This window comes from Callospermophilus lateralis, chromosome 3, assembly GCF_048772815.1.
Source record: "Callospermophilus lateralis isolate mCalLat2 chromosome 3, mCalLat2.hap1, whole genome shotgun sequence".
NCBI classification, from domain to species: domain Eukaryota; kingdom Metazoa; phylum Chordata; class Mammalia; order Rodentia; family Sciuridae; genus Callospermophilus; species Callospermophilus lateralis.
Window position 1 is genome coordinate 76,930,445 of NC_135307.1, and position 144,179 is coordinate 77,074,623.

Below are 144,179 nucleotides of genomic sequence, written 5' to 3' on the forward strand. Positions count from 1 at the left end.
AAAAGCCTTAGGCCAAAAATGAGCAAAAGCAAACAATGGTTACTATTCCTAGCAAATGTCATCCAGAAATTAAGAAAAAGTGAGTGGGTGTCCTTCTACCTGCCCCTCCCTGATGGCCTTTCCCACCATAACTACCCTGAAGGTTCCAGGCCTTGCCCCAGATGATGACCCCTGCAGGTCTGCATCATTAACTATTGCTACCAGGACATTCCCAGTGAGCTGTGATTACTGTAGCATGGCGGGAGATCACTTCACAAAATTCAAACTTCTAAATGGAAAAGAAAATGTTTGCAAATAATTTTCTTTTCACCATTCCCACCCTCCTGCTCAGTTGGTATAGCTCATCAGGTTTCCAGAACTTTTGTTTTCCACCAATATTTCCCCCTAAGAAGAATATCAATAAATTATATACTAATATGTATAATTGCAAATGTATATTAAATAAATATGTAATTATATAATAAGATATACTAAATATATGTTATATAATTATATATATATATATATATACAGAGAGGAAAAGGTAGCTAGAACAGTGACTCACAAATGCATGACTTCTGCTCTTCTCTTTCTCTCTTTGAACTCCAAATCCACATATCAAAGCCTTTTTTGGTTAATACACATATTTTTATACAATCATGGAATATATTTTATTCTAATTAGGACCCCATTCTTGTGGTTGTACATGATATGGCATTACACTGGTCGTGTACTCATATGTGAACATAGGAAGTTATGTCCAATTCATTCTATTGTCTTTCCATTCCCATCCACCTTTCCCTTTCTTTCATTCTCCTTTGTCTAATTCTTCCAAAGCCCTCTTGGATATTTCAAATGTTCCACCACAGACACCACATACCAACACTGTACTCATATTCTTAGTCTTTCAAAATGTGGCCTTGCTCATGATAGCATAGTGGAGCTTCCTGTTCACTCTGGTATCCAAGCTAAAACCCGGGAGATGTTGTAGCACGTCCATCTTTCTTATTGACCACACTCATTCCATTGCCAAGTTTGAACAAGTTTGCCTTCTAAATGTCTCTCAAGTCTGTCCTCACTTTTCATTGCTTCAGTCCACTCAGAAATTACAAATCCTCTAGATGTAACTACCATCTGTCTACTCACATCCATTTTGGTCTTCTACAATCAGTTTTCCACAGAAAATCCAAAGACATCATTCAAAATGCCAATTTTTCTGTGGCTGCTGTTCTGGATGAATGTGGCCCCTGTCCACTTCCATCTGGCCTTGGTAGATCTGTATCTCCTTGATCTCTCCATCTAGCTCCCCAGCCTTTTTTTCAAGTTCTCATATCTGCATGTCCCCCACCACTATAAAAAATAGTCAATTTTTAAAAATAGAAAATAAATTCATGTAGATAATAAAATGATAGACAAAAAATGAGAAGATTGCAGAAAAACACTGAAAACCAATGGTTAAGTGTATTAATTTTTCAAACAGATTAAAGAGATAGCTTGCTTAGAGAAATTGTTATACACTATTACTAAATTTGCAAAATTTTGTCTTTTCACAGAAAGGAAGTACTTAATCTCCAAAAGAACAAGGCAAAATTTTAAAATTGGGGTTGATTACTGGAAATACTCCCTATCTTGGAGATAAATATTAAATTATGAAATTTCCTCCTCTGGGAAATTGTGAAAGTCATCTTCCAAAATATTAAAAATTAAATCAGATAAAACATAAGATGGATCTAATGCAGGAAATGATCCTGTTCTGTTTGGGAGAGACAAACTGGAAGACACATTGGGACTTTTCTATTATTTATTTTAGAGATTTTGCCAAAAAGCACAACCCACATAGCATAAGATCTGAAATTGCAATTCAGAGTTCCTAAAAAAAAAACAAGTTATTACAGGCTAGAAGTAAAGTTTGGGTTCTGTTTTTGGTGTATTGAACTAGAGATCCAGGAGTGCTCTGATTCTGTACTGCCAAGTAGCCTTCTGATTCAGTCTCAGAAGTACAGAATTATTGAATATGTACTCATATGTTCACCTCCTTTAGAGGTAAGAAGATCAACAACGGAAGCCTACATAAAAGCCTTCATAGGCTCTAAGGATGAATGTCAAGGAATATTGGGATTTGAAAATGTTTAAAATCCTATTACAAAAGGAGACTTCTATAGTTAGAAGAGGAAGACAAATGCTTGAGTTGGAGAGGAAATATACTTCGAAAGACAAACTCAGGGCTGGGGATGTGGCTCAAGCGGTAGTGTGCTTGCCTGGCATGCGTGCGGCCCGGGTTCGATCCTCAGCACCACATACAAACAAAGATGTTGTGTCCGCCGAAAACTAAAAAATAAATATTAAAATTCTCTCTCTCTCCCTCTCTCTCTGTCTCTCTCACTCTTAAAAAAAAAAAAAAAAAAAAAAAAGACAAACTCAGACAAAGGTTAGGGAGAGGACCAGTACTACATGGAGAATGCCATGGTTCCAAACATGAAATGAAAACAATAATCAACTGAAAGGAAAGAGGAGAAGTCTGGAAAGAATGTAAAAGAAGAATATTTTTAAATGTAGTTTCACGAAGGTAACAGAAACCTGAGAATTTCTCAGATGATCCTTGAGCTAGTCATGGATGGAAGGATTCCATCCATCTACCCAGTCATTCATTCCACAAACATTTATTAGGTGTTGGTTTTCGTGCTGGGTACTGGTAATTGTTGAAGGACTGGGTTAGATAGACATATATTAATCAAAGAACTGTGCAAATATTAATTATGAACTGTTAAAAACTGCTGTGATGCAAAAGAATAATGAAAAAGAACAGGTTAACGGACTAAACAGAGTTTGAGGCTGAAGGAAGGCTTCCTTTACGTGGGGTATTTCCACTGTGTTTTTGTTCTGTGTTATGGTTTGGGTCTGGAATGTCTCCTAAAGGCTCATGTGTTAAAGGCCAGATGCCCAGTGAAGCAATCTTCAGAAGTGTGGCCTTAGAAAGGTAATTAAGTCATGAAAGCCCCAACCTTATCAATTTGATTAGTCCATTGATGGATTCATAATCTGATGGCATTATTGGGAGGTAATGGAAACTTTAGGAGGTGGGGCTTAGTTGGAAGAAGTAGGTCACTGCAGATGTACCTAGAAATGTAGAATTTATCCTTATCCCAGGGGCCTCCCTCAGCTTCCTGCCAACCATGGGGTGAGCAGCTTCACTCTGTCATGCCCTTCCACCATGATTTTCTGCCTCACCACAAGCCCAGAAACAATGGAATCATTTATAGGTATGAAACCTTTGAAACCATGAGCCAAAATTAATAGTCCTTCCTTTAAGTTGTTTTTCTCAGATATTTTGTCATGGTGACAGAAAGCTAACTCACTGGGTTTACCCCAAAGCAGACTCTGAGATAAGGATTTGCACATCAGTAATTTATTTAAGAATTGATCCCAGAAAGCACTGTGAAAGTAGAGAAGGAAGTGTCTCTGTTTTCTGTTGCTGTGACAAAATACCTGAAACTGGGAACTTAGAAAGAAAAAAAGGTTATTTATTTTTTTAAAAAATATTTATTTTTTAGTTGAAGTGGAACACAATATCTTTATTTTATTTATTTATTTTATGTGGTGCTAAGGATCGAACCCAGGGCCTTGCACATGCTAGGCAAGTGCTCTACCACTGAGCCACAACCCCAGCCCCAAAAAAGTTTATTTAGCTCACAGTTTTGGAGGCTGGAAACCCAAGATTTGGCAGCCCCATCTTCTCAGCCTCTGGGAAGGGCCCTGTGGATGCATCACCTGGTAGATGGCATCAAGTTGTCAGCTTGTGGAAGGGGGACAGAGTAATCACATAGCAAGACAAGGAGCCAGAGAGATTTGAGGGTCAGGCTTACTCTTTTTATAACAACTCACTCTCAAGGGAGCTAATAAGAACTACATAAATCCCATCTGTTGCCATTGCCCCCAGTGACCTAATCACCTTCAAATGTTCCAACGTCTCAGCATCACCTCAGTGGTGACCAAGCTTCTAGTGTATGAACCTTTGGGAAACACACTCAAACCCTATCCAACCATGTGGCAAGAGGAAAACCAATACCAATAAAGCATCCATTAATGAGCAAATTACTGCCATGGGTAACTTGGGGTCAATCCTATAAGGAGCTGTCAGAAAGACTTGTGAAATACCCATAAGAATGTCTCACTAAGGGCTGTGGGACTGGGATGTTGATCTATCAGTTCCATGCCTCATTAGTTAAGGGTCACTCCAGGGTGCTAAATCCTGGTCACTTGCTGCCTCCCCCTCAGGCTTAGAAGCTTCTATGGACACTACATATAGGCTAGTAGCTCTCAAGTCATGAGAATCCCCCCGAGGGCTTGATAGAGCAGATTTTAGAACTCTACCTGGCAAAGTATTTTGATGTTCTTATTTTTGCAATGGTGGGGCTTCCTGCATACTAAACAAGAACTCTTCCACTGAGTTACACCCCAAAACCTACCCCAGAATTTCTGATTCAGTAGGTCTGAGGTGGGGTGGGAACATTTGCTTTTCTAACAAGTTTCCAGGTGATATTTATGCTGCTGGTTTGGGGATTACACTTTGAGAACCACTGCTGTAGGCCAACTATTGTCAGAGTATTACCACATCCTAATGTCTAAAGGATGATGGTCATTAAGTAGAGAGAGGTCAGAGGGAAACCTGAGCTAAATAGGTAGAGGAAACACTTCACAAAGACCTTGAGGTAAGAAAGAGTGTCTGGAAGGGACTAAAATATGCTGAAAGAGAGGGAGCATAGAAAAAGATGATGTGAGCAAAGTTTGAAGAAATCAGATCAGTCAGGGCCTTGGAGGCATACTAAGGTTTTGGTCTTTTTCCTTGTAGAAAGGCATTGAATGGTTTTAAGCATGAATGACCTGATAAGAATTTTTTGCATTGTCTAAATGTTCATTCAGCTACAGGGTTGAGAGCATTAGAAAGGGCAAAAGCAGGTGCAGGGACCCCATAAAACTTCTGTTGCAGAAGGCCACAATAGCTTGGACCAAGGTAATGGCAAAGGAAATGAAGAGAGATGGGTGGATCTAGATAATAAGTAACAAAAAGAAGTCACTAAGGTTTGGTGATGTGGTAAAAAGAGGGAAGAGATACAGACTATATCAAGGACAACTCCTGAGTGTCTGGTCTCTCCACTGGGCTGATGAGCCACACCTGTGAGAAAAGAACCAGGCAGGCTTCAGTTGTGTGCATGTTAAGTTTGAGGCTCTATGGGACCTTCAGGTGTAGACCCAAAATAAAGAATTAGGTATAGGGTTGGAGTTGTGGCTCAGTGGTAGAGCACTTTTCTGGCATGTGTGAGACTCTGGATCCAATCCTTAGCACCACATATAAATAAATAAATAAATTGATAGATAAAATAAAATAAAAGATCCATTGACAACTAAAAATATATATTTTTTAAATTATGTATAAAATTCAAGAGCTAAGCTGGTGATTTATATTTGGGAGCTATTAATCTATTTAGCTTGAAGTTGAACACAATATCCCAATGAAGCCATGGGATGAGACCCCCTAGAAAGAAAGAAACCCTTGAGTAAAAAGAAAAGGAAACCTTCAGGGAGAGACTCAAGGATTCCAACAAATCTAGTCATGATGAGGAAAGGGGTCCCAGAAGAAATGAGGGAGGACCACAAAAATATGACATCAGAGGAAGGCAGGGCAGCATTGCAAGAAGTGGCTATCAGTGTCAACAACTCCAAGAAACCAAGATGAGGGTCAAAAATGTCCTTTGGAACTGAAAAAAAGCAATTGTGAAATCAATGCCAACATTGTCAAGAAATTCTGTCATGTATATTTATAATATTCATCAACCTGTGTAATATTAGTAAAATTGTTTACTCTTTGTTTAAGTTGTGTTGTTTCTATGACCTATCTGAGCTTGCTTTGCAGGATCAGAATAGGCCAACCCCAAATATGCTGCCTTGACATCTAATGAGCCAAAGACTATGAGACTTAATAGATTCAAGGAGATTCTCGATCTTTGCCTCATCTACCTAAGAGCAAGTCAGGGGAGGTACCCCTTGTGCCAGGAAAACAAGAACTGCTCCTGTCATTGAAGACAGAGACAAAACCAAGGTGAGTATATATTACAAACTCATCTTCTTTTTTTTTTTTCATCCTTTATTTTTATATTTCTTACTCATTTGAAGTCTGTTGAATATAAGAAACAAATTTGTTTTTTTAAAAAATAATTTTTAAACATTTATTTTAAAATATTAAGGATCTAACTTTTTTAAGAATCATCCCCAAAATTTTTTCTTTTTTTTTTTTTTTTAAGGTTAACACACAAGGGGCTTTGTTATGCCAACACAATAAATGGGGCTGTATCTGATTATTGCTGCCATCTCCTGTTTTTTGGAAAACAGGCTCTTTTGCAAGTTGTTTGACTACAGGGCACCTAGCTTGAGTAACTCCATTCTGGTCTGATCCAAACAACAGCTTCCCTTAAACAATTTTTAACAAGCCCTTTTTTCCTATGTCCTTTGAGGATAAATAAGCTTGCCTGAATCTAATTTCTTTAATTGTAACCAACCTATTTTCTGTGAATGCCAATGATTAAAATATTCATAAAAGTTATCTGCTTTTTTCCTGTTTTTTTTTTAAATGCCCTTTTGATGTAGTGATATGGAGGCAATCCATGTCTTAATGTGAGCCATTTCAGTGCAGTAAAGAAGCAGAGAAAAGGATGAAACAGATTCCACAGTAAGACAGACAGTGGTAAGGAAATGGAGTTGGTGAGTCCACAGACAGTGCTCTAAATGTTTCTAAGAGGTTTGGCTCTGAAGAAAATGACAGCAACAAAGGTACTAGTAAAGTCTGACCTTTCCTCCACCCAGCATTTCAAGTGATGGGGAAGACAGGAGCATGTTTAAATGCCTTAAGAGGTCTCCAGGTAAAGGAGACAGTTTGAGAACAATGGAGATTATAAGTCAAGAATAAGAAGGAAGGAATACAGTAAAAGGTGGATTAACCTGACAAAAACATGAACACCTCTCTGTCTTACCAACAGGAAAAGAAAAGAGGGCACCTTGTGCAGATTCAGGGGAGACTGAAGGTTTGGTAGCATAAGTCAAAGAAGGAAGTTATACCCTAATGGCTTCAAAGTCAATGGGAAATAGGAAATGAGGTCTTGGGAGAATGAGCAGTGAAGGTAGATTAGAAGGGCCCAGGGGCAACTATTCAAGGAAAGTGGAGAAGACTGGTGGCAAAATTGATGAGGAAGATGAGGACAGTGTTTATGTGCTTTGATGTGCTATTGATTGCTTGTTTATAGCTCCACAATCAAAGGCACCACACTCCCAAGTATCCATGTGGGCCTGGGACACCCACCAGTATGCTTATATTCTTGGTTCCAATGACCTTCTGAGAGTTGGAGTTTCTTGGAGACATAGGTCCAAGTCATGTATCAGAGTTGTCTGGCTTACTGCCTTTCATGCTCTCATTCATTCAACAAATATTTATTGAGCACCTGTCATGTGCCAGATACTGCTAGGTGATGGGGGATGTAGCTATGAACAGAGCAAAGGCAAGGAGCCACAGGGACTCCGTTTCTATCAAGCACAACATGAACTATGAACATGGTGCTGGAATTGTACCCATGGATGGTACTAGAAAGTTCCTTCCTTAAAAGGAGGCCACATTCTGATGGTAGAGAGGGAGACTGGATGGGATGGAGATAAATAAGCAAATGAACGAATGTAGGATAATTTCACATTTTTGATGTCTTTGTACAAAAGCAGAAGAGGAAATGGAAAGTAACTGGGTCAGTTGGCAAGTGTACTATAGAATGTGTGGCCAGGAAAAGCCTTTTAGAGGAATGACATTGGCACTGAGAAACACAGAGCCAGGAAAAAGCCTATGATCATAGGGAATGGGATGGCTAAGATGGAAAAATAGGAATGTTGTCACACAGGGTATGGACAGCAGCAGGTCACGGTGGTAAGTTGGGACCAGATCATGTGAGGCCTTTTAGAAGTTATGGTAAGGAGTTTAGAATTTATTGCGAGAATGATGGAAAGCTGCTAATGTTCCTAAAGAAACAGTAAATATTGATATTTGCAGATTTAGACAATCATTATGGCTACTAGGTAGAAAATGAATCAGAGAGATCACTTTAGCAGCTACTAAAAAAATAATCCAAGTGAGAAGACAGTAGCTAAGTCTGGGGTAGGAAGGTGGAGTTGGAAAGAAGGAGCCCAATTGAGATCTATTTTAGGAACAAACCAATAGGACTTAAATTAGTCATTGGAGAAAGGCAGTAAAGGAAAGTGGACATTAAGGCTGACTTCCAGTTTTTAGGTTCAGCAAATAGGTATATAGTGATATTTGAGGAGATGAAAATATCAGAGCAAGAATAGATAGTGGAGGAAAAGTCCAGAATCTCACGTGTAATATGCAGTGTATTATTTTGAAATTACTATTACATGTGCATCTATAACCCTGGAACCTCAAGAACAGATCTGGTTTAGAAACCTAGGAATCATTAGAACAGAGTTAGTATTTTAAGCCTCAAGGTAAGAAGATATTCTCTAGAAAGAGAATGAAAATAGAAGAAAAGAAGTCTAGGATACAGCTCTATAGCAAGCTGAATTTAGAGATCAGCTAGAGGAGAAGGAGTCAGCAAAGAAGTCTGGAAAAAGAGGAGAGAAGGAAAAAATGGGGGGGGGGACCCAAGGACATGGAAATGTCCTGATTCTGAGAAGAACATGCATTTAGGAAGAGAGACAAGACACATATGTAAAAAAGGCTGAAGAGGAGTCTGGGAGAGGCACCATCTGTTTTGCGACATAAGGTCCCTGGTGATATTAAAACAGTTTCCGTCCAACAGTAGAAAAGGAGTGTCAGAGAGGTAAAATAAATTTTCCTTTATCCCTTATAGTTCTTAGCTAGGAAAGCTACAACAAAAGTCAGATTAACAAGAGAAAAACAAGCAACTTCATTAATGTATGCACTACCCATCACGTGGGAGAAGCTTTCATGGAATAACAACCCCAAGCATGGCGGAGCTCAGAACTTACACAGCATCTTCAACAAAAAACAACCAACGGTACGGCTGGGGTGTAGCTCAGTGGTAGAATGCTTGCCTGGTGTGTCCGAGGCACTGGGTTCAATCCCTACCAATGCAAAAACAAACAGACTGTAGAGAAATAATGGGACAAAGGGAAGCAGCTTAAGGCTTCCAAGCGTGGAAAACTGTGGGAAGATAAATATATGGATGAAAAACTAATGGAGCAAATGCCATTACAGATTTCTCTGGTGCTAAATCTAAGCTAAAAAAAAAAAAAAAAAAAGTCTAGAGTCATCTCCGGTAAATGAGAATTTATATAGTATCTCAGAAATAGGATTAGATGGAGAGAACTTTCCTTCTCTTTGCTGCTTCTTCATTGCCTTCAACTAATAACTATTAAGCCAAAGAGGCATATTTGGGGCTGAATATTCTTTTTTTTCCTTCCAAGACCAATTTGAGGATGAGTTTTAAGTTATTTAGAATTTAAAAAGTAGAGATATTACATAAGCATCTCATTTGAATGGTTTTGTGTTTAAGAAGACCATTAGCAATAAATGGATAGTAGATAAATATATATGTGATCAAGAGAGATGCTTTTTCTTTCTGTATTTAAATGAGAGATGGTAGAGTCTGTTTATATATGGTGAAGGGAATGATCTGGAAGCAAGGGAAAACTAGGTGAAGCAGAAAGAATTGATCACGTGGAAACAGGTTACTTTCAAGAGGGCAGAGAAATTAAGATCCAAAAGTGAAAAACAGTTTTTTTCTAAAATTGTTTACTGTGGTTAAATATACATAACATGAAATTTGTCACCTTAACAATTTTTAAGTCTACAATTCAGTGTCATTTAAATACACTCATAAAATTGTGCAACCATCACCATTATTCATATCTATAACTCTTCTAATCTTGTAAAACTGAAACTCTATACCTATGAAACGATAACAACCCATTACCTGTTCCCTGGGTCCCTGGAAACCACCATTCTACTTTCCATTTCTATATTTTGACTACTCTACCTCATATAAGTGGACTCATACAGAATTTGATTTTTTGTGACTGCCTTATTTCACTTCATATAAAGGCTTCAAGGTTAATACAGGTTATTGTTGAATTTACATTTCATATTTTAATAGTTGCAGGTACACTTTTTCCATTTGCTTACTAAGTTCTTAGTTATTTGTTGAAATCTAATTCAAGGAAGGGAAATGGTTTACAGTGACACCTCCCAGGCACCAGATGGCAATGTTCAGCTGCTGGTCAGGTCTCTGTCCCCTCAGAGCACCTTCTTAAGACCTAGCAGAGAAAAACACCTCTGTCCTTCCAAACTGGACTGAGTTAGCCCCAGGGCAATTGAAATTGTAGGTGACTTTCTGGTTTGTCTCTTTTAGTGGAACTGCAACTCTTGGGTTAGGAAGAACAAAGGGTTTATGCATTGGGAGAGAACATTGTAATGAAAAATACAGAGAGTGGAGGTCATTCCTCAGGATGGAGGTTGGGAGTCAGCAATTTAACAGCCACCCAAGACTGGAAGGAACAAACTAGACAATCAGTAACCCTGAAACCAGGGAGGAGCCTAGCTGGTTTACTAACAAGCCAACTTGGATCAAAGTGGAGCTTCTGTTTTGTTGTAGGATGAAGGCAGGTATGGGGACTGGCCTCTTGTCCCAAGTGCTGGCCATACTGGTCCCCAGTCCAGCTAATATCCACATCCCCAGAAGCACCCTTAGGCTGGGCAAAATCACATCTCTGCTATTGCCACTGGTTTTCCCTTATGGGGCTCTGAATTTCTCTGTCCTGGATGTACTGAGATAATCTCTCAGTCACATCCTTCCTTTGTTACATCCGGCTCAGAGCTGACCTCCTGGAGGGCATCCATCAGAGCAGCACAATAACTCAATCAGCCCCACCCTCTCCTTGACTAACATCCACAGTATTTGTATATATGTGTGTATGTACGGATTTTCTCTATCCAGCTGTGCCTTTCCACTATTTTAAGATGGTCAGAGCCTTCCAAAAACCTAATCCTATCCTTGCAGATCCTTGTGTATTGCTTCTACTTTGGCAAGGAATACTCCCATCTCCTGCTGAATATTTGGGATTATTTTAGTGAGAGATCTTGGATTTGATTTTAAGCAACCATTTTTCCCTTTATATTTTCCTGAGTCTTTATTCACGCTCACATCACTGTTGTTTTGAAAAAGCATCTTTGTTTCTGCTGTACCTCCAATTTACAAATCTTATTTCATACTTTCCTTTTCCAGCAAACTTCCCCTTTTCTTCTTTAACTCCTTGAAACCTGTTCAGTCAATTCTAGAACTGTCTCCTTCAAGGTTAACAGTGACTTTTGCCAGTCATTATTCTCTCCTGAACTTTTCTGCATCATTTGATACTGCTAACCACCTTTTCTTGAAATGACTTCTTTGTTTTTTGGTTTTTTGGCTTGCTAGATACTGGACTAACCAGATTTTTTTTTTTTTCCCCCAGCTCTGATCCTTTCTTCTCTGTTAACCTTGGATGACTCTTCTTCCTGCTTCTACCCTTCTGCCTTTGGGGAGCAGTTACCCAAGAATCAGCCTCCCTTGGAGGATCAAACCATTCATTAAGGCTCTCTCTCTGTTAAGAATTTTTCTGGGTGACCTGTTCTCTCAAGCCTGATGGGCTTATTTACCTAATTGCTCGCTAAATTTTCCCTCTGGATATAATGTTTTCACCCCAAGTTCCACACTTCTTTCCCTAACCCCCAAATCAGTTGCTCTCAACATCTGTACATCCATTTCCCAGTTCAGTGGCTCCACGGTTCTTCAATCACCTAAATGTGAAAACCTTGAAACATTTCTGACATTGTTTTTTTTTTTTTTTTGACCTAAATTCAAATCTCAGTTCTTCCACATGTCAGCTGTGAGGCCTAGAAATTACACAACCAGATAGCCATCAGTTAACTTCCATTAAATAAAGATAGTAATTTATTTTTTTTTATTTTTTTTTTTAAATTTTTAATATTTATTTTTTAGTATTTATTTAGTATTTAGTATTATTTGCGGACACAACATCTTTGTTTGTATGTGGTGCTGAGTATCGAACCCGGGCCGCACGCATGCCAGGCGAGCGCGCTACCGCTTGAGCCACATCCCCAGCCCCAAAAGATAGTAATTTAATAAAAAATTTTAAAAAGTCCTCAGGGCTATCTTCAGGAACATTTAAAGTGCCCACACAGCACCTGGAACATCAGAACTACACGGAAATCTCCTCCACACCCCCTCCCCCACCCTAGCACCCCACTCCCTATTTTTTTTACATTACAAGCCACAAGGTATTTTTCTCACATCTAAGTCACATGAATGGATTCCAAACCAATCTCCTGAATTTTACACCTTGCCTCTGTTGATAAGTCATGCATCATTTTTACCAGATTAAATTTATTTGAATATTGTTTTGGTGATAGGTACCAACCTTCAAAAGGCTCTGAAATTTTCACCTCAGAGTCTCACCTCAGTCCTCCCTCATCTGACATTGCTCTGTACTCACTCCCCTTCCCCCCTCCCACCCCCAGCCGTTCAGGGCATTTTTTCCTTCTCCTGGCCACAACCCCAACCCCCCAAAAGCCCACCTCTTAATACCACCACCTTGGAGCGTAGGATTTCAACATATGAATATTTGGCAGGGACATATATTCAGACCATAGCACATGGTAACCCCATGTTAACTTTTCGAGAAACTGCCAAGCTGTTTTTCAAGCAACCAATATTTTGCAGCAATGTAGAAGAGTTGTCATTTCTCCAGATATTAGCACTTAATAGTGTTATCTTTTTTGTTATGGTTATTCTTGTGTGTATAAAGTGTTACCTCATTGGGCTTTAATTTGCATTTCCCTGATGACTAATGATGAACATCTTTTTTTTTTTTTTAATTTAAACTACAATTGCTTTTATTACCAAATGTAGGAAACACTGATTCTTTTATAATTCTGCAATACTGCCTCAGACTCCCAACATTTGAAAACACCCATTTAGAATAAATATGATTCTGTTGTTGTTTGTAATAGAATAAAATCTTTAGCTTTCATGGTTCATATTAAATAAGCAATGTGTTAACTTTGGACATGATAATTTAGTGGTAAAAACAGCACAGAACTATTGATTCACTCAAATCATATTCCATTTGAATAGTCTAAGTACTTCATCAGATTCCAAAATAAGTAAACTTTCAATTTAAAGATACAAACATTTCAATGTATTGATTAAATTAAAAACACAGAAAGTGTGATGTCACCAGACAGGTGCATTTTCCAAGATTCATTCTGAAATTCAGGGTAACATGTAATAACAGTATTTTAGTTAAATAAATGACATTTGAGGAAAGTTATACTTCTGGGCAAAGATCACATAGAACATGCTTTTTTAAGGAAGATGTGTTAGAAAAACTACAATAATTAATATCTCCTTAACATTTCTAAAATCACATAAAATCATCATCTCTGATTGCCATTACAATAAATTTTCATACTGGGGATATTACCGTCTGCTCACTAGTCATCAAAATGCATAAAACAGATTCAAAACAAATATTCAAAATTAATTATTCTTCATAAGTGAAACATTTCTGAGACTTTAAGATTCATGTCTTGAGCATATAGTACTAAATGCTGGCTACATAAAATAAATAGAAAATCTTTCTGGGAGGAAGCTCAATAATTAGGCTAAATTGCATTTAAAGAACACTGGCTATATACAGAAGGGAAAACACTTCAACAATACTTCATGTTGCAGAGCTCTCTCTTTTAATATGGCATTCATGAGCTTTCCATTCTGACATTTAAAATTAACAGGAATAGTGAAATTCTTTTATTCTTTGGTTCCCAAGGACAAATAATGCAGTTACAAAGCCTCTGGTTTTAGTTCCTCTTGGATGACATTCATTAGCAGAAAAATTTCTGATGCTTCAGCTTAAGTTTGGCAGCCCAAGAAGTGCACCAACTGCTCCAAAGTATCCCTCATGTTCTAGAAACAATGCTTTCAATTGACCTTTGGACCAGTAATCCAGTGCATATGCCAAAAGTTTCATTGACAGAGTATTGACACGTAAAAAGTTTCCAACAAAGACAACTCTGTTTATTTTCTCATTTACAGCTCACATTCGTGCCACAGAGCCAATATTATTGGTGATAGTGACTAAAGTAGCTCTTGCCAGAACTTTTTTACTAACAGATTCTCGCTTCTCCTTATAAATCATATTTCTAAAACTAGACATGACAATCCAACCTGGTAGACCAAATCTTTCATAATCTCCTTCATAAATAACACGGACCAGTTTGTCAGCTTGGGTCTGTTGCCTTTGGATGCCATTTCAAAGCCCTCTTCAAAACTTTCACAGCCAGTCAGTAAACTGCATAAACCAAGAAAAGTACCCCCTCCAAGGCTTGTCCCAGTCACTCATTCATAGTTATCTTTGGAGTGGACTGCTAAAATACTGACTCCTGAACCAATGTTCACCACCAGCAATGGATAGGGATCATCCACATTAAAAGGCATCTTTTGGCATCTCTCAGGTTCTGAGGCATTAGTAAAATAATAGCATTCTGCTTGTCCATTGAAACTGACAGAATCTATATACAACAAGCCCTTTACAAGGCAGTCAAGTTCATCCAGTTTGTGCAGGTGGAAGTTTCCAATTACAAGTTTTCAAACTTGTAAGCACCACCTCCTGTAGTGTAGCACACAGCACCATTTGTAATGTTGATAAGTTTTTGTCTCTTCCCATTTGGATAAAAGTAGACAGGTCATGGGTTGGAAATCTGATAAAGTGCAAGTTCCCTCTTCGGCCAAAAAGTGTTGATTTCTTCAGTTCAAGGTATACATCCCAAATGCCAGTGGATCCATATGCTACATTAGAAGTCAAATGTTTCCAAATACTTTTTAAGCTCTCAATTTCCTCTGTTCTTCCTCTGGTGTGATATCAATAGGTTCAAAATATGAGAGTTTTACTAGAGTTCCCCCAATGTCCATGGCAAACCATGGGGAAGAGGGTTTCTTGGCATCCTTGATCTTCATGGCCTCCACCTGAGGGGCAAGAGGAAGGCTGGGGTCCGGAGCTGGGGAAGAGCAGCGGCAACTTGGGAGCTGGCAGGGCCACGCTGCGGCCGGTTCCTCTGATGAACATCTTTTTATGTGCTTATTGGCCATTCATATATCTTCTTTGGAGAATTGTCTACTTATAGTCTTTGACCATTTTTAATTGATTTTTTTTTTTTTGGTAAAGTTGTAAAAAACTTGTAAAAAGAACTTTATATATTCTAGATAAAAACCTCTTAAAATATTTATGATTTGCAAATATTTTTTTTCTGATTCTGAGGGTTTTTTCACATTTTTATGCCATCACTTGACATATGACATAATTTTGTTTTATAAAATTCAATTTAACTAGCTTTTTAGTTTTGTTGTTGTTGTTGTTATTGTTGTTGCCTATGCTTTGATGTCTTATCTAAGAAGCCACTGTCTAATCCAAGGTTGTAAAGTCCTGTTTAGTCCTGTTTTCTTCTAAGAATTTTATAGTCTTACCCATTGTTAGCAAATTTTTGTATAAGGTGTGAGGTAGTGGTCTCATTTCACTTTTTGTATGTAGATATCCTTTCTGAGGTTTTTAAATATAAGCCTTCTGCATTAGACAGATGTTCCTTAAGAGCTCACCGTATATGTTACACATCTAAATATTTATCTCAGTGTCCAACACCGCTAAGCACAATTAATTACCATGTTGTTGTGACAGTGTGTGAACATTTCACATTTTTGTCAAGGTTCAGACTATTTCACAAGATATCCTGGTGTTTAAACTTACAAAAAGGTACCACCCTAAATGATTTTTTATTTTTATTTATTTATTTATTTATTTATTTTTTTTTTTAAAAATATGGAACGCTTCACGAATTTGCGTGTCATCCTTGCGCAGGGGCCATGCTAATCTTCTCTGTATCGTTCCAATTTTAGTATATGTGCTGCCGAAGCGAGCACCCTAAATGATTTTTTAAATAAAAACCTTTCTGTGACTAAAGTAGTAAATGTAAGCAGTGTGTTTCTTTCCCCTTGAAGCGGAGATTTCATTGTTATCTCAGAGTCCTTCTCTTGATATGTGTGAAAACAGACGTATGCTGACCAAATCTTCCTTGTTTCTCGGTTCATCAGTCTTATTTTTTTGTTGTTGCTTTTGCTTTTTTACAGGGACCGACCCTTTCTATCAAAACTGGCTCTGAAGCCTTCCATCACATTCTTGGTTCATACCCCACTCCCCTTGATTTCTGCCTCCTTGGTAGCTTCATTGGTGTGTTCCATTTTTGGCAATCCCCAAAACAAAGAAAGAATTCTGCTCACCTGGTGCTTGACAGGAATAACTCATTATATTTCATTTCGCTGACTTCATATCAAATTTTTAGTGCTCCCCACATTCATACTTATACAAAATTTCTCTTATTTTTCTCCTACCTCCAACCTCTCTCCTTCTTTCAAACCCAGTGATTGTATTTTGTATTAATCTTTTAGAAAGAAACATTTTAAAGCACAGCAGAAGTAGAATCCAGAAAAAAACTGAAGTCAAATTGAGGATCAGCAAGCCCCAGGGCTGCATTTGACGGCAGATCTGTGAGGTATCATTTGGTCTAAATCTAAGTCCAGTGCTTGGGACCTTATTTGGATATTGCTGCTTTCAATGCTTGAACTGTTCTTCCAAACACTGGAGTTCTCGGCTACTTTTCAGTATGATGTAAGTACCACAATTATTGCATGTCTTAGAGTTTTTCTAGTGGGGGATTTCAGATAAGATTCTACATTTAAATGCATTTGAAATGTTAGGTGGAGGTAAACATTTAAGAAATGTACTTGAAGACCTTACTAGATAAAATAGAAGAAAAAATTCCTAGTTTCAGAGACTTGAGACTGGCTTCTCTTTAATGCTCAAAGCAAGTAGTAATTTGTAAAGCCCAGCCACACCCATGCTAATCTAATTATTTCTCCAGTGGGACTTCACTTGGGTCCCTAAGTCCCTGGGTATCACATTGTTTATGTATCCTGCTGGCATCACAACTAATAAAATTTCTTCTAAAGGTATAATTGAGCTAGTTCAAATTATAAGAAATAGAGCAGTTGTTTGCAATGGTAAACCCCCATCACTACTTGTAGAAACATTCATTCTGTAGAAGTAGTTTAATGATAGAAGAGTAGGGTGGTAGGGGTTGGGGCTGGGGCTCAGCGGTAGAGCACGCCTCTCTCATGTGTGAAGCCCTGGGTTCGATCCTCAGTACCATATAAATAAAATAAAAAGGTATTGTGTCCACCTACAACTAAAAAAATAAATAAATAAAAAGAAGAGTAGAGTAGTAGGCACTAAGGTAGAGGGATGTTTAGAAAGTAACTCTTACTGGAAAGTAAGAAAATGACCATATTGTGAAAATTGATTCTTAAAACTGGCTTCTGAGCCATGACAGTTAACTTCAGTGACTTTGTCAAGGGAGAGGCAATATTCAGAAAGGACATAGATATTTTTGTTTCTATAAAAGTATGTTTAAGAAGCTGCAGTTACCAGGAGCTTACTGGAACACAGATCATTAAGGTACAATTCTTAGGCTCATACCTAGTTCCATTTCAAATCTCTATCCTACCCTCCTAGGCCTCAAACCTCCATCCATCCCCTGACCTTTTTCTTGTTTTGTGCCACTTAGAATGTTTGCTATCTCATCCTTATACATTGGCATAAATCTTTTGGGCATAAGGTGAGGAAATTTATTAAAAAAACAGGTGAATTTAAAAAGTGGAATTATCCCCAATAATGAGATATCTCCACCAGTGCGGGAAGCCGTTCTCCAACGTGATTGGGCACCTCCCTGATTGGATGTGAGGCGTTCTGGCTAAACGACGTTGGAACTAATCCCCACCCTCTCTAGGTGCGGGAGCCCATCCGTGTGGGGGTGTGACTGACCATTGACCCTGAGACCAATCACTGACCCTGACCTTGGAATGCTGTCCCCCTCGACCTTCATTGGATGGAATTTTCCCCTGAATTTCTTGTTCCCCAATAAAAGGCCACTCCCTGGTGCTCCTGCTCTCTCCCTCTCTTCTAATAGTGGCTCTAGGCAGGAGCCCGAGGGTGGCTGGAGGCAGGAGCCCGAGGGAGAGCATGTCTCAGACCTGGTCAAAGAAAAAGGTAGATTGAGTTTTGTGTGTTTATTTTGATCTCACTAGTTAACTTCTATGCTACAAACCTCTTGTATGAAGCCAGTGTGCTGGTCGCCCAGTGGATACCAGATAAACTTGCTCCTACTGATTCTTTGACTGACATTTGTGTTGACTTGGTACACATTTTCCATTTTCTTTGTACCCAGCTATTTGTAAATTTGTGGACAATGCAAAGACTTTGTAGTTCCTATTCTCAAAAAAACTCAAAAAACTTTATTTAGGAATACTGAAAAACAGAAAAGGAAACCTCTGGAAATTCTGGCCAAGACTCCAGTAGTTGCTCTATCCATCATGTCCATCATTGTGAATGTAATGTAATGCACAAAAATTGTGATACTGGATGCAATTCTTGATGGTGATAGAAAAGTTCTAGATTCAGAGTTTTTGAATTTGTTCAAAGGATAGAAGAAAAAAAATCTCCCATGATCTCAACACCTAGATAAACATTTTGATGTATTTTCTTCCAGTCTTTTTCTCTGCTTATTTAAACAGGTAAGCTCTTGGTTTTACAGCTACATGTACAGTTTTGTATGGTTTTTATCCTAACAAGCAATTCTCTTTTATTAAAAAACATTTCCCTATATATTTTCTACACCATAATTTATTACATAAACACTCTTTCCTGCCTGGACACTCATATTGTTTCCAAGTGAATGGAACATTCCTGAGTAGAAATAATTGGAGAGTGGTATGGTTAGAGAGAAGGCATCAGTTTCTCCATGATGACTGGCTAAAATCACTATTGTGGTTTCCCCTATTTGTGTGTGTGTGTGTGTGTGTGTGTGTGTGTGCGCGCGCGCGCGCGCAACCTCTGACTTCTGACTACAAGTCCTTGCTTTCATTCCGTTAAGGGTCCCACCCCTTTCTTGAGTCTCTACTCTTCTTTCCCAGTTGCATTGATAAACAAAGGGTTATTTGCGTGGGGGATTCTCCTTCCAAGTATTTGGGACAACTCAAAAAGACCACCAGCCTTTTAAAATTGGGGTTTTGTATCTTATGTTAAAAGGGTTTTGTTTGTGGCATTCTCCTCCCCTCTCCGGGGCATTTGGAGCAAAGGTCCCCCCCCCCCCCGTTTTTAAATAGTACCCTCAACTTAGGGTTGTGACAGTATGGGGAGTGGAAGTAAAGTGGGAAGCTGAAGGACCTTTTTCTCCATCACTAATCAGTCTTCAACAGGTAGTTTTTTCTTCCCCGTTGGTGGGCACCGTTTCAGAGCTATTAAAATTCCTTCAAGGTGTGGCTGAGGACCTTAAGACTTTTAGATCTAAATTGCGGGTAAAAATGCACAAATACCTACTGACAGCTGGAAAGGCTGGGGAAGAGATTTCTAAGTAAAACCCACAGCACCCAGGGCTTTTCTCCCCTCAAATAAGAGCGTCGAAGGAATTATTTGACTCGCATCTGGTTGGAGATTCCCTCCGAATGGGTTAAGAATGCAGGCAAACTTCTGGGAGTCCCGTAGGAGTTGCTGATTGGGCCCGGTCATTGCTGGCAAAGCAATTTTTGTACTTCACCTCCCTCTGGGTTTTCTCATTCTTTTGTGAGATGTTCATGGAGTTGGCTTGGGCATTTACCTTTTAAAGTTTATACAACCCAAACTCCTCTCTCCAACTACCGGGGTGCAGCACCTCTGGCCACCCCGAGACTTTTGGACTCACTCCAGGCGTGGGGAAGGGGCGGGAGGACTTTGTTCCCCGAAAATGACTTTGCCCTGGGAATTTCCTGTGGCTCTTTCTCACGGACAAGCCCCCTACTCCCGCTGGAAGTACAGACACACTGCTGCGTGCCCCCTCCTTCCCGGACCCCGCGCGCGGAAAGACGCGCCAGCCGCCCACCCGCGCCCTGGAGGAGGCCGCCGGCGCTCCCCTCGCTCCCCCTCCTCAGGTCCCGCAGCTGAGAGCCCGGATGTTGGATTCAGTCCCTGCGCTAGGTCCTTATTTCCATAAAAGGGCAGCACTCCGCAGGGCTGAGATTGCCGCCGCTGGCGCCCCCCGCCTCCCCCGCGCAGCTCCCACCCCGCGGCGCGCGCCGCCGCCCAGCCCGTCCCCCGGGTCCTCGCAGACCCCTCCCGAAGGGCGGCAGCAGGGAGGGCGGTGGAGGGCGTGAGGCCGGCGGGCGGCCCTGGGCTGCTCTGCGCAACGGCGGAGGAGGGGCAGGCGCGCCTAACCCGTGCTGGACTGGGCTGAGGGGCGGGGAGAGAGGGGTGGAGCGCGGGGAGCCTGGCGAGGGGCAGCCACGACGGGACTCCATTAGCAGCTCGGGCCGGGAGGCAGCGCTTCGCTGGCTGAGGAGCGCAAGGCGGACGCCGCTGCCCCGTTAGCCGCCGCCCCCGCGCCTGCTGCCGCGCCAGCCCCGGCCGGGGAGCGCGAGGACCGCGCGGTGAGGGGCCGGCTCGGGTGGGCTCCGAGGGAGCGCGGGTGGGGAAAGGAGTGCGCAGCCCCAGGCGGCGTTTTCCCCGGCCGAGGTGCTGTAGGCCGGCAGGCGGCAGGTGAAGCCGCTGCGGTCCGCTAGGCGGGAGCCGTGTGGGGTGGGCGGTTGGGTGGCGCCGGGGTCGCCGGGGCCGGGCAGGGCAGGGGCGCGGGCGCCGGCGCCGAGTGCAGCCGACAGCCTGGTCCCGCTGCCTTCGCTCCCCGAGTCTGCGCGAAATCCCCGTGCCTTCCACGTTCTCCCACCCTACGGCCGACTCCTCCAGTTCAGTGGGATTTGTCTTCCTTTGGGGGAGTGACGCTTACGAAAGCCACTTCCTTTGCGCTCGCAGGAAGGAGCCATGGCTCTGGATGGGATAAGGATGCCAGATGGCTGCTACGCGGATGGGACGTGGGAACTGAGTGTCCATGTGACAGACCTGAACCGCGATGTCACCCTGAGAGTGACCGGGGAGGTGCACATCGGAGGGGTGATGCTTAAGTTGGTGGAAAAACTCGGTGAGTTGTGTGTCCCAACCGCGTCAAAGTAACGACTTCCCAGAACGGGGGGGAGGGGTGGAGATGAAAGACGGGGGGAGGGGCGGGTTTTGGAAAACTTGGCATCCCGCAAATGTTTTCTTTCTTTCCTTTTTTTTTATGTGAAAATCTGTCAGTATTTAAGCAAATAACCTGTTTCCCTTTGCATCTTGTTTTGTTACTCTGAATGTTCATAAAGTAGCGTTTTGAGTCTCCCAATTATATGCTTAATTATGTAGTAACGGGAGGCAAGGGAATCCCTAATTCTTTTCATTTGCTGACTTCACGTTAAAAGTAATGAGAATAGTATGCAAGTATATTTTGATAGGGTGATGTTATACATTTCTTCACTGTACCTCAATGTTGGTGGCTTTGGTATTGAGGATAATGCACGACCCATTTAAGAAAAGTACGGGAAATGTGGAACTACAGTAGTCAATATGAAGTTTCTGTATTTGAACCACTACGTGATGGAGTGCATTAAAATGTTCCAGTCATCCACTCTTACAAGGGGTGGGGCAGTGGTTCACAGACTTGGTATCTAGTCCGTGCTCCAAGTAAGCTATTTCTAGCATTCAGTTTTGTATTAGTAACAAACCAGTGAAAGAACTCTGTTAGACAGCAAATTTTATTTAACTGGTTCGTGGTTGACAGTATTTTCTTGAGTACAAATATATGCTGGATTGATTCTAACTCAGTTTTAAATAATGGGAGAAGAAGAAAATTTTGCACCATACATTATGTTTGTGATGGAAACCATTTTCAGCTGGAAGAATCAACTAAATAGATGAGATGGGTCATTTTATCTCAAAAAATGCTTAGAGGACTGCCTTCCTGAGCTTTAAAATCCCTTCTGTATATAATGCAGTTGTGATAAGGTGGAATGTGTGGTATTGTCTTTTTAGGTTGGGGCTTTTTGTTTTGCTTTTTAAAACCACATTCTTAAAGTCACTCTAGTAAAGCAGTTATTTAGTAGAAATGTATTTCCTACCAAGGGAGTATTGTATACTTAACCATGTAAACTTACTGAAATAGCAGTCCAATACAGTTTGCAAAACAAGATGGAATTCATTTAGTTGGACCTGCTTTGTACCCCTGCAGGAGGTTTAATTATTGAAGGACCAACTAGAAGCTCCTTACAGGATAGACTCCTCCTTAGGACTATGCATTTATTGTTTGGATCCCTAAGACATAGCTCAGGAAAGAGGGAGCTCCTAGATAACTCTTTAAAAATTAGATTTTGCTAGTTTACCCAATTAATTGTTAACAGTTTTTTATCTGATGTTAATAAATCAATCACTGTTCACAAAATATTTATGAACCTTTTTTTGTCCAACACTGGTGTGAAAGTATTTAAGGAAGAAAATAAGTATAATTGCTTATGTTTCCTTTGTTCTCCAAAGAAAACAAGCTTTCATGTCAGAGATTGCCTTATATTTAATAAGTGGACCTTATCAATGTAACTTCAATAGATTTTTTTTTATATTGCAAAAAAAGTGCTGTTGAAGGTGAGTGCAACAACTTAAAATTCTAGAAAGCCAGGCTTTAATGAATAAATAATGATTTCTACTATATTAAATTACATTGATTATAACTGTTTATTATGAAATCACAGAAATATAGAGAATACACCATTTATAGATAGAATTGATGTTAATTTTAAGTGACTGTGATCATAATTCAATGCTGGTGTGTTTTAATTTTTTTATGCAGAGAAAAGAAGCCTAATAGGATAGGATGTGCTTTGTTTATGGAAACTGCATCTTTTTGAATTGAACCAGTACTGATTCCTTCTGTATAGAAAGTGCTTGCTTTTTCAGCACAAATCTGACTTTTCTGTGTGGTGAAAATAGAGCTAAATGGTTTTTTGCCCTTATTTTTAGGATTAGGTAATTTTTAAAAAAGCTATTTTGTTACCTGTTGGCAGATAGTAGAGGAGAAATTTAGTTAGGGCCGCCTGGAAAACATCCACAAATGAGGCTAGTCAAATTAGAAAAGAATTTTGTAGTTTTTCAGGTTTGCCTGAAACTGGAATGGCCTGCCCTGGGAAGTCCTGAGTTGTATCACTTGATGGTATTAAAGGGCAGACTGGATGGCTTCTTGTCAATAGTGGCTAAAGTAAATCAAAGCAGCTTACAGAGGATAGGTAAGAGGTAGAGATCATGGTAAGAATAAGGTGGCACAGGGTTTGGTATCTCAGGATTACAAAGCAGTGATGGACAATTAGTAAAATCAGGCTTCTATGGCTATGGAGCGGGTAATGATCGAAGGTATGGGAGGCAGTGTTCCCTTGTATCTTCAGTCTCCACGCTGCCTATCTGGTACCCTTCTCGATCTCATGAGAGGGTGTATGAATACCAAACGCATTATGTATTAGGTTATCTTCCTGTATAATATTCGGTGGTAGCAGTTCCCTGAGTTGCTGGGTGGGCTGGGTGCCATGACTCGCACCTATGATCCCTGAGATCTCAGGATGACCCCTCCTTTCAACATGATATAAAATTTCATGTGCAAGGGCTGGGGATGTGGCTCAAGCGGTAGTGCGCTCGCCTGGCATGCGTGCGACCTGGGTTCGATCCTCAGCACCACATACAAACAAAGATGTTGTGTCCGCTGAAAACTAGAAAATAAAAATATTGGAAAAACTCTCTCTCTCTCTCTCTCTCCCCCTCCCTCTCTCCCTCTCACTCTCTGTTTAAAAAAAAAAAAAAATTCATGTGCACATGTGGAAGTTTCAGGGAAGAGGCTACTTTGCTTTTATTAGATTCTCAAACATGCCTGTGATCAAAATGATTATGACACAACTATACAGTTTAGTCCTTGAGTGTCAGTTTTATTGTGAGGCTACAGTGTTCATCCCAGACTGGGACATTGTAATTCAGACAAAAATTTAACTAATGCTTTCTTAGTATGTGTTGGTGATATCTTTGTATTTAGTTATAATTTTACAAAGAACTTTTGCATTTCAGGTTAAGATCATTAAAATACAATTCTTAGTTTATACTAATTCAAAGATCTGAAATGTCTTTTATAACTCTTAGTGTGAACTCATTTGTCATTTTGCATTGACTTTTTAAAAGAAAATTAAAAGTATGTTATATTCTACAAATAAGTGATCTTTAGGGAATTATATCTGCTACAAAAGAAACTTTCATTTGTGGCAGTCTAGGATAGTTTTAGACAAATGATTTTATCATTGATCTCCTCAATGCTATACCTCATCCTGAAAATGAAAAATTGTTATTTTCATCTATTTTTAAAAAATCAATATTGAGAGCTTTAAATAGAAGTTTTAAATTTCACTGCAGTTTTTTGTTTAAAACAAATTTTAAACATAATGTTTTTAAAGAAAAAGTTAAAATATTAATCATTAAGCATAAGGATTAAAAACATAAAAGTCAAAGAATAAAATTTAAAATTAATTGTATTCAAAAATAAATTTTGTAAGGAAGGGGCCCAATTTTATAGGAATCCTCTGGAAATCATTGAGAAGTATTAAAACAATTCCACACAGTGGGTTCAGAGCTTAAGTAACAGAGAAAATTCTAAATGTCAAAGAAATGCTTAGTTTTACTATTTACTGGATTTTTTCACTGAGTTTTTATATTACTTTATAAAATTATTTTCTTAAAACTTGAGTATGCAGTTGAATTTCTACTTTTCTATAAAAATTCATTTTAAATGGAAAGTAAGGAATTTATAATAATATGGTGCTTACTGAATGGAAGACTTCACTGCTTAAATCTGAGAAATTGACTAGATGACTTCTGAATTTCTTATAGCACTGATTCTATGAGTAGGAGGAATGTTGAAATTGGGTTAGATCAGTGTAAGTAAAATAGAGGGGGAAAATGCCATTCAGGGGACTCAGGAGTAACTAAAAAGAAATATATGGAGTTGATTTAGAAAAATTGAGGGTTATGTTTCGAGTGTGGCCTTTAGAAAGAAGTCATCCCTTCTTTAAAATGCATCATATCCTTGTCATATAATAACGAAATAAAATGTGTTGGCGTTCCGTGATTAAATTAGGCTGTGAGGTTAGCACATATGACCTAAAAAAGAAATTTTAATAAAATAATCATTAAAAAATTTTAAAGTGATTGTTAAGTATGGTGTATATTCTTTGCCTCTCATAGAAGTGCAAAATAGTTAGTTTTTTCTTCAGGAACTGCAAAAATAAGTTTCTTTAGTTGAACATCAGATGGAGAAAGTTGGCTTACATTAGGACACACACACATACTTTAATACTAGGATCAGCTTGACAGGATGCACTGAGGGGGAGAGGCATGTGAAACTAACTAGACAGCTCCCTTCTCATAGTTGGGCTTAGTGCTCCCTGGGGAATGCCTATGCTTATTTAATGGAGTAGCATGTATGTTATTGAAATCCTCTGCTTTTCCCTTTGAGGGCTATGGTTGAATTCATGGAAATTAAATCATAATGCAGCCTTTCTGCATTCATGGTGAAATTAAGTTTGTAAGAAAAATTTAAAAATCTTTGAGGATAGAAGAAACATTAAATGGTAAAATTATATTAAAGTGAATTGAGTTTAGTTAAATCTGTTAGCAAGCTTACTCAGTATTTCAAACACTGTAAATGATCCATAGGAACTAAATATTGAATTTTATGTTTCTTAAAAATAGCTCCTTAAAAATGGAGGACAGTACATAAATTTTAATATCCTGAAAGCACCTAATAAAATACAAACTATTCCTGGATACATATTGCTGCTTACCACCCCCACCCCCACCCCCACCCCGCCCCACCATATTTTATACCCAGTTTTTAATATAAAATAGAAGTGGGCTAAGTGCCATAACTCATGCCTATAATCCTTCTGGAAGCTGAGGCAGGAAGATCAAAAAGTTTGACACCAGCCTGGGCAGCTACTTAGCATGACCCTGTCTCAAAATAAAAGGACGGGGAGCGTGCCTCAGTGGTAGAAGGTCTTTGGGTTCATAAATAAAGTACTGTTTGATTCTAACTCAGGTTAATTTATTATAGAGACATTGAAAAGAATAACTGTTTTATTCAGTTACAAAAGACTTTATTGGAAACATCTTAATAGCTTTTGAAGAAAATTTTGAAATTGAAATTTTTTGAAGAAAATAAGTTTTGCCTTGTATCTTCAATTTTTTAAACTTTCTAAAGTTAAGAATAATTCACTGAGCACCCTAATTATTTAGATCACTTGTTAGCATTTTGACATTTGATTTCTCTATGTGTAGTCATTATGCATCTTTTGAAGCCATTTGAGTAACTTATAGACATAACTTTTCATCCCTAAATTCTTAAATATGTGAAACCTTAAGAACTAAGACATTCTCCTATATTGTGTACTTACCAAATTCCAGAAATTTAACATTGATTTAGTACTACTATCTAATATGCATCTGTATTCAAGTTTTGTCCCAGTAAGGGCCATTTTTTCCATCTAATATCTCATTCCACTTAATTGTCATCAAAAAATTGGCCTCTTAATCTCTTCTAATATACAGAATGTCCACCATATCTAGCATCCTAGAAGAGTGTATAAGTGGCTTGTTAATATTACATTAGGGTACATGTAAAATAATAGTATGTTTCTAGACTTCATAGACATCCTTAAGCCATTGTTTTACTTTTCAAAAGGTTTTTGTTGACGTGAATTTCACTTAATACACGCACACGCGTGCACACATGCACACACACACACGTACATATTTTAATTTAGTGCTAGGGCTCAAATTCAGGGCCTTACACATGCTAGGCAAGTGCCATACCACTAAGATATGTCCTCAGCCCCTCACTTGATATTTTTATAAGTTCTCTTTCTGTACTTCATCTTTAAAATTTAGTTTACTTGTAAGCTTACTATTTATTTAATTTATTTAATTATTATTTAATATTTACTATTTATTTACTATTTATTTAATAGACTATTGATGATATTTTTATTTGATTGATTAATTAATTGAGATGGAGTCTTGCTTTGTTGCCCTGCTGGTATCCAATTCTCGAACTCGAGAATCCTCCCACCTCAGCCTCTTGAGTAGCTAGGACCACAAGGCACCTTGCAACCAAGTGCAGCTATTGTTAATCTTTTTAGATAGCATTGATTATAGATTTCCCACAATGTCAGCTTTCCTTAGATGGTCTTTGCTGCTAATGGATATACAGATCAGTAAGAAAAGAATGTGTTGCCTAGTTTGTCAAAAGATCTAATGTAAGCTTCTGGCCTGGCACTTAGTTTGTGTAATCCTTAGACAACCAAATCTGACCTCTGAAATGTGGGGTTTTGACTTTGTAAAATTCTCATAGGTTCTGGTGAGAATTGAATAAGATAATATATATTAAAGTGCTTTCTATAAACCATAGTGCTATATGGAGGAGAGTGACTACTTTCCCAGTAGCATTAAAGTATCTGAGCGCAGTAAACTGAGGAGAAAAAAGGAAAGAGGGTTAAAATGTAATCTAGGATATTTCATAAATTCCAGCTTTACTAGCGGGGAATTAGATCCCTCAGAAATATCTTACTTTGGCACTGTTTTGTGTCCAAGAAGAAAAACAGCTATCATTCCACTCTTTCCCTTGCTTTCAAACACACACCTGATTCTGTAATATAACAAAAGAACTATTTAGCTGCTATTTTCTTTGAGATTTCTGAAATGCAGTAGACCAATAAGTGGATGAAGATATTTCAGGGATTTGAAAAATTTATAACCACGAAATCTCCAGTAGCAAATTAATTCTCTGTTTAACATGTTTTGTAAGAGCAATGTTTTTTATTCATTTAGAACAAAGGAATGATATAAAATTATTTCTTGGCACATGAAAACATTGGACCTGTTTAGAAATTAATGAAAGTAGTTTCAGAAAAAAGTTAATGTATACTGTATTACAGAAATAAAAATTAATGCTAATACCATGATATATCTTTTTTAGAAAAGATATACATACTATGTAAAGTAAACAAGTACTGTGAAAGAAATAATTTTTGTTTTTCCAATTAAGAGATGTGACATTCAGCTTGGATTTGTGGTTACAAATTTATACCCATTATAATACATTCTTAACAAATTATTTGCATAATTATGGCATAATTTTTTTCCTGTTAATGTTTTTCTTAAGGTTAAGTTTATCAAGGTATAATTTACATAGAGCAAAATTTATCCTTTTTAGGTATTAAGAAATCAGTCATGCAAAAATACCACAATCAAGATACAGAATGTTTTACAGTACCTCAGAAAGTTTTCCTAGTGTTCATTTAATCAGTCTAATCCCTTAGTTCCAGCCCTTGAAAACCACTGACAGTTTGCCCTTTCTAGACTGTCCTGTCATTGGAACCATACAGTGTAAAAAGTTGCATGAATTTGATCTTGTTCACTTAGCATAGTACATTTTAGATTCATTCACATATTTGTATGCTTTAATTTCTTTTATTGCTGAGTATTAGTCAATTAAATGAACTTGCACCACAGTTTTATCCATTCAGTAATTGAAAAACATTTTGAGGTTTTTCCAGTTTTCAGAGCTTATGAATAAGGCTGCCATAAACATTTATGTGAACATATTTTTCATTTCTCTTAGATAACCACCTAGGGGTGGGATTGCTAGATGGGACCCACATACATGCTGAAAGTTTTAGAAAAATGCCAGACTTTGCAGAGTTACCACATCATTTTGCATTCCTGTCAGCTAGACTTCCATTTGGTTGGAGTCCTCCTTAGCACTCACTATTATCAGGGTTTGTTATTTTAACAGTTCTGATAATGAAGAGGTGGTATCTCCTTGTGATTTTAATTTGCATTTCTCTAATGACTAATGATGCTGGGGAGCTTTTTCACATGCTTATTTGCCATTATGTATCTTAGGTTAAATGTCTTCAATCTTTCTGCTTTGTTGAAAGAAAAAGTTTGTTTACTTTCTTGTTGAGTTTTTTAAGAGTTCATTGTGTATTCTAGATACTAGTCATTTGTCAATTCTATGTTTCCCTGTCATTTATTTTCCACTTTTTTTTAAATTGATTGTTTAAAACATTACAGAGCTCATGATATATCATCTTTCATACATTTGACTCAATTGGGTTATGAACTCCCATTTTTACCCCAAATACAAATTGCAGAATCACATCAGTTACACACTCACATTTTTACATAATGGCATATTAGTGACTGTTGTATTCTGCTACCATTCCTATCCCCTACTATCCCCCCTCCCCTCCCCTCCCCTCCCATCTTCCCTCTCTACCTCCTCTGCTGTTGTCAGTTCTCTCCCTTTATTTCCCTCCCCCTTGCCCCTCACAATCCACTTTTTTTTTTTTTTTAGTTGTTGATGGACCTTTATTTTATTTATTTGTATTGTGATCCTGAGAATGGACCCAGTGCCTCAGGCATGCTAGGCAAGTGCATTACCACTAAGCCCCAGCCCCTATTTTCTACTTTCTTAAAGCAGTATCCTTCAAAGAGCAGAAGCTCTTAATTTTGACAATTATTTTCTTTGCCTAACCAAGATTGAAAAAAATTGTCTTATAAGCCCAGTGGGTTGTGAGGCTGAGGGAGGAGGATAATGAGTTCAAAGCCAGCCTCAACAAAAGTGAGGCGCTAAGCAATTCAGTGAGACCCTGTCTCTAAATAAAATACAAAATAGGGCTGGGAATGTGGCTCAGTGGTTGAGTGTCCCCTGAGTTCAATCCCCAAAATGTCTTATAAATTATATATTTTATATTTTATTTTATTTTTATTTTTTAGAGAGAGAGAGAGAGAATTTTTAATATTTATTTTTTAGTTTTCAGCGGACACAACATCTTTGTATGTGATGCTGAGGATCGACCCCGGGCCGCACGCATGCCAGGCGAGCGCACTACCACTTGAGCCACATCCCCAGCCCTATATTTTATATTTTAAAAGAAGGAATATATGAGGTAGAATAATCATTGTGTATCAGAATGAAAACAGTTGCATTATACCATTTTAAATAATTGCATTGTGCCTATTATTTAAAATGGTATAATGCAACTGTTTTTATTTTTTTTATTTAAATTGCATTGTGCCTATTTGAAACATAATTATAATTTCAAATTTGAAAAAACATTGGATTTTATTTTATGTCTTTGCTTATAAAGAAGCTATCTACAGCTAGACAGGTAGAGTATGACTGTAATCCCAGTTTAGGAGGCTGAGTCAGGAGTATCGAAAGTTCAATGCCAACTTCAACAATTTAGCAAGGCCATAAGCAACTTAGTGAAACCCTGTCTCAAAATAAAAAGCAGGCTGGGGCTGTAGCTCTGTGATTATGCACCCCTGGGTTCAATCCATGGTACCAAAAAACAAAGAAAGAAGATGTCTACAATGCTACTATTGTGGGTAAGAGTCAGTATTCAAATTTTAGCATATTTTTCTTTGAAAATGTTATACTTATTTATTTGTAGTGACTGGCTTAGAGTTACATAGTATGCAAAATTTTTTAAAAAATTAATTAAAAATTGGGTTGGGATTGTGGCTCAGCCGTAAAGCACTCGCCTAGCACGGGCAGGACCCGGGTTCGATCCTCAGCACCACATAAAAAAAAATAAAGGCATTGTGTTGTGTCCATCTACATCAAAAAATAAATATTTTAAAAAATTAATTAAAATTATATCTTTTTTTTTTTCAATTTCAGAAATTGTTTTTTACGTGGATTAGTGTATATGAAAGGGAAAGGGAGAGAAACAGTAAATGAATAAAACCAGAGGTTTTCATTTGGATTTTCTTTCATAGTTCAGGTTTCATATTCATCCATTCTCTAAGTATAAAAAGACTGACCAATAACAGGGTATCCTTGGGTGACCAAGGCACACTTTTCAGGGTTACCAAGCTGATAAGCACTAGTCCAGAAGACATGACATTTACTCTAGAATTTGTAATGAATCTCTTCTTGGCCCTCCAACTCTTATTTTTATGTCATTCTGTAATTTAAAAATGCATCAGGCATTTTAAAGATCAATTGTAATTTCAAAGCATCAGTATAATATTTTTGATGTCTTTTTCTTAATGGGATACTCAGTTATGAATAAAACACTAATAAAGTGCCAGCATTATTGATTGTAGATGAGGTTGTCTGTTGGATAAGTGCCTCCCGGCTTAATGGTTCTTAATGTAGTGCCTGGGTTCAGATTTAAGAATTTCACAACATTTGAAATTAAAAGTAACTTGAAAAATAAATGATTGCTGTATCAGTTTTAAAAACTGTATGCAAGGTAATGGATCCTATTACTGTGACAGAATGCTCTCGTTATGGAGCATAGACTGAGGGGTAGCCCGCTTTTGTCAGAACCCTGACTGTACCATATACTACTGCATGACATTGGCCTGTGTGACTTATTACCTGTCACATGGAGAAAATAATAATAGGCTTATTATAAGAATTGAGTTTGTTAATACATTTGAAGTATTAGAATAGCTGTAATGTTGATACAGTTTGGACTATTTTAGTGGTTTGAAAATTTTTCCCTTATATTGAGCTACAGAAATAACATATTTTATAAAGCATTGAGAATGTGTCTTTTATAAAGTTTAGTTAAATGGTGCCAATTTATCCTTTGTCATATTAGGAATGTGTTATAACTTTGCTGCCTTTTGTCACTATGAGTTATGAAGAAATACGAAGGTTTTAGAAGTGATTGATTTTGTGCTTTAAAATATACACAATTGTTTATAAACTGTGCTCCCATGGAGAAGATTTCCATAAATTTAGTACTCTAGTTAGAGAAATGCCTTCTTTCAAAGGTAAATTTAGTGATTAAGAAAACTAGTCTAAGACATGCCACTTAAGAACTTATATATGACATTGGGCAAGTCATGTTAACCTTTCCTGGTTATTTAATCTCAGCTTTAATTTATGTATTTCTTGGAATTAATTTATTGGCTAAATATGGTGTTAAAAAAATTAACAGAATCTCTGGTAGCTAATAGGATGGTCAAGAAAATGTTATTCTTCAGATACCCTTCAAATACTAGTATCCTTTAAATATTATAATTCAAAACATAAATTTGAATTACAGTTTTAAGTATTCTAATTGTAATGTTTACCCTTTTGTCAAAATTTTTTTAAGAGATTTTCTTTTGTTACCTGTAGAACGGTTGTGAAGTCTCTGGGTAGCTTCCCTAAAGCCATACTATCTGGGTTCGAATACTAGCTTCACTACATTAAAAACTGTACAATCTTGTGCCAAATTTCTTAACATCCCCGACTTAGTTTCCTTGTGAGTAAAATGAGGCTTACAATATGTTTACCATGTAGGTAAATTTGTGAAGGTTCAATGCTGACACATGTGTAAAGCTCTTAGAATTTGTTCTTGGCATATCATAAATAGTTAAAATAATTATTGTGATTTTTTGAGGATTCTATTGGGGCTAGGGGCATTCCATTATTAAATATTTCATGAATGCTGGAAATAAATATCTTAAAGAACTTGAAATAGCAAAAAGAAGTCTTAGGGTGAGATGGGACATGTAAATATGCTTGCATAACGATAATCCTCAACACTCAGGCCATAGTTTTGGTAGGTTGTAGAGGTATATATATATAACGTGAGACTTGTGTGGGGAATGAGACGTACATGAATTTGACCTTATTAACAGTAGCAACAGCTAACACTTGTGGAAGGCCAGCATTGTTTCAGGTAGTGCACTATAGTTCCTGTTCTTAATGTGAGCAGTTTTCTAGTAACAGAGTGAAAACAGAAGATTGCTTTGAGTCAATAGTCTGCTTGAGAAATGCCAAATAATTGGCACTTGAGTACAGGAAGCTGATGGAGAGTTAGAAGCTTGAATAATGACTGGCTTATTTGAAGAGGGCCAGATTGAAAATTTAGGAAGAAAGGCATTCTGGGTTGGGCACTGCCACATTTATAGTATATTATAGATTAGTTTGGAGAAGTAAAATATTGCTTATAGAAAGCAAAGATAAAATTGAGTACAAAATGATATTCATTTATTCTTTCATTTGTTCCTTCATTGACCCACTTAGTATTTTTTAATAAGAACCTGCTGAATGCCAGAGACTGTACTATAAACAGGAGGAACTAAATTAACCTATTCCTTACCCTCATTCAACTTACAGTCTTAGGGGAAGATAATCTTTAAATAGTAATTACTATAATGTGATGAATGTTATGGAAAATGAAATAGCTAAGGACATGGATACTGGGGACCCTGGCCTGTTTTATGGGAAAGGATTCTGGACCTGAAGGTATTAGAATTTGTTAGTAGTTTCTGAGAAAAACTTAAAAATGTCAAAGCTAATAAAATATTCTTACTAAATTGCTTAATTTTTGAACTGTGAACAAGCTCTGGTGCCTTTGATTACCTTTAAAAGACAAATCCAGTTAGAATTTAACCCTAAATCTCATGGACTCATGCCCTGTCTTCTGAGAACTATGCTAGTTTGAACCAAAAGAACAGTAAGTTTTCAGGACTGAACAGTATTACCCATCCTTGGAAAAAGAATAATTGGCAAACCATCTTTATGTTTGTGTATACCCTGCAATGGTGTTCATGGCTTAAGTGATATCAGAAAAAACTTCAACTACTGAGTATATATTGTGTCAGATAATGCAGTGAAATAAACAGACATTATTATTTTGAATTTGTAACTTTAAAAAGCTATTTGTCAAATTTAGATGATCTCTTTGTTTTGAAGAATGAATTCCTAAATTTTTTATCAAGTAACTATGTGGAAAAAAATAATTTTTTCATTTTTTATTAGAAGTTTGGTCTCTTAGTCTGCTATAATTTCTTAACTTGGTAATTAAATGGCATAGCCAAAAATATTTGTTTCTCATAGCTCTAGAGTATGAGGTGTCTAAGATCAAGGTCCAGCCTGGTTGGGCTCTGTTCCTGGTTTCTCACATGGGAATGGGTACTAGCTCTCTTGTCTTCTCTGAGGACAAAAATCCCATCAGGAGGGCTCTGACATTTGTGACTTGATCATTCTATGCCACGCCCTGGGCTCTGCCTTACAAGGATGAATAAAATCAAAGACTTTTCATCTAGTGGGGAAATTAGTTACATAAAATAAATTATAACAAAGTGTGATATATTATTCACAGTACTAAGGTGCACGTCGAAATTAGTTACATAAAATAAATTATAACAAAGTGTGATATATTATTCACAGTACTAAGGTGCACGTCGCTTCTTTGACAAGGTGGTCAGTGAAGATTCAGAAGTGATAACATTTGGACTTGTCTGGAGTTTGGATTTGTTTTGTTTGGAGAGGGGCCCTGGAGAGTGACCCAGGAGCACTTTACCACAGAGTACAATCTACAGTCCATTTTGTTTGTGTTTCGAGACAGAGTCTTGCTGAGTTGCTGAGGCTGGCCTTGAATTTGTGATCCTCTTGCCTCGGCATCCCAAATTGTTCAGATTACTAATGTGTGCATTGTACCCAGCCTGAAGTTAGGATCTTGGCAATTTGTTGATGGGAAGAGGAAAAGGTATTCAAATGAGTACCAATTTGTTCCACAGATGAAGCCTGAACATGAGGTACACCAGGGATAACCAGTACCCCTAGACAAGGAATCTTAATATTAGTTGTTTGTGCTCACACTCAACACATCCAGCTTGCTTCTCTTCTGAATAACTTTTTATTGTGGTTAATGGAGTGATCAGAGTGCCACCACTATAGTCACACTGATCTCAACTCAAATCCTAACTCCTGTCATGCTAGCTTTATGCCTTTGGTCAAGTTTTATAATTTCTCTATCCTTTGTGTTTCTCATAAAACTGATATTATAATGGTATTTACTTGTTTTCTTTCTTGTGAGAATTTTTTCAAGTGCCTGGTACATAAAATGTTAAACAGATTTTAGTGTACTTATTTCACCCATTTAATTATTAAGCTGGGAACTTTCTAGTTCACCTTTACTTTCCAGCTGTCCTCTCTAATTTTCGATAAATATCATTGAGACCTGTGATTCTAACTTAGACATTTCCCTCACATTTGGTTCCTTCTCTTCAGCTTTTGCTTTTCGTCAGACACTCTTCCCCAGAATATTGCAGTAAATTTCATGCTGCCAGACTCTCATTTCTAATTCACTGTCCATAATCACATCACAATAGTGTTCATGAAGAAATCTTATTGAGAGCCTCTGATGTCCATAGAACTGTTTCTCTTAGCACATGTTTGACTCTTGCATTTTTTTCCCCATACTGAGGATTAAACCCACGGGTACTCTCTACCACTGAATTACATCCCCAACACTTTTTATTTTTATTTTGAGGAAGGATCTTGCTGAGTTACCCAGTGAGAGTTACTCAGCCTCCTGAGTCCCTAGGATCATAGGCATGCCCCACCATACCTGGCTGAGTCCCCATTTGTTCTAAGTCCTTGGTGAAATGCCATCTTTTCTTCAGAGCCTAATTATCTTTCACATTTAAAGTGGGTTGCTTCTGTGATACTTTGTTCTCTTACCTTTTAGCTCATTTTACTTGCTTCTCACTTGGATTGTAAGTACTTCTAGGTTAGCAAGTCTTAGAGATTATTATATTTTCTAGGCTGCCATATGATAGGTACCTGGGAAATATTTATAAAGTCACTTATTAATTGAGTACCTGAAATGGGCAACATTCTTCATGTATTTGCCCCCTTTTCCCTTTTTGAAGGTCTAAGTGACCAAAGAGACAAGGACAAGAGAGCAGTTCTAAAATGAAGGCAGGGGAATGGGAGGTCCCTTGATCCTCAATTCTGAAATTAAAGGAGTCTGGGAGGAGTGAGACCTAAGGGGTGAGAATAAGGAGTTCTTAAGAACAAAAGATTGGATGAATGCTGAAATTAAGATTTAATGTCCTCTGCATTTCAGTAAATATTAGGGATAATATTGTGGCCATTTAAAAATGTATTTAAGCTTTAATTTTACTTGTCGACCCTGTATACATTACTGGCAATACAGTTTCACTAGAAATATTAGAAGAGTTGAAGTGCAGTTTTAGGTATTAGAAAGGAAAGCAAGTTAAAACTCTTCTGTTTTCATTAGCTTGGCAGAGGAAAGAAATCCTGACCTTCGGCATCAAATTGTAGCTGGGAAAGAGAAAGGTTAATATCTAAAGTTTGTGGAAAGATAAATCCAGAGTAACCGAGTGCCCTGCAGGTCCATACTCAGCAGGAACCCCTTGTCTGCCTCACAGCTTACCAGCTTGTACGAATCAGGTACCACTGCTAGCAGTCTTCCTTAGATCTCAGGTTGAAACATTGACTATATAGTCTGCAAAAAGCCTTATGAAATGATGATCCTCTATTACATTGTTGCTAGAAATACAGTTGGTAGTTTGGGTTGGGTAATTAAGAGTCTTTTTGGAACCTAAATAATATTTATGGTTTCTTTGATGCAAATATGAATCCAAAGACATACCAGTTAACTTTCGGAACATAATAATTTTGCATAGTAAGTATTGTCTTGAACAGAAGAATTTATCATTTTTAGCAGATGTGAGACAGAAGCCAATTCCATTTCCCGTTTCTAGGGGAATCTGCTACTCTTGTAGTTAGTATGGAAGAATGTTGTAATTCTAAATTTGAAGAAAAATGTTTTTTTTTCAAGCATTCAAATAAATTAGTAAATTATATACTGTTTTTCTTGCTGATTTAAAAATAATTTTCTTACTTAATTCCAATAATGTTTTCTTGGAATAATGAGGGATCTTTAAAATTTTCAAAATGAATTTATTCCTTTATTACATATTTGCTGAGCATTGTGCCAAGTGCTAAAAATATAATGGTGATGGAAGTAGATTCCTACCTCTCAAAGTTTACAGTCTACGAAGGAAGACAAACAGACCCCCTTCACACACACACACACACACACACACAACACCCTCACAAACTAGTCAAACACAAAATTTGATAGATAATACCCCCATTGTGCTAAAATAGAGAGGACATTGGAGGGCTTTTCTTAGGTAGGTTTTATGATTTGGATAATGTCCCCCAAAGACCCATGAGTTTGTTGAAAGTGTGTCCCCCGCCAATTTGGAGGTGATGAAATTTTTAGGAGGTGGGGCCTAGGATAGGAAGTTGGGGGTGTGCCCTAGAAAGAGATATTATTGAGACCTGAGCTGTTCTTCCTCTCTCTTTGCTTTGTGACTACTGTGTTTACTAGGGGCAAGCACCTCCTTCTTCATTACACTCCCTTCATGATGTACTTGCCTTGCCACAGACCCAAAGGCAACAGGGTCAAGCAGCCATGGACTGAGACCTCTGAAACCAGGAGCCAAAATAAACCTTTTCTCCTTAAAAGTTGATTATCTCAGGTATTTATCATAGTAATGGGAAACTGACTAACACAGTAGTTAAAAAGTAGTTTAAAAGGGCTTGTTTTCTAAAGCCTTCTGAGGGCTTCTCTGGAACTTAAAGTAAAATCTGAAAGATGAGAGGGAATTCAACATTCTAAGACTGGGATAATGTATGCAAAGGCAATAAGGCAGAAAAGAGCTTATTTTTGTATGTGGTGCTGAGGATCGAACCCGGGCCGCACACACGCCAGGCATGCGCGCTACCACTTGAGCCACATCCCCAGCCCAAGAGCTTATTTTTTAGAGGATTCTTTCTTGTAACTAAAATCAGTGTGGCTGAAGCAGAGGAAGAGTAGCACAGGATAAATTTGGAGGAGTACACAGACCCTATTATCTGGAGCTTTGTAGGCCATAATAAGACATTTAGATTTTATTTAAATGCAATCGGAAGCTGTTGAAAAGGATTTTAAGCAGGAGAATGACGTGAAAGTGCTAACTAGATCATTCCGGCTGTTGTATAGAAAGTGCTGAATGGAATCAAGGCAACCATTTAGAAGGCTGTTGACAGTTAAGAGATGCTGGTGGTCTGAGATAGGGTGGTAGTGCCAGTGGAGGCTGAAGTGAAACTGGAATTGACAGGACTTGTTGATAAATATGGGAAATGAGAGACAGAGAAATATCGGTGACTTTAGATTCACTGCTTGAGGAACTGGGTTGATAGTTTGCGCAGTTTACTAGCACAAACTATTTACTAGGGGGAAATTGAGTTAAGTTTTAGATATATTAATTTCTTGCTGGGGATGTAGCTCAGCACCAAAAGAAAAAAATGGCAATATCTGTGAGCCATCCAGGTGCAGATGTGAAATGCTCAGTAGATGTTACAAGCTGGCACTCTAAGCAGAAGATTGGGCTGGAAATATAGTTAGGAAAGTAAGTTTGTCGAGGTTTTTAAAACTGGGGGAGTGGATGTAATACCTAGAGAGTTACTGTAAGGAGAGAAGCATGTGGTTCATAGAAGATGGTAAGGGCAGCAGACCACAGGTAGTAGGATTGTTTTTATACAGAACTAGGAGAAGAGACCCTTTTTTCATCCTAACATAAAAACAGGAGGTCCATCTGGATACAGATTCAAGAAGGTTTGTAGGCTTAGTTTACATGAAGCTGAAATAATTCCAGTCTGATGGTTCCTGTATTTACTTTTTCAGTAGAATCCATGGTTGTCTACTGAGAAGTTTGAGGATGCTGATAAGTGTGATGTAGTGTTGGACAGAAGAAACACAATAAGTTGGCCTGTGATGTCTTTTTTTTTTTTTTTTTAAAGAAGCAGAACTTTTACAAGTTTCCACTATCTGTTTAATATTTATTGTTTTAGTTTTCAGCGGACACAACATCTTTATTTGTATGTGGTGCTGAGAATCGAACCCAGCACTGCGTGCATGCCAGGCGAGCGTGCTACCGCTTGAGCCACATCCCTAGCCCGGCCTGTGATGTCTTAAACCTTGTTGACATTAAATTTTTAGTAATTGCTTTAATGTACCTTGTGAAATGAAAGAGAGATGGTCTTCTTAAGTTTAATAGATGAATGACTAGGTTAGTATAGGTAAATGGTGTGAGGAAATGGTCTGAAAATCTTATTATGGAAGGCAGGATTGGCCTGTGATGTTGTCTGGTCTGGTGAGGCTGGAGTGTTGGGACCATTGCTTGGTAGCTCTGTTGCTTGTACAGTAGGATTATACACTATGTTTTCTCACCATTGGTAAAGACAGGGTAAACTATTCACATTATCTTATTGAGGTTCAAGAGGATCCTCAAAAGGAAACAGGAGGAAGTGACAGTATTAGCAGGATACAAAAATACATTGTGATCCTAGTAGGAAAAGATTAATTAGGATGTTTTCAATAATGTATCCCTTTCTCTGTGCTTACATTTTTAGAGTGTAAGGTAATTGTAATTGCACAAAGAAATGTATAGTATTTTTTCTATAGCAAAAAGCTTTGAAATGTTTTATTTCTTTGCTTTTCTTTTGTGATTCATAGAGTGGGTGAATGCTATGATATCATACATTTGGTAGAATAAGCAATATTTGTACACTCAGCCTCTAGTGATGAAACCCTAAGTCATCTTTTCTTCCTTGGAATACACAGATGGTATTTTTGTAAAATAAATATATGGCCACTTCCTGAATTTGAAGAGCATTCTGTTGCTGTCAAGGGAGGATATATTTATTGATTTCAGTTAATGTTTTAGCAATTTTCGATTTTAATGATTTGAGTTTGAGTGCCTGTCAGATATTGTTATGTGAAACAGAATACAGTGTAATTGGATCTGTTAAATAAGGAAGGAACACAGGTATAATTCTTTCCAGAACCCTGAAAAATGTTTTAAAGAATTTGTTTTCTTTTTTGTTAGGTATATTAAACTATAATGTATTACTAAAAAGGGCTGAATTTATAAATAAGTCATGAAATTCTTTTCTTTCCCCCAAAAGAAAAATAAACAATGACTTCATAATAGTAGAATTTTTTTCTTCTTTGGTTTTTTTTGTTCTGAGAATTGTTGCATTTGTGTGGGTTGTTTCTGAAAATAAAAAATTTAAAAACACAGTACAACAAATAAAAAAAATGTTGCTCTATACCTGGAAAATAACTAAAAATCCAAATGTGGGAAATACTCTCACAGCATGTTTTTGTATAAGGTCTACCCCTTCAACAGCTTTATAATGCTGATTAGTGAATCTACTCAGGTGATCCCGGCTAACTTTTCTATGGCAAATACTAGACTGGTGTGTGTGTGTGTGTTTGCATTTAGTCATCTATTGTTACATTTGAAATACCAAGCTAACCATTCTGAAAAGCAAAAACGTTATTTAGAATAACCAATATTTGTACACTCAGCCTCTAGTGATGAAACCCCAAGTCATCTTTTCTTCCAGTCCAAGGGCTGGGAATGTAGCTTAGTGGTAGAGTGCTTGCTTAGTATGTGTGAGGCTCTGAGTTCAATCCCCAGTAATGCAAAAAACAAAACAAAAACAGACTAGAACATAGTCCATGGCCAAGATTAGGACACAAAAGGAAGTTTCATGAATGAAAAATTATCCCAAAGCTTTAGTTATACAAATAACAGGGAATTTTGATAGCTATTTTTTTCATGAGGTCTAAATTACACAAGAAAAACATTATTTTACTAGTCCAATAGCTTTTTCTTTTGCTTGACATCATAATATTTTTATGCTTCTACTCAGTCTTTATCTAGAGGAATAAATAAATACCTATGAATACCTATGTGTTGATAAATGAAGTCTTTTGTATGTAGTGGGATATACAAGTTATAGTTGCATGATGTGTTATGGTTTAACTTGCCATTATAAAGACAAGCTGTAATATACTAGATAACTTAAGTGGCTTTTTTGGGTTTTTTTTTGAGAGAGAGAATTTTTTAATATTTATTTTTTAGTTTTCGGCAGACACAACATCTTTGTTTGTATGTGGTGCTGAGGATCGAACCTGGCCCGCACGCATGCCAGGCGAGTGCGCTACTGCTTGAGCCACATCCCCAGCCCCTTGTTTTTAAGAACTGTTGCATTGATGGATCACTTTAAACATGTGCTCCCCTCCGCCTACACATACACAGTTTGTGTGGTTACCTGCTTGCTTACGCAATTGCATCTAAATCAATGCATCATTTTTCTCAGATTTTGGTCAGAATATAAAATTTGTTTTATATTTTAAATTGTTATGCCCTAAGTAGATCCAGTTATGGCACTTGGTGTGGAGATACTATTAAATATGTTTTGAACTTTATAGGATCATTCTGTCACTATTTAAATAATGCCATAATAGCTTTTCTTTCTTAAAAACAAAACTAAAACTACTCCTTGGACCTGCCAACCCTTTTCGGTCAGTTGCTATCCATTATTCTTTTCTCTATTACAGCAAAATGTCCAGGAAAAGTTTTCTATATATTTTATGTCTGCTTCCTCTACTACCCTAGCAGAATAATTAAGAATTCATCATTTCTCATTTCATGTTAGTTTCCTACACAATCTCACAGTTTTGCTTTTACATACTGTATTATTACAGTTCTTTAAAATTATCAGTGATTATTTTGAAATCATCCCTACTTAAAACCAGTTTCCAGACTTACAACCAGAGATTCTGTCATACTTGGTTTAAGAGATATTACCAAGGTGGTGGGAAAGGAGATGTCAGCCTTCACCACCCTCCCCCTGCAAAAAATAGCTGTCTACAAACCCAAATAAGCCTAGTTTGGGGTGGTCCAGGCAACAGTATTTTAAAAAACTGCTTAGGTAGTTTTAATGCCCATTAGGATGAAAATTGCTGCTCTAGAGGTTTATCTCATAATAAAATCTAAACAACTTACTTCAACCACCACATCCCCTCCTGCCTAGCTCTGTAATGTCCTTTCCTGCTTCTGTTCTCTGTTCTAGTCATGTTGGCTGTCTTTAAAGATGCTGTGTTCATCAGTATCTCCTAGCACTACAACAGAGCTTTCTTGCACATAGTTCAACAATTGTTAAATTAATGGATATTTTTATAGATCCTGTTTGATATTCTATAGTATATTCTATATAGTACTCTATAATGCTGACTATGTTGATAGTGTTTTGAGTCTTCAAGAATGCTACCAAAGAGTATGCCACAAGCTCCCACAGTTCATCCTGTATCCATCTTCCAATACTGTCTTATACTTTACTGTTATGATGTTTGCTTTTCTACTTCTGTCTCTTTGCATTGGCCCTACTGATTCTTCTGATTATTTTTTTTTCATGGTGTCCTATTTCTGCTCATATTTTTTATAATTTTTCTTCACTGTATTGTTACTTACCTTTGTGTGTGTGTGTGTGTGTGTGTGTGTGTGTGTGAGTGACAGAAAGCGAGAGAGAGACAGAATATTAAAAAGACTGGTCTTATTAGTGTTGCTAGTCAGCAAGAGAGCTTCTTTCTTTTGGTAGGTAAATAAACCATTCATAGGGCATCTAGCATGTAATCTTGGGGTCTCATGCCCTTCTTGTTGATGATGATTCTTGCTGAGTACAAGTAAACTGCTCCTTCAGTGACAAAGCAAAGTAGAATTGATGGAGAGTGTCAGGCTTTAAAGGGAGGAATGAGTGATCCTTTTGTGGTTCCTAAATGTGATGAATAGATAGTTCTAATGCCAATCAGATATCCTTACATCATTGGGTTTTCTTTTTTTCTTGTTTGGTACCAGAGATTGAACTCAGGGGCACTTGACCACTGAGCCACAGCCCTATTTTGTATTTTATTTAGAGACAGAGTCTCACTGACTTGCTTAGCACCTTACTTTTGCTGAAGCTGGCTTTGAACTCACAATCTTCCTGCCTCAGCCTCCTGAGCCGCTGGGATTACAGGCTTGCACCACTGTGCCCAGACAATGATTGTTTTTCATGCCTTTGTGTGAGATGGATCTCCTTCAAACCTTAAGTACAGGGGCACTTATTACGTGAGGCAGGGCGGTAGAGGTGGGGAGTGGAAAAAATTCATCAGAGAAGGTTTATGTTTCTGAGGTGAGAGTTTGAAGCCTATTTGGTAGAAAGTTGAAATTTTATTCTGTCATTATGTGAGTAAGTCCAAGATAGTATTACTTACAGTAGGACATTTTTTTAAAGTCCAAATAGTAGGTATTTGATGCTTTATGAGCCATAAAGTCTCTCTGTCAGGACTGTTGTGATGTAGTGCAGGAGCAATTTTAGCATATTTCAACAGATGAATGAGTAACCATGTTCCGTAAAACTTTTTTATGGACACTGATATTTGCATATAAGTTGTATAAGATTCTATTCTTCTGATCCCCACACAACCATTTAAAAATATTAAAACCTTGCTTTGCTTGTGGGCCATGAAAAGACAGTCAGAAGGCAGGGTTTGGTTATTGAGCCATTCATAATTTGCCAGCCCTCTGTTTACAGTAACATCATCCTTCTACATAGTTTTGATTTGAAAAATTGAGTTCTTGACTTATAATCCTTTTTTTATTGATCACTGCGACATTTGTAGTTCGTTGTAAATTGTCTTTTTGTCAAAATCTATCTGTAAATTTTATTTTAAAGAGCTCCTTATCAGATTGGGTCTTCCCTTCCCCCATTTTAACATCTACCACTGGACCACATTGTTTTGAGTCTGTCCTCTATTATGTCCTTACAGCATTGCTTCTGTTGCCCTGCTACTAGCTTTTCTCTTAAAAAAAAAAATAAGCATTTCTCTAAAGTTTGTGACAGGTGCTGTTTAGGCCTCCCCAACACAGTTTCTTGTAGCTGTAGGGGACAGATCCCTAGCTTACTGGTAACTTCTTTTCCCCAAGCACGGAGATTTCTGGGCTTGCTGTGCCTACATGCAGGGCTTCCATCTTGTGTATGGTAGCCAGGGAGTGCTAAGAATTTCATGCCCCAAGAGGAGCCCTTAACCAAGGAAACAGAGACGGACCCACTACTTAATGAGTCCATTCTAAAGCATATGCTACAGGATTCCTGAGGACTGAACTCCAGTTGTCCACAGCAGTTAATGAATCCTTAATTATCTTCCTCCTTTGTCTCACTTTTACTAATCCTTTCAAGCTCAGGTGTGCTTCCTGGCATTCCCCTCCCCCAAAATAAGCTATCTTACCCAATTTCTCATCTCAGAGTTGCCTTTGGGGAATCCAAATGATGTAAGTCAGTGTTTTGGACTCAGGCTGTTATTACTGTTAAAGCTATTTGCTGCCCTTCTTTGCCCACTGGAAGTGTATTATATAGTTTCCTTAGCTGATATTGATGGGAGAGTGCAGCAGAAATGACTGATGCAAGTGTTAGGAAGAAGGTGTTATATATCTCCCTACCCATATCCAGTTCAGCTCAGCCTTGCTCCCCTGGATTACCATCATTCTTTGCAAGTAGTCTTTCTGTATTAGTTCTGTAGTCCTGAAGGAAAAAAAATAACATGTTATTAGTTTCTTCATTGTATTTGAAAATGTCCCCAACTTTGGCTATCTTCTACAAGCTAGATCAGAATTTATTATTTCTTAAAATCAGTTGGCAGATTATGTGCTGGAAAATAAGTTGCAGAGTACTACACATTAAGTATCATAAGTGGTTGAGTAGTTATAGTTTTGCAGCCAAATAATTAGCTGAATTTTCTTGAAACAAAACAAATATTAAAATTGCAGAATGGCCATACAGTCACGAGTAGCTATAATTTTCCTGATTATAAAAAAAATTTAATGTCTAGGGACTTGGAAGTCTTATTCTACTGTGTTTCTTTCATGAGAAATGCAGTTATATCAAGCAAATTTTGCCATTATGGAAAGTGTTTCTAGGCATATAATCAATGTGCAAACAATTTTTTTTTTCCTTAGAGGTAGGCAGTTGTTTATCTTAAGTTCCAGATTAATAATATTTTTATATGATTTAAAGCTGATAAGCTCTTTTTGTAGATATCAGAAACCTGGTGGTAGTTTTAATTTTTATTTGCAAGAAAGTTATTCTCCAGGGGCTTTTTTCTTCCCTGGGAAGACTTGTTTGACTGTTGTTCTTTTTTTGAAATATCACAGCTGCCTTTTTGGGCACTTGATAAGTTTAATATATAATTGATCCAAAAATCTACTATTACTGCTACTTTAAAAACTACCTGCAGTTAGATTTGATTGCTGCAAGTTTATTCTTATGATCTGCCTGAGTTTAGCCAAACCTTGTATAAATCACATTCCTTTCATTTTTTGGTTACATTTCATTTAATTGCGCAAAACTATTAAATGGTGTTTTCTGTCATACTTGAACCAAATTTTGTTCATTGACAAAAAGTGGACTGTGTGACTTTGTTATTCTTTTTGGGATATGTATGGTATACAAGATTGAAATGTAGGTTTTGTATGTTTTAGAGCTTTCTCTTAGTACAGTGCTGCTTATGGATATTTTCCATACTCCTTCACCTAAAATGGTGGGTTTTGTTCACTTTGGTTTCTTGTCTTGCTTTTACCACCTTTACAATACCGTAGTATATTTTTCAGTTTCCCAGACTGCAACTTTTTCACCTATTTTATCATCATGATAAAATTCTTTAAAGAAATTTAAAGATGAAAACCCACCAACTCAACTTCTTTATTAAATATGCTTCCTATTCTAGCTCCCAAGGTTCTGTTTGTTCTCTAATAACAGAGAGTACTTGTTCTCTGTCATCCATGTGTTCCAGTTCTTATTTGATTTCAGCAGTGTTGATTACCCTGTGTATTCTGTTTGAGCTATCTTGTGTATTGGCTTTTAAGGGCAGAGAATATTCTTAACCATTTGTGTGTCTTTTGTACCTTTCATATAACAGGCATTTATTATCTGCTGTTTGTATTAAATACCCAATTTTGTTTTAATTTCTCTCCAGTAATCTTGGTGATTTTTAAGAATTTTGCTTATTTATTTATTTATTTTTAGATGTAAAAAAAGATTGGTCTGACCATGCTCTCTGGTGGGAAAAGAAGAAAACTTGGTTGCTTAAGACACATTGGACCTTGGATAAGTATGGCATTCAGGCAGATGCCAAGCTTCAGTTCACCCCCCAGCACAAACTGCTCCGCCTGCAACTTCCCAACATGAAGTATGTGAAGGTGAAAGTGAATTTCTCTGATAGAGTCTTCAAAGCTGTTTCAGACATCTGTAAGACTTTTAGTAAGTATTAGATGCATCCTTCATTAAAGTATGAGTTGTATAATGTACATATCATTGGTGAGTGGAATTTAGCTCATCCTAATGGGTGGGAGTTAACTAATGTGCATATATGTTTGAAATTTCTACTTTATTTTTTATTTATTTTGGTACTGGGGACTGAACCCAGGGCACTTTACCACTGAGTACATACCCACTCCTATTTTTATTTTCTATTTTGAGATAGGGTTTTACTAAGTTGCTGAGGCTGGCCTCAAACTGGCAACCCTCCTGCCTCAGCCTCCCCAGTTGAGGGGATTACAGGTATTGCCACCACCCCAGTTCTGCTTTATTATTTAAAGGTTTCTTAAAATTGTTGGGTTTTTTTGTACTTTTGTTTGTTTGCAGTATTGAGGATTGGTCCAGGGCCTCATGCATGCTAGGCACTCTACTACTGAGCTTCATCCCACTCCTTTATTTTTCACTTCGAGGTTCCTGCCTGAGGTCTCCGAATTTGCTGGGTTTACAGGCATGTACCACTGTATCTGGCTTATTTTTTATTTTTGAGACAGGGTCTCTCTGAGTTGCCCAGGTTTGCCTTAAACTTATGATCCTCCTGCCTCAGCCTCTCAAGTAGCTAGGATTACAAATGTGCACCAGTGTCCCTACTTAAAAGGTTTATGTTAATGTAAGGTTAATGATGGGGTAAGATGGAACACGAGAAATCTCATAGAGATTTTTTTCTTTACTAGAATTGTATCATATATTATGTATTTCTTTTTTCTGATGACTTAATTTATTTTTATGGAGAGGGGAAAGGAACAGACAGTATTTTCAGAGGGAGATGAATTTTGCAATGTTTCTTTCACGTAAGTCACTATTAGATTTTAGTAATTGAGGCAGATTGTGTCACTTCCTTCATTGAAGGCTGGACAAGGCTCCTAAGGAAGTGACTATGAGTATTGTTTTCCTTAACCAGTCTTCAATTTGAATGCTTTTATGGTAATTCTATGTATGCTTTCTGAAATAAAGCATGGTTTACTTTTGGCTGGCCCTGGTATGTCATACGATAGGAAGTATTCAAACATCAGAGAAAATGTGAACTATTGTCATTACCACTAGTAACTCTACTGTATTTGTTCCTTTAAAAAAATGCTTAGTTAATATACATTTAATAACTTTTTATATTGGAATTCTAAATAGATGAACTACAACTTTTTATGCACATACTGTATTTTTTTTAGTTATACTAGTAATTTATGAATATGTTCTATTGTAAAAGAATCAAGAAATATAGACATTGTAAATTCCCCCTTCCCCAAAGTGTCTGTACTTGGGTGATTTTCTGTGCTTTATTTATATTATCAATTTTCTCATATGTATTGGATTTTTGTCTTCTATAAGTAGGCATTATGTGTTTTGTTTACTCATTGAGGTCTTGGAGATTTTTCCATGTATTATACAATATAGACTTGATTTTATTTTTTAACTTTTACAGTAATTCAGAGTGTAGATATACTATAAATTCATACTCAGATTTCTTTATTAATGGATATTTAGGTTGTTTTACTATTGGAGTAAATGCTGTAACAAGCATTTTTTGGTCATATTGTTGAGAACATTTGAAAACTTTTTAGTTGGGATAGCTCTGGGATACCTATTCTTCCCTGCTGGTTTTAGCACCCACACTTACTTCTAGAGCCTGCAGGCATATGCTGCTCCTATATTCTGTCTTGGCACCAGCTGAAAGAATGCTGGTTTGGGATTACTTAACTTTAAATCTAGGGCCTCCTTTTTCCTAAATTTGTAGGTTTGGAGCTTGGAGGAATCTGAATTCTCTTCCATTTCTTGTGTGTGGTTCTGGCTGTAACTTCCTTTCATCAACCCAATGTCTCTTCTTTCTGTCTTTTAGGAATCACTTTTTTTTACCCTTTTAATTTTTTTTTCTTGTGTTCAGGCAATGTTGTGAATGTTCATCTTTCTTTCCCCCCTGATTTTTAAATATTTTGCTATCATTTTAAGGGATTTGAAGTATGGGAGGGGGAGATTTAGGCAGAGTCATGTTACTACTTATATCTGATGTCCTTGGAATTATTAATTTTTCAAATGTTCAATGAGGTTATTAATTAAGATGCTGAGAAGTGCAAAGAATTACATAATAGATATCTAATTTCCATTATCTAGATTTAATAGCTGTTGGAATTTTGTCATTTTTCCAGACTTTTAAGTCACAATATCATAAGTAAAGTTTTTGAATCCCATTCTCCTAACCTTCCTTCACAAAGCCGTTGATTTTGTATCCCTCTAGTAATACTTACACACAGGTGCACATGCATACATGCATCTCCGGGTATATATATATGTATGTATATATATCCATAAATAATGTTATTGCAGTTGCTGTATATTTTCTTACACAGTTTTGCACAACAATCTGATTGTTTACCTAGAATTTCTATATTTTATGTATTCAAATAATTCAGAGTATTATCAAATTGCTCTGCTAAATGATTTACATTCCAGTCAGAATGTATAAAAATCCATTGCCTCAAATATTCACCAACGTATTTGAGTCATCTGTTTTTATTATTTATGTCTGACTGAAAAAGTACAGTATTTTATTGTATTTTAGAAAGTCAAATAAGTTTTTGTATCTTTATTAGTCATCGAGAGTTTCTTTTTTGAATTATATATTTACTTTTTTTGTTTGTTTGTTTGTTTGTTTGCTTGCTTAGGATTGAACCTGGGGCCTTGCTTGTGTTAATACTACTGAGATACATCCCTAACCCCAGAGAAGTTTGAGTCAGAAAATTTGAGCAAAAACACATCCAGTTCCCATAAACCCCCTCCACAAATTTCCCCACCTTCAAAATTCTGTACCACAATGGTACATTTGTTATAATTATTTTTAGTATTAGGAATTTAACCCAGGAGCACGTTAATTTCTTTTTAATATTATTTTGAAACAGGGTCTCACTAAGTTGTTGAGATCGCCTTGAAGTTGGAATCCTCCTGCCTGAGCTTACTGAGTCTCTGGGATTAAAGGCACACGCCACCAGATCCAGCACATTTGTTATAATATATTATTATCCAATTTCATAGTCTACCTTAAGGTTCACTTTTGATGTTGTATATGCTATGTGTTTGCAAAAATGTATAGTGACTATATCAGCATACATAGTATTATACAAAATAATTTTACTATCTTAAAAGTCCTCTGCCTACTCATCTCTTCCTTCGAATATTCCCTGACAATCTCTGATGTTTTTTATTATCTCCTTAGTTTTGCCTTTCCCAGAATGTAATATAATTAAAATTCTGTATTATGTGTATGATTTATATTGGTTTCTTTCACTTTGTAATTATGCATTTAAGTTTCCTTCACGTCTTGGTAGCTCCTTTCTTCTTAGCGCTGAATGATATTCCATTGTCTGGATGTACTACAGTATCTTTATCCTCTCCATTACAAAAAGGAGTGTTGGTTGCTTCCATGTTTTGAATAAGCTGCTATATAAATATGTTCTTACATGAACTTTTATGTGGAAACAGTTTTGAATTCATTTGGTACTTACTCAAATGAAATGAAAACTATGTTCATTTGTCCATTTGGAAGTTGCATGGGTTGCAGATAATCTCTCTAAATCTGTTGTTTCTAAAATTTGTTCATGATTTGTTTGTGGCAGGGTGAGGTGTTTAGCTCTTTAATCTACTTAAATTTTACTTTTTTTTTTTTTTTTTTGTCTATATCTTCTGAGGCAGAGTACTAGGGCTTTTTTGTGTGTGTGTGGGAGCTGGGGGGCTGGACAGTGTTATGAATTTAACCCCAGGATCTTGTGCATGCTAGGCAACAGCTCTTACCACTGAGCTCTACCCTTAGCCCTGAAGGTGTCATATATTTTAACAATCAAGCTAGTCAGCCCTCTTTATTGAATTATTTGTTAATTTTTCACAATCATAATGTCAGCTGTGTCCTATACTAAGATTCCATGTTGCATGGGTCTCTTTTTCTATTTCTGTTGGTTCATCTGTACATTCTTAAATGGATATTACACTGAGTTTATTAGTCTTATAGAAAAGTGCGCCTTCCTTGTTATTTTTCAAAATTGGGTTATTTTGGAAATTATATGCTTCCCTATGAAATTTGAGAGTTTGTCAATTTCCAGGAGAAATTACGTAGTGATTGATTGGAAGTACATTGAATATATATGTTTAGATAGAGTATGTTCATGTATATTAGCATATACATTAATTTATATAAACTTTTCACCCATGAGTAAAATTTGTCCATTTGTCAATGTAATCTTTTATATTCTTAAGTAACATTTTATAATTTATCTAGAAATTATAAATTTATCCCTCAGTGCTTTATTTTTCTTCATTGGGTATTGCTGTTAGGAATGCTTTTTTTTTTTTCCCTTATAATCTTACACTTCATACTTGTTAAACTCTCTTATGAACTCTAATAATTTATTTTCTTTTTAAGTAATCACATCCACTGTAAATAATAATTTCCCCTTTCCAATTTTTGTACATTTTATTTCTTTTTTTTCTTCCAAAATTTTTTTAGATGTTGATGGACCTTTATTTTATTATTTATTTATTTTTAGGTGGTGCTGAGAATTGAACCCAGTGCCTCATACATGCTAGGCAATCGCTCTACCACTGAGACATAACCCCAGCCTCATTTTATTTCTTTATCTTGTGTTATTTTGTTGGATTAGACCTCCAATGTAAAGTAGAATAATAGCAATGATGATGAGTATTTTGTAGTGTTCCTGATGTCAGTGGGAATGCATCTAACATTTTACATTGAGTTAAGGTTTGTTATTATGTTGGGAAGTTTTTTCCTTTGTTTTAATTCCTAATGGCTTTAACTCATGGGTTCATATAAAATTTTAATCAAATGGAGCAGAGAGTAGCAAGAACCTAAGTGCCTTAACTTGAGAGTCCTTTATACCTTAATATGATCATTCTTCCTTGTTCATGGACCACATGCTGTCATCAGATCTTATAATTTTCCTTATAAAATGTTTTTTGTCTTCGTTCTTTATTTCACACTCTGTTGTATAGGATGAGATTAAATGTTGAGAGGATTTTCAAATTCATTATATTTGTATTACTTACTCCACCTTGTTAAATATACCTATCATGGGTGTTTGATTTTTATTTTTACTACCACTACTACTGTTTCTGGCTGTCTAACATCTGAACTTCTGTTCTAGGTTTTTGAAGATTTATTCCTTGTAAGTCTTGGGATAAGACAAAACCTGTCTCCTTCCTAAGAAAATAAAAAATTCAGATAATTGTTTCCTGCCCTGCTAACAGTTAGTGTGAGAGCTGTTGGCAGCACCTAGGTCTCATGCCCATCATAAAATTCTCGAAGGATTTTCAGTTAGGAACTAGGGACTCCAATGAGCCCCGACAGTGTGCAGCCCATTTTGGTGGCATAAGTGGATCCATCTTCTGAGCATAGAATAGCTGGAGTTCCAGTGAGAACATTGACTTATGCATCAAGTATGTAGGGCATATCCTGCGAGAACATTAACTGAGTGAATAAGAGGAAAAAATTGTTAAATACATCACTGACTAAATAAAGACCATTTCTATCGCTGGAATTGTATGGAAAGTAGTGATGTATTACTGGATATTCAAGGGATTTCTGTTTCATTGGATGGTTAAATTTCGCTCTCAGAAGTTTTTTTTTTTTTTTTTTTTTTTTTAACAGCTCAAAGATTTTTTTTTTTTAAAGAAAAAGAGAATTTTTTAATATTTATTTTTTAGTTTTCGGCAGACACAACATCTTTGTTTGTATGTGGTGCTGAGGATCAAACCCAGCACGGCACGCATGCCAGCCAAGCGCGCTACCGCTTGAGCCACATCCCCAGCCCAACTCTCGGAAATTTTAATACTTGTTAAGGGTCTATGACCAGTATTAATGAGTAGAAAGGTACATAATAATTTTGATAGGTTATAGGACTGAAAGTCTTGCCTAAAGATAGGGTTTTATTTGTAAATATATTTTAAAAATACTGCAGGAACTAAGGTACTTGATTATGAAATTGTCCAAAACAAAAGGAGTTGGGCTTTATAGACATCCATTTCTACATGTAGTGGGTAACAAAGACACAGGTTTCAGAAATTTAGCGGGTATATAAAATTTAGTTGACCACAGTTTGGTGAGAGTTCAAGTAAATATTTGTCAAGTAGGAATAGATTTGTTTATATGCTAAGTAGGGATCTGAGAATGTGCTGCAATCTCCTTAGCATCATGGAGAATTTAGGGTAGAATGGGGATGGATGTATATTACAAAGTAAGAGACCTAAGGGAGGATTCCCATGTGGAGGAAACCAGGAAGAAATAAGGGCATAAAGATCTAATTAAAAAGCTCTGAAGTTGAGATTTGATTATAGAAATAAATGAGAGAGCTAATTAGCTTTAAGTAACCATAAATTATTTTACATTTAGTAGATAACAATTTAACATTGTTCTTTTTGTTGTAAAATTCTCCTTGGACACACCATAAAATTTTTGTATGGGTATTAAGAAAGGGGGAGAGGTATTTGAATTGCAAGGTGATTAAATCGGGTTGACAAACACCGGCACTACCTACTTTTGTATGGTTTATGAGCTAATTATAACTAAGCTTCTTTTTTGTTTTAATGGTTGGAAAAGATCAAAAGACTATTTTAAGACATGAAAATAATAGAAATTCAGATTCCTTTATCCATAAAATTGTCTTAAAACACAGGCATGTTTATTTGATTAAATATTATCTGTAGTGGCTTTGCATTACAACATAGCAGAGTTGAAAAGACCTACAAATACTAAATATCTACTGATCAGTTCTTATGGAAAATTTATCAACTAATTTGGATTAAATTATTGGAAGACAGTACTCTCATGGTTTATTTTCTTTTCATGATGTGTGTGTGTGTGTGTGTGTGTGTGTGTGTGTGTAATTATTCCAAGGAATAATTTTTTGTTAGTTTTTATAGGTTAATTAATATTTAAGCCAAATAATCAAATATTTCCAAAAATAAAAATGAATTCATTTTGAGTTCTGGTCACCATTAGTTCATTGAACTCTTTTTGGGTCCATTCTTGTGGTTTTTACTTACCGAAAACAGTAGAATCAAAACAAGAAAAAATGGTATTTCTATTGTTACCAAAATATATTGTTACCTAAGATCACCAAGGTGAAGGTTGTGCCAACTACTGAAAAAGACAGTTGTGCAAAACTAATTTTGCTAATTTTAGTGAGGACTTTTCCAAGTTCTTTATTTGGTAGAAAGTCTTTCTTTTGTAATTTAATTCTTTAAGAAAGTGCTTCTGTCTAATGATTAAATGAAATTTATTTGTATTTTCCTTTTGAAAGAAACTGTTGGTAAAAAATGCTGAGGTCTTATCTAACATGTATCCAGAAATGCAGATCTTGTAAGAGCCCTATTATATGGAAACAAATTTTTCTCTTAAAATTTTATCAATATGGAGCTACTATTATAAAAACAGATGTTTTGTCTGGAATGGTGGCCACAGGCCTATAATCCCAGCCATTCAGAAGGCTGAGGCAGGAGGCCAACCTGGACAACTTAGTGGGACCCTGTCTTAAAAATATTTGTTTTAAAAAAGGGGTAGAGTATAGCTCAATGATACAGCGTCCCTGCGTTCATTTTCTAGTACCAAAATAAATAAATAAATATGTGTATAATATGCATAAACAAGTATATACAAATGCTTCTTTTTCTGTATTTAGAACTTGTTAACATTCTATATAATATGTATGGTTTGTTCTGTTATTAGAAGACATAGTAATTCATATATTTTTCTTTCTGTTCTACCCTAGTCAAAAAGTATCTGTTAGAGAGAAACATACAGTGCTAGTGGAACAGAACTCAGATGAACTGAACTCAGTTGTGTTAAAACTTTTAAGTATTAAAGTAATTTGATTTAGGTAAGTTAAGCTGTATAGAACGGACACTTATACACAGTTTGTTTTAGTGGCAACAATAAAGATTAACTTTTCTGAAAAGATACAGATACTTTTTAAAAAAAATACTTTTTTAATTATATATGGGCACAGTATCTTTATTTTGTTTATTTATTTTTATGTGGTGCTGAGGCTTGAACCCGGTGCCTCACAGCGCTCTGTCACTGAGCCACAACCCCAGCCCAAATTGGTGCCTCTTATTACACTCTCAAACTACTTTTCTCCATATATTTTGCTCCTTATAATGTATGTTTTGGCTACAAGTAACAGAACCCAAATTTAAACAGGCCTACTTTTTCATATAAATATAAGTTATGTGAGAAAGTGAAAGTAATTGCTGGAACGTTATTCAGCTGTGTTCAGGGACAGGCTCTTTCCATCCTTCAACATGTTGGGTTGACCTCATGGGCTCCAGGTATGTATAGCTCCATTTAAGAGCAGAGGATCTATTGAAATCTCATCTCAAACCTGTCTCATCAGTAGTACAGGTCTGCTGGTGTTGAAGTAATAAGCTTTTTGTTTTTAAGTCTCAATTTTGTCTTCATTTTTAAAAAAGACATTATGACTCAGAAAATTCTAGATATCTCCCCTCTCCAGTAATCAGTGTCTTTCAGTTGTCTTCTGGTTTGCATAATTTAAGCAAATTCTGTTACTATTCTTTTATTTCTTCCTCTGTATGTTTTCTATTTGCCTTTTTCAAGAACTTACTGTTACCCTGGTTTTCAACAATTTAATTATAGTGTGTCCTGGAACAGTTTTTATTAGACGTATTCTGTTCTAGGTTCATTGAGTTTCTTAGATCTATAGACCTGTGAATTTAGAGAATTTTCAAACATCAGTTCAAAAAATTGGGGGCATCTCCACCCCACCCCACCAACTCCTACTCTTTGTGAGTCTCCAGTTTCATTTGTGTTATATTTTACCGTTTCACAGTCACTTGTTGATGCTCTAGTTTTTTTTTTTTTTTTTTTTTTTAACTATCCGTTTAAAAAATTTTTTTTTTAGTTGTAGATGGACACAGTACCTTTATTTATCTTTGTGTGATGCTGAGGATCAAACCCAGTGCCTCATGTGTGCTAGGCAAGGGCTCTACCACTGAGCCACAGCCCTAGCCCTTTAACCATCATTCTTTTTTTTTAATATTTATTTTTTACTTGTAGTTGGACACAATACCTTTATTTTATTTATTTATATTTTTATGTGATGCTTAGGATCAAACCCAGGACCTCGCAGGTGCTAGGCGAGCATTTTACCACTGAGCCACAACCCTAGCCCTAACCATCCATTCTTTATGCCTCATTTTAAACAGTATTCATTGTTATTTCTTCAAGTTCAGTGATCTTTCTTCTGCGTATCTGCTGTTAACCCATCCAGCTTATTTTTCATTTCAGATACACTTTTCATTACTAGAAATTTGGGTTTTATTATATATATAATTTTTTCTTTATTATGTTTGTTTTCCTCCACTCTCTGGAGTGTATTTATAATAGCTATTATAGTATCTTTGATTACGGATTTTTCATCCAAGTAATTTCTGCTTCCCTTTCTCCCTCCTTTCCTTCCTTTTCCTTTATTGTTAGTTGTTGAGTTGTGTTTTCTCACCTCATTTTATGCCTGGTAATATTTGATTGAATGCAAGACTAATTTTACATGCTTGTTGACTGGATTCTTTTAACGTACTTTTAAATAGCATTGGCTATTTTTCTGGCCACTAGTCAAATTACGTGGAAATCAGTTAGATCCTTTCTGTTCTTGCTTTTAAACTTCATTAGCATAGATCCAGACCTGCCATTAACTTTAGGGCTAATACAGCCTTGCTGCTAAGATGGTAGTCTTCTGGGATTCTTTTTTTTTTTTGACAGGAGCCACTGAGGTTTGTGCCACAGAAAGGGGAGAGATAGTGACAGGAAAAATATTTATCACTCATTTACATAAAAGAGTATTTTAGTTCTTGTCCTTAGAAACTATAAGGACTATATATATGATTCAGAAATGGCACCATACCAAACAATGACCAAAGAAGAATCATCCATTCTGTCTTTCCTTTTGTCTAGTCAATCAGAAATATAATGTTATCAGCTATGATTGTTGCCTGTCACCTCACATTATTTTTTATCCATGTATTCACTATATTCTACTTTCTCTTTCACATAAATTTGATACCCCCTTTTCATATACCAATATGCCCGGAACACTGATACTCTATGCTGTGTGTTGTCTTGACTGATATCACCCATCTGGTAGACTTTACTGTCCCTTGATTGCCACATTTTGTTTGTTGCTAGAGAAAATATCATGACTGGATTTTTCCCTTCTACCTGTCTCTCAACAAGGTCCTGACTCACTCTCCCAAGTAACTGTAATGATTCAGATATTTTGAAAACCAGACTGCTGGATATTTCAGACTTGTATCTTACAAACTAATGAAGTACCTGTAATACAGATCTTCAAAACATGATCTGTTTTCTTTTTAAAAAATCTAAACTTATAGCTTTTCACAGCATAACCTCTTAATACTTGCAGGCCCTCAAGAACACTCAACACCCAACTTGTCCCCTTCTTCCCTTACCTGACATGGGGGATTCTTCTTAATACCCTGAGCAGAGGCAATGTCCCTGGTGGAACATTAGCTATTTCAGTTGTTGGTTCTTCCCAGTCTTAGGTAGTTCCCTCTCATCAACTCACAGATAATTCTGCAGACCTCTGTAGAGCTCTTGTGGATAGCTCCCCTCTCTTTTCAAATAGTCTTGTCCTTTTGGCATCCCTAATGCCATCTGTGATAGCTCAGTTAAATGGCAGTAAACTAGTGTACTCAAAAACAGCCAGGTTTGTCCTGTTGGTTTCTCTTCTCCTTTGTGCTCCTTCCTGATGCCTTATGTCTGAAAATCTTCTCTCTTCTTTTATTGGTTATAGTTTAAACAAAGCAGGGAGGTATATCCAATTCCCTGTTATCACTTCTTAGTTGAGACCCTCCATCTTAATTTAGCATAGACTTTCTTCTGGCTTTGTATATTTTTCAGAAAGCCCTATTTTGCTCATTGAAACATTCATAATAACAAAAGCATGACTTTCACTGAAATTCCAATTTAACATGTCCAAAGCTATGCTCATGGTATTCCTTTCCAAATTTCTATGGTTTCCCTTCTTGTTTCCTCCTGCTAGTCTTCATAACAGTAGAAGATTCTACTCTTCCAGATACACATGCTGGAAAGATCCTTAACACAATAGTCATCCTTAAAACCACTCTCTTCCTCACTTTATATCTCATTTATCATCCAGAATGTTCTTTTTGCCTTCGAGATACATCTGGAATCCTTTCATATGTCTTTATTTTCATTACCTCCACTGCACTGGTAGCCCACACCACCACCATCCCTCCCCCAGACTCTTTCAGTGGCCTTGTAAAGGGTCTCGTTTATTCCTTGTTCCTTCTAATTCATTCTTTGTGCAGTTAGCAGAGAGATTTTTTAAAGTATTTTCTTAATCAAGGCAACATATGCTGAACTAAAGTAAAAAGACTTTATAATACAGAACCACGTTTCTGCCCTTTTAGTCCCTAACCCCTGGTCATATTCTCTACCATTTTCATACTCTTTGAGTCCTTCTTTCATTTTTATAATTCTAAAAATCGTTGTCCCATGATGTATGTCAGAGATTGGTTCCAAGACCCCTTGCAGATATCAAATTCTGCAAACACTCAAGTCTCTTATGTAAAATGGTGTACTATTTGCATGTAATCTGTACACTTATTATACATAATACAATGTAAATAATATGTAAGTAGTCATTGTATTATGTTGTTTAGTTAATAATGACAAGAGAGTCTGTGTTCAGTATAGACACATTTTTTTCTTGAATATTTTCTATTTATGCATGTGGACTCACAGAAGGCTGACTGTATATTCTTACACTATTTTTGATTTAACAACTTTAGATATCTGTGACTTTCTTTTTAGATATCTGTTGACTTTTCATCCTTATTATAATTGTTATAATTTTTTGCTAAAACAGTGTCAATGTTTATATTATTTTTAACAAGGTCAGTGGTTTTTCTTGCTGAGCTTTAAGTATTTTACTTTTTCTGTCTCGTATGCGTTTTTATCGTTTGGGTTTAAAAAAATTTTTTTAGTTGTAGATGGACACAATACCTTTATCTGTCTGTTTGTTTGTTTTTATGTGATGATGAGGATCAAACCCAGTGCCTCATAAACATGCTAGGCAAGTGCTCTACCATTGAGCCACAACCCCAGTCCTCATTTTATTTGATTCCAACACATACATTGCTGATTCTTCTACTTTCCATCATTATTTTCTGTATTTTTCAACATAATAAAATACATTATTAGATAATAATCAGTCTTTTATCTGACCACTTTTTTTATTCCAAGATACTCCAAGGATCCACCATTCTGTTCCAGTCCGGAGTGGGAATTTCCAAACAAGGGTGTATGTATAGTCATAGCCCGAGGACTGACTTTCACTATTACTATTGTCCAAGGAAAATGTCTCTCTTCTCTCTCATTTGATATTCATAATTTTACTCAGTGTTTATTTGTTCCCAGAGTTTGGAAGGATACATCCTTTATCAGTATTAGAAGACGTGAATAGAATATCAATTTTTAAGATGTTACATTGAAATTGTCTTTATTCTGCCCTTTGATGGAATTGTCAAAGCAGAAATTATTTTCCCGTCAGGATTTGGAAGTCATGTTCAATTGTCTTTTAGCTTTCCTGTATGATATTAATAGTCCTAATGGTTCTTGGTTTTTATTTTCATCTTTTCTTGTGGACTGCTTTTTCTCTCTGCCAAATTTTAGGCTCTTTTCTTCCCTTCCATTTTGAAAATTTCATGGCATTGTGCTATAGGTTTTATCTTCATTTTTTTTTTTTTTTGAGATTATTATTTTGTGAAATGTTCTTGTAATGTTTCCTTGATTTCCTCCCCTTTGTTTTAAAACAAACATTGTTCTTGGGTTGAATCTCCTAACTTTATGTCTCTTCTATTAAATCTTTAAATTGTGCCTATCAGATTTTAATTTTTAGTGTTTTATTTTTATCCAGTTTGTTAAACAGGCATTTGTGAATATATATTTAAGATTTGTGGAGTTAATATAAATTATATCTTAACAATACAATGAAAAGAAATAGAAAGGACCCCTACTTTAATTTCCAAGGTTTCTTTCTTTTATCCAAGATTGATAACTAACCCTCCCTCCACCTTCCCCCACTTCGCCCCCCAGGATTATAGAACTGGGAATTGGATTCAGGGGCATTCTATCAATGAGCTACATCCCTAATCTTTTTATTTTTTATTTTGAGGAAAGGTCTTGCTTGAGTTGCCCAGGTTAGCTTCAAACTTGAGATCCTCCTGCCTCAGCCTTCTCAGTCTCTGGGATTGCAGGTGTGCACCACCATGCCCTATCAAGATCTCTTTCTTAATCTCTGTTCTTTATAATATCCTGTTCATCTCTTAAATGTCATTGTCTTATTGTTCTTTTTTTGGTGGGGGCGTTGTGCTAGGGATTGAACTCAGGGGCACTCAACCACTGAGCCACATCCCTAGCCCTATTTTTTATTTTATTAATTAAAAAAAAATATTTTTAGTTGTAGATGGACACAATACCTTTATTTTGTTTATTCCTGTGTGATGCTGAGGATTGAACCCAGTGCCTCACACATGCTAGGCAAGCATTCTACTACTGAGCCACAACCCCAGCCCACATTTTGTATTTTATTAGAGACAGGGTCTCACTGAGTTGCTTAGCACCTCACTATTACTGAGGCTGATTTTGAACCTGCAATCCTCCTATCAGCTTCCCGAGCTGCTGGGATTATAGGCATGTACCACCATGCCTGCTTGTTCTTGCATTTTAATTAAGGATGTTTTGTTTTGTCCTCTGCATTATATCTGTTTATCCTAAATTGTGTGTTTGTCATATTTTGTTTTTTTGTATGTGTGTTGGTGTATGCTAAGCATAAGATCTATCACTGAAGTACACTTGCATGGTTTTTTGTTTGGTCTCTGGTTTTCATGTTAGGAGCTCTGTTAGCATTCCATTGCTGCCATAACAAATTACTGTAAATATAGCAACCTAACACAACACAAATTTAGTAATTCACAGTCTGTAGCTTAAAAGTCTGTGCATAGCAGGATGATTCACCTGGGTTCTTTGATTAGAATCTTATAAGGCTGGAGTATAAATGTCAGCAGGACTGTGTTTCCTCCTTGAGGTTCTGAAGATAAATTCTACGTGGTAGAGTTTGCCATATGATTGTAGTATTAAGATTTCTGTCAGGTTACGTGAAGGGGACATTTTCAGCTTCTAGAGTCCTCCTGAATTCCTTGCAGAATTCTCCCTTCATCTTTAGAGCTAGCAGCAGCAAGTAAGTTCTTACTCTTTAAGTTTACCTGACCTCTCCTTCTCTTTCATCTCTCCTCTGCCGTGCTCTTTTGCTTCCCTCTCCTTCGTAAGTACTGATGTGATTATTCTGAGCCCACAGATAATCTCAGATTATCTCCCTAACATGAGTTGATAAGTAACCTTAATTCCATTTGCAAAGTCTCTTCATAGCATTACTTAGGTTATCGTTTGTATAACTAGGAGTAGGAGTCTTAAGAGGATATCTCTAGAATTCTTTCTACCATGTGGGCCTTTCTCAAATGACTGGTAATCATTGGCTGGTCCTACACTTAGGGATGTGGGCATTTTAAAACCTGATAGGAAGCTCTATGTTGAATGGAATTTAGTTCATCACTGCCTCTGCAAGGTATGTGGATACTGAGTGAGCTTTTTCAAATGTCAGTATCGAAAACATCTTGTCCCTTGGGGCTATTCAGGTCCTTCTCTAAAGGATTAGAAAGGTAGGTTAAGTGAGTTTAATCCAGTTGTGGAGCCAGGAAAGGGATACTAGGGCAAACTACATTTTTTTCATCTATTGTGGTTTGTTTTCAGTGCTGCATTGTGCTTGATGTTTAGCACAGTGAATCAGAGCATTTCCCAGTAATATTTCCTACTTTCATTTTTTCACATTGCTAAGTCGTTTATTTTTTTTATCTGGCTTCTATCTCCCAAAATTTTTCAGACATTTCTCACCTGATGATTTTCCCCTCCTTTTCTTTTTCATCTTCTTAGGTTTATGTTGTAATTGTGTGTATGCATATGATATATATATATCCCTATAGATATAGATAGATACTTGGGAAAGAAATGAAAGAAAATGCACAGGTTCGATATACTTATTTAAACAGAAACTCAAGAAAAAAATTTTTAAACCTCATTGCTTTGTTCTTCACCTTCATTGTTTTTGATATATGAAATACTTCTGTAGTCTATCTAGACTAGATTTGTCATTTTGATAATATTACATTGTTTATGATAAACCTTAAATGTCATTCTTATATAGTGTATCCGTTATAAAGAGGTTCTAGAACATTACTTTGTGTGGTGTTCATAAATGCTAGTTTATCTTTATTACTGAACATTAACACTTAGCATAAATAAGATAGTCTTATATATTGGTATGTCCATTTAAAGTTTTCATGTCCCACAGTCTTCTAGGTATGTTTATTTTAGAATTATGTTATTCTCCAGTCCCACTTGTGATTTGGATTCCCCAATTCACTACTTTTAATTCCTTCTTAATACAAGGCATAGAATAAATAAGTTCTAAATTCCTGTGTCAATGAAATAATTAGTATCTTATGTGGATAGTTAGGTTTACTTTCTTATTAATGTTATAATGAGATTGCAAACTACTTATTCACACTTAATGTGCACACAGTGTTACCCAGTTCCAATAGGGGACTACCTACCATTAGAAAATAAGATGTCATGATGTTGTCTTGGCACACACCTGTAATCCTAGCAGTTTGGGGCACTGAGATGGAAACATTGCAAGTTGGAAGCTAGCCTCAGCAATTTAGCAAGACCTCCTGTCTTAAAATGAAAAATAAAAAAGGCTTGGGAAGTAGTTCCATGGTGGAGCACCTGTGGGTTCAATCCATATAGAGGGAGGAGGTGAGGGGAAGAATAATTCTCTAAATTAGTAGTTATCCCTTAAGGAGAAGTTGGAATTAGAGTTACTGAGACTATTTACTATTCTTAGGAATATTGAATTATGTATTTGGTATTTTAAATATTATTGTTTTTAAGATTATATTCAATATTATTTTAACATTGAATGTATTTTAAATATTATTTTGCATATTATTTAAATGAATGTATTTTTTAAAGAATGTGTTTTTAATATAATTGACTTCACATCCTATCCTCATGGGTCCAACTAGTCAACTGCTTCATCTACTTATGACTAACCAAAAAGCTAGTTAACAATATTTATTTTTCTACTTACATTAATAGCTGGTTTGTGAGTTGGACAGGAAATTACCTAGGAACAAAAATCTCAATTATGAATGACGCAGTGCAGTGATGCTGAAGCCCCAGGGAACATGCCAGAAACATTTGGGAAGACTTCAAATAACACGTGCTTGCTTTCCCCTCTTCCGTTGTACAGTGACCAAGTTATGGTGGAAGCTTGTCATGTGTCTCAGGCATGATTCATTTCATATCCTTCAGTACTTTTTAGATTTTCCACCATGTACTAGTACATGATTTATTTAGAGGGATTGAATGGAAAGACAGAGAGATTGCCACCACCACATTGTCCTCACTTAATATTGTATCATAAATGACTGATTGCCAGAAACTTGGAGTTTTCTACTGCCTTCTTCCCTCCCAACATGGCATGACTGACATTTAAAGTTGAGGGTACACTAAGAATTGTGTACCTTGCACGGGCGGGACCCGGGTTCATAAATCAAATCATTAGGTCTCTGATCATGTTAAATATCATTCCTTTAAAAAGTAGACTAGGTTAGGAGAGAAGGAAGGAAAGAAAAGAGAGGGTAGTGTGGGGGTAAATATGATTGAAGTATATTATTTGCATGTATGAATATGCACAGTGAAACTCATTATTCTGTATAATTAAAATGTACTAATAAAAGTAGTCTAGGAGATAATGACTCTGTTGCAGGCTTAAAAGATACACTTGAAATATTTTCTGAATTTCTGAATGTACCCAGTCATAGCAATTACAATTACAATTATCCCCAAAATTATTTTTGGGGATAAGTGGATTAGCTTCATTTCTTGAATACACAAAAATGGAGAAAATCTTTGATTTTTTTAATTGCATAACTATAGCAGTACTATTTTTAAAAAGAAATCACTTATAAGTGGAAGTTTTTTAAAAAGTGACAATTTAAGGAACAAGCATTTATTTTTAACATGATTTTTGCTGCTTGGTACTTAAGATATGCTCATCCAAAATTATTTTTTTTATAACTTTTATTTTTCTATTTATTTATTTATTATTTTTATGTGGTGCTAAAGATCAAACCCAGGGCCTTGCACATGCGAGGGGCAAGTACTCTACCACTGAGCTATAACTCCAGCCCCCAAATTATTGTTAATTAAAGAGTAAATATATTTACCTACTCTCTGCTCACATATTTATTCCAGGTAGTTTTTCTTAATTTTATCCCCAAGTTTTGGAAAAACACCCCCTAGAAAATAGCCTGTAAAATATAGAACAGAAAAGAAACTTAAATGTGTTTCAGAGTATTCCTAATAATGACATACAAATATCGGTGGACAAAAATCTCACATGGTCATTAAAATTATTTATTTTGGCTTCTTATTTAAATTAATAGGGTGTTGTGTATAAAATATTTTTTTAATATTTATTTTTTAGGTGTAGATGGACACAACTCAATGCCTTTATTTTTATGTGGTGCTGAGGATCGAACCCGGGTCCTGCCCATGCGAGGCGAGCGCTCTGCCGCTGAGCCACAATCCCAGCCCAAAATAAATTTTTTTAAAAGAAAGTCCAGAATACTTTTATAGTAGTTACTATCTCATTAATTTTTATATTCAAATTAACTTTGATTTGAAGAAATCTAGGAAGTGTTTGTAAATGACCAAAACACATGAGAAAATGTACATCTCTATTGGCCAAAAAAAATGAAAATTAAACAAGATAAAGTAGTTTTTCACATAAGCAAAGCTTTTAAAGGAACACACGTCTGCCTTACTCACTTTTGCCTTATTCTAAACCTCTGATCTAGTAATCCCACTCTAATGAATTCTAAAAGAAAGAAAGGTGTGGAAAAGATGTCCATAGATGTTTGTAGAAACATAATTTATAATGAATGGGCTTAGTATCAGAAGGATGGTTCAATTATGATACATTTACCCTGTAGAATATTATACAGCTATTAAACGATTGTTTATTCCATTTCTGAAAAATATTTATAATGACTTACATGTGTGTAGTATTTCTAAGTTTATACCAATTGTATATTTTTTATAATTAGAGAAAAATATTACAACAGACCCCACCCCCCTTATTTGTAGTTTTCACTTTCCTAGGTTTCAGTTTCGCTTTCCAAAGTCAACTATAGACTGAAAATATTTCATGGAAAATTCCAAAATAATTCATAAGTTTAAAATTGTGCCCCATTCTGAGTAGTTCTGAGCAGTAAAGTGAAGTCTTGCCCTGTCCAGCATATCCAGGCTGTATTAATAAACTGTCTGCCTTTTAATCACTCAGGAGCTGTCTTGGTCATCAGATAACTGATACAGTGTTTTGTGTTCAAATTAAGCTTATTTTACTTAATAATGGCCCCACAGGGCAAGAGCAGTATGCTGCCAATACATATATGCCAAAGAGAAGCCTGGAAATACTTCCTAAATGTCATCTCACATCATCACAAGAAGGGCAAATGTAGTACAGTGAGAAAGAGACAGACCATGTCCATATAACTTTATTATTAGAGTATATTAGAATAATTATTCTATTTTATTATTGGAGTTAACCCATTACTGTGCCTCATTTATAAATTAAACTTTATCATACGTAGGTATATACAAGAAAAAGTGCATGTTTGTTTATATGTGTGTTGTAAATAAATACATATTTACACACACACATACATATGGGGTTAAGCGTTATCTGAAATTTCAAGCATCCCATTGGGGTTCTTGGAATGAATCCCCCATGGATAAAAGGAGACTCCTTTAATCCCTAATACACACAAAGCAATTGTTATATATCGTTTAATTTTTACAGCAATCTCTGAGTTACTATTATTTTCATCTCACCAAAGAGGAAACCCAGACAGACAAGGACGGGTTGAATATCTTGCCTGAGGGCACACAGCTAATAGTGGAGGTAGGATTTGAATCTAGGTGGTTTGGCTGTGTGTTTCTTAGCTTAAATTGTTCCAGTATGACAGATCCTAGTAGTCTCAGTTCTCCTACAAAGTTTTCTGAATTTTATAATACTGGGTTGGATCTAGGGTTCCTGTAGCTATAAACTGTCACATAAAACTATGATTGAGTAATTTAGCAACCTGTAGCATTACAGGTTATACAGTGATTTGCATTGTGTTGTTTATTCTTTTTATATGCTGGAATATAGTGTAGTGCTGCCAAACTTGGCATAATAGACTTCATGCTTCTTCTGCTACTTTTCTGCTTTTTTCTTTAATTTGGGGCTCTCCATCTCACCATACTTTCTATTTTTAATTCATTTTATATTGATATAATTGATACACAATAAACTATACCCATTTAAAGTATACAGTTTGAGTTTTGACAAATGTTACACCATAGTCAGAAAAGGTATATAGAGTATTTCCATCAAACTTCAAATTTAAACTACCAACAACCATTTTTCTTTCTCTGGCATTATGGAGTTGTTGGCATTCTCTGGAATTCTGTGAATGGAATCATATGTTTTCTAAAGGGCTTCTTTAATATATTAACATATTAATTTTTGAGATTCATTTTATTATATGTGTCAATAGTTTTGTTTCTCTTATTGATGAGTTGTATTCCATTGTGTGACTAGTATTTCCCTTGATATACAAATGCCACATTTTTAATCCGTTTAATTATTTCCAGTTTTGGCTTTTATGAATAAAGCTATAATGAATGTGTTTTTTCATTTTTGTGGGTAAATAACTAGGAGAAGAATGTCTGAGTTTTATGGTAGGTGTGTGTTTATAACAAACTGCCAAACTATTTTCATATTGTCTTACTTTACATTCCCACCAGATAGGCATGAGAGCTCTAGTTCTTCCTCCAAGTCTGTGTATATCATAATATCCAACACTGGTGGCCACTCTGATGGTTGTATACAACTATCTCATTATGGTTTTAATTTACATTCTCCTAATGTCTGGTTAATGTCAGGTATCTTTTTAAGTGTTTCTTGGCCATTCTCTGATGAAGTTCCTGTCCAGATCTTTAGCCCAATATTATTCTTATTTGTTGAGTTTTATGGATTCATATATTCTTCTGAATAGACGTCTTATGTCAGATATACTTGCAAATATTTTGTCCCAGTATGTGCTTGCCTTTTTAATTCTTCAACATGTCTTTAAAGAGCAGGGTGTGTTTTTGTTTTTGTTTTGTTTTAAATAAGAGGCAGTTTTTTGTGTATCCTAAGAAATATTTGCTTATGTTTTCTTCTAGTTTTATATTTTGGGCTGTTATATTTAGTGTATGATCCATTTATAATTAATTGTTGTATATTCAAGTTAGCTAAGGATCATTGTTCTTTTTAAAAACAATATGGATCTCTCATGATTCACCAATATTTATTGAAAAGATTTTCCCTTTCCTTTGAAATTGCCTTGGCACCTTTGTCAAAAAAGTATTGATTATCTGTTTCAAGGTCTATTTCAGGGCCTTCTCTTCATTTCATTTATTTTTATATCTTATTTGGCCAATAATTGCACTGACTCCATTAATGTACTTTATGGTGTTTGAAATCACTTCTAATTTTGTTCTTTTAAAGATTGCTTTGTTTCCTCTAGGATTGTTTTTATTTCCTTATGAATTTACAATTTCTGGGGAAAAAAAAAAGTTGGACATTTGGGTTCCCACTGAATTTTAGGTCGATTTGGAGAGAATTGGCTTCTTAATAATGTTGAATCTTATAATTCATGAACACAGTATTTAATGTGTAATGTAATATGTAAGAAATATCTATTTATTAGAGTCATCTTTAATTTCTTTTTCATTGTCATTTGACCATTGTGGCTCTTATCAGCCACAAATGAAAATAGATATTGAGGGGACTCTATTTTTTTTTTGAATTGGGGATTGAACCTAGGGCTTCACATATGGGAGGTAAGAACTTGGCTACTGAGCTAAATCCCAGCTTGAGGTGGGGCGGGGGACACTCTTGCAGCCATTTAATACAAAGCAGAAAAGTTTAAATCAATTTTTAAAAAATCTCAATTAAAATTTGAGATTTGCTAATGCAATGAAAGTATCGTGTTTACCTCAGATATCCTATGTACCTTATGCTGTGCAGAGATACATAGGATACTACTATTATGTAATATAAAGTTTATTTTTTTTTCTAGTTCTAGATAAAAAAAATAAATATATGAAAAGGTGTTCTAATATTATCTTTCTGTACCCTTGTGGATCTTCTACTTTATGATCATTACATTTATGAGATAGTACTGTACTAAGAGTGCTTTGGGGCCCCACTTAGCTCTGTAGCAGCCTAACCCTTATAGTGCATTGATTTGGTCTTTCTGGGCAAAACTCCAGTCAACCGTACTTCCCATTCTGCCCTACTGTATACTGGTGAGAAAGTAAGCTGAAAAGTGTTTGAACCACCTTCAGTTTTAGACCACTCAAGCTGGTAGCTCAGTGAGCAACACAAAAAGAGAAAGGGTTTAACAATCCCCAGCCCTTGCACTCTGTAAGGGACACATAGTCCAGGAAGAAACAGCCCTGGATAGTCAAGCATAGGCAGTAATCATCCTCATTGACAGATTTGACCACATCAGTGGAAACAGTTCTTTCATTTATCATTAAGCATATAATCCCAGCAACTCTGGAGGGTGAGGCAGGAGGATCACAAGGTTAAGGCCAGTCTCAGCAGTTTAGTGAGGTCCTAAGTAACTTAGTGAGACTCTCTCAAAATTAAAAGGGATGAGGATGCAGCTCAGTGGTGAAGTGTCCCTGGGTTTAATTCCAAATACACAACACAAAAACAAAATAGCATTTTCCTTTCTTTTGTTCTTGCTGTGCTGATTGGATCACAGATATATACAGATATAGATATTTCTGTTTTCTTGCCTTTCTCTCCTTCTAATAGTGAATTCTAATTTTTTCCTTCTCTGCTTACTGTTTCTTTTATTTTTTCCTCCCCCTTTATACCCATCACTTCTACAGCTCTTCTGTTTTTTCCCTGTTAACATTTTAACATTCTAAACTTTCTTTTACCTTCCTGTCACATTATATTGTCTCGTAATGAACTACATTTTTACTGTCTTTTAGAACTAGTTGGTTTATATAATTCCTACCCCCACCATTCATGTTGTTGCAGTTATTAATACTGTGGATGGCATAGTTGAAACCTGCTGTGTGCTTTAATTCCAAATCTAATTCACAGCTATTTATTGTTTTTGCTATTGGCAGTTGATGACACACCATTCCCATTTTTGTGGTAGTTAGTGTTAGAGATGTCATATTAGGCACTGGGTATTTATTTTAATGCTGTATGCTGTTTGCTTCTTTGTTTGTTTCCTGCTTTTCTATGAGACACCTGGAAACTACTGGGGCACCATAAGTTAACAGGGTAGAGACTGCTGCTGAGCTAAATCTAGCCAAGAGACAGTGCATCTTGCTCCACACACAAACTAACCATGTTCAAACTTCAACAGTTTTTTTAATACAGAGACTACAAGAGACAAACCCCAAACTAGGACCAGCTTGCCCCAAGTAAGAACAGCTGGGGCTGGAGAAGGGGGTGGTCCTACTTAGAGACATCCATTCCTACAGTGAAAGCAGAATTAACATAAAGGTTCTGGACACAACATCTTAAAGGGTTTCTATCTGGATTACTCCTGTACCTTTTTAGAATATACAGAGGTGTTAAGAAAGAATAATAATCATAAACCCTGTTGTACACAAAACAATTGCCAGATTTATAAGAAAGCTCTCACTCTTTTTGAGACCTACTGGGGAAGTGGAAACCTCAAGCTAATGCACTATTCAAATACACTAATTATCCCCAGAGAATTAGCATACTACAAAACCAACTTGGAGATATACTGAAAAGTTCTCAAAAACATGATGTCCCAAAAGACTTTGGCAGGATAGGTCTGTGCACTAAAAAGATCTACACATAAGAGTGTAAAAAAATCCATCCCAACAGATGCATGAAATCTATCACAGGAATGCAATAAATGTGAAAAAACAAGGTAACACAACACCTCCTAAAGTTCATAATTCACCAGCAACTGACTGCAAAGATATTGAAGTGGATGAAATACCAGACATAAAATTCAAAAGAAGAGCTGGGCACAGTGGTAGTAATCCCAGCCAGCCCCAGAGGCTGAGGCAGGAGGATCTTGAGTTCAAAGCCAGGCTCAACAGTAGTGAGGCACAAAGTGAGACCTTGTCTCTAAATAAAATGCAAAATAGGGCTGGGGATGTGGCTCAGTGGTCAAGTGGCCTTGAGTTCAATCCCCAGTACATCCCTGAAAAAAAAAAAAAGTTCAAAAGAAGATTATAAAAATGATCAATGAATTCCAAGAGAGCACAGAAAAGCAGTTGAATGAATTAAGGAAGACAGAGCAGGGTATGAATGAGAAATTCAACAGAGAGAAATACTGAAAAAGAAAGAAATAGGAATATTTGAAATGAAAGACAATAAATCAGATGTCCAGTTGAAACTAAAATATAGAGCATACTATGCTGATAGAATCTCAGAGCTAAAAGACAAAGTGGCCAGAGTATGAACAAAAGAGTATGAACAAAGTGGCCAAAGTGTGAACAGACAGTATTACAAAGAAAAAAAATAACCATGATTAGATTTCTGAGGCAGAAGGATTGCAAGTTCAAAGCCAACCTCAGCAACAGTGAGGCACTAAGCCAACTCATTGAGACCCTTTCTCTAAATATAATACAAAATAGGACTGAGGAATGTGGCTCAGTTGTCGAGTGCCCCTGAGTTCAATCCCCAGTACCGCCCCCCACTTCACCCCCACCCTCAAAAAAGAAATCTAGGATAACATTAAGAGACCAAATTTAAGAATTCCTGGAATGGAAGTGGGTTGTGAGATGTAGGCTAATAGCATGGTTATCATGTTAAGGTAAATAATAACAAAACTTTCCAAAGTTTGAGAAAGAGATGCACATTCACATATACATACAGGAGGCATTCAGAACCCTAAATAGACAAGCAAAAGAGAGAATTTCTCCATGGCACATTATAATTAATATACAGAACAAAGAGAATTTTGAAAGTCTCAAAGAAAAATATCAGGTAACATTTAGAGGTAAGCCAATCATAAGCACTTTGGAGTTCTCATTACAAACTCTAAAATCCAGGAGGACTTGGAATAAAGTGTTCTAAACCTGACAACCAAGATTGCTATATCCAGAAAAGCTATCCTGTAGAACCAAAAGAGAAAATCCTTCCAAGATTAAAAAAAAAAAAAAAAAAAAAAAACTAAACCAGTGCATAACTTTTAAGCCAGCACTACAGAAAATACTTAAAGAAATACTACATAGAAAAGAGCTAGCTATAAAATAAACCCCAGAGCTGGCAGATGGAGATGGACATCTCATTTGAAGAGTAGCTAAGCAAAAGAGAAACAGGACCCAATTAAACATCAGAAATAAATCAACATAGTAGGAGTTAACAAACATCTCTGTATAATGACATTGAATGTAAATAGTCTGAACTTTCTAATTAAGAGAGAGGCTGACAGAACGGATTAAAAAATAAGACCCAACTATATATTGTTTGTAAGACACTAGCCTTACAGGCAAAGACAGCCACAGGCTGAAAGTGAAAAGATGGAAATGGAGTCTGAAAGATAAGCAGGAGTAGCTGCTTTCATATCCCACAAAGCCAACTGCAAGCCAAAATTAATCAGAAGAGACAGGGTTGGGGCTGGGGATGTGGCTCAAGCGGTTACGCGCTCGCCTGGCATGCGTGTGGCCCGGGTTCGATCCTCAGCACCACATACAAACAAAGATGTTGTGCCTGCCGAAAAACTAAAAAATAAATATTAAAAAATTCTCTCTCACTCTCTCTCTCTCACTCTCTCTCTCCACTCTCTCTTTAAAAAAACAAAAAAGAAGAGACAGGGTTACTTCATACTGGTAAAGGGAACAATCCAATAAGAAGAAAACACTATTCAGCTTAAAAGACTCAGATGCACCCCAGTACAATAATATTGGTTGATTTCAACACACCTCTCTCACTAATGGATAGGTCATATAGACATACTCAGTAAAGATTCTTCGAACCTAAAAAATATTATAAGTCAAATGGATTTAATAGACATATAAAATATTTCATCCAACAGCCAAATTCTCTTTTCATGGCAGCTGTTCATAGAACCTTTTCTTTTTAAATATTTGTTTTTGTTGTTGTTTTTTTTTTATTTTTTTAAAGTGGGCACAGCATCTTTATTTTTACATTCATATGGTGCTAAGGATCGAACTCAGTGCTTCAAGCATGCTAGGCAAGCACTCTACCACTGAGCCACAACCCCAGCCTCTAGAATCTTTTTCAAAATATTATTTTAGACCACAATGCAATTCTTAGCAAATATTAAAAAAATCAATTTAATTTCTTGCACCTTGTCTGATCATAATGGAATGAAATTAGAAATAAATATAAAAGAACTTATGGAAACTATATAAATGCATGGAAATTGAACAGTACACTTTTGAATGATTAATGACAAAAGAAATCAGGAGAGAAATTTAAAAATTGTTAAAATCAAGCAAGAATAGTGATACAACATACCTGAACTTCTGGGACACAATGAAGGCAGTCTAAAAGGAAAATTGCTATGAATTCATATATAAAAGTTCCTTGATAAAAATAAAGCAGTTCCACTCAGTAGAAGGAGGTAAAATAAGATTAAAGCTAAAATCAGTAAAATTGAGGATAAAAAATAAACACAAAGGATTAATGAATAGTTGGCTCTTTGGAAAGATAAATAAGATCGACAAATCCTTAGCCAAACAAATCAAAAGAAAGATATGAACTAATAAAATTGGAGATGAAAAAGGAGAAATCACCTTATACATCACAGTAATCCAGAGGATCATTAGGGACTATTTTGAAAACACATAGTTCGATAAATTGGAAAACCTAGAAGAAATGGATATATTTCTAGATATGTATGAATCCATAGATAATAGAAAACCTAAACAGAACAAGAACTAGCAATAAGAAGCAGTATTAAAACGTCTTCCAACAGGGGCTGGGGTTGTGGTAGAGTGCTTGTCTAGCACCTGTGAGGCACTGGGTTCAATCCTCAGCACCATATAAAAAATAAATGAAGTAAGCCTGGGGATGTGGCTCAAGTGGTAGCGCGCTCGCCAGACATGCATTCGATCCTCAACACCACGTAAAAATAAAATAAAGATATTGTGTCCACCTAAAAAAACCTTTAAGTAAATAAATATTTAAATAAATAAATAAATAAAAAGTCTTCCAACAAAGAAAAGCCCAAGACAGATGGATTCTCAGTTGCATTCTACCAGACCCAAACTAATGCCTATGCTTTTCAAATAGAGGTGAAACACTTCCAGATTGATTCTATGAATCTAGTAATACTCTTAAAAAAGCCAGATAAGAGCACATTGAAGAAAGAAAAATACCAACCAATATGCCTGATGAGCTTAAATGTAGAACTCCTTAATAAAATATTAACAAATCATATTCAACAACATATTAAGAGTGTACATCATGACCAGGTTGGTTTTATTCTAGGATTGCAAGGATGGTTTAACATATGCAAATCAGTAAGTATTATTTACCATATAAAAAGAATTCAGGACCAAAATCACAGAGTCATCCCATAGGTGCAGAGAAAGCCTTCAATAAAAGTCAGCATCCATTCTTGATAAAAACACCAAAGAAACTAGGGATGGAAGGAACTTACCTCAACATCATAAAGGCCATATACAAACAGAAAGCCAATATCATAATGAATGGAGGAAAAGCTGAAAGCATTTCCTTTAAAATCCAAAACAAAACAAGGATGTCCACTCTCAACATTCCTAATTAATATAGTATTAGAAATTCTAGCCAGAGCAATTAGGCAAGAGAAGGAAATAAAAGGGATTAAAAATAGGAAAGGAAGAAGTCAAATTATAGATGATATAATTCTATACTTAGAAGATCTACCAGAAGATTGCTAAAGCTAATAAACAAATTCAATAACATTGTAAGTTACAAAATCACCATGCAAAAATCAATAGCCCATTCACAATAGCCTAAAACAAAAACTCTAGGAATAGATCTTTTACCACATGGTAAAATAAATCATTTACCACGGAGGTAAAAGATTGCTGCAATGAAAACTATAGAACACTGAAGGAAATTGAAAAGGACACAGAAAATGGAAGGACTTTCCATGTTTGTGGATAATCAAAATATATTGTTAAAATGGCCATATTACCAAAACAACATACAGATTCAGTGTAGTCCTGAACAAAATACCAATGACATTCTTCACAGAACTAGAAAAAGTGTTTGAAAGAATAAAAAGATACAAAATAGCCAATGCAATTTTTAACCAAAAAAAACAACACTGGAGGCATCACAATACCTGACTTCAAATTATACTACAGAGGTGTTGTAACAAAACTACATGGTACTGGTATTAAAACACACATACAGACCAATGGTACAGAATAGAATACAGTCAGCCCTACAGTCATCTGATCTATTACAAAGTTGGTAAAAACATGTTGAAGAAAAGACAGCTTTTTAAAAAACAAATAGGGCTGGAAAAACCAGTTATTCATATGTAGAAGAATAAGACCAGATCCTTCTCTCTCACACTGCACAAAGTTTACCAGAAACTGTGCAACTCCTAGAAGAAAACATAGGGTCAGTACCCCAGCATGTAGGCACAGGCAACACCTTTCTCAGTATCTATAGCTCAGGAAGTAATACAAAGAATTAATAAATGGGATGACATCAAATTAAAAATCTTCTGGAAAGCAAAGGAAATAAGAATATGAAGAGAGAACCTACAGAATGGGAAAAAATCTTTGCTAGCTATTCTTCTGACAGGGAATTAATATCCAGAATATATAAAGGGCTCAAAAAACTCAACACCAAAAAAAGCAAATAGCCCAATTAATAAATGGGCAAATAAACTAACCAGACACTTCTTAAAAGAAGAAACACAAATATATGAAAAAATTATTGGCCAACAAATATATGAAAAAATGTCCAACATCATTACCAGTCAGGGAAATGCAAATTGGGACTATACTGAGATTTCATTTCCCTCCAGTTAGAGTGGCAGCCATTAAGAATACAAACAATAATAAATGCTGGAGAGAATATGGGGGGAAAAGCAACACTTACAGGAAGAATGAAATGTCATTTGCAGGAAAATCGATGGTCTTGAGAACATTATGTTAAGTGAAGTAAGCCACACTCAAAAAGTCAAGGATCATGTGTTTTTTTCCTATATGTAGAGGCTAGAGAAGAACAAGGAAAAGAAAGGTGATGGGAGTCTCATGAAAATTGAAGGGAACTCACTAGAAGGAAGGGACCATAGGGTGGCGGGGGCACAAGAGAGGTAAAAGGGAAATACTGGGGAGTGATATTGGCCCAAACATATTGTCATATTGTATACATATATGAATATGTAACAGTGAATTCCATCATCATGAATATTTACAATGTACCAATAAAAATGGGGGGGGGACAAAAATAGGCTTTTACTAAAAGAGAAAAGAATGCTTCTGGTAGATTTTGTCGGGGTGGGGAGTTGATAGAGATCAAACCCAGGGCCTCATGCATGCTAAGCAAATGCTTTACCACTATAGATTTTTTAAATTTTTATTTATTTATTTTTAGTTTTACTGATTTTATTTTTTTAATACAATAGCAGAATGCATTACAATTCTTATTACACATTTGGAGTACAATTTTTCATATCTCTGTATATAAAGTATGTTGACACCCAATTCAAGTCTTCATACATGTACTTTGGTTAATGATGTCCATCACATTCCACTGTTCTTGCTAATCCCCTGCCCCCTCCCTTTCCCTCCCACCCCTCTTCCCTATCTAGAGTTCTTCTATTCCTCTCATGCTCCCTCTCCATACCCCACTATGAGTCAGCCTCCTTATATCAGAAAACATTAGGCATTTGTTTTGGGGGGATTGGCTAAATTCACTTAGCATTATCTTCTCCAATGCCATCCATTTACCTGCACATGCCATGATTTTATTCTCTTTTAATGCTGAGTAAAATTCCATTAAACAAGTGCCATACATCACTCAGTCTTTTATTTGATATCAATATCTGGCCAAATTCAAACACACAGAGTAAATCACAGATTCCTACCTTGAAATAGATTAAATAGACAGATTTACCAAGTATAAAGTCTTTAAATTTTTCTTTATTTTAGTAAAATAAATCTATTTTCTTAACAGATATAAGACACCCTGAAGAACTTTCTCTCTTGAAAAAACCCAGAGATCCAACAAAGAAAAAAAAGAAAAAGCTAGATGATCAATCTGAAGATGAGGCGCTTGAATTAGAGGGGCCTCTTATCACTCCTGGATCAGGTAAGACTGACTAAGCTGGCGGGGAGAACCCTGGACTGTGTGTTTTGATAGAGGGTAAATGGATTGTGTAGGTCAAGAGAGTACTCGAGTTCAAAAAAAAAAAAAAAGTCTTAGCATCTTTACCTAGTCATGGAACACCTTCAGTGTCATTTAATTTCTGTCATTTGTAAATCATTGTCACTTGTTAATGTCAAATCAATATGAAGGAAGTCTGATTCTCTTGCTCAGAGTGGACTCAGTTCTTTGGTTTGGAGAAATTACAAGATTTTTAGTGTGTAGATAATGAAAACCACCAGTGTTTAGTTCATACATTTTTACCTAAAACTTTACTTAAATTACTTAACTTTCCCTGTGCTTTTCGTACTCTGGTCCCTTTGCCTCCCTACATTTTTTTCAAGTTTCACTCCTTAGAGAAACTTTTTCTAATTTTAACATTTTACTTTCCTAATATGAATTAGGTATCCTTCTGTCATAAGTCACCACTTTTCTGTGTTTTATATTATACTCTGTGTTGTCTTCTAGTAGTTGTGAGTTCCCTTCACTAAGGGGGACACCCTCATCTTTTTATTACCAGGACCTTACTCAGTACATGATGTACATTAGGTAGATAGGAAATTGGGTATCTAGATGATTAATTAATAGATACATATTTTCATAGTCCTAGGCATATGTGTGGTTTGAACATTACAGAGTGCCACATTTCCATTGGCCACACTTTCTCCATTATTTAAGATAAATCCCTCCAGCAAATATCTAAGTTTTCTTCATTCCTAGCTTTTAAATTTGGGGGTGATTATGATGATGGTGATAGACACTAATTGCGAGCTATTCCCACATCTACAAATATGCTTTATCTGTGAAAACTCATTCTCACTACAAACCCTTTGAAGTAGATTCTGTTATTACCCAAAGGTTAAGAATATAGAAAGGGCTCAAAAAAACACAAAACCAAAAAAAGCAAATAGCCCAATTAATAAATGAGCAAATAAACTAACCAGACACTTCTTAAAAGAAGAAACACAAATATAAGAAAAAATTATTAAGGGTGAAGGATTAAGGATAAAAAATTAAGGATGAAGAAATCATTGCATCATAAGGTTAGGAATTCTAGGATCATAGACCTTGTAACTTTTTTGTTATTACTTATGTTGAAATTGTATTTGAGAAATAAGATCATGCTTATTCTTAAGTAGTTTATAGGTTAGTTGAAATACAGTTTCTGTATTTAAGGAGATAATGCATCAGTGCTAAATGAACGTTTTAGAAGATAATGTTTTAGAAATTCAGTAAACAAAATCATTAGTCCCAGATTAGAGTATATTCCTTGTTACAGGTTGGGGAATTAAGTTTGCTAATTAAGCTTTTTTTCCAGTGGCTAGAATTTTGATGAAAAGGCAATCCAAACAAATAATAATAGTGACAAAGAACATCCTTGGAAAAGAAAAATATATGGACATGCATGATCATTGTACAATATATGGAATTGTGAGCTCACAATTATGCATGTATTGAAATGTTACAGTGAAACCCTGCTGGGAGCCACAGCCAATTAATATGATGCATGGCATTTTTGATTGAAAGGTGACACCAGCTAGCCATTGAGATGATATGATTATGTTAAAAATTACATTCATATGGATACCGGACTCCTGCTGTTTACCTGGGCCTGCTGCGGGACTCCTGGAGAGTTCCCATTGGTTGGGAAAGTGCAGTAGGAGGGAATTCCGGGGGAAGTTTTGGCGCTGGGGGTCCGGGAAGGAACCGGCGGAACGCCGCGTGGGTGGATCAGGATTCTTCCTGGACGCAAACGTGGTATTTGGCGGTTGTTTCAAAAATAAAGTTTGTTCCTGTTTGAGTGGCTCGTGATCTTGTGCCCAGCCAGACAGCGGCAAAACCCATTAATTTGTATGGTTAATATATGTTAATAAATAAAAGTGCAAGGCATAAATAAATTCCTTGAGCAGATTCATAAGAGAGATCCTTAAGTACTCCAAGATCACATTGGAGAATATTTAATGGCAGGTTAATGAATTCAGACTAGTAATTATAGAGTGATTGATTTCCTAAACATGTTACAAAAAGAAATCATTATTTTTGAAAGAATATACTTCCATTCAATAATTGTAGAGGAGGAAATGGGGAGAAATGTATTTTGAATAGAGGTAGCAGCCCACAGATTGATGAAGTAAAAAGAGTATATTGTGATATAAGAAATATATTTTGGTCTTCCTTTAGTGTTTGTAGCAGAGCTCCTAAAACTTTTGCAATAAAAGCCATAAAGGAACATCTTTTATTGTTCATAACAAACCCCTTTCAAGCAGAATTGTTTGTTAATGATGTAACAAACAAAGTCATGAGGTATAAACAAAAAAATGAGGTGCTCTTTAGCCCTCATTGTCCTGTGAAGAAGAGAGAGGCTGTGAGTTAATCACCAAATTAGGTCATTCTCTGTAACTATAACAAAACTCCTAAGACTGGGTAACTCATAATAGAGGTTTATTTAGCTAGTAGTGTGGAGGTTCAAAAGCAAGATGCCAACATCAGATTGACTCTGGTAAAGACTTTTTGGCCTCACAATGGTAGGAATATGTGCAAGAGGGAGTATTTTAGCTTTTGCAGTGCTATAACCAAAAGACCTGACAAGAACAATTTAAGAGGAGGGAAAGTTTTATTAAGGGCTTATGGTTCAGAGGTCTCAGTCCATAGATGGCAGAGTCCATAATTCTTTGCCTGAGATGAAGCAGAACAGCATGGTGGAAGGGTGTGGCAGAGGAAAGCAGCCAGGGACATGGTACCAGGAAGCAGAGAGAACTTTCACTCCCCAGGACAAAATATAATCGCTAGAGTCATACTCCCTGTGACCTATATCCTCCAGCCACACTCTGCCTGCCTGCAGTTACCACCCAGTTAATACATTCAAGTGGATAATTGCACCAATTAGGTTAACCTTCTTGCATTGTCTCACATATGAGTTTTTGGAGGACATACCATAACAGGAAGAGATACACGTCAATACAGGAAGCCAGAGCACAATTCAGTGGTTAGACTTTCTCTTTTTGTAACAACCCTCTTAGAAGAACTAAATCAGAGTTTCATGAGAACTAACTCATTTTTTTCTGAAGGTAGTACCCCCTACCAGTGATCTAAACACTTGCCACTGAGCCCTACCTCTTAATGTTCTGACTACCTAACATTGACACACTAGGGATCAAACTTCCAGCACTTGGAGACAAACCACATCCAAACCACATTAATCATTTTAAGCAATTGTTCTTAAAATATATAGTTAAGCCTGCATAAAAACCCAAAAAGATGGGATTTAGAGAGTTTCCAGGTTGGTGAACATGTGGAGATTCTTCAAGAGCAGTGTTCCTAGAGAGGACATGGGTGTGTCTGTGTACTTACCACATAACTTGCCCTATGCGTCTCTTTCATTTGACTGTTCCTCAGTTGTATGCTTTTGTAATAAACTGTAATCTAGTAAGTAAACTGTCCTGAGTTCTCTGAGCCTTTCTAGTAAATCATGAAACCCAGGGAGAGGGTATGGGAATATCTAACCTATAACCAGTTGACCAGAAGCACACAGGTGATAATATGTACTTGCAACTGGCCTCCGAAGTGGGGGACAATGTTTTCAAATATACTGAAAGTTCTCCCTCCTACCCCCATCTTCCCCATAACCCAGCCATGCCAACCAAAGGGATAGTTTTGGGTCAGCTTTTCCCCCATCCTAAATTCAGTTAAAGAAAAAAAAAATAAGTTAATATCTTAAATAATTTATCTTAAAAGCATAAATATACACTCCTTCATCTGCTTTTATAATGTGGGTCTACAGACCTTCTTAATATGGGTCTGCTGGTTGGAGTTTTGAAGTTTTTTTTTTAATTATTATAAACCATGTCCTGTGTCTGTAGTATGTGCTTTTAAAGATTTCTAGTTTCAGGTCAAAGTTGAGTGAAAATTTGAAGTCTGCAAAACAAGATCATAAAGTCTATAGATTTTTGCCATTTCTTCTGTCCTAGTCTTTGGGAATTGCTGGTCATCACCTAACCAGCAAGTTGTTCTAACTTCCTCCTCTTTCCCAGGTTCCCAGGACAGTTAACTGTAGTTGTCATAGGCTCTGCACTTCTTTGTTTTTTCATGTTTTATGTTTCCCAGCTTTACTTGAATTCTGCAACAAATGAAACTGGTATAAATAATTTGGTAGGTTTAGAGAGTCATTTGCCAGCTGTAGATTTCAAAATGTCGTGTTTTTTATGGGGCCAGGGGTGGGATTGAGGCAATTTGGTAAACAAGTGAGTCAGTTAAGTGGTTAAAAGGGCTCTGGCTGTACTTAATCTGCTCAGACAGTAGTTTACATCCTAGCTATTTAAGAGAAAATGCAAGGATAATTTTGATTGTATCTTTAGGAGATAACCAGCCTCTACTTTAGATACTAACTTGCACTCTTGTGGTTCCATCTTGGTGCTGTTCCTAAACTGCCCAATTTTTGGCTGGCTTGTACCCAAGAATAGTGTCCTCTTCAATTCTCGTCCTGCCCGATCTTGGGCTCCCTTGTTCTTCCCACCAATGGTTAGTTCTTTTCACCCAGACTGCAGCTGCTATTTATTGCTGGTCTGTGTACCATTCCTGAGTTCTTCTCTCTCAGAGACTTGACCTTTGGACAGCTTTGAGTGCCCTAAGGGACACTTCTGGACTGTTTATGTGCAAGGGATCCTTTTCAAAGAGGAAATTGATGTTTTTCTTGAGTTACATTATTATCAGCTACATTTTATTGAGCAATTTCTGGTCCCGAATACTATATGTAATATGTTTAATTTTCACAACAATTCTGAAAGATAAATGCCATTAGAAGAAAAATTCAGGGTGATTAAGTCACTTGCCTTAATTTAGATGTTATGAAACTATTCTGATTGCCACCACACATGTAGAGTACAGTGTCAAGATTTCTTACGGAATTTAAATTTAAAATTCTTTTCTTTTTTTTCCTCTAAGGTAAACAACTCTACAAAAATTAGGCAAGAGCTAGGTATGGGTTCTGGCCACTTACAGATTTGCTATAAGTAAGGGTAGGCATACTCACAAAGAACAGGAAGGGATGGAGGAGGGTTCAGCATGTGGGGTGGTGGCCAGAGTGCTGGCTTTGGAACAGGGCAGACCTGGGCTCAAAGGTCAGCAAACAAAGCGAATGTGTCAGTGACCAGAGGCCACACCTAGCTTTTGCTTAATTTTTTTTAGAGTTGTTTACCTTAAAGAAAAAAGAATTTTAAATTTAAATTCCTTAGGAAATTTTTATACTGTACATATATGACAGAATAGTTTCACATCATCCAAATAACACTGAAGATCTTTCAGAGTTAGAATTTATGAAGCAGGGGGAATTTTGGTGCCCAGAAACCAAAGTGCATAGAAATTCTGAGACTCTGCTGGCCCAGTAAACAGGAAATCTCGAAATTTTTATAGTATCCAGAATGGCTAGAAGCAGATTCTTGGGTATTAAAAGTATATATATAAAAAAAAAAAAATCCCAGTTTGTATTTTATAAATAAGACAAGACAGTAGGTACTAGAGGAATTGGAAGTATTGGATGGTTTTCTAATAGTTCATTCGTAATGTTTTTTTCCTTTCCCTTCAACTGCAGTGATAATGACAAAAATGTAGGAAAGCTGGTTAGTATAACTTAAACTACTGAATTACAACAATTAACATCAATCTTTTCACTGAATTATTATGCTATAGGACCTTGATTAACCCATAGTAATTTGGACTGAACAACCTACTCATATTTCCCCTTTTAGAAATCACATCTAATATTAATTTATATTTAGAGACTGGTTTGTTAGGAAAGTGGACTTAAAACAGTATCACAAATAAGCTCATAGTTTATTTTCCCTCTAGGTTGTCTCTGATTTATAATGGTTGAAGAATAGGTAGGTGTTGTTTATTTAAAAAAAATACATTTATTAAGAGTGTGTATGCTAGAAGAAAATTTACCCGGATAGAATAAGCTTATAATGCAAGTTCTCTCCCCTCCCCCCCACACAGTCAAAGTTATACACATACTTAACATGTGTGGTATCTTTCACTTGGTCTCAAAAAAACTCCTGCAATTTTGATGACATCCTCATTTTGCTTCTGAGGAAAGACTCCTTCAGGGGTTAATTTGTCCGGTCACAAAGTTAATAAGGAGCAGAGCTAGAAAGTACATTCAGCTCTGTCTGGCCTCAGTACTTAGGTTTTTATAATCATTATGGAACATCATCTCTCCAATTATAACATTTAAATTATTTTCTGAATTCTAATAGATATCTTTGCTAAAATATTAGTATGCAAATTATATCTCAACAAAGCTTTTTAAAAAAAATATTTATTTTTCAGTTGTAGTTGGACACAATACCTTTATTTTATTTATTTATTTTTATGCGGTGCTGAGGATCGAACTAAGAGCCTCACATGTGCTAGGCGAGCACTCTACCACTGACCCACAACCCAACCCAACAAAGCTTATTTTTTAAAATAATTTTTCAAGAGGTAAAAGATTGAGTGAATTAATAATTTTCAGACTTTAAAATTCAGATCCATAAAGAGAATTATGATGAAATATCTGAGTTACCTTGCCTTACATGGCTGTGCGTAGGTGGCATGCTCTTAAATGCTTTGCCATTTCCTGACTGTAACCATGTGAATATCTGGTCTGTGAAGAGGTAACTGATTCCAAGTCAGGAGGAAGCAATTTTTCAAAGTAATAATACATTCTTCAATCTGGTCAGAGATTTACAAAGTTTAATAAATATCAGAATTTATTGTGTAAATAGAAAATTATCTCATCATAAACTTTTCTAAAAAATCTTAAAGACAGCTAGAAAAGGAAAAATCTAGATTTAAAATTAAAGTAGAAAATAATCTATACTTGCTTGGCACTCTTAGAAAAATCACTCATGTAGGATGCCATTTTTTCCTAACTCAAACTACCATTTTAAGCAACAAAACATTTTTAAAACTATTTTTAAGTACAAATAATGTGTGTTCATAGTAAGTATTTGGTTATTATAGAGCTATATATTTTCCCCAACTAAAATGGAATTGTTAATGTACACATTGTGTTTTCTTCACTCAATAAAATGGATTTCATTTTTTTATATCATAGTAGTCATGCATTGAAATCAGCATCCTAATAAATTCAAATTATACAGAAAATATACTAAACCAAAAGCAAAAATTTCTTTAAAATTTATTCCCTGTCTACTCCCTCTCAAGAGCCAACTATATCTTGATAACTATGAAGTTTGGAATGCAAAATGACAGTACCCTTTCTGTGTTAATTTACATGTATGAGTATATATTTGCAAATCTAGTTTTCATAATTATAAGATTTTAATATGTCATATATTTTGCATTTCATTTTTGTCATTAAACAATTTTTGTTGATCTCTATCAGAGCATTCCCAAGTTCTTATAATTGACTTCAACATTTTCTATACAGAAAATCTTAATACCTCATTTGTATATTTGTTGAAATTAGTTTAGCTGTTTGCTGAGAACTTGAACATAAAATTGCTTTCCTATGGGCTGGGGTTGTGGTTCAGTGGTAGAGTGCTTGCCTAGCATGTGCGAGGCCCTAGGTTTGATCCTCAGCACCACATAAAAAAAATAAACATAATAAGAAAATATTGTGTCCAACTACAACTAAAAAATAAATTTTTTTAAAAAATTGCTTTCCTAGCAGGGCACAATGGTGGCTTGGGATGCTGAGGCAGGAAGATCATTGAGTTCAAAGCCAGCCTCAGCAACTTAGCAAGGCTCTGTCTCTAAATTTTAAAAAATAATAAAAAAAAAAGAGCTGGGAATGCGGCTCAATGGTTAAGCACCCCAGGTTCAATCGCCTGTACCTACCCCAACTCCTCCGCAAAAAAAAAAAAAAAATTGCTTTCCTTATTTATATGGACATTTCATTATATGCTTAACTAAAGCACAACTTCTGTTCCTTTAATTTGGACAAGAAATTTTGTTTTACTTAGGGTTTAGCTTCTAGGGTTCTTTATTCTTAAATCCACTTGAAATGTCTACTTCAATTTATTATTCACAATTAGGAAAAAAATCTTTTCTTTTTCTTTTTTCTTTTCATGCTTTTGTTTCTGTCCTCTATCGTTGTCTTTCCTTTACCTTCTGAATTCCTTTCTTTCCTTTCCTGTAGGCACTGATGTTCTTTACATTGGCCCTCTGAAAGGTGAGCCTTACCACAATTAAACACAAAAATTGTTGGTCTGTCTGCTTCAGCTGTGTCCTTATTTTCTAATTTCTTTGAACTTACTTTTCCCCCAGATTTCCTGACAATTTAATTATTTTTTTTATGGCTTTGTTATTACGCATTCTAATGTTATGCAAGTGGAGTTGAGTTCACATGTTCTTGAGAAAGGTAAAATAATGTGCTAAAGCTTTCTTTCCAGATTGAAGCTTGTGTTTCACAGTGTGCTCTGTATCATAGTGTATGCTGTTATTGAGAACTTGAGATACTCTGCTCCTTCCTTAATTACCTCATTTTCATGTTATCAGGAAGTATATATTCAAGCCCAGGACTTTATAGTAAAACCATGACCCCCACTTACGATGCTCATGATGGAAGCCCCTTGTCACCAACTTCTGCTTGGTTTGGTGACAGTGCTCTGTCAGAAGGCAATCCTGGTATACTTGCTGTCAGTCAACCGATCACATCACCAGAAATCTTGGCAAAAATGTTCAAGCCTCAAGCTCTTCTCGACAAAGCAAAAATCAACCAAGGGTAAGTTTTAAGTTATGGATAGAATTGAAGAATTTCTTTGTCCACTTAGAGGTAGAAATTTTATGTTGATTCTGTTTTGCTTTGTTCCACTCTCTTACTGCTCAGGTGGCTGGATTCCTCAAGATCTCTTATGGAACAAGATGTGAAGGAAAATGAGGCCTTGCTGCTTCGATTCAAGTATTACAGCTTTTTTGATTTGAATCCAAAGGTATCAAGGGCTTAAAGGGATCTTCTTTCTTTTTATTTCTGTTCTTTTGGATGTTGTTTGTTTTGGAAGTTGGTGGAGAAAAGGAATTGTTTGTTTATAGCAAGTTTTAAATAATATTAAAAACCCAAACTTCTATGCAAAGGCATTTGTATTTTAAAAGGGTCTATTATTTTAGTAGTTTGAAACCATGATTAAGCCTTTTTTGTTTGATAATTAAATTTTTGATTGATTTACATTTAAAATGTACTAGTTTGGTACTACAGAATGGCAAAGTTATGTGGTTCTTTTTGGGGGTGGGTACCGTGGATTGAATCCAGGTCTGCCCTACCACTGAGATACACCCCCATCCTTTTTTTATTTTTTATTTTGAGACAGGATTTCACCAAATTGCCAAGGCTGGCCTTGAATTTGTGATCCTCCTGCCTCATCTCCCCAGTAGCTGGGATTACAGGTGTGTACTATCACACCCAGCTTGGGTTTTGTTTTTTGTTTTTTGTTTTTTTTTTTAAATTTATATGACAGCAGAATGCATTACAATTCTTATTACACATATAGAGCACAATTTTTTATATCTCTGGTTGTATACAAAGTATATTCACACCAATTCGTGTCTTTATACATGTACTTTGGATAATAATGATCATCACATTCCACCATCATTTTTAACCCCCTGCCCCCTCCTTTTCCCTCCAAACCCCTCTGTTTTATCTAGAGTTCGTCTATTCCTTCCATACTCCCTCTCCCTATCTCACTATGAATCAGCCTCCTTATATCAAAGAAAACATTCGGCATTTGGTTTTTGGGGATTGGCTAACTTCACTTAGCATGGGGTTTTTTTTGTTTGGTTTTGTTTTTATTTTTAGCTTTTTGCTTAATTTAACATCTTTCTTCAGTTTTACTGTAAGGAGGGCTGGGGATGTGATGCAGTGGTAAGCACTTCCCTAGCCTGTGTGAGGCCTTGGGTTTTATCTCTGGCACCACAAATAAATACACAGTAAGAGAAAGAAGAGTTTTCTATAAGATTGCCTTTTCTGTTACTTTCAGATACTATTTGTACGCCAGAAGATCTTGTTTCAAAAAAACACTTGTCTTTATGTCATGTACATTTTTAAGTCTACATTTCTTCCTAATAATTAGCCACACAGTGTTACCTGTTTTTCTGTGATTGGTATGATCTGTGCTACTATAGTGCTTTGCTTTCCTGGTAAAATTTAACTTTGTTGTGAAAATGTAGACACCATCCCCCACAGAATAAAGTTGGCACAGACATTTGGCTCCTTTACTACTGAAACATACTGGGAGAAGCTTCTCTTGACTGCCCAAGATTACAGTCTAGCCTTAGTCTAGATTTTATGTGTATGCCCATCTTTTATTATATGCCTTATAAAACAGCAAAATGTACATAATAGAACTACGAAAAATAATTTTAATCTGTTTTCAGGCTATATCGTATCTACTTTCAGTAAAACCAAAGTTATTTGGGAACAGTTTCCTTATGAAGGTGTATTTTGTTGATATTTTAACGTAGCATTGTTAAGATGTTACTATTGGTTTAATTTATTTATATTTTTGATGGTGGTGGGGTAACCAGGGGCACTTAACCCAGGGGCACTTAACCACTCAGCCACATCTCGACGCCCCCCCACCTCATTTTTGAGGCAGAGTCTTCCTGAGTTTCTCAGGGCCCTACTAAATTGCTGAGGCTGGCTTTGAACTTGTGGTCCTCTTGCCTCAGCCTCCCGAGCCACTGGGATCCCAGGTGTACACTACTGCTCTTGGATATTGTTTTTTATTAATATAGTTAAATTAATAGTTGAGTAACTTTTAAGTAAATATACTTTCTATAAATGCATATGTGCCATCTGTTTTGAATACTTAAAATAACTATTGCTTCTAAGTACCTGCCACTTTTTCTGGGTGTGCTTCCCCACATTGAGCAAGATGTTTCCCCAAATAGCTGATTTGCTGTGATCGTATTTTATTTTGGCAAGTTGCAATAATCATAATGAAAAGCAATCTGTAGTTATAATTTACTTTTTAATACCTTCAAGTCCTCAATCTAGATTTTTTACATTAAAGTTATAATATATAATTGTTTCCCTGGAAAATAATATGAATCTGTTTCTCCCAGCCCCAAACCTATTTCTAATGCTGAATACTTATCTTCTGTCATATTTTAATGTCACTTTTGAGTAGAAAACTAGATTTTGGTTATGTATAGATATATCTAACCCTATAAATAGCTTTCTTTTTAGAGTTGATTATTTAATAGTGAGTATAAATCCCAGGAAAAAAATAAAAAAGTTTATGTTCCGTTTTTCTTTCCAAGCTTTAAAATGTGAATGCTCAGAGTTAAAAACTTTAATGGTAATATTTTACAAAAGAAGTGTTTCTTTTGTTCTGCAGTATGATGCAATCAGAATCAATCAGCTTTATGAGCAGGCTAAGTGGGCTATTCTCCTAGAAGAAATTGAATGCACAGAAGAAGAAATGATGATGTTTGCAGCCTTGCAGGTAGATTGAAAGATTTGGTAAATGAAGGAAAGAGAAAGAAGAGTGGTTTTTAAATAGTAGAGTGGCCTAGTATTTCTAGTAGCATTTGATAATTTATCTTTTGCTATGTAGAAAGTGAATAGGCTCTTTTAAAAGCAAAGTAAATGATAAATTTAGTTTATATTTTTTTTGTCTTAAGAGAGTTCAGTGGTGTATTTTATTACTTTTCTGTATTTGGCAGGTGGGGGAGGAATATCTCCCACCCTAAAACGTCTATTAATTTAATGTTATTCAAGTTTTCCTTGATAATATCAGATTTTTGAAATGATACCTACCTGCATAGTGGCCGGACATGTTGTAAAATGGACTATTGGCAGAAATAATATTTTTTTTTTTAAGTGATAAAATTTTAGGAGATTAATGAAAGTAAACAGAGATGTTTTTAAAATGATAATCATTAAGAAGTAGATAGCTGATGTTTTCCTTAGATTTAACCAGTGCTTTCCAATTGTATACTTGCACATCACCTGCTTTAGAACTGTAGTGGTGCTTTTTAAAAATTTTAAAGTTCTAAGCCAGTCTCAGCAACTTAGTGAGGCCCTAAGCAACTCAGTGAGACCCTGTTCCAAAATAAAAAAGGGCTGGGGATGAAGCTCAGAGGTAAACCAACCCTGGATTCAATCCCAGTACCCTAAAAAAAATTAAAAATTATTCACTTCCTTACCAATATATCCTCTAATAAAATACCTTTAGAGTGGTAACCCCAAATGAGCCTCCTTAGAAATAGATGATTGAAGTTCAGTATTAATTCATCTTTCTCAAGTTTTATATATTTGAGTAAGTCTTTGGCAATTGTTCTCTAATTATGATGAGATTGTAGTGTCACCTGAAGTTGATGTCCTTTAAATATAAGTACAGGAAGCAGAGCTGACACACAGTTATTAAGAGCTTCCACCATAAAAAACCATTTTGGTTTTTCCTTAGAGCACAAACAGAAAATTCTGAATCTTTCAGTACACTTAGGCACCCAGAAAAGTTTTCAGTTAAATTCAAAAGTTGCCACTAGAAAGCCAGAACAACTACTAGGTTGCCAGGTAAAAGAAGAAAATTAAAAAGGAATACAGATAAGGAAAATCCGTATTGACTTTTGGATGATTTTTTATTTCTAAAGATTTGATCTATCAACAATTAAGAATCCTGTATTATTTCTGGATGATTCAGACTATCTGAAGAATTTCTTGAATTAAATTCTAGAGCATGTTACTGGGAGTCCCTCACTTTTTTATGATTTTCTATCTATACATCTTTCTCAATTTGAATATAAGCACATAATTTTTTATTGGAAGTTTTGCCAGTGACAGAATACACATTTAAAATATACATGTGAAAGACCATAGACTTTATTATATAGTATTGATTTTCATCTTTTTTATTATAAAAATGGTATTTCTATTTTTTAAGTGAGCACATAGTAGATGCTCAAGAAACAATTGTTGAAGGAGTATATAGTTGCATTTTTACAGAAATGGCAATATGCTGCAACCCAGAATATTGTAGAATGGATATTCCATATCAGTACCATTAAAATACCTCAGAGACAACAGACTCTAATTCAGGGGAACTGAATAATCTCACAGCATGGTCTTCCTGAACCATCTTAAAAATCTAGATTGGGGGTGGGATACCAGGGATTGAACTCCAGGGCACTCCACCACTGAGCCACATCCCCAGCCTTATTTTGTATTTTATTTAGAGACAGGGTTTCATTGAGTTGCTTAGTTACCTCATTTTTGCTGAAGCTGGCTGAACTCATGATCCTCCTGTCAGCCTCCCAACCCGATCGGATTACAGGCATGTGCCAGCTCACCTGGCCTTACAATGTAGATTTAATGAGAGAATTTTAGAGTACAAATACCTTGAGTTGTTAGAAGCCTACTGATATATTGACCCAAAGTCTATTAGATGGAAACTTTGAAAGTATGGTGAGGAGATACCCAGCAATTTTTCAGACACAGCATACCTTCTGAATTATTCTCGAGCATCTGGATCCTTGTGTAAAATACACTATAGTTAAAAACAAAACAAACAAACAAACAAAAAAACAAGGATAATTCAAAACAAGCTGTGGAATTTTGTTAGTAACTTTGCTTGTTTTAAAGCATTTAGGTTCAAGTATGTATTATAACGTTTACTAGATAACCCCATATACGTTTGAAAACAAAGCTGGATTTTATGACAAATCCCATAAGGGCATTTTGCATCAAAATTACCTAGGGCACTTAGTAAAAAATGCAGATTTCAGGTTGGACCCCAGATTTAGTGAATCAGAATCTCTGGGGTGAACCTAAGGCTCTGTATTTTTAGCCAACTCTCCACATGATTCTTAATATACTCAGAACATTTGGGGTCATTCCTGAGCCTCAGTCTATCTTATTCTCCATCATTTATGACCATGAAAGTTAAGGATCTTGCTTCAGCATAACTGAAAGTATAACCAGAAACTACCCATGACTACACCTGAAAACACAGAGAAAGATTGATAATTGGCCTTAGATTAGTTCACTAAATGTTCCCACAAGTAGATTTTATTAAGTTAATGAATACTTCAGAAATGCAAAGTGCTGTTTATTCCTTTAAAAGGTAACTGATTTTAAGTTAAATATTCTGCTGACTTATTAAGTTTAACATCAGCATTTAATAGATTATTAATATTTGTTTTAAGTCACTAAGTTTAATTTAAAATAAGAAATTTTATAATGAAGAATTTTTTCTTTGCACATATAGGATAGTTAATGTCTACTCACTGCCTACCCACTCTCATGCACATAATGTGCTCTCCATATATATGTATAAGTGAACGTATAAATGAGAACATGACAATAAATCTGACACTTATTGTTTAGTAATACTTGAAATCTTTTCTTTTGACATAAATCATATATATGTGTACACATATATCAACATCTTTTATCAATCTTATGAAACTGAAAATATAGAGCATTGAATTGAAAATGGAGGAAAAAAATGGACTTTGTAGCTGTCTCCTAAAGCTGTGATGGTGATAACTATCTCCTGAGTAATAGTACATAAGGCAGTGTGAATTTTCTGCTCTGGGTGGCAGTAGTAACATAAGACAACCAATGTTAATCCATTCCTACAAAAGACCTTATGCATGTTCCAAACAGAGACCTACTTACTTACTTTGGATAAATATTTATTAGCAAGCTTTGATATTGATAAGGTGCCATGCCCTTAACCTTTCTGTCATTCTAGTTCCTGGACACTTATTTTTTCAAATTAGGTGATAAAAAGCATTCAGTATAGATTCAGATAGTAATTTCATTTTAAAGTTTTACAGTTCTACTAATCGTTTCAATAAAATGTCATTTCTGGTTTCAGTATCATATCAACAAGCTGTCAATCATGACATCAGAGAATCATTTGAACAACAGTGACAAAGAAGTTGATGAAGTAGATGCTGCCCTCTCAGACTTGGAGATTACTTTGGAAGGGGGTAAAACATCAACAATTTTGGTAAGGTGAATCTTTACCGACCAACTGAGTTTGAATGGATGCTTTAACTTTTTGTGGATTTTAGTTCTCAGAAAGTATTTGGGGGGTAGAGAGAAATATTCAATGCTTTAGGAAAGTCAGATAGAGATTTTTCAGGAACTTTTCAGGGAAGTTTTATTTTTGAGATGCTGGGAATCATGCATGCACCCAGGGCCTTATGCATGCACTCTACCACTGAGCTACACCCCCAGCTGCGGTGCAGAATGGGTTGGGGGGTGTACATTGTATGTGGTATCTAGAGCTTGGAACACACTAAAGATGAATCTTCTGGTCCTTTGCATATTCTCCTACATTCTTTTATAAGGGGTGGAAAATATTTCTACAAAGGAAAATTTCATCTAAATTTAGTGATCTACTTATTTGAAATATTTCAGAGAAGAGAGAAATAGGTCTTATAGTTTTTAAATAAGTTTGTTTTTAAAGCTAAGGAATTAGTTATTGCTGTATGAAAACTTTTCAAGGCTGTTATGATTTAGAGAATTTCCATATGCATCTACAAATAGCACTTAGAAGTAACATTGTATCCTTCGGGGGTATGTAGTTGTTATTTTTTTCAAATTTTTATTAATTTCTCTTATTTGAAAATGTGTTTATAATAAGAAGAAAATATCCATACGTCCATGTAATATGATTATATCTTTTAAATCTTTGTAATCTGTATTTTACTTAATTCTGTTTGTTAAAATTTCAAATTTAAAAAAAAAGGAAGAAAAATTATTTTGTTCTTTCCCTAGGGTGACATTACTTCCATTCCTGAACTTGCTGACTATATCAAAGTTTTCAAGTAAGTGAAAAAGTGGGAGATTCCAGGTACTACTAAACAATAAGTGTCAGGACTGTCATGTTCACATTATTTAAATTTACAGTAAGTTTGTCAGAAGTCTCTGTTAAAGGATATACTGATTAGATGAACACTTAAATTATAACAAAAGAAAATAATCATGTTTACCAAACTAAAATCACAGCAATCATTGTTTTAGCTGATAAATATTCTTCTTCAAAAAAAACTTGTGAAATCTAGATTTCATCATATAGATGCTGAAATAGCAATACACTGGCACAGTCCCTCTGAACCTTAGTTGACAGTGCCAGTGGTTATTTGCTGTACAGAGCTCTAGATTCTAATAAGTTATATATCATTATTATGTATACCACTTTATGTAAGGTCCCAATATATCTGTTCAGATTTTTAAACAGTCAAAATCCAGTTGGATCTCCACAGAGTCCAGAGAACTGGGCATTAAGGTAGACAGGGGAAGAAAGAAAGGAGATGAGCTGGGTGAGATGCATCTCAGGAGGCTGAGATGGGAGGATTGCAAATTTGAGGCCAGCCTCAGTAACTTAATAAAATCCTGGCTGAAAATAAAAAATAATATGGACTGGAGATATGGCTCAGTGTAAAGCATGGGTTAGAACCTCAGTACCAAAAATAAATAAATAAAAGGAGGAGGTGATGCCAGATATACTTTTTTCTACTGTATATTATAAAATTATTGTAGAGTAAACCATAGCTGAACATACAACAGATGAACATATGTAACATTTTTGAGATAAGAGCAAGATTTCAAATGCCACTCTTCTCCCCTACCTGCACCTTCGTGACTGATCTGGCATCTCCTGTATTTGACACTGGCATGGCAACTTAATGCCAGCATTGATATGTATCCAAGAGAATTAAGCCCTCTTTTTTTTTATTTTGGTACCAGGGATTGAACTCAGGGGCACTCGACCACTGAGCCATATCCCCAGCCCTATTTTGCATTTTATTTAGAGACAGGGTCTCACTGAGTTGCTTACTGCCTCGTTTTTGCTGAGGCTGGCTTTAAACTCAAGATCCTCCTGCCTCAGCCTCCTGAGCCGCTGGGACTACAAGTGTACACCACTATGACCAACAGCCTCTTTCACTTCCAGTCATGGCAAGTAAACTTGCTTCTTCAAAGAGGCTCCAGAGGCAACCCTGCAAACACCCATGCCCCCACAGGTTGTTATGGGGCCTAGAAAGCTTCAAGTTGTGGACATTTACTTTACCTTTCTTTTCCTCGCCTTTCCAGTGAGCTGCTAGTGATGAGAAATCCTGGAACATGGCCCTCTACTTGTTCACTGTTTGTGGGATCTTCCTGAGTAGATTGAGAAGGGAGGGCACATCCAATACCAGCACTACTGAATTTAAGACACTGGCCAAAGGGAACTAATTTTAGCATGTGTTAAATTTGCCTTCAGACTTTTTAACATTGTGAGATTTTGCTACTAAAAGAATATTGACAAAGTTACTTCAAAGTGGATTTTTCTCTTAATTCTACTTGATACTAGGCCAAAAAAGCTGACTTTAAAAGGTTACAAGCAATATTGGTGCACTTTCAAAGATACATCTATTTCTTGCTATAAGAGCAAAGAAGAATCCAGTGGCACACCTGCTCATCAGATGAACCTTCGAGGTAAGGAAAGCTTTGAATGACCTATGGAATTTCTGTTGGTCTGATATTGAATAGACTTCACTGGCATTGGGGTAGAGTGGAGGATTAAAATTTATTTACTGCTTTGGGTACTTTTTAAATGTTTAGATATGCCTTTTATTTATATTTACATTTTTCTTGTTGTGAGTGTTCAATTTCACATGAATATTTTGTTGTCATCTCTTACAGAAAATCTGGCTTGAATTATATGATTCTGCTTTTTTCACTTGTCAAGTACTTAATTTATGGTGTCTCTCTCTTGATCTTTAAGCATTAAGGACAGTTAGGTTTTCCTCATTCTGCAGGGACTGCCTCTTTGTCTTTTCATCTCATTTTTAACTTTTGAAGCAGTCATCTGCTCCTAGGCTTTCCTGGTTTCTCTCTTCCTCATTGGCATCCTGCACCTTTTCCCCTCCTTCACTGATAAAGCTGGTCCCACACAGGGTCCTTCGCCTCTCGGTTTTCCACTTCCCTGTCTGGTTTTGTCTCTCTTACTCTGCGCAGCCTGACTTCCTGAAGGGAGCACAGGATAGCTCTCTGTGATGCCTTCCTGTTGTCAACTTGAGTTTCCTTTTGTCTTGTTAAATCCAAAGTCTTTTCAGAACTAGGAGTTGGTATTTAAGGGACAGATTTCCTTTCCCTAGTGGCAACTGCAGCAAGCTTGCTTCCTATAGCCTAGGATAAGCCTAGATGAGGACTCAGCTGTTGGCTTTAATCTTTTTAAATTCAGATCTATGGAACCATAGCTTCATTTCCCATTTTGGTGGCATATGTTCTTCACTCTGTTGCTTCACCTCTTTCATCTGGTTGATGCACTGTTTATTCTCCAAGTTGGTTTGGTTCTTGTACAGGTGGAAGGCATCCTGCTGCTGCTCACTGATTTCTCTGCAGTCTTCGACTCATTTTGCAAATTGTTGGTGATATTATTCACTAAAGAGTGATATTATTCACTAAAGAGTCTCATGGCTCACTTCCAGGTCAGATGCCACTTCCTCTGAGAAGCTGTGTCCCCGGAGTGCTACTCTCCCATAAGCTCACACAGCACATCCTACCCGCTTCATACCTGGTGGAATATGCAATTGACTGGCTCGTCTCTATTCCTCACTCCTCTTACTTTCTATTCCCTTACAAAAAGGCTAGAAAAATAGTTTTGAAACTCATTCCCAGTGAGATTTAGACGCCAATCAGACTTGAATTCCAAGCTGAGAGTTAGAGTTGGCGATACAGAATGTAGCAAGGAGGGAAGCATTTTTCTAGAGTTAATAGCTATAAGCAGCCTCCTAGGAGGTTTCCAGCTGCTTGATTCTTAACAAAGGTTGCATCTCCCTTGGAAGACCAGTTTTTCCCAGGGGTCCAGCCTATCTCTTTTGGATACATTTTGCATGTACATATTTTATCATATATAAAGTAATGAGCTTCTCTAAATAAAAGTATCAGTATTTGTTGAGGAATATTTTATAAAAGGCTCCTTTTTCAAAAATGATTCCTAAGTAATTTGACTTGATGCATAAGACACGGAGGTGCTCTATTTCTTTTATTTAACACTTTAAATATTTATGTGGAGGCCAAGAAATGACATTTTTAACATTTCTTCTTTCTGAATATACTGGTGTTTAATTCCTTGTACTCTGTGAAAAGCAATTGCTCCAGTATGGCGAGCAAGGAATCTTAGGGCATCGTGGGTGGCATGAACTAAGCACAGACAGTTTGAGTAGACCATAGAGAGCCTTCACATTACATCATTCTCTTGCAAAAAGCCCCCCACTCATGCTCGAAGGTGTTGATTACTTAGATTCTTAAATAACCCATAAATTCATGTATTTCTGAAGACTAGTCTATAAAGTGTCATTCTTAATACCAAAGTTATTTTCATATCAACTTCCCACATATATAGGTATATGCAGATCAATTCCTAAAGGGTGACAAAAATCCAGTATGTTAAAAACCCACAAAATGAAGCTATCATATGGTTTGAGATTTCTTAAAAGTAAATTTAAGCACTTTTATAATTAAATTTTTTAATTACAGGATGTGAAGTTACCCCAGATGTAAACATTTCCGGCCAAAAATTTAACATTAAACTTCTGATTCCAGTCGCAGAAGGCATGAATGAAATCTGGCTTCGTTGTGACAATGTGAGTTTCCCAGTTGAAAGTAAACCTTATATTCTGTAAATTCTAAGTGAGTTGAGCAGTCATCCTTACATTTTATCCTCAGAAGACCCACCATGTGATATCTACATCACCATGTGATTTCATACTTCAATGTATTTTTTTTTCTAATAGGAAAAACAGTATGCACACTGGATGGCAGCCTGCAGATTAGCCTCCAAAGGCAAGACCATGGCGGACAGTTCTTACAACTTAGAAGTTCAGAATATTCTTTCCTTTCTGAAAATGCAGCATTTAAACCCAGATCCTCAATTAATACCAGAGCAGATCACAACTGATATAAATCCTGAATGTTTGGTGTCCCCACGGTATCTAAAAAAATATAAGAACAAACAGGTATCTCATTATATTTAATCTGTTGCTTTCTGATGTTTTATTATTTTGTACATATCATTTAAATTTTGTTTCTTCTATCAAATAAGAGTCATTAGTCTTAGGGTTGTGGCTCAACGGTAGAGCACTCGCCTAGCACGTGCAAGGCCGTAGGTTCAATCAAAATCAACACCACAAAAAAATATTGTGTCCAACTACAGCTAAAAAGTATAAAAAATTTCATATCAGCTAGTTAGAATACAAAATGTACAAATAGGCACATGCCTGTAATCCCAGCAGTTTGAGAGGCTTAGGCAGGAGGATTGCAAGTTCAGAATCAGCCTCAGCAACTTAGGCCCTAAGCAATTTAGTGACACCCTATCTCAAAATTTAAAAATGGTCTGGGAATGTAGATTATTGGTTAAGCATCCCTGGGTTCAATTCCTGGTACTAAAAGAAAATAATAATAGTAATGATATAAAGTAGGAAAAAATGTAGACTTTAGTCACTTTAATTTATCATTAAAAACACATTTTAACAGGACAGACAACAAGGTAGAATAGTTGATTGCATATTTATTCTAAACAGCCTGAGGAAATTACTTTATTAATAGGATGTTCTTTTAGGGAATTAAAAACTATCTATGCTTTATGTTCCTTAATCCATTTAGTTTTATTAATTTATATAATTATTACAAAGCAGACGGCATTTCACCGTACAATCTTTAAAACGTATTCTTGCTGTTGAAATGGATTTTTTCAGCCTTGAAATTAACTTTCTAAAGGTAGAAATAGTTTACACACCAACATTGACTTAGTTTTAACAGTTAGAACCTGAGATTTTGCACAAGGTTACAAAGTTTTCTAAATTGTAATTGAAATTTACTGCTTTTTATCTGTTAATTTCTTTCCTGGAAATTAATACCATAAAAGGTTTGCTATTTGGGAAAATGGTTCGTCACTGCAACACGACAAGCCCTTCACAGGGGAATTTCACTTGGGATAGCCCCTGCTATTCTCCGCACCAGACACCAGGCCATAAAAGGAAAAAGCTTCAGTTTGGTTGGGGGAGCAGAGAAAATCTTTAGAATAAATATTGCACTTTTATTTAGTTTTACTTTTATCTTTGTTGAGGAATATTTTAAACCATAATGAAAAGTCCCTATTAAATACTAGACACTTTAACTTTAAATTTAATGTTTATTATATGGGTCTGGCATTTAGCTATAAATGTTCAGGAGTTTTAATCACAAAGTATTTGTGTTTAAGTTTTAGGGGTTGTTTAAGCTACGTGGAAATTGTTTATCTCATAGTCATAGGCTGTGGGAGTAGTGAGGAATGGAGGAAATGCTACCCTGGGGGACTCTATGGAATGTAGATTATTAAGTTAAAAAGGGAAAATGAAGGAAGTAGTAATTTCATGTTTTATTCTTAGTTATTTCATTTAAGAATTATTGGTAAGGTAACTTGTTTCTAAAATTAGTGAATTTATTTGCCTTCAAAGACTCTGAATGATTTCAAATCTTAGCAATGTTATCATTTCAGTGTCAGATAACAGGAAATAATATTTTCACCCCTGAGCTCTGAACTAGTCATATGTTCTCTTGAGGACAAGAAATGTTTTGCTCTCTTTTAACTGACAGGAGGGCAGTGTATCCATGGTTAAGGATCTTTCCTGATCTCTGGTTTTCCGTGCTGACATCAAATCAAATGCAATCTTAAATCCTTTCTCTAACTAGACTTACAGGTGTTTCCAGAAGTCTCCATGCTTGACTACCCTGGCACATAGGAAATCTGATAGAAGTCTAGCTGCTACTGTTTCTCAGGCACTGTGCTGCTCATCAGGCATAATGCTTAATCGTTAAACTGAATCTAGTGGTGTTCTGGAGTCCGCAGCTGCAGTCATTCATGCTACCATGGCATAAACATGATTTGCCTATTGGGCTGGTCAATTTAACCTTTGTTATATTAAAACTGAGCTACTTTCAGTGTCCCCAAATTATACATATATAAAGTTAACTCAACTTGCTCTGGGTATTTTTTAAATGATGAGACTCAAATTGGATTTTTTTTTGTTTTTTTTTATTTTAAAGGATAGAATTGTCCTGTGTGTTTTTCTCTGTTAGTCCAAATTGAAATGGGCTACTATTATGGCCACAATTCCTAGTGTAGTATATGGCATCTCTTTATTTTTACTTCCAGGAAAAAGGATGCAAAAAACAAATGGTAATTAAGGAGTTTGCTTTTCTTGTGTAAATAGACAGTATGGGCACTGCACTATTTCATGTCTTCAACTTCTGAAAAGCAGTGCATGTATCATATTTGACTAATTATGAGAGGACTAAAAGTTTTTTGAGTATTAATTTTTATTTTACTACTAAAATAATTAGCTTTACCCTAACCAGTAAGAGTTGGTATTTGAGGCAAGAAAAGAGGTATTTGTACTTTTTATTTTCTTCCTACAAATTTCTGCCCTTAACTTTTGTAACATTTAACATTCTGAAATGGGGAGTGTTTCTCAGTATTCTGAATGGAAAGTAATTGCTGCTTCCTTGTGTTTATTTTCATTCTTGCATTTACTTTGCTTGGTTTCCACCTAAAGTAATTTTTCGCATGGTTTTTGGCTGGAATTTTGGTTTGCAGGTTACCGCAACTTTTTCTTTGCTTCATTGCCATTTTTTCTGATTGCCTCTTTTTTTTCTTTCCGCTTCCTTTTTCTTTCTTCGCATTGCCATCTACAGCCAGGCTATGTAAGAGATTTGGTAAGTTCTTCATATTTACAAAAAAAAAAGAGGAAGAAATAAATTTATTAACTCTGTATATATATATATACATATATATATATATATACACACACACATATATGAGTATACTGTTTAATAATAGAATGTGCATCTCAAGTTTGGCAATTATGTACTAATAGTATTTTTTTCCCTTGTGATACATGAAAACTAAAATTAAGAATATCTTTTAGTTTAGAAATATTTAATGTATTACTTTATTAAAATTCCCAAATGTAATTTCAGATGTTTTCTATTTTCAACTCTTACAATATATGATTTTGTGGTGGGATACATAATTCAGTCTTTCAATCATAATTCTGCCATGAAAGAAAAATGTCCAATGGTAAAGATGATATTTAATCATATTTAGATAACAGCAAGAATTTTGGAGGCCCATCAGAACGTAGCCCAGATGAGTCTGATTGAAGCTAAGATGAGATTCATTCAAGCTTGGCAGTCATTACCTGAATTTGGCATCACACACTTCATTGCAAGGTCAGTGGTCCTACCAAGTACCTCTATAAACCTTAATCTGTATTTTCACTTCCTCTACTTCCTGTAATTAGAAGCTAAACATCTAACAGTCCCATTAATCTATTCTACAGAAAAATTTAAGGACTGTTCGGATGTATTTGCTGTATTTTTAATTTTTTCCTTACAAACTCAGAATGATTATATTTCTATTTTTATTCATACAAGAATAGCACTTTTATTTAGGGTTAGAAAGAACTTGTCTGGAAGAAAAACAGACCTATATGTTCTTCCACATATGCACGTTTTTAAATGTTTGGTTTTTTCAATGCTGCAGGTTCCAAGGGGGCAAGAAAGAAGAACTTATTGGAATTGCATACAACAGATTAATTAGGATGGATGCCGGCACAGGAGATGCCATTAAAACATGGCGCTTCAGCAACATGAAGCAGTGGAATGTTAACTGGGAGATCAAAATGGTAAACTGGTGGGGCTGCGGTTGTAACTCAGTGGTAGAGCGCTTTCCTAGTACATGTGAGGCACTGGGTTTGATCCTCAGCACCACATAAAAATAAATAAATAAAATAAAGGTATCGTATCCATCTGCAAATAAAAGAAATTTAAAAGAAAAAAAGGTAAACTAGTAAACTAGAAAAAAAGGTAAACTAAACATATAGTCTTTATGATAAAATCTAGTAAGTTAAAGAGGCCTCATAAGTACTGAATAACTGAATATTTTTATCATTATTTCTTAAAGTCCAGACCATGGTTGGTTACTCATTTCTCACTTAAACTTGCCTGTTTCATAACTAAAACTCTAAAGAAATAACAATTTGCTTAGAATATTGCTTGATCTTTTTTAGGGTTGTCTTTCTACAGTGAATAAGTCCCTTCCACTTAGAATAGCATCACTATATATTGAATGCCTCCTTTGTGCCAGGCATAATAGATGTTTATATCTATATCCTATCTCTAAACCTCATCACAGCCTTCTAAGGTAGATGGGATGTCTGTACTTTACAAATGAGGCCACTCAAATTTAGAGGCCAAAGGGCCACCGTTGTTCATGACTACAAACAGTAAATAACAGATTCAGTATTCAAACTAATACAGTTTGGGGGTCTAAAGCCTGGCACATGTACCACTATATATCACGTTGCCGCTAACCTTATTATTTAAAATAAACAGGCCAGGCACAATGACTTGGAAGGCTGAGGCAGAGGATTGGGAATTCAAAGGCACCCTCAACAATGGCGAGGTGTTAAACCCTGTGTCTAAACAACATATAAAATAGGGCTGGGGTTGTGGCTCAGTGGTTGGATTGGCCCTGAATTCAATCCCTGGTACCAAAAAATAAAATAAACAGAATCATTTACTAAAAAGTCATTTGGTTTAGACTCATATTGGATATGTTGTATCAGTTCCTGTCACTTAATAAAACTCATTTCTGAAATATTTAAACAAGATACCTAAAGGTTAATATTGAAGCAAATATTAAATAAAACACAGGAAGTAGATTTTCTCCCAGGACTTCAAGAGAGACAGAATTGAATCACCAGAGACCACTTGGGAACTTAATGACCTAAAACCCTTGTGTTCAGTCTTCCTCTTCAGAACTTGAAAACTAAAAGGATGGGGGTGGGGGAGGGTAGCAAACTTTCCTTATTCTTTCAGCTTAAAGGCATTATTACTTTAGTGTTTTAGAAGAGTAATTATTTGAGGATTGACATGTTTTATGATTAGGGCAGGCCTTAAACAGCACAGTAGCTTCACAGGACCCAGCCACATGGAGTTTTCCTGGAACTGATAGTTCTCTGTCTTTGTTTTAGGTCACCGTAGAGTTTGCAGATGAAGTCCGATTGTCCTTCATTTGTACTGAAGTAGATTGCAAAGTGGTTCATGAATTTATTGGTGGCTACATATTTCTGTCAACACGTGCAAAAGACCAGAATGAGAGTTTAGATGAAGAGATGTTCTACAAACTTACTAGTGGTTGGGTGTGAATAGAAATACTATAGAATGAAACTCCGTGGCCATAACAATATTTAACTTTAAAAGCTGTTGTTTGTTATATGCTGCTTGATAAAGTAAGCTTGAAATTTATCATTTTATCATGAAAAACTTTTTTGCCTTACCAGACTGGTTAATATGTGCACTAACAAGCACGAATAGTAATCTGCTAAAATGATACAATAAATGGACTATTGAATATGGCACACATTCCTTACGAGTTGAAACTGAAATAGTGGGCAAATCAGAAATAAACCATCAGTGATTTAAGCAAGCCAAATTGTAAGAAATAAGCCATCTACTCTAAAGTTATGCAGGGCTTAACCTATATGAAGTCTATTTATCATGTTTAATGCATGTATTTTAATGTATTTTAATTTGATTTAATGTTTTAAAATAACCTTCCGGTAGCCATTTAATCCCCCTCCCCAAATATAAAATCAGGCATACAAAAAATGCCTGATATTTAATAATGTCATTATTTGACCGTGAAGGAAAATGCTGTTAGTCTGTTACGCTTTGTTTTTGTCCTTGAATAAGCATGTATGTATATTGTCTTGTGTTTTTATTTTTACACCATATTGTATTACTCTTATAGTATGCACCAGCATATTCACTGTCTGCCTAAAATATGCAACTTTTGCATTACAATATGAAGTAAAGGTCTATGAAGTATAAATTTTGTGTAACTAATGTACAAACACAAATTTTATAAAATTGTACAGTTTTTTTTAAAAACTTCACAACTAGAAATGGCTTAAATGTAGCATCCTTGCATTAGTTAAATGCTTTTAAAAGATAATTAATATGCAGTTTTAATATCTGCTAAATTAAGAATGACTTCATTATGGTCATGATTTGCCACAATGTCCTTAACTCTTATGCCTGGACTAGGGAACGCTCTAGTCTGTTGCGCTGTTACAATCTGCATTGGTGCTAGTCAGAAAATTCCTAGGTCACATAGCCCAAAAGGGTGCCAGGGAGGGATGGATTACCAGTATTGTCCAATAATCCATGGTTTAAAGACTGTATAAATGCATCTTATTTTAAATAAAAGCAAAACCTTTTATTTAATATTTCTTTTTGTAGTACTTTTCTTTTAATGTTTATATAACATTAACTTTGTAGAAGTGAACCTTTGCCTTTGGAAAAGCTTTGCCTACATGTTATGTTGTGAGAAAACTGACTAGTATTCCAAAGTGTCACCAGATATAGATGCTTTATCTCTAAAGTAAAGTCTTGCACTTACATTGAAAACCCCCCATTTTTCCTAATACTGAAAAATTAATGTAGAATATCTAAATTGTTAGAAATGTAGTTACAAACAGAAGTTTACACAAGCAGAATTTGCTTTGAACAGCAAAATAATTCTTGGTCTTTTAAAAAAAAAAAAAAGTTGTGAATAATTTACTCCCTGAAATCTCAATCCTGGACTTTCTCCATTACCCCTTGTTTCTAATCAGGCTAATACCTGTTGATTTTTCCTTTATGCAGCCTTGCATCCTTCTCTTGTCATTGCTGTCAGTATCATCCAAGTCAGTTCTTTGTGCTGTGCCTGCTGGCTGCGCTTCCTGGACATTCAAGTCTTCACCTGTCCAAATGTCTGTCTAGCATTTTTAAAACTTTAGAGCTCAAGATTCTTCCTTACTTTCAAGTTTGCTTAGGGCCAAAAATTCTCTTTCCCAACTGCCAGCCATAATTAATGAGTAGCCATTAATTTCTCCTGAGGATTTATCCTGAGGAATTCTGTGGGCAGTGGCCTCTCCTACAGAAATAACAAGAAACAGAGGGTTGGGGTAGGGAGGGGGACACTGCCTGAGGCCTCCAGAGACCTGGCTTGAGGTTTCTGCTCTTTGGGGGTCAAGTTCATGTGGACATGAAGGTACTGGGGACAGGATGCCAACCAACCTCCCTTCCAACCCTGTTTCTCTTAAATCAGCAGGTTAGAGACCTGAAAGCCCCTGACGTAGTTAATCAGTAATCTCAACTCAGTACAACCTTGAACTTCAAAAGTCAGGGAACTGGAGATGTGAACTTTTACTATAAAAGAGAACTCAAGTTGGATTTCTTGACTCTGCATTCTTACGTAGGTCACAAAACAAAGATTGGGTAGACTACTTTTGTTCAGACTGTATTTGTTCTTTCCTATGTTCTTTATTAGCAATTTGTGATGTAGTGGGATTACCAGCCTGGGTTCCTTACCCTTAATTTATTTGGAAAAATAACACATAGGGTCAAAAAGTATTTAAAAGTCCTCAGTACTGTAGCTACCTTGAATATAATAACTTCTCAGTAAAATGTGAGGGTATTTTTTATTCAGCTTCTTCTTATCCTCTGGAATACATCTTTATTCTATGTGTTTCATAACAATTTCTGCCCCCTCTCATTAAGCCTGACAAGGGTTGCAGCTGTTTTTACTGACCACTTAAAACATGGTAATGCCTTCACCACTTTGACAATTTAGAAAAAGTAAGAGAAAGGACCTTTCTGAAACACATCCTGAGACAAGATCACCACTGAAACTAAAGGCCTCCCCCTGAGCAGCTACCATTTATGCTGTTTTATTCTGTAATTGTAGCCACTGATGGAAAAAGGGTCATCACCTCCAAAACACATGTGGCTACTGTAGGTATCCCTTCTCTGTGATGCCATATATTTGCAGAAGAAAATCAAGGATGAGTTGACCTGTTGTATAAGTATAGTCTAGTAGGGTACCAGGACAAATTGATCTCATTTTTATTCTGTTGATAAATCTCAGTCCTCTCTACCTAGTCATATACAGGAAGAAGCTGTTTACTGGAGAGCTCTGTGCTCTTCAACAAATTAACTGTGTCTTTATCTGTTTGAACTGCCTTGGCTTGATAGCTCTAGTCTGGGGGGAGGAGGTAGAGACAAGTGACAGGAAATGGGAAATTACAATCTGGGTGAGGGGAATGCAGTTCTCAGTGGATTGCAGGGCTACCCAGAACAGGAAACAGTGCAGCCCAAAAGCCTTATCTGGTGACCTTATTTCCCACTGTGCTGGTTCCACTCTTGTTTTCTCTGCTTTATTTAATAAACAAGACAAAGTTTCCCAGGCTGAATGTGTACATTAAAATTCCCTGTACCCTTAGTAAATGGTTTCCAGCACACACATTCCCAGTTGCGTTTCCCCTTTGATGGCTGTGCATGGTCCTGCAGACAGCTAAAAATTACAAGCACTTAAAATAATTTGAGACCATTATTTCATGAGATCTAATTATAGTCTCGTGTGGCTTCACCAGCCAGGCATTATCCATTTACTGTTCAGGGAAGTGGTCCAGGTTCAATGTTAATTAAATTTTTGATTAAAAACAGCACAACCAAACAGATTTAAAATTATGTCTGTATTAATATAGCTTGTAGATACTGCACAGTAAAGAAAACACAAGCATAAAATTCTCATCTCTAAATTTTGTGAACTTTATGACCAAGTGAAATTCAAAGGATGCGTTAACTCTCAGGTTTACTAATCAAAATATCTAAACAACATTGTTTCTGTCTTTCTCACTTCACCACAAATTCAGTTAGCTCTTAGAACATTCAGGAAATAGGAAAGCACAGGGCCAGGAATCGTACTAGAGAGATAAACATTAACCAGAGTCTAAGAGACTCCAGAGACAATGCAAACTAGACAAGCCAATGTTATACGCCGGCACCAACAGAAAGGTTCCCTAATGAATGGTGCTGTGTGTTATATATGTATGAAATAAAAGGATCCGGACCATTGCCTATTCATATAGGTATGTAGTAGTTCAATTCCAAATGGATTAAAGACTTCACTGTGAACAGCAAAATTACAAAACTTTTAAAGCATGACAGAGCTTACAGAGTTACTTACATGACATTGGGCAAAGATTTTGTGTGTTAAGATACAACAAGCACAAACCAATTACATTACAGTGAAAAATATAATGGTATGTATTTTAAAGTTTGAAAGGCAAATCAAAATTGGGAGAAGCTAACTGACAGAGGATTAATACCCAGACTTTAAACACATATACACAGAGATCGAATAAGAATGGATAAAACACTAGGTATTTTCACAAAGAGAAGACTTGAAATGGTCTGTAAATTTACAAAATACTGTTCAACTTTACTAATATTCTGGAAATTAGGAAATATTTTTTTCTGTGCTGCCAGGGATTGAACCCAGGGCCTCGTGGCTGTTAAACACAAATTCTACCACTGAGCTACATTCCCAGCCCTACAAATTTTAAATATAATTAAAATATAGTTTCACACCTACCATATTAGTAAATATTTAGTCTGGTGGAGTCATTGGAATACTTATTGTTGGTGGGAGTATAGCTGGAACATTTTGACATCATTGAGTAAAATCACAGATGAAGTTTACAATTTCACAATTAGACATGTACATACCCTGGAGAAGTTCCTACCTGTGTGCAGCAGGACATAAGCACAAGAGTATGCAGAGCACACTACTTACAAGACGAAGAACCTGGAAACAAATGTCTGTAACAGTAGAATGATGAATTATATTTGGGTTCAAAAATGGAATCAAAGTAAACCAGGTGCAGTGGCACATGTCTGTAAATCCAGCTACTTGGGAGGCTGAGACAGAAGGATCTGAAGTTTGAGGTTGGCCTCAGCAATTTAGCAAGAGCCTGTCCTAAAATAAAATTATAAGAACTGGTGATGTAGCTCAATGGTGGAGTAGTTGCTTAGCATGCAGAAAGCCCAGTGCTGCTGAAAAAGAAAAAAAGGAATTGGGGCTGCGGTTATGGCTCAGTGGTAGAGCACTCGCCTCCCACGTGCGAGATCCTGGGTTCAATCCTCAGCACCACATACAAAAATAAACAAATGAAATAAAGGTGTTGTGTCCCAAAAAAAAGAAAAAGAAAAAAGGAATCAAATAGCAATGAATAAATTCCACTACACAAAACAATATGGCTAAATCTCAACATAACGAATGTTAAACCCAAAACAGGAGACAAATAGTATGATTAAAGTTTTATAAAATGCTGGATTTCCAAACATTAAAAAAATTAAAGTAGTAAATATTTTTCATTGTAGAGTAAAACTATTAAAACATGAACTATTGGGGGCTGGGATTGGGGCTCAGTGGTAGAGCACTTGCCTAGCACGTGTGAGGTACTGGGTTTGATTCTCAGCACCATATATAAATAAATAAAATAAAGGTCCATTGATAACTAAGACAATATTTAAAATAAAATAAAATAAAGGTGTTGTGTCCAACTAAACTAAAAAATATTTTTAAAATGTTAAAAAAACAAAAAAAAGATGAACTGTTGGTGATTCTGAACTCCACTGGGAAACAGGGACAGTAAAAATCACTGTAGCTAATAGAAGCAAGGCTTGTGCTTGACAGCAGCCCTTTTGCTCATTAAATGTGCTTTCCTGGGCCTGGATGAGATTAGCATATGAGTCTGGTCCCTGCTGCCCAGTAAATCATGAACTGGTTGGCTGGCTTGCTGGCCTGGTTTAAGAATCGAGCTAATGAGCCCAGGTTCAGGGGTTCGGTCTCCATGTGGTCCAGTTGACTTTGTTATTTCATATTGATAGGCCGCACCATTATCCTCTCAATGTCAGAAGAGGGACTGGACAAGAATAGATCCATTAGCTCTATTAGAAAACAAACTCTAAGGTCAAAGCTCTGCTCAGCACACAAATCACAGTCCTGTTACTTATAAACAATTGTGAAAACATCAACAAAAATCTTATGAAAGTGCCCAAGCTGTCGCTGAAAATCCAAAGAATTTACTTAATGCCTTTTTCTGCAGCCTGGATTGGTTATCATAGGGGTCCCTGTACTTGAGATCCAGCCTTCTATAAATCCTAACTTTATGAAATGGGGATTCTGAAAATGATGTCGATTCTTAAGAAAATACCTTACAATTTTCATGATTTGAAAGGGCTTTACAAACCTGAAGCCAACAGGAGAGGAAAGGTAGAACCAGAACCAAGCTACTTGCAATGTTCTGTCCAGACTTTGCTACTGTAGCCACAGGCCAACACTGGAACCTGACCTCTTCCACATGCCCCAAATTCTTCCTATGAAGATCTTTAAAGAGGGAACTGGACAGATGTTTTCTTTAATCTTCACTGGTTAAAACAAATCTGTGGAATGTAAAAATTCTAGAGCTTTTTGTTTGGTTGGTTTTTGTTTAGGCAAACAACATGAATTCGACGGTTGTTCCCCTAGTCCCAAGAACTGCCTGAGGCCAAGCAGCACTTAACCACTGAGCCACATCCATCCCTAGCCCTTTTCATTTTTTTATTTTGAGACAGGATCTCTCTCAATTGCTTAATGCCTGCTTCACTAAATTGCTGAGACTGGCTTTGAACTTGCAATCCTCCTCAGCCTCCCAAGCCACTGGGATTACAGGCATGCACCACTATACCCAGCTAAATGAATTGGAAACAAAATTACTTATAAACCTATAAGATTTGATTATAGGGGCTGGGATTGTGGCTCAGCGGTAGAGCGCTTGCCTAGCCCGGGCGGGACCCAGGTTCGATCCTCAGCATCACATAAAAATAAAGGCATTGTGTTGTGTCCATCTACACCTAAAAAATAAATAAATAAATATTTTTTTAAAAAAGATTTGATTATAAACCCTTCTCTTTTTTTATACTCTGAGAAACTGAACTAAAAAAAAATGTATTCCATCAAAGCCTGGGACATAGTCTTTTGCAATCTATTAGGCAACTGTTTTTTTAAGAGGTAAGGGGTTTATAATAACTAATTGTTTGGTACCTAGTAAATTGGGTGCTATGCTTAAAAGGTCACAAGTCATAGAGGCCAGGCAGTTCATCCTGTTCCAAGAGATTGACATTTGGATACATCCTCAGCCTGCCTAGACACTGGTCAGGCATGTAAAGCTGTGTGGTGAACTCTTCTTTTCAGAAAGGGAAGAAACTCTTCTCGTAAAGGAAAAGCCCCAAGTAGGTAACTAAAGCTAAAGGTAGAGAAGTAGAAAGCAAGGGACCTATGATCTTTTTTTTTTTTAATATTTATTTTTTTGTTGTAGTTGGACACAATATCTTTATTTCACCTATTTATTTTTATGTGGTACTGAGGATCGAACCCAGGGTCTCACACGTGCGAGGTGAGCGTTCTACTGCTGAGACGCAGCCCCAGCCCACCTATGATCTTTTTAATGAATCTAATTCTGTTGAGTACTCAGAAGAAAGAGAATATCATATGAGTGACGTAAGGCCCAGAGATGAAAAGACTTCTTGGAAGACAGTCCCCAAGAAGGTTGATGCATGTCACATGATGGCTTATGACTAACATCGAGCTGATGATGGAGGTGATAAGTGGTCACAAGGCAGAGAGAATGCTAGGGCTAGAGACACAGGAAAACTGCCTGATCAAGGCGGCACCAGCAGGACTTGGGAGAAAGCAGAGAGAAGCCCAGGGCATGCAGGCAGGAGGGTAGGGAGGAAGGTCCCGGCTAAATGATAAAAATTCAAACCCAGACACAGGAAAGGGCAGATCCTCAAAAATTTGAGATGATCTCTCTGAGATTTTAAAAAGAAAAGAAACTGGTTAAAATACTCAGAAAAATCATGTGGAGTAGTATAGTACATGCTCAGAGTTATTCAAATGAAGCTAAATTTAGTCAACTATTTCCCAAGCGCAGGTGGGAAAAACTGAACATGAGGGAGACAAACCACTCAAAATCATCCCGAAGAAACAGAAAATAATATGTACGTGAGAAGCATCAGCTTTCACATAAATTAGTTTAAAGACTTCCGTTTCTAAAAAGCAGTGGAGGAACAAAGATGAGAAACCAACAGAAATGTTTTTACACAAGTACAAGCTAAAGGAGCGCGGCCCACTGGAGCTTCCCAAAACAAGAAGTCATGGAGAAGACCCATGGGAAGGCCAGCTTCCATTTTAAAAGATGCTCCCCACATGTATAATGAGGAGAATGATGGCCCAGAAACAGTCATGAGCACGTGAGCCCATCCTCAGGGGAGGACAAAGGGGAAGGGAAGAAATCACAGACCTCCAGCAAGAGCACGGCAGCGTGGGAACCTCTCTGCGACATGCCAGAGACCTCAGGCCCGGAGCAGATGGGCCTGACTCTGCTCTTCCCAAACAAGACATGTTGTGGTGCTCTGAGAAACTTCTGTGAAGGGACTTGGAAAGATGATTGCCATAAATGAGTCTTCAAAGCCAGGTCTTTCTGGAAAATTCTATGCTGGTTCTCTAAAAAAAAAAATGACACCAATAACCAGCACTATTAAAGCAATTAAAAAGTGACCAGAGACACCTGCACTCATGACATCATGGAGAGTTCCTCCCTGAGCCCCTCTAGAATGTCCCTACAAGGTACTCACAGTTCACTAGGGACTGTCAGCCTGGGAGCTAGGAGGGCATGCTCATCCTTACAAGGCCAGTGTCTGACATAAAGAAGGGTTCAGAACAAACTCCTTGAATGAAGGAAAGAAAGAATCCAGCAGCAGAAGAAGGGATTCACCTTTGACAGTGTGTGGCAGGGTGTAAAAGGAGTTTTTGAAACATACAGCGGGAACTATATTCTAGACCTGAGATTGGATATGGCTGTGTTTGTTTTGTTTTTGGTTTTTTTTTTTTTTTTTAATTAGCCAGCTGTGGATTTTTTTCCTCTCTTTTTTCTTTTTCCCTGCTATTTTTAGATCTAAAAATCTTAGCCTTCTCCCCTACTACTAGCTGTTTTGAAGTTAGGAAACACAGCCAATTTAAATATTAGACCAATCAAAACAACCCAGAGTCAGGTGCTCTCAAAAGAAAAAAACAAAGAAGTTCAAATTTGAAAACCAAACAAACAAGAAAAAATGTTCAGGACTGCCTGTGAGATCCTTTTATGTGTTTTATGTTAGGAGTGTGAAGAAGACAGTCTCATAGAGACAAAGTTGTTAAATTCTCAAGTTAAACTTGAATCCACTGCAAACCCCTAACTGCTTCTCACCCAAACCTTCTACATGACCCTAACGTGCTTATTCTCCAAATATCAAAGACAGTCACCTTCGAATTAAACAAAAGAATTTTCCAAAACCAATTAAGAAGGTTTTTTTTTAATTATTTTTTTGAGATTCAAGATAGTTGATTAGAGGCACCCAACACCCATTTCCTCTCCACAAAGCACTGAAGAAGCAAGTTTATAGTCATATTTCCAGGTGAGTGAACATGAGAGAACACTAGAAATCAGCAAGAGAGAAACTGAAACCTTGTAAGATTCAGAGATTTTGAACAAGAGCATAGTAAGAGAAAGAAAAACCCACGCACCTGCTGTCAACCTTGATTCTACAGCTGGGTACGGGAATCTCCCCTCCATGGGTAACAGAGTCCCAGCAAACTGCTTCAGTGCAGATGCTGGAGTCCTAGCTACTCCAAGTTTCACAATCCTCATGGGCTGGCAGCCCACTTATCTAAGTGTCATGAAATCTGCAGAGTAGCCTTGTTTTGGAAAAGGATCTGACATTATCTCCCAGGGAACACCCAGGGTGCTGTGCCCAGGAGGTATCTTAAGAAGTGAGCTATTGTCTGAGTTGGGCTTCTGTAAGGGTCAGAAACCCCTCATATTCCCATCTCTGGGGCTCCACTGACACTCCACTGCACTAGTTTAAGGGGTAACTGCCTTGTGAACCCAACTTGGCTCAGCAGAATGACTGTGACCTAAGCCCGCTGGGTACCCGACATTGTTGGGAATGAGGGTTGCCACATGGAAGGGAATAGAGGGTGCTACCCTTGAAAACCAGGAAACTGGGTGTTTTCCCTCTGAGAATAAGGGTATGGCCAGCTGCCTGGGAACTTGTGCAAGTTCCAGGACTGAAGGCAGGTGCTCATGTGGTTCCCACCACTGCACCTGGTTCAGGTGCCTGTCACTGATGGGCAGGGAGGGAACCGTGGTTCTATCTGTTGCCTCATCCACAGGGCATGCTGAGGGAGCCTTGCACAGCTCTGTGGCTCCAGCCATCCCCCAACCCCAGGGCATGCTCAGCAAGAGGGTGCCAGATCAACTTTACCCCACTTGCACCCAGCTTCCGCTCACTCTCAGCAGACACTTAGCTAAAGGAGTGTGGATCAGGGGAGTTGCAACCCTACCACTGGGCACACGCAGCCAAAAGAGGTCCTAAAAGGAACCTTGACTGGCTCCAGTCTTGGTCTCATTCCCAGTAGTAATGCCACCAGGGTTTCTACTGCCACTCCATCTAGGTGGCTCCCACCAACCCCCCGCTGCACGTAGTCTGAAAATGCACTGCTGTCAGGATGGGTGTGGGCCACACAGGGGGGCTGTGGTTCCCTCCACCACCACTCCCAGTGTGTGGTCCAAAGCCAAGTGTTTCAGGCCCCTCTCCACTGCCACAGGCCCTTGCTAACATCAACAGTGCCCATGAAACACCCTTCTCATGATACGGGCCACCAGTCCCATTGTAGGAAAAGTCACACAGTGAGTACCGCACACACTACTACCTACACCACACCTGCCTGAATTGCTATGTCCTCACCTTTTCGTGGGCCAGAGACAGTGGGTTTGTCCAACTCCACTATGTCATACACTATGCCAAAATTCATTCATCATAGCCAAGAAGCTATAGGGAGATGACCCTGTGGTGCCTGGCTAATACCCAACACATATTTCAGGAGAAAGCTACTTACTAAGAAGGTCACTCCATAAAAGTGATAGAGATATCTGGCCAATCTCAACAGGGAGTAAAATATTGGGGAAATAAAGGTAATATGATATCTTCACAAAAACTTAACAATTCTCTAACAGATTCCAAAGAAACCCATAATGAACAAAATGCCTGATAAAGAATTTAAAAGTATGATTATAAAAATCTCAGTGAGAGCCAAGGGAATACAGATAATAGTTATATAAAATTAAGGCAATGCAGGATCTGAAAGAGAAGTTCAGCAAAGAGAGAATCTAAAAAGAAACAGCAATCTTGGAAAAGAAGAGCTCAATAGTCAAATTTTAAAATACTGTTAAAAGCCACAAGACTAGATCAAGTAGAAGAAAGGGTCTCTGAAATATAAGAGAGAGAGAGAGAGAGTTAGGGGGAGAAGGGAAGGAAGAAGGAAGAAAGGAAGAGAAGAAGGAGGAAGAAGAGAGTATACAAGACCTATGGGCTGGGCATAGTGGTTCCTAGCTGTAATCCCAGAGGGCCAAGAGGCTGAGGCAGGAGGATCACAAGTTCAAAGCCAGCCTCAAAAATTTAGCAAGGCCCTAAGCATCTCAGTGAGACCCTGCCCCTAAATAAAATATAAAAAAGAACTGGGGATGTGGCTCAGTGGTTTGGCCCCTCTGGGTTCAATCCCCAGTACCAAAAAACCCCACCAAAAAAAACCCCTATGGGACAACATTAAACAAACAAATTTCTGCATTTTAAGAATACCTGAAGGCATCCAACATGGACACCCCAGGAGGTCACTCTCCCTGGGCTCTGTTTAAGTGCACAGAAGAGAACAGGGTTCTGTCCCATGACGTACAGTCCCTTTCACAATGGTGGAGATAAAAATGGGCTTTGTGTCTGCATTTGCTTATTCCTACAACTGCTCAGTCCTGTGAACAATGATTGAGATAACAAACCACGGAGTGAATGTCTAGTATGCTGAGATTTTAAATTAGATTAAGATATTCAAGAATCTAAGTTTTTAAATTTTTCATTCAGAAAAATAAAATAATACCTGAAGACAAGGAAAACAAAGTTAGGTACAGTAAACCTAGTCAATAATGTAAGAGCAGAAAGATTCCCCAATCTTGGAAAAGATATGGATAGCCATAAACAGGAGGCTTCTAGGACCCCTGACAAGACAGTAAAGAACTTCACCATAGCATATTATAATCAAACAATAAAAATGTACAAGACATGGCTGGGATATAGCTCAGTGGTAGAGAACTTGCCTAGTATGCATTAGGCCCTAAGTTCAATTCTCAGTACCACGGCAAAAGAAATAAAAGTATAAGACAAAGAACAAATTCTAAAATCTTCAAGAGAAAAGTGCCTTTATCATTTATTTAACAATTCGAGTTAGCCAATCCTCAAGTATGGTATCTCATTTAATGGAATCTTTAAAAGAAAAAAGTGTTATTAGACATATCTTTTCCAAAATTGAAGGTGCTTTCTATCCTACCCAAAAACTTTTTAGCTACCGGATTATTTTAGTTAGAGATTACCTCAAATAACAATAATAATTCCAAGCAGGGAAAATGATCCCTAAAATGTAAATAAAGGAAACATGAGCTAATCTGGCAAGGCATCCAATACTAAGGTTAAAATATGTTTTTGTTTAGTATTTAATTTTTTTTTTCAAGCATCATGTTAATGGGAAGGCCACACAGTCTACCTGAAGGCAGCCGAAATTAATCAAACCTTGAGGCTCTAAATGTTGAACAACATAAAAAACACAAGTAGATGCTGAATGAAAGATAATGGAAAGTAGAAACCCCAGCTTGCCAAAGATATCATGAGATAGCTTCTCTCCTTAACTTCTTAAAAACAGTCCTGTGATCTGTTAAAGAGAAAAGCATGGGCAAGAGAGATTTCTGATATCGTGTACTCTAGCGTCACAAGTCTAGTCTTGCAACAGAGCAAAGACCACAAAGAGAGACCTGTTTAGCTCTATCAGAAAAGAGGAAACCCTTCTAAGGGAACAAAGGAAGAGTTTATAGCTTCAGTGGCCGAAGCTTCTTATGAGACTAATATCCAGCAATGGTTAAATCCCCCTGGTCAAGTGGATGATTAGTGAGGCATTAATGACAAGTAAGTTTTGAGTGTGATCCAGGAACATCTATCCCTTCATGAGCAAAAGGGGCTTTAGGGACAATCAAATTTTAAAACTACTTTTTTCTACAAATTAATATATATGACATGGTCAGAAACAGAAGCTTTCAGGATAAAACAAAACAAACATCATCCTTTAGTAATTTAAAAGATATCCCAACTCTTGAAAGATACAGATGGGATTATTAAAATATCCTGAATTCACCAGAGCATACATATCCCAACATCAATGAATTAATCTATTGAATATATGCTATTTAAAAAAATTTTTTTTGTCATTAATGAAGACAAGATGGACAGCATGTCTTTATTTTATTTATTTATTTTGTGGTGCTAGGGACCAAACACAGTGCCTCACACATGCTAGGCAAGTGCTCTGCATGGAGCTACAGCCCCAGCCCAATATATGCTATTTAAATAAGTACAATCAACTCAAATCAGAAACATAAGGAGACGAAAAGAATTGTATATGTGCATGAAATAGAAGTAGAGGCAACTGTCACAGAAAGAAGATCCTCTCACTAGAGATTTTTCAGCATTTTTTTAAATTTTTCCCTTAAAAGATGCACCTAACATACAACACCTAAAAGCAATGTCATGCTGGGCATGGTGACACACACCTGTAATGCCAAGCAACCTGGGAGGATGAGGCAGGAGGATGCATCAACAACTTAGCAAGACCCTGTCTCAAAATAAAAAATAAGAGAGTCCAGGGATGTGGCTCAGTACTGAAGCACTTCTGGATTTAATCCCCAGTGAGGGGGCGGGGAGGGGTGGTGCCTAAAAGCAGAGTAGACTAAAAATAGACCTGAAAGGGTCACATCTCTGGATTATTCATCCTCACTCAGTTCCGGGGCCTCTCCCTGACACAGCTGTGAAGTAGGAAAAATTTATCTTTAGACTCTCCTACTTACTTCTCCTCTGAGTCTTGGTCCTTCTGAGGTGCTCAGTGCCTCAGGTTGTCCAGATATCACCACACCCAGGCCTGCCCTCCTTGGAATGTGACCTGGACCCTAAAGCAAGTTTCTTTCTCTATATTTACTTTTCCCCAACCACTAATAGAGTTAAAGTTAAAGGGAGAGTGAGGCAGGAGGATCATTTGAGTCAATGAGTTTGAAACCAACCTGGGCAACAAAGGAAGATCCCACTTCAAAAAAAAAAAAAAAAAAAAAAGTCAAAGTTAAAATCTTCTTCTCAGCTAATCGTCTCGGAGGAAAGTAATGTTGCAAAGGAACTCATACTGGCATGCGGGTAACAAATATATTCTAAATCCCTGGCATTCTAAAGTTTTGTTAACTAAAGGAATATGAGCCTTGGAAGGAATGCTAAGACTGTAGGGTATGCAACAAGGAACATCTGGGGAGATCTGAGTTTCCTCAAATCATGTGTATTAGTCAGTTGGCTATTACTATAATGAAATACCTGAGGCTTGGTAACTTTATATAGAAAAGAGGTTTATGTAGCTCATAATTCTGCAGGTTCAAGGGCTTGGTACCAGCATCAGCTCAATTTTGGTGACCTCATGGTGGGTGGTATCACAATGGTGGGGGTATGTTGTGAGATGGGAAAACATGGCCACAGAGAGAGCCAAAGAGGCTGGTACAGGGCTATACTTGTTCATTTATAACAACCATCTCTCAATAAATAATTCAGAGGGCTGGGGTTGTAGCTCAGTGGTAGAGCACTTGCCTAGTATGTGTGAGGCACAGGGTTCAATTCTTAGTACCATATATAAATAAATAAAATAAAGGTCCATCAACAACTAAAAAAAACTTTAAGAAGAAGGAGGAGGAGGAGGAGGAGGAGGAGGAGGAGAAAAAGAAGTAACTTGGAGTGCCATAAGAACTAACTCCCCTTCTGACTTAAGAACCTCCTACTACATTCCATCATCTCTTGAAGAACCCAGCACTTCCACATCACAGCAATGAGGACCAAACCTCCGTTTGCATGAATCCTTGGGGGACACACTCAAACCATTTCCAAACCCACGCACCATCCACATGCCATCAGGCTGGCAGTATTCTTTGTAGGATCAGATCTTGCCATCTCTAAAATAAGAAAAGTCATCTATTTTCATCGACTCTTGAGCAAATAGCAAAAGAAAAATTAGGGCAGATACACAGATTTTGAAAACATACAGAAAAGTGAAATGTAAATCTAAAATATGAGAACTAATTCTTAGTTTCCTTTTCTCATTGTAAAATAAGACTGAATGATCCATGGAGTGCCAAAATCATTCAATGAGGGGAAGGACAATCTTTTCAACAAATGGTGCTGGGAAAACTGGAGATCCATATACAAAAGAGTGAAATTGAACCCTTACACCACACACAAAAATTAATCAAAATGGACCAAAGACTTAAATGTAAAAGCTAAAACTCTAAAACTCTTAGAAGAAGGCTGGGGTTGTAGCTCTATCAACAACTAAAAAAAAGTGGTGGAGCACTTGCCTAGCATGTGTGAGGCACTGGGTTAGATCCTTAGCACCACATAAAAATAAAATATATGAATAAATAAAAAATAAAATAATTTTTAATAACTCTTAGAAATACAGGTGAAAAGCTTTATGATATTGGTTTGGCAATGAACTTTTGGACATATCATCAAAAGAAAAAAGATAAATTGGACTTTTTAAAAATTTTGAAATGTTGTAAATCGAAAGATACTAGCAACAGAATAAAAAGGCAACCTATAAACTAAGGGGAAATATTTGCAAATCATATATAACATGGGTTTAATATTCAGAATATATAAAAACTCCTATAACTACAAAAATAATTCCAAGCAACTCAGTTTAAAATGGGTAAAGAACTTGAATAAACATTTTTCCAAATAAAATATTACAAATGGTCAGTAGGCATAGGAAAAACCTGCTCAAGATCACTAATTGGTAGTGATACCAATCAAGCCAGGTGTGGGCACCTGCCTATAATCCTAGCAACTCCAGAGGCTAAGACAGGAGGATTGCAAGTTTGAGATCAACCTCAGTAACTTAGTGAGGCCCTAAGGACTTAGTGAGACCCGGTTACAAAATAAAACATAAAAATCTCTGATACCAAAAAAAAAAAAGACACAAATCAAAACTTGTTATAACAGAGGTCCCTTTCATGTAACACAGACCAACTTTATGTTTTAAATGTAAACCTTGCTGCTATACCACCAGCAGCTTATTTTAAAATTGACATTTTTTTCTTTCCTTTTCTCACTCTTCCCTAACTGTGCAAAAAACAAGATTAACATTCTTTGTCCTAAACCGAGTTATCCATCTTTCTGCTTACTGCCCACCTGAACAAAGAAACTCTAGACCTAGAAAGGGGAAAACAGCTCTTTTAAGGCTAAAGTTGAACATTAATTATATCTACTGTGGAAAAATAGCCCTGGTGTTCACCTTTTTAAAGTCTTCTGGTCTCCCTAGCAGTCAGATGGCAGCCTCCGTGATGTGAATACGTTCCCTCTCTTATTAGCAAAGCAATTGCTTTTTCCCTTTTTGTCAAAGCCTTGGCCTTTTTTGGATAGGCATCAGGGACAAGGACTGAGCTTTCAGTATCAAAACCACACTGGGATAAGATTTATACTTATTAGGATGGCTAATATCAGAAAAAAAGAAAAAGAAAATTTGTGTTGGCAAGGATGCAGAAAAATTGGCACTCACATACATTGCTGGTGGCAATGTAAAATGGTGGGGCCACTATGAAAAACAATATGGCATTTCCTCAAAAAAATTAAAGCTTCAACACAGACCAAATGATCCAGCAGTTCCACTTATAGGTATATAAGGTATATAACATCACAATGCAGAAACTACCTAAGTGTCTAGTGTTAGATGGATGGAAAACAAAATGTGGCATATACAGACAATGTAAGGATTTCTTTCCTGTTTAAGGTTTTATAACATATGCCACAAGACATTATGCCAAGTTAAATAATCCAATCACAAAGGAACAAACATTCTATGATCCCACTTATATGAGGTACCTATAGTAATCAAATTCAGAGAGACCTAAAGTAGAATAAGGGATCAGATATGGTAGCACAAGCCTGTGATCCTAGTAACTTGAGAGGCTGAGGCAGGAGGAGCTCAAGTTGGATCTCAGCCTGAGCAATTGAGGGAGATCCTGTCTCCGAATTTTTAAAATTAAAAAAAAAAAATTTAAAAGGACTGGGAATATAGTCCAGTGGTAAAGTGTTCCTGAGTTCAATCCCTAATACCAGTGGGGGAGTGGGGAGAGAATAGTGGTTGCCAAGCCCTGGAGGAGGAAAAAAATTGTGGGTTGGTACTTAACAGGTACAAAGTTTGGATGATGGAAAAGTTCTGGAGATAGTAGTAAATATTAATGTACTTAAAGGGTGAAACAGTGAATTATTTATTTAATTATTTTTTACTTATTCATGTACTTAGGTATTGGAGATTGAAGCCAGGGAACTTTTATTACTGAGATATATTGCCAGTTTTATTTATTTATTGATTGATTGATTGAGACAGAATTTTAAGTTTTGAGGGTCCCACTAAGTTTCTGAGGCTGGTCTCAAACTTGTGATCCTCCTGCCTCAGCCTCCCAAGTTCCTGAGATACAGGCATGCGACACCACACCCAGTATACATTATGTATATTCTTACACACACATGCACACATACACACACACACACACACAAAAAAAAAAACCCTGTATAAGCATTTGAGATAATTACTTTATTTACAAGATCAGATTTATAATCCATTTTCAAATTTTTTAATAAATACAACCAATAAAAGGTGATTTTATTCTTCCATTTTAACTTTAGAACATGAACAATATAGACTTCCACGTCTTCCTGGATTCAGTTTAACATGAAATTGTTTGGCTGGACTGGATGTGAATGGATACCAAGGGTAGAAGGCCTGGAAGCTCTGGCTGGCCCCTGAGAATAATCCCAGAATTTGCCACTACCTTTCAGAGGAAAAGTCATAGCCCTTGCAGGTGGACCTGTGTGCATGGCTTCCAAGCACAAGTCTGAGAAAGGCTTTCTCCCCTCTCGGAATAACTGTACCCCAGTCTTCACCTCCCTCTCTGCAGAGGCACCCTGATATTCAGAGTCCATGATCAGCACTCTCTCCTTGACCAGACCAAACCTGAGTTACTCTCCCAGAGTCCTCTGTTCAGCTGCTCCCTTGGCTCCAGTCCTTGCTGGGCCTGTATGACGTCAGTCTTAGTAAGAATCCTAGTACATGGGTTTAGGAAGAATCTCCACACCCTTAGTGTCTCAGTAATTTCCTACTGACCCCGCTCACCCTTCTCCTTGGTTCTAAATCCTCAGCTGTCTTTGTTGTATTCAGTGTTGAGCCCAGTCTCTTCCTGTTACAATGCTCTTACTGCAATAGTCTCCAAGTTTTCCTTATTTTAACAAGTGCCAGATTAATTTTGTCTTAAAGAACATGTCAGCAAGAACTTTGGAAGTTTTAAAATTTTAGCATTTCAAGAGCAACAGTCCCAAGAGGGACTGTTTACTTTGTCAAAGCTGCTGACAAAGTAAACCAGTAATTTATCCATTCATCCGACTAGGTTCTGGTGAATGAAATCTGCAGGATTTCCCCATATGAGCTCATAGCATCTGAACCTTCTAAAAGCTAGAAAATTTAATGATCACAGCTGAGCTCTCTTGAGAGAGTGAAAAAGAAATTACAATGATTTAAATTAAAGCAATGTCAAGGTTAGGGATGTATCTCAGTGGCAGAGCATTTGCCTAGTTTGTGTGAGGCTCTGGCTTCAATTTCTAGATAGCAATGTCTAATACTTGAAATGCTACTGCAGCCAACCCAAACTGATTTTCTATCTCCACCAGCCTACCCTATCCAACCTAACACACATTCACCTCCCCCATACACACACACATCTGGTGCTCTTGTGAGATATAACAGACATCAATTATCCTCGCTTCCCTCCCACACTGTAGGATGCTTAGATACATGTCCCTGTTTCTCGGGGCCATGACATCAGGCAGAGTCGACAGTCCTCTCTGAGATATCAGAGGAGGCTGCTGACACTGTGGGAGACACAGGATGCTGGTGCCATGCTCCGCAGAGAAAATGCCAGGGCACTGAAGTGTATCTGCATGACTCATTGGAGGATTTTCTTTAGGAGGAAGTGCGAAGCAGCCTCTCTAAATTCCATTCGGGTAAGTTAAGGGGTGGAAAGCCACTTGCAGAAGCAGGAAGGAAAAGGCCAGGGCTTATCCCTGGGTACATGACTACTTTCTACATTCAGTACAGACTCATTCAAAAGGAAACAATTTATTCCCTTCAAACAACAAGAAGTACAGTATGTCTTTGTCCTCTGTCAAGTTGTTCCAGGAAAGTATTGATGGTGCTCACTAACAGCAACTAACCACCTGTCATTCAAATCACTCCTGTTTCAGTTTGGATAATGCGGGAACATTCAGGGGTAAATGATTGTGAGAGCTGCAACCTAATCAGTCCATTCTAGTTTGAATGGACTTTCGGGTGGTTACTGTGGGCAGGTGTTGTGTGGCTAGAGGAGGTGGGTCACTGCGGAGGCACTGTGATGTCCCTTCTCTCTTCTGGCTCTTCCGGACCCTGCCATAGCTGAGCAGCTTCTCCCAGATGGGCTGCCTCACTCAAGCCCAGAGCAATGGAGTTGGCCATCTATGGACTGAGACGTCTGACTCTATGAACCCCAGAAAAACTATTCCTCCTCTAGGTTGTTTTTGTTGGGTATTTGGCTCACAGTAACACCAAAATTTACTAATACCATCTCTAACTTCGGTATGATATGTAACGAAAAATGGTTGCAAATGTGTCTGCAGATGGTCATCTCGTCAGAGGAACTTCAAGCTTCACATCAGCAGACTTCCCTCTGGCCCTGGGCTATTTGGGTTGCCAGAGCAAAGAGTTGACTGGATGAGGTAACTGGGCCATTTGTATTCAAAAATTATTACTAACTTCATGATTTTGGTTATAGACCCCACAATTAGTTTGTTTCTAAAAGAGAATGTTATTTAGTTTTTTTAAAAAAAAACTGAAGTATTTTATTTAAGTCATCAGGTTTCCTAAGTAACACAAACTTCCTTTTTCACAAATGTAACACCAACTATCTGGGGATTTCTGATGGGTCATTAGCTAATTATCAATTGTAATCTCCCCCATCCTATTGTAATTCAATCTCCATTCTGTTTTTTAAAAAAAGTTGCTTTCATAAATCACAAGAAAATCATTTAAATAATTTCTCTATTTTAAAAACATGCCTAATTCAGAAGTCTCCTTAATTATGTTTTTTTCTGCTCTGTTATCCAAAACATTTTTCCTAAATGATATGAATCTTCCCTATACTCATCTGTAGCAAAAACCAAGCCAACACATGAATCAGCCAAAATGAAGATGTTATATGATATATACTACATGACTTCCATTTTTGGTCCAAAAAGTTTTATGACAGTGATTTTAACCAGACCATACGACAGGGCAGAAAAATATATTTCAAAATGAAGAGTCTTTTCCTTAGTTATGTGTATGACATCATGTGATTCTTGTTGCCAATTAACTCTTCAATGTTATCTGTCTTTCTGCATCTAATGGGTTTTCCCCATCAATTACTGTTTTCAGATGAATAATAATTTAATCAAATGTTCCCCTCAGTTAAAAAAAAAAAAAAAAAAAAAGGCCAGAGCTTGACATGGGTGAAATCTAGCCTAATTAAATTAGCTTTTTTATAAAATACATTAAAGAAAGCTTAAGAGAATATGTTTTGGAAAAGCCTGTTCCCAGTGACTTCAATGTCTTCTCATTATTTTTTTTTAATCCATGCTATTAGTTTTCTCTCATGTTATGAATTAGATGAAAAACACAAGTCTGGTTCTGATTCCCAAATCCTGCTCTAATTCATAATAAGCTGTTAGTCACAGAACTTCAGATGAAAAGTCTGCCTCGCCCACTGACTGTGCCCAAGGCAAAGAGGAAACCCTAGAGAAACAGGACCAGGCCACCAAGCTTTTTTAGTCAGCAGCATTAGGGTAAGCACTTCATATCCAAGGTTCTAAGCCATCCTAATGTTGTCTTAGTAGGAAAATTACATCTCATGCTGGTTTATCTCTAACTCCCGAGTCTTGTGAAAACTGGCTTTTGCTGAATAATTTCCCTGGAAATCTTGGATCAAAATTGATGGCACCTATGTCATAAGACAAAGAAAAACTGTGAAAATGGAGGTCAACTTAATCTGATATTAAAGGAATAAAAACTCTTTAAAAGGAAAATTAAGGGCTGGGATTGTGGCTCAGAGGTAGAGCGCTCACCTAGCATGCATGAGGCACTGGGTTCAATCCTCAGCACCACAAAAAAATAAAATAAAGATATGTGTCCACCTATAACTAAAAAATAAATATAAAAAAGAAAATTAATATTTCTAATAACTAACAGATTCAATTGGAATGTGGATTACAGATGTATTATATCAATGTTAAATTTACTTTCATATTTCTTTATAATGGATTAGTAAGAGAACATACCTATTCTTAAGAAGTACACACTGTAGCATTTGGGGGTGAAGAGTCATGGTGTATGCCATTGACCTTCAAATGGCTCAAAATGAATATTTTTTTTTCTTTTTCCTGAGCTGGGGATCAAACCCAGGGCATTGTGCTTTTGAGCTGTACCCCCAGCCCCTTAAAAAAAGAAATGTTCATCTGTGTCTATAAAGAGAACAAGTGTGTGCACAATAGTAAAATAGAAAACTATGTAAAACTGGGTAGATGTTCTAAGCATTTTCTTGGTACTATTCTTATTCTTGCAACTTTTCTGTAAGAGTGAAATTATTTCCAAATAAAAAGCTAAAATCAGTGACACCTGAGTTTGGTTTGGTTTGGCCATACAGTAATTGGCTAAGTTCTTTAAAACTCCTTCAAGACCTATCACTTTTGTAAATTGCAACTAGATGATAGTTTCCTCAAAGGTTTCTGTAAAAATGATATAGCCCAGTAAAATCTCTTATTATCATACCTGTCCTTAACATAAATTTTCCATATTTATATTAGCCAGGATAATCCAGAGAAGCCAAACCAAAGGAATACACATAAACACACACACACAGATTGATTTTAAGGTGCTGAATCACAGAGTAAGGGGGTAGCCAGTCTGAAATCTGAAGGGCAGTGGCAGGCTGGGAATTCAGGGAAGAGTTGATGTTGAAGTCTGGAGTCAATTCTACAGGACAGCAGCTGAAAACTCAGGTAGGTTTTCTATGTTTAATCTTGAGCGGAATTCCTTCTACTTTGGGGAACCTGTCTTTGTTCTCAGGGCTTTCAACTAATCGGATGAGGCCCACCCCTATCTTGGAGCACAATCGGCTTTATTCCATGTCTATTGACATAGTGTTAATCATATCTAAAAAAAAAACGACCTCAAAACAATTTGACTGGGGTTTCACCAAACAACTGGATACCACAGCTTAGTCAATTTGACACAGAAAATTAACCTTTGCAGTGCCAGAAACAGGGTGCTCAGGGATCAGAGCTGTTAATGCCTCTGTGGGCAAATGGAGTTAAACCTAAGGTGTGGGCTGCCTTCAAGCAAATTAAACTCCAGGACCAATAGCAGTGACCCACATACTATCTAAGCCCTAGACTATCGCACTCTGATGGAGAAAACCTGCCATGGGGTGTCCTCACGCATTGCAAAAGTTCTTCAATTAATCCTACTCATACACTCACAGAAAGAAAGAAAGAAAAGAAAATTAAACTCCAGCTGACATGCTGGTGGTGGCACCCTGCTGTAATATCAATCACTTGGGAGACTGAGGCAGGAGGATCACAAGTTCCAGGTAAGTCTGGGCAATTTAGTGATACCCTGTATCAAAATAAAATTTACAAAAAGAAAAACCAGAAAGGCTGGGGACGTAGCTCAGTGGTAGAGCACTTGCCTAGCATGTACAAGGGCCTGGTTCTTGCCACAGAAACACAGGGGAGAAAAAGAAAGAAAAGTCCAGAGATGAGCCTGTGCTAAGCACCCGTGAAATAACTATAGAACAATTTGAAGTGACAGAATAAAAGTCTCACTCTCAGTGCTGAGCTCAGGGGTTCAGGGCAGGTGAGGAGGCCTGGCCAGGGCTGGGACAGAGCAAGTGGGATTGAAGGATGAGGTTTCCTTTGGGGGATGGGGGTGGAGGTTCTTCCAGATGAACTCAATTAACCCTTTTATCTTCCTTTTTAAAAACTTCCTGGGAGTATTAAAACAAAGAAGCATAACCACCTCTCAGTACGCGCAGCACTATGTTAGAGGGTTTTATGCCCTACCACATGAGCATCCTTGGCTAATTAACCCAGATTTATAATGGAGCTTTCATCCTGTGAAGGCTACAGAATTGAAAGCTTGGTTTACAGTTTTCTAATGGTCTTAATTATTTAAATATATGGGAAACTTTTTGCCTTTAACATGAATGCTGCATAATTCAATTTTCTAACTCAGTATTTTTTACTCAGTAAAAGTTTTCAGACCTTTGAAACTTTATTACAGACCTATTGTTTTATGACTTTGTTGTGGTTTTCTTAATTGACAACTCAAGGATAATTTAAAAAGAATCTAATCACTAGATCTAATTACAAAAAAAAAAAAAAGTGAAGTACTGACATTATTTCATTCTACTTAAATACAACTTTTAAAAATAATGACTCCCAGATGGACAGGAAGTTGCCATTAGATCAACTGGAGTCAAAAGCAGTTTGTCATTAAAGAGACCCCTTTTAAAGCTAGTTTAATTCATCTTAATTTTCCAAACTGCATTTTTAAACTCAATCTTAAAATATTAGGAAATACTTTGGAATTTTAGGCCTGACAGTACTTTTTGTTGTTGTTAATACTAATAGCTCTTCCATAAGAGAAAAAAAAATTTGTGTCTCTAGTAAACATGAAAAGACAGTAAAATCTAGAGCAACTTAGAGTCAGGGAGATTCATTGAAAAGTCTTATTACTTTTACTTGTACAAATAGAGCAAAAATTTTTGCTGCCCAGTGCCCTGTCCATATTATCAAGTATTTGTTCATTCAACAATCATTCATTATGTGCGTGGTAGGTGCGAAACTTTAAACAAATGTTTGTTGGACTGAAATTAGTTAAGCAAATTGGTTAAACCAGGTGAAAACATGAAGTTTCTCAGGGAGGCTTTTGGTGCAGCCTCAGAAGGCAAGAGGGGAGGGTCTCTACTGGGTTTCTTTCAAGTAACAGCCCTAGAGGTGACTATAGCCAAGTTTCATCGACTCAGAAAGTGGCATCTTTATGCCTGGCATCTTTAATCCAAGGCTTTACACCTGTAAAAGCTTGGGAGACTGACACAGGAGGATCGCGAGATCAAAGCCAGCTTCAGCAACTTAGCGAGGCACTTAGCAGCTCAACGAGACCCTATCTGTAAATAAAATATAAAAAGGCTGAGGATATTGCTCAATGGTTAAGCACCCCTGGGTTCAATCCTTAAAAAAAAAAAAAAAAAAAGTGGCATCTCTCAGAGACTGGGACTGCATTTGACACTTTAATAACGTTCTCCTTGTAACTGTCTTTCCCCTCTGCTTTTCTGCAATTTTCCCTTCGTCTCACTTCTCTGGCTTTTCTCTCTCTGCTCCCCTCAAGTCATGGTTAGAATTTCCCCAGCCCCCTTCTTGAGACCACTCTTCCTCTCAAGGTACACACATGACCTCACCATCCACTAAAGACTGGCAGATGACTCCAAAAAAAATCCACATCTCAGCTGAGACCTCTCCTGGGCATGCTGGTCCAGAGGAACTGGGATCCCATTCTTAGGGATCTACTGAGTATCTCAGAGACACCTCAGACACACTGCGTCCAAAGCAGAACTCCCCACACTGCCCTCCTCCCACCAGTTGCTACACCACCCTGACACACACAGTGACAACTGTGATCAGCCCAGTTCTGGAAGTCTCCCCCATTGACTCGTCCATCTCTCCCACAGCTCGACACCACAAATATCTAGGCAGTTGCCACGGAGTCCTTAAAGTCTACTCTGTAAACATTTCTGGAACCCAACTAATCCTTTCCATCCTAGGCCTTAGTTCAGGATCTCGCCATTTCCTGTCAAGATCACACCCATCACATGATGCTGCTCTTCTAATTCCAGTCGCAGCTCCTTAGAATCAAGTCTCAACACCAGGGATCTTTATAGAGTGCATTTGCTTTCACTGGTGCCCTATCACTGTGGGATTAAGCTCTAACAAAAAGATGGTGTGTGTGGACATGTGTATGTCTGTGTGGACGTGTAATATACTACTGATCTCCAGAGAAAGGCCCCAATTCTTTTTCAAGGCAGGATAGTATAGAGTTTAGATGTACAGACTCTGGAGTTTGAATGTCTGGGTTCACATTTCAATTTTATAATTCATGAATTATGCGACCTTGGAAGAGTCACTTAACATGGCGATGCCTCATTATCTGTATTGGTTGTCTAATGCTGCATAATATACTATCTCAAAATTTAGTAGCTTAAAATAACTAACACTTATTATTTCTGAGATTTTTTTTGAGTCAGGAATTTGGGAGCAGCATAGGCAGGTAGTTGTGGTTCAGGATCTCTCCTGAGGTTGAAGCCAAGGGTGAGGCTGATGTCATCTGTAGGCTTCACTGGGGTTAGATGTTTTTCTTCCCAAGATGGCTGCCTCATAGGGCCGGTGACAGGATGCTTCAGTTTCTCAATGGCTCAGGACAGGAGGGCTTAATTCATCATCACATGGGCCTTTCCATAATGTTGCCTAAGAATATAGCAACTGATATCCCCTTCTGGAGCAAATGATCCAAGAGAGAATACAAGAAGGGAACTTAAAACCTTTTATGACCTAGTTTCAGAAGTCACAACTTGTCATTTCTGTCATTTTTTTTTAAGGTCAAAGCAAGCCATTAAGTATAGCCCACACTCAAGGAGAGAAGAATTAGGGTCTATTTCTTAAAGAGAAGAGTCCTAGAGAATTTGTGGACATATTTTAATGGCACCACAATATCTTCTTCTATAGAATGGAGATAAAAATAGTAATTACTTCACAAAGTTAAATAAGGATGAAATGAGCTGATATATGTTAAGCATTTAGACTGGTGAATGACACATGGTTAGAATTCAATAAGTACTAGCTACTGCTACCATTTCCCAATTAATAATCTACCATATTCCTATCAACTCCCCTTGCAAATCCTATCTCCCAGCCTTTCTCCACTACTTGCCTTCCCTAAGTTATGCAAACACCTTTGTGCTCTGCCTTCCTAGAAGTCACTCTTACCCCATATTTTTCCTCTAACCCTTAGACGTTTTTCCTCTAACTCCTTCTCTAAGGAGTTTCCCAGAACCTTTCAGGCTGGGCTAAGTGCCCTACAGAGAGCATCTATGGCTCCCTCAAGTCAACCATCAACCACACATACCTTTCTCTTCTCCAGGCAAGTAGGTCTTCCTGAGTAGGTCTTCCCCGATGTTCCCAGGCAGAATCAAGAGCTCTTTCCCATAGGATCTCTCAGAAGCTCAAGCATATCTCTGTTCATATATCATTACATTGTATTGTGTCTGTCTCTCACTAAAATGGAAAGAGACTGCCTTATTCAACTTCAAATCTTCAAGTTCAAGCATAATTCCCACAGGATAGTGTGTGTAACAACAGATAATTTGTTGAACAAATGGAAAAGGAACAAAGACTTCAGAGAACACTTTTAAAGTACAGGAGGAAGAGAAATTACAGAAAAATCAACAAGACAATCAAGTAAATTGTAATTATCCCTAGGTAAACACTGGCCAAACAATGTTATAGAATAGTATCTATCAAGGATACTCAGAATTCTGTTTTCTCAGAATCTACTTCTTTTTCCATCACTAATTAATATAAGTTAAGTTCAAAGTGGTAAATAAGTTTGTAACATCATTAGGTTTATGAACTATGAGTAACTTTAAAGACTTTGAGAGAAAATAAAGTCCATTCATTGTTTACAGCTTACTAGTCCAAGGAATAGAAATTTTCTTATATGTTTAATACATTTTCACTATCTCTTGCTTAAAAATTGAATTATTTCACTATTTACACCTTTAAATGTAGTTACTAAAGCAAAGCACCCAGAGATAAATGTAGAAGGTTGCTTATAAACACACTGATGGCCAAAAACGGAATATAACTCAGGACAAATAAATCACTTTTAAAATAAGCACAAAGTAAATCTCAACATAAAATCTATTTTTCAGCAGCAATTTAGACGTGTGGCTCACTAACTGAGTCATAATGTGACTGATCATTCAAGCATGGTACACTTGATAACACTGGAATGAACAGAAATGTGAAATGTGAAGATACTCATGTGTGGTTCATGATGTTAAAAAGTGATCCCCTTGGCTAGTCTAAGAAGAAATATGTGGTGAGCTGGGCATGGTGGCACATACCTGTAATCCCAGTGATTTGGGAGGCTGAGGTAGGAGGATAGTAAGTTCGAACGCAACCTCAGTAACTAAGCAAGGCCCTAAGCAACTTAGTGAGACCCTGTCTCAAAATAATAATAAAAATAGCTGGGGATGTTGCCCCATGGTTAAGCACCTCTGGGTGAAATCTGTTTCATAAAGTCTCATAGTAGTCTCACCAAAGCTTTTGTTTGAACTTGACCTATTCTATATTGTTTCTGTTCTCATGATGAATTTCTTTTCACTTACTAAAAGGATGTCTTTGTAAAGATTTTGTAATAGTTTTAAAGAGTCAAAGTTAAACCCAATTACACTGACTAATAGGCAGCGGGAAAGGAGGAAGGTATTTTTTGGGAAAGCACCCTGTCTGGTATCCCCCAAACATACCTTGTAGGTAGCTACCCATGCATTCTACTGACTTTAAAACAGGTCGTGGATGGGGACGATTAGGGAGATCTGAAATTTTAACACTAGAGTTTCTGCTGTTATTTTCCTGTGCAAAACAGAGGAGCATTAGTGCATGTGGCCAGTGTCCCTTCCAGATGTATTTATAGCTATAGCAGATGCAGGATTTTTACGGGTTTGATAGCAGCTTCTCTGTCCTCAGCTCTAAAATTTAAGCAGTGCTTTCTCTGAGTAACTAAGTGTATCATTCTTTTTAGACTCTTGTAACAAAACATCACAAACTGGTGGTATTACTCCTCACAGTGCTGAAGAGTGAGAATTCCAAGATCAAAGTGGTAGCAGATTTGGTGTCTGATAAAGGCCTTCCTTGTTCATAGATGGCACCTCCTGAATTCTGTGTATCCCTTTTACAAGGGTACTAATTCCATTCCCTTTAGCCTCATAATCTAATCACCTCCCAAAGTCCCACCCATAATACCTTAGCTTGGGAATTAGGGTTTCAGCACATGAACTTTGGAGGGGACATGAATTTTCAGGCTGTATCACTAAGAAAATGGAAGTAAACGATGGCCTTTAACCTATGGGGTCTGGGAGCAAGCTTGAGTGACCAGGAGGGACGTGATGAGTTTCCTGCTGTTCATATTGTTATGACAGGACACTTAGCAGAGAAGCATTTCCAAATCAAAAGGAATCTGAAACATGTGGGAGTTATGGTGACACTAATTTTTCAAATGCAAGCATAATTTCAAATAGTTTGCCCCTCTGGCAGATCATGAGTCACTGGCCATCTGAGCTGCAACCTTAATTTTAAGGCAAACAAACAGGATAAAAAAATTGCCAAATATCAGACAAGTAATTGGTGCCATATGGAAAATATTCTGTTAATTCCCAACTGACCAATCCAGAGGACAAAAGTCAAGGTTTCTTGAAGTCTAATTTTTCACAACATACACTACATATGCTTTTTGTAAGTTGCATCCCTAAGAAGACAATCCAAAATTCTAAAGGAAATTTCAGATGAGCTAACATTTTCTCATATAAGAATGGATGGCTTTGGGGGTTGGGGTTGTGGCTCAGTGGTAGAGTGCTCGCCTAGCATGCATGAGGCACTGGGTTTGATCCTCAGCACCACATAAGAAACAAAATAATGTGTCCACCTAAAAAACTAAAGATACATAAATAAATATTTAAAAAAAAGAATGGATGGTTTTGAGTATTGAGCGTTAGCAAGAAGCTAATTCAATTAAACTAAGAACCTTTTTGGTAGTCAATTTTAGGATGAACTAAGGAACAACTAACAAAGCATCTAAATGTATTAACTTTATATTAATTGACGTGAATTACAGTATATAAAATTGAATGTGTGTGTGTGTGTGTGTGTGTGTGTGTGTGTGTGTATGACCAGAGAGTTAAACCAGGGATGCTCTACCACTGATCTATATCCCTTTAGTGAGACAGGGTTGCACTAAGCTGCCCAGGCTGTCGTCAGACTTGGAATCCTACTGCCTCAGCCTCCCAAGTAGCTAAGCATTTGCTACTGAACCTTGCTATTAGGAATATTTTCTTATGTCATTTGGAATTGTTTGCAAGTTTGTAAATGGATGCAAGATAGCACAACCATATCTAATTTTTGTGATAACTTTCTCATTTACAAATACTAACATAACACTATAATCAATATCTCTGCATATAAGCAATTGTCCATATTTCTATTTAGTTGATACAGAAAGGAGACTAGAAGTTGAAATCCTAGATTAGAATTTGAACAATTTAAGGTCTTGGTAATACCTGTCAACCTTCAGAGAAGTCATACCAGTTCATGCTCCCACTGTTAGTGGGTGGAGTGCCTGCCACCATTGCGTCAGCAACTCTAAATATGATCAATTTACAGAATTTTTACTGATCCGAAAAGGAAAAAAGGGCTCTGACTTACTTTTTATTTGATTCTTAGTGAGTTTAAATATATTTTCATATAATTATTTGTAATTTGTATTTCCTTGTCAACAAATTATCTGGGAAAGAAGTTCTTCAGTAAAGTAATTTAGGTCTACATGTAATAATATCCAATTATCTTTCATTACAATCTAATTTTATGTAAATTGGTAGAAACATTCTCTTTTAGAACTTTCTAAAGAGAATTTCATAAATCAATAAAATAAATACTTAAACTGACATAGTAGCATAAAACTGTTTGAAATGACTTTTTTTTTTTTTTTGTCAAATAAATAATATTTATTTCCCATCCAGGAGCAGTGGCACACACTTGTAATCCCAACCACTCAGGAAGCTGAGGTAGGATTGTAAATTTGAGGCCAGTCTGGGCAATTTGGTGAGACCCTGAACAACTTAGCAAGACTACATCTCAATAAAGTAAAATAAAATAAAATAAAAAAAGCACTGAGGATGTAAGTCAGTGGTCAGTGGTCAAGCAGTTTAATCCTCCAAAATAATAAATACGGGCTGAGATTATGGCTCAGCGGAAGAGCGCTCACCTAGCACGGGCGGGACCCAGGTTCCATCCTCAGCACCACATAAAAATAAACAAATAAATAATAATAATAATGATAATAATAATAATAATAAATAAAATAGATAGTTTAACCTCAGACCACAATTTTTAACTTAAAAAATGTCATTAGTGGGACTGGGGTTGTGGCTCATCGATAGAGCTCTTGCCTAGCACGTGTGAGGTGCTAGGTTCGATCCTCAGCACCACATAAAAATAAACAAATAATATAAAGGTATTGTGCCTAACTATAAAAAAAAAATGTCAAGAGTGGCCAAATTATACTGTTTTGGCCAAATTATACTGTTATATTGTATGCATGCACAAATCCCATTATTATGTACAACTATAAAGCACCAATTAAAAAATGTGGAAAAAAAGTTTGTTCATCAGATATGTGCTTACAAAAGACAACACATAGCACCACCTAGAGGCAAACAGAAATACTTTATATATGTTTTTTACTTAATTAAAAATGATTAAAACCAAAATAACAACATATTTTACATTCACAAAATTTCCTAAAAATTTTAGTAGCTCTGTAATATAGGATAAATTTTTAAAATTAATTTGTTATAGTAACTGCAAGAATTCTCAGATCCTATAGTCTAGGTCATTTTTTTCCTACTATGACTTTCTAGGGGATCAAATATTTTCTTTAGCATTCCTTAAGAAAATCAGTAACATTATCTTAAATCTAACACTAAGGAACATAGATATAATGCTTAAGTAATACATGTTAAGTAATACTGTAATTATATATGCAATATACAATATATACTATGTACACTAAATGCACTCTTTACCTTCCAGGGTTTGTGGACATCATAAAATTGAAGTCATAGAAATAATTCTTCCATGCTTACATGTGTTGCTCTGGGCTTAACCTTCAGGAAAAGAATGTCTTCCTAAACTGGACATGTAGACAACAACAATAGAAAATTCTAGGTGCTTCATCCACAAATGTACTTGGTCTTGAAGAAAAGTATAATCTGTGCAGAGCTGTGAGGTCTATGGATGTCTCATTGCTTTACCATCTCGCTTATTCCAATGGCTTTGTTAGTTATAGCTTCCTCTTTATTACCTCTTTTTGTTTTTTTAACCTTTCAACACTGGGATTGAACGACTGTGCTACATCCCCAGTCCTTTTTTATTTTTTTATTTTTGAGACAGGGTCTCACTAAATTGCTCAGGTGGCCTCAAACTTGCAATTCTCCTGCCTCAGTCTCCAAAGTTTTTGGGATTACAGACATGCATCACCACACTTGGTTGGTATAACATGTTTTGAAATTGTATTATATTAATTTATACTTTCTAAATTGTTCTGTTTCAACTTCATCATGTTTGTCTTTCCAGTTAATTTATAACCCCCCAGGCAATGCCATATTGTGAATATATTTGTGAATGGTCTAAGAGACAGTATCTTGCTAGTAACTATGAAGACAAAACTCATCTGGTGAAGGTATACCAGGTACAATGTAGTTCAGGGAAATAAACATTCAATAATTATTATGACAAAGTTCATGGAGAGTGTGTCCTCAGATCTGTTCATTCTTGAGTGATGATAGGGCAGAGGGGAGGGAGTGGTAGGGAGGGGGCAGGGAGTTAACAATGATGGTGAAATGTGATAGACATCATTATGCAAAGTACATGTATGAAGACATGAATTGGTGTGAACATACTTTATGTATAACCAGAAATATGAAGAATTGTGCTCTCTATATGTGTAATAAGAATTGTAATGCATTCCACTGTCATGTATTTAAAAATAAAATCAATTAAATATTAAAAATAAATAAAAATAAAACAGCAAAATACTTTCTGAAACTTCCTTAAATTTGTATGATTTTCAGTTTCTAATTCATATTTGGGAATAGATTCTCTTTGGAGATTTATATAATCATAACTTGTTTTAACAGGAAAAAGAAAAAAAGAGACCTAAAATGTCTCAATTTTTTATTCTGAAAATTTTCAAACATCCAGAAAAGTTGAAAGAATATAACAATGAGCACTCTTAAACCCACCACTTACATGTAACTGTTATTAACATTCTTCTTTATCTAACTATATTTATTTCTGAACCATTGAATGAAAGTTGCAGAGAATCATAATATGTTGCTCCTAACTACTTTCTCAAGCATCATTCAGAACAAGGACTGGGGAGCTGGAGTGTGGTGGTGCACACCTGTAACACCAGCAATTTGGGAGACTGAGGCAAAAGGATTGCAAGTTTGAGGCCAGCCTCAGCAACTTAGCAAGATTCTGTCTCAAAATAAAAATTTAAAAGTTCTGGGGATGTGGCTCAGTGAAAAGAACAGGAATGGTAGGCATGTCGATGCACACCTGTAACCCAGCAGGCTGAGGCAGGAGGCTCAAAAATTTTAGGCCAGTCTGGGCAAGTTAGTGAGATCCTCTCTCAAAATAAAAAATAAAAGATTGGGGATGTAGCTCCATGGTGTGGAGTGTCCTTGGGTTCAATCCCCAGTACTGGAAAAAAAAGAGGCAGGGAGAGAACGGGGAGTGGGGGGAAGTATATATTCCCCATTGTCATTGTCACACCTAATTAAAAATAATTTCCTAATATTTAATATCCAGCTCAAATCCAAATATCTGTAATCGTCCCAAGACAACCTTGATAGCTGTTTTTTCCCCCCAAATCAGGATCTATTCCATAGTTACATTGTACATGGTTACATCATCTTTGAAGTTCTTATTTATTGAATAATTACAATGTCCCAAATTACACAGTTTATCCTATTTTCACAAGAAATTTTGAGGCAATTTGTTGTAATGTAAAATGGTGGGACAGCACAGTGCTTCCCTCTGAATACTCTGATGCATTTTCATTCTTCACCATTACATTCTCAGAACCTAGCACAAAGCCTTGCCATACTAGGGACTAAAGTACATCTGCAGAATAACAAAACTTGGTGCCCTTTTGCAATCTGGTAGAAAATCTACCACAAAAGCATGATGGTAAATTACCTCATTGCAATGATAGGTCAGGGTAGCCTCTCCTCACACCCCTACTTCTCAAGGTTCTTGAGTGGACAGATCTGAGAATTCAGCATTAGCAACCTGCTGCAGGAAGACAATTGCAAATCATGTCCATCTATTCATTATATCAATTTTTTGTTTTGATATTTTAAATCATTTTAAATTTAACACAAAGGAGGAAAAGAGTTTCCCATTTGTCTTATTTGGCTATTGGTAGTGTCAAACTTGGACACTGGAATAAAGAGAAATGATACCAAATATAAGATTTAACATCCAGGCAGATTTTTTTTCTCTTTTTTGGGTCCCAAGATTTTAAGAATTCAGAATCCAGAATTACAGATGGCAAACTAATCTCTGACAAGATATACAGAGAATATTGCAATGAAAGTAACTCAGGGCAACAATTTCAGCTGAATTGCAGTATACATTTGGATAGATATTACCTGAGGGGAAGAGATGTCATTTATTAGGCTAAAATGTTCTCTGATTCTTTCTTAGGATCTATAAAACATATTTGTCAAAGAAATGTTTTAGGAAAGAAAGATGCTTGATGATAATTATTTTTACCACAACTATTATAATTTCTACAACATATCAGTGACAGGTCTCAAGTAACTCATAGTTTCACTGATAAATATTAATTGCAGCAATCTTGTACAGAATGTATAGGGTTGCCTTCTCGTCATTCGCTGAATCTGCTCATTTTTAAGCTAACTTTGTAGTCACCCACTAGCATTTAAGATGAGCAATGAAGTCAACTTGCCTTATTCAGACTTTTATAATTCCTTGTAGTATCTATTTGATTCTATATGAGGGGAAAGAATGTAAGCCTGAATTCAAAGAAATTCCTACCAATCTCTTCCCCCCGCAGGACACATCTATCCAGAGGAGCAATTTTCACTTTTTGTTATTAGTTATTAGTTCACATAGTCAATATTTTTATTTTTACTGGGGATTGAACCCCAGGTCACTTTGCCACTGAGCCACATCCCCACTGAGCCACATCCCCAGTCCTTTTTTATTTTGAGACAGGTTCTCACTAAGTTGCCTAGGGACTCACTAATTTGCTGAGGCTGGCTTTGAACTCATGATCCTCCTGCCTCAGCCTCCCAAGAATGTGGGATTACAGGTGTGCACCACTGCACCTAGCTAGTATTTTTTTTTAATGGCTAGTATTAATAAGACTGAAGTTTTTACGTTTCTTTTTCATTTTTTTTTTACCACCCCACTTCACACACTGAGAAAGTAAAGAGGCCAGCCTTCTGGGAGGAGGTCTATTCAGGTATCAGCTTGGCAGGTGTGTTCAGAGTTTGCTGAGTCTTTGGTGGTAGCCTCATCTACCTGTAGGTTTTTTTTTTTTTTAATTTTTATTTGTAGATGGACACAATGTCTTTAATTAATTAATTTATTTATTTATTTATTTATTTGTGGTGCTGAGGATCGAACCCAGTGCCTCATGCATGAGGGGCAAGAGCTCTACCACTGAGCTACAACCCCAGCCCCTACCTGTAGGTTTGCCTGTCAGAAATTTGCCCTCGTTATGCCAGTCAATGCCATGGTCACTAAAACATTACCCTTTGCTGAAGTTTTTTCACCAGCTAAGACATTTTTCAAATTAGCATGTTGCTATTGATTGGATATGGTTTAAATGTGTCCCCCCCAAGGTTCATATGTCTTTGTCACCAGGGTGGAGGTATGTGGAGACAATATGAACTTTAAGGCCCTAAGCAACTTAGTGAACCCTGTCTCAAAATACAAAAAATAAAAGGGCTGGGGATATAGCTCAGTGGTTAAGTGCCTTTGGTTTCAATCCCCAATACAAAAAGAGAGAGAGGCAGTAGTGAGGTGGTGTTTAGGTCAATAGATGCTCGGAAGAGATCAAGATCAAGGTAGTTTCTTTCAAGTGTTGTTAGCAAAAGACCAAGTCTGGCCCCACTCAGCTCTCTTTGGCTTCCTGTTGGATAATGTGATTTCTTCCTCCCACATTTGTTCCTGTCATTAGGACATTACAAGGGAGACACATCCTTGCTGTTTGGATTTCTAGCATCCAGAATGATGGGCTAAATAGACCTCTTTTTCTTCATATGTAGTCTGCCTCAGGCATTTCACTATAGTAATGAAAAACGGACTATCCCATGTGGTCAGGAATATTTTAAATATAGAGCACAAAGACCAATAATCACATGGAAAGTCCCTGGCAAAGCATTGTACTCAACAAAAAATGATTATTTTTCTTCTAATAAGTTAGAAAATAAATGTAAGAGTAGGATCTATGTCTATTCATATCTCTTCTATTTACCAGTGCTACCTTATAGCAGGCATTCAACAAATATTTACTAAATGGATACATTGAATGTTTCACCTCTTGAGATGACTACTAGTTTCTGGGAAGACAAGGGCCCACCAACAGACCATGAAGTCTAAGCAATGCCAGGAAGCAAGTGCTTTCTGATCCATGTAGCTATAGCCAGCAATCAAGTAGAGACAAATCTGATGCTGAACCAACAGACTTGAAGGCACAGCAAGGCAAAAAACAAACAAAAACAGGTGGCTCATGTTCTCAGCCTACATATACTGCTACATTACTGCCTTTCTTTCAACTGTCAACTCTGGGACTTTGGGGTCCTCTCTATGACTAGAGCTGAGGCAAGAAAATAACACACTTACTAGATGAAGGGTTTTATCATTCCAGACATTAAGAATTATTTCAAGGCTTAATAACCAAGACTGCTTTCTGGGAAGATAAGCAGACCAATGGAGCAAAACAACCAAGAAACAGGTATAGATATTTGGATAGTGGATACATTGCAGAAGTATTACCAAAAATGTGAAAAGGTTGGATTAATCAATAAATGATCAAGGGGGAAATAACCATATGGGAAAATTTTCAATCTGTACCTCAAACATCAACACAGATGATCTCCAGAGTAACTAAAGACCAACTGTGGAAAAAAAAATCACTTTAAAACTCTTGGACAGGGCTGGGAATGTGGCTCAAGTGGTAGCGCGCTCGCCTGGCATGCGTGCGGTCCAGGTTCGATCCTCAGCACCACATACAAACAAAGATGTTGTGTCTGCTGAAAACTAAAAAATAAATATTAAAAAACAAACAAACTCTTGGACACATGCTACAATGAAACTTCATGAAATTTGATGATTATTTTTTAAAAATTTTTTACACCTTTATTTTGTTTGTTTTTATGTGGTGCTGAGGATCGAACCCAGGGCCTCCATGTGCTAGACAAATGCACTACCGCTGAGCCACAATCCCTCTCCAAAATTTGACAATATTGTTAAATGTGTCCCCTCTTAAATCTCAAAAAGAAAAATTTTCCCACTCCTATGAGGTAGCTAGAGTAAATTCATAGAGACAGAAGTATGGTTTCCAGGGGCCTGAGGGCATGGGGAAACAAGCAATAGTCTAATGAGTACAGTTTCAGCAATAGGGAAAATGGAAAAAGTTCTGGAGATGGATAGTGGTGATGGTTGCACAATGTGGATGTATTAATGGCATTGAGTTGTATCCTAAAAATGACAAAAATGGTAATTTTTGTATATTTTACCACAATTTTAAAAACTCTTAGAAAACCATGTAGACTATGTCTTCCAGTTCAATAATATGGCATGTTTGCAGTGCCTCCCACTGATAAGTAAAAATGCCCAGTAAACATTTCAAATATTCTTTAAAACATAAAATCACTGATAAGAGGTAAAATCCCAAGCCAAAATCAAAGCAAAAAAAAAAAAAATGTGAACTCAGAATGGATTGCAAGAAAAGGTGTCTGCCACGCAACCAGTGCTGGCTTCATTTAGAAGGTTCGATACATGAGTAAATGCTAGGGAGTTTTAAATTAAAGAGACAAGACTCTAATTACCTTTAATACCAGCTCGGGGATGGCTTCTCCTAGCTCCCGCCTCCAGCCACCTAATGAGGTAGCGAGGTTTACTGAAGAAGCTAGTGAGAGAGAGAGAGAACATGCCAGGGAGTGGGCTTTTATTGGGGAACAAAAAATTCAAGGGAAATTCCCATCCAATGAAGGTTAAGGGGGCAGCATCCCAAGGTCAGGGGCGACGATTGGGTCTTTGGGGCAGTGGCCAGACACACCTCTGCATGGACAAGCCCTCGGACCTGGGGAAGGGTGGGGAAAAGTTCTGACACAGCTGTATCTAAGCGCCTCTCACCCAGCCAGGGAAGTAACTCAAATCACGTGCAAGGATGGCCTCCCACATATTCCCCCTTTTTTCTTTTAAAAAGCAGGCGATGATTTACTCTCTCAAGTCTCTGCACTCTTGCTCTGAAGACTCACCATCCTATAATTACAACACAAAAAAGAATTAACAGCAAAGAGAACAATCCAATAATGTACCAGGCTGAGTGTTTAAGAATATTTCCAGGGTTAAATCTATTTAATTCCTTCAATATTTGATTAGCCAAAGAAGAAAGATCAAAAAAATCAGCTCTATTATTTTGAATATCTTGGATATGGTGATGGAGTTTCAAAAGATTCAAACTATTATTATTATTTTGCCAAATACCCAACAAATGGTTCTTAACCTTTTTCCCAATCCCAGAGAGAAGCATTGTACTTGGCAGCTGTAACACACACATATTTATAACTTGCGTGTCGTTTAAGCCTTTCTTTAAACTTTAAAGCCAAAAGTTCATTACCTATGTCTATAACAGTCGCCTCTAAGAAATTTTGCATGTTGAATATTTTGAGATAGAGTTATCGAGGCTGTGACAGTGGATGCGATGAAAGAAACCAAGGCCAAAACTCCCACAATTATAATCCCAATAGCATGTCTAGGTCTCAGTAGCTGGGTATGAATTTGCTGTAAGACTTGAAAACCAGTATCAGCATACCATGGCTCTGAAATATTAGCAGGCAATAAAACAAAAGAGGGCTGATGAAGTACCAGCACTCTTTCCCTCTATTATACTTAGTAATACAATTTGTTAGGTTACATTTGTTACATGTTCAACATATCTGTCATCTATCCATTTAACTTTTACTTTTCCAATGATTAAAACATAAGGAGATTGGACACAGGCTGGTAAGCCATAGAAAGATTCCTCCTTACAACTCTTGCTAACAAATTTTGGTAAAGGCTTGTCTGTAAAATTTAAGAATTCTGAGGCAGCAATTAAGTACCAAACATATTTTGAATGCCACCCTCACTGTAAGTCAAAATATTACTAACAAATCCTGCAGATGTCATAGCAGAATTTTTTCTTAATTGTCTTTTATCAATTTTTGGAGACCAGTCTAAAATATACCCACTATCTTTAGACACCTTATGTTGTACAGGAAAAGTATTTACACAATCTATCCATCTAGGAAAGGTGCCAATCTCAATTGTAGAACTATTTGGACAGTGAGGTATTCATGGAGGTTTTGCAGAAATGACTGTTTTGTTATTGGAAAGTCCCATTTTAATCACTGATGTAGTATAAGTTTTAAGTCTCCATAAATAGTATGATTAGTCAGTCTAGGTCTCCCAACCACTGTCTTTTCCTCAAATGATACTTTCAGACAGCCAGCATGTTTATCGTGGGACCAACACAAAGGTAATTGGGCACTGTAGCCAGAATAATTAAATCTAGTCACATGATTGGGAGAATATGAGTATCTGTAAAATTCTCCCATCATGAATGAGTCATTAGTAAATACTGGAATAGATTCTCCAGTCCACACTGCTGGATGTACCAGGTTTTAATCCACAGGAATTTACCCCTGAAGGCAGAGATGGAGTGTGAATAACACACTTAGGGCAGTGACTTACAATTTGACTAGCTTGTTCTCTGGTAATATTAAATTTTTTACATAAGCTAGAAGCATTCAGATGATGCAAGGAGTGTGAAGCTTGTGCACAATCATATGGAGACATCTGTTGACAAACAGCTACTAATTTATCAATCTTGTCATTACCTGAAGTTAAAGGTCTTGGAAGATTAGTGTGAGCCCGTATGTGTCCTATGAAACATGGGTATTTTCGCATTTGCACCGCCTTTTGTAGATTATGAAATAATTTAAATACCTCTTGTGATGAGGTATATCCAATAACTGAAGTTTCAATATTTTTGGTAACTCCGACTGCATATAAGCTGTCAGAATAAATATTAATAGGCTCATTAGTAAAGTAATTTAAGGCACAAATGAGAGCTTGTAGCTCTGCTCTTTGGGCAGAAGTATATGAGGTTTGTATTACCTCTGTGTGAACATGGCTATAAAAACCTGCTTTACCTGAGCTCGAACCATCAGTGAACACCCATAGGGCTCCATCTATGGACTGGGCAGGTACAATCTTTGGAAAAATAAATGGTGTTAATGATGCATGTTAAATAATCACGAGGGTAATGACTTTCTATCTGACCAGGAAAATCATCAAAAGCTATTTGCCATAAACTAGAAGATTGAAAAAGCCAATTATTTTGATGAACAGAAAATGGAATAATTATAATATCAGGTTCATATCCAATTAATTGTAAAAACTCTCATTCTACCTTTAATTACTAATTGAGCAATAGAGTCATGAAAAGGAATTAATGTCTTTTGGGGAGAGTGGGCTAAATGAATCCACTCAATAACTCCCAATCTTTGCCATATAGCTCCCATAGGGGTATGTACAGGTGAAAATATTAATAAATATACTAGTTCTTTAGGATTAATCCTGGTAAGTTGTGCATTTTTAATTGCATTTTCAACCTTTTTAAAAGCAGCTCTAGCCTCTATTGTTAGCTGACGTGGAGAGGTTGGAGAAGGATCTCCTTGTAATATCTGTAATAAAGGACTTAAATCAGAAGTAGTTAGTTTTAAGGATGGCCTCAGCCAATTAATATCTCCTAATAATTTTTGAAAGTCATTAAGGGCATGTAGTTTCTTAACTTTTATCTATAGATTTTGAGGACAGATTGTACGTCCGTGAATTATCTGACCTAAATATTGAAAGGGAGGCATCTTTTGTATCTTTTGAGGAGCAATGCACAACCCTATTGCTGTAAGTGAAGCCTCTGAGTAAAAATTTCTGAAAGTACTTCTGGATTAGCATGAGCCAATAATATATCATCCACAAAATGAATAATATATGCATCAGGAAAGTTATCTCTTATAGGAGCTATCGCTTGACCCACAAATTTTTGACATAAAGTTGGACTATTACACATCCATTGAGGCAAAACCTTCCAGCAATATCTTTTAACAGGTTCTTTAAAATTAATTGCTGGGACACTAAAAGCAAATTTTTCACAATCCTCAGGATGCAACCTTATTGAGAAAAAACAATCTTTTAGATCTATTACCATTAAGTTATAATTTAAAGGAATTGCTGTGGGGGAAGGAAGTCCGGGCTGCAATAATCCCATAGGCTGAATTGCATGGTTTATTGCCCTTAAATCCTGTAGTAACCTCCAATTACCTGAGTTTTTCTTAATAACAAAAATGGGTGTATTCCAAGAACTAAGCGTTGATTCTATGTGACTAGCCTGAAGTTGTTCCCCAACTAACATATGAATTATCTTAAGTTTTTCCCCTGAGATGGGCCACTGAGAAATCCATATAGGCTCTTCTGTGAGCCAGGTGACCTTTTCTGCTGTCTTTTTGGATCGGGGAGACACTCAGGAACCCTAGTAAAAATTTTGGTTTGGAGTATTTACTAATCTATATCGAGGAGACTGGTTTGTAAGCAGATACTCTCCCTGATAAGTTCCCTCATTATCTCCAGGAAGAAGCCCTTGATTAATTTCCTCAAATGATCTCATAGAATTTGGAGTTAGTAATAATAATCATATTTTGCTTAATACATCTCTTCCCCATAGGTTTACTGGTAAGGACTCTAACACATAAGGTTTAAAAACTCCACTGTTCCCATCAGGATCCTCCCAACAGAGATAATTTGCACTTTGAGCAGGCTGTGAGATTTGTCCAATCCCCTCTAGGTTAGCTGGTGCTATATGTAAGGGCCAATTTTTAGGCCAGAAGTGACTGGACAGGACTGATATATTGGCTCCTATGTCCACCACGCCTTTGAACTTTTTATGATTAATTTTAAGTTCTAGTAGGGGGAGCTCCTGCCGCACTAATTGAGACCAGTAAACTCTGTCTGGCAGTTTGGAAACTGAATTTACTTATGGGTGTCCATCCGAATTACAGGGTAATAAAATTAATTGAGCAAATGCATTTTTTTGGAGTAAGCCGAAGGGCATAATTTGATTTTACAGTAACATTTAATTCTCCTTTAAGATAAGAATCTACTACTCCAGGTATCACCTCGATGGCCCCTTTTAAATTGTTATGTCCCAAAATTAACCCTATACTTTCTCTAGGGAATGGCCCAAAAATCCCAGTAGGGATTTATTGTGGCCCTAATTCAGGATTTATTTATTTATTTTTTTTTTTTGTGCTGTTAACTTTTTTTTTTTTTAATTAATTTTTATTGTAGGTTGTTCAAAACATTACATAGTTCTTGATATATCATATTTCACACTTTGATTCAAGTGGGATATGCGCTCCCATTTTTACCCCATATACAGATTGCAGAATCACATCATTTGCACAACAATTGATTTACATATTGCCATTCTGGTGTCTGTTGTATTCTGCTGCCTTTCCTATCCTCTACTATCCCCCCTCCCCCCTCCCCTCCCCTCTTCTCTCTCTACCCCCTCTACTGTAATTCATTTTCTCCCCCTTATATTTTTCCTCCTTTCCCCTCACTTCCTCTTGTATGTAATTTTGTATACCCCTGAGGGTCTCCTTCCATTTACATGCAATTTCCCTTCTCTCTCCCTTTCCCTCCCACCTCTCATCCCTGTTTAATGTTAATCTTCTTCTCATGCTCTTTGTCCCTACTCTGTTCTTAGCTACTCTCCTTATATCAAAGAAGACATTTGGCATTTGTTTTTAAGGGATTGGCTGGCTTCACTTAGCATAATCTGCTCTAATGCCATCCATTTCCCTCCAAATTCTATGATTTTGTCATTTCTTAATGCAGAGTAATACTCCATTGTGTATAAATGCCACATTTTTTTTATCCATTCGTCTATTGAAGGGCATCTAGGTTGGTTCCACAGTCTTGCTATTGTGACCTAATTCAGGATTTAATTCAATTGTCATTGAGGGTCGTCTGTGAGACCCACTCTGGTAAAAATGGCGGCTCCCCATGGTGATGATGTTAACTTGTGCGACCTTCCTTCTGGTTCTCCTGTTTTTCCAGCCCAGGGATAGGCCTACTGGAAGTTTTTTGATTCCCTACTAAGCAGAAGTGAGGGGTAGAAGGCGGGCTGATCAGCGCCATCTTGGTCCGCCACATGGTCTTCAACCCTGTAATGTCTACTACCAACAGCAGGGGGAGCCCTGAGCTTAAAATTACGAGCATTACAATTTCGCACGTAATGGCCGTTTTTCCCACAATGAAAGCATCTGCCATGGGGTCTGCATACTAATTCTTGGGGCTGCAGAGTTTGTTTTAAAGCCGAGGCAAGTGTAATTGTTTGTAAATGGGCTGGGTTGATATCAGAACACAAGCGAATAAATTCTGAAACTGTGCCCTTTTTTCTATGGGGTCTGAGAACCCCATAGATATAAATATGGACAATATAGATATATTGTCCTGACAATATTTATTTGCATTTTCAAATGCCAATTGCTTAACAATAAACTCACAAGCACCTGGATCTCCAATGGTGCGGTTTGCGGTTTGGTAGAGTCAGAATAAAGTTCATTGGCACCTTGCATAACTTTAGTCAGAACTAAGCTAGATTGGTCCCTGGAGGCAATTTGTCTCCAGGCACACTTTGCACAAGCTGTAATCTGATCATACACTGCAAATTCATAATTTAGCTGCCTTTCCAAATCAATAAATTCACCCGTTCCTAAAAACATGTCCACGGGTGTTTGAAAATCTTGCCTCTGATTCCTTTCTGCCTGCTCTGAACAAAAGTCTGTCCAGTATGACCTCCAAAGTAAAAAATGCCCCCCACTCAAGCAAGCCCTGGCGATAGAAATCCAGTCACTCTGTGGGAGCAGTTGAGAGCAAATAGTCTCAAGCAAGCTCTGCACGAATGGTGAATTTAGGCCGTAGACCTCACAGGCGTTTTTTAACTCTATAATAGTTT

General features: G+C 36.8%; 1 protein-coding gene, 2 non-coding genes and 2 pseudogenes across 8 annotated transcripts; 2 read left to right on the forward strand and 3 right to left on the reverse strand.

The window, feature by feature from the left end:
* Nucleotides 1-13,917: 13,917 nt before the first annotated feature.
* On the reverse strand, nt 13,918-15,059 carry LOC143393879 (pantothenate kinase 3 pseudogene; annotated as a pseudogene).
* An 850-nt stretch (nt 15,060-15,909) lies between these two features.
* On the reverse strand, nt 15,910-16,016 carry LOC143395959 (U6 spliceosomal RNA). The gene has a single exon (XR_013090864.1). It is a non-coding gene; the product is annotated as a U6 spliceosomal RNA (small nuclear RNA).
* A 4,429-nt stretch (nt 16,017-20,445) lies between these two features.
* Nucleotides 20,446-101,625, forward strand: Fermt2 (FERM domain containing kindlin 2). 6 transcript variants are annotated; one of them, XM_077109153.1, is made up of 18 exons: nt 20,446-20,609; nt 20,989-21,154; nt 45,857-46,090; nt 75,577-75,711; nt 83,906-83,938; nt 84,265-84,490; nt 84,596-84,698; nt 87,105-87,212; nt 90,591-90,725; nt 91,499-91,548; nt 93,075-93,199; nt 95,246-95,352; nt 95,503-95,724; nt 97,902-97,925; nt 98,441-98,461; nt 98,853-98,977; nt 99,291-99,432; nt 100,783-101,625. In XM_077109153.1, the coding sequence occupies exons 2-18, from the start codon at nt 20,998-21,000 to the stop codon at nt 100,954-100,956; spliced, it is 2,121 nt and encodes a 706-aa protein (XP_076965268.1). In that variant the 5' UTR covers nt 20,446-20,609; nt 20,989-20,997; the 3' UTR covers nt 100,957-101,625. The 6 variants fall into 6 exon arrangements, with proteins under 6 accessions (XP_076965268.1, XP_076706601.2, XP_076965269.1 ...); XM_076850486.2 differs by lacking the exon at nt 97,902-97,925; XM_077109154.1 differs by lacking the exon at nt 83,906-83,938.
* On the reverse strand, nt 56,012-56,510 carry LOC143393478 (single-stranded DNA-binding protein, mitochondrial pseudogene; annotated as a pseudogene).
* A 10,742-nt stretch (nt 101,626-112,367) lies between the features above and the next one.
* Nucleotides 112,368-112,567, forward strand: LOC143396049 (small nucleolar RNA SNORA73 family). Its single transcript, XR_013090939.1, has one exon. It is a non-coding gene; the product is annotated as a small nucleolar RNA SNORA73 family (small nucleolar RNA).
* The last annotated feature ends 31,612 nt before the right edge of the window (nt 112,568-144,179 follow it).

Coding starts and splice junctions, on each gene's coding strand:
- Fermt2 (XM_077109153.1), top strand. CDS start 20,998: ATGGCTCTGGATGGGATAAGGATGCCAGATGGCTGCTACGCGGATGGG. Junction 87,213..90,590: donor TGATGTTTGCAGCCTTGCAG/GTAGATTGAAAG, acceptor TTCTGGTTTCAG/TATCATATCAACAAGCTGTC. Junction 98,978..99,290: donor ATCACACACTTCATTGCAAG/GTCAGTGGTCCT, acceptor TCAATGCTGCAG/GTTCCAAGGGGGCAAGAAAG.